The sequence below is a fragment of the Gopherus flavomarginatus genome, chromosome 3, assembly GCF_025201925.1.
Source record: "Gopherus flavomarginatus isolate rGopFla2 chromosome 3, rGopFla2.mat.asm, whole genome shotgun sequence".
In the NCBI taxonomy this organism is placed as follows: domain Eukaryota; kingdom Metazoa; phylum Chordata; order Testudines; family Testudinidae; genus Gopherus; species Gopherus flavomarginatus.
In genome coordinates this window covers 130880990-131016578 of record NC_066619.1, presented here as the reverse complement: position 1 = coordinate 131016578, position 135589 = coordinate 130880990, and the positions used below count along the sequence as shown (strand labels likewise).

The window sequence follows — 135589 nt, the reverse complement described above, 5'->3', positions numbered from 1 at the left end:
AGTTTGACAAAGTGATAAGCAACTAAAATAGGGTCTTACCATGTGTGGGGTAACCTTTGCTATATGAATTGCTACCCCCTCTGCCTATAATAAAATGAAACAGGAAACTGATCAGCCACTCGGGGCTTTTCTACAGAGAGAAGTTTACCAGGAGCCTAATTATACTGGTATAACTTCCCATATAGTCGCTCTCAGGCCTTGTCTACACTTGCAAGTTAAAGCACATTAAATCCATCCCAGGCACCGTAACTCCTGAGGCGTCCACAGTAGAGCATCCGGAGTCCGCGGCTGGAGCACTCCTGATACTCCACCTCCATGAGAGGCATAATGCTTGGTGTGTCCTGGCTAGAGCAGCGCAGCACCAGTGTGGATGCCCTGGTCTGTTAATGTGCCCTGAGTGGCCTCCAGAAGTGTCCCACAATGCCTGTTCTAGCCACTCTAGTCATCACTTTGAACTCTACTGCCCTGCCCTCAGGTGACCAACCATCAGACCCATCCTTTAAATTCTCTGGGAATTTTTAAATTCCCCTTTCTGTTTGCTCAGCCAGGTGTGGAGTGCTCTCAGTGCATCTTTCCAGGTGACCATGCCTTCACCCACCGGGCGATCCCCAGTATGGAGCAATGGCAAGGTGCTGAACCTCATCAGGGGGAGGAAGCTGTCCAGTCCCAGCTGCTCGCCAGCCGCAGGAATTACGATACCTATGGGCAGATATCAAGGGACATGATAGAAAGGGGCCATGACTGGAACGCCCTGCAGTGCAGGGTTAAAGTGAGGGGGCTGTGGAATGCCTACCGCAAAGAGCAGCGGTTTGCCCTCTGTGCTGGTGCTGCCCCCGCAATCAGCCATTTCTACAGTGAGCTGGACGAGATACTTTGGGGCAACCCCACTTCCACTCAGAAGACTACCATGGACATTTCAGAGTCCATAACAGCCCAGAGTTCAACAAGGCAGGAGGAGGGGGGCCCAGAGCCAGAGGATGGCCCAGCATCCCTAGACGCATGCAGCCAGGAGCTGTTTTCAAGCCAGGAGGAAGGTAGCCAGTTGCAGCAGACGGTGCTTGTGGAAGAACAAACAGCAGAGCAGGTGCCTGGTAAGTGGCTTTTATTTTGGGAAGGTAGTTGTTGGGGCGAGGAGGGTTGCAGAAAGAAAGGTTAGGGCTGCGTGCATGCCTAGATGCGGAATGGGGAGTTGATGTGCTCTCACACATTGTGGTAATCGGCCTCAGTGATCTCTTCAAAGGTCTCATACAGAAGCTGGGCAATCTGCTTGCGCATGTTCCTTGGGAGAGCTACTGTGCTCCTTGTCCCAGTCAGGCTAACATGTCCGCACCACTGTGCCATGACGGGCGGGAGGACCATTGCTGCACACAGGAAAGCTGCATACGGGCCACGGCGGAAGCCACATTGTAGTAGAAGACCCTCCCTTGCTTCCCAGGTCACCCTCAGCAGCGAGATATCTTCCAGGATGAACTCCTGTGGAAAATGTGGGGACAGTGCTCAGTGTAGGTGCCCCCTGCAGCTGTTGGCTCTCCCCAAGGCACAGAATCAACCCCAGAGGACAGTGTGGCCCTGGAACAATCGTCCCCCTTGCCCCTCTGCTTACTGACCATTTTGGGGCTCCTGTGGGTTATGTGCGCCTGCTTTTGGACCGGCACTTTCTGCTATTGTGTACACTGTATTTGTCTTTAAGTTCAGGGGAATCATTGCTCTGTCTGGTGTGAACAATGCTGCCTGTTAAATGTTGCATTTTGGCTTTACATATGCAACCTTGGGATCCTAGCCGTCCTTGTTATCAGTGGCCGAAAGACTGCAAAGAATCAGGAAGCATATGCAAAGAACCAAAGAGGATATGCTGCATGAAGTCATGCAGCTGTCCCTTACTGAAAGATCAAAAAGTGCAGGAGTGGCGGGAGACTGAAAAGAGGCTCCGCCAGCAGAATATGACTCGCCTGCACCAAAGCATGGAGCGGCTCATAAGCATTATGGACCGCCAACTGGACCCGATGCAGGCACTCATAGCACTGCAGGCTGAGCAGATCCACGTGCGCCCGCAGCCCTTGGCCCAAAACTCTTTCCCTTGTTCCCCCATGTCACCACCAACCCACTTTCCCCCACATCTGGCTTCTTATCGCCACCCGCTGCCTCCAACACCTGTAGCTTCAACACCCATCCCTGCAAACTGACCCTTACCCATTCATTGTGTGGCACTCCAGACAGGAAGGTTGAGTATGAGAACAAGACATATGCAAATCTGTGATTGTCCCATTCCCCACCACACCCTCTCCCCCCCCCCCCCACAGCACAGATGTGTTTTGCCCTTCTGTTTCTCCAGCAGTTGTGTTTCTTTTCAATAAATGTCAAGTATCAGAGGGGTAGCCGTGTTAGTCTGGATCTGTAAAAGCAGCAAAGAGTTCTGTGGCACCTTATAGACTAACAGACGTTTTGGAGCATGAGCTTTTGTGGGTGAATACCCACTTGTCAGATGCATGCGAAGAAGTGGGTATTCACCCAGGAAAGCTCATGCTCCAAAACGTCTGTTAGTCTATAAGGTGCCACAGGACTCTTTGCTGCTTTTCAATAAATGAATTTTTTGGCTTTGAAAACATTCTTTATTGCATTAAGTAAAAGATACCTTAGCCCAGGAAGGCAACAGGCACTGCAAGTCAGTGCATCATACATAGCAAACACTGATGCCTACTAGCACTGGAAACACTGCACTTCACTCTTGTACAGGGCACCAAACATTACCGGTGGCTTTTGGCCTCAGATTGCTCCCTCAAGGCATCCCTAATCCTTACAGCCCCACGCTGGGACCTTCTAATAGCCCTGGTCTCTGGCTGTTCAAATTCAGCCTCCAGGTGTTGAACCTCTGAGGTCCATGCCTGAGTGAAGCTTTCCACCCTTCCCTTCACAAATGTTATGGAGGGTACAGCACATGGCTATAACCGTGGGGATGCTGTCATCGGCCAGGTCCAGCTTCCCATACAGACAGCGCCAGTGGCCCTTTAAATGGACAAAAGTACACTAAACCGTCATTCTGCACCAACTCAGCCGGTTGTTGAATCACTTCTTGCTGCTGTCAAGGCTCCCTGTGCAGGGTTTCATGAGCCACGGCTTTAAAGGGTAAGCGGGGTCTCCAGGGATCACAATGGGCATTTCAGGGATCTTCTGGTCTGTGAAGAAAGTCCTGGCTTGCAGCTTCCTGAACAGGCCAGTGTTAAAGATGCGTGCATCATGCACCTTTCAGGGCCAGCCTGCGTTAATGTCAATGAAACACCCACAGTGATCCACAAACACCTGAAGAACCATAGAGATATACTCTTTCAGATTTATGTATTCGGAGGCTAGGTGGGCTGGTGCCAGAATTGGAATATGAATCCCATCTATCACCCCTCTGCAGTTAGGGAAACCTATTTGTGCAAAGCTATCCACAATGTCACGCATGTTGCCCAAAGTCATGGTTCTGCTGAGCGGGATGTGATTAATGGCCCCATACACTTGCATCAACACAAGTCCAACTGTCAACTTTCCCACTCTGAACTGGTTAGCGACCGATCGGTAGCTGTTTGGAGTTGCCAGATTGCAATAGCCACCCACTTTTCCACCGTCAGGGCAGCTCTCAATCTCGTGTCCTTGCACCGCAGGGTGGGGGCGAGCTCAGCACAGTCCCATGAAAGTGGTTTTCCTCATCTGAAAGTTCTGCAGCCACTGCTCGTCATCCCAGACTTGCATGACAATGTGATCCCACCACTCAGTGCTTGTTTCCTGAGCCCAAAAGCGGCGTTCCACTGTGGTGAGCATTTTCATGAATGCCACAAGCAATCTTGTGTCATCTGCGTTATGTGAGTTGACATCATCGTTGGACTCTTCACTGTCACTTCATAGCTTAAGGAGTAACTCAACTGCAATTTGTGACGTGCTGGCAAGACCCATCAGCATATTCCTCAGCACTTTGGGATCCATTCCCACAGACTGAAAGGGAAGACAGAGTGCGCAATACAAAAAACATTGAAAGATGGCACCAAATGTGGACGGAAGCACAGGGATTGCTGGGATGTGAAGCGATGCATCACGGGCCATTGGCACAGGACCCAGAATACCCCACACCCTCACCCCCTTCCCACAAACCACAGCGTCAGAATGGGAAGAGATGCTCTGTGGGATAGCTGCCCATAATGCACAGCTCCCAATGGTGCTGCAAGTGCCGCAAATGTGGCCATGCCAGTGTGCTTACAGCTGACAGTGTGAACACATGGCAGAGCTTTCCCTGCTGCATTGTCGGAGGGCTGGTTTAACTCTCAGCGCTCTACATCTGCAAGTGTAGCTATGCCCTTATTCTAGAAAGAGTATCTTTTTCCAGTTTAGCTTATACTGGAATCAGTGTCTACACAGGGAGTTATACCAGTATAAACTACAGAGGTATAATTATACTGGTAAAGTTCCCCTATAGACAAGCAATGACTGTTTGAGTGGGAAAAATCAATATAACATCTTTGTTTACTAGACCTGTTTTTCCCAAGGCAGGGGAGGACTAACAGGCAGTGCAAAGGTGCAGTGGTGACTACATATAGATGAGGATGAGTGTCCTGCCAAGTTAGTTGCTTTCTTTGCAGCAATGTACAGAAAAATGAGGTTAAAGAGATGTAAAATTTATTCTTTCTAGGTTCTGACAGTGGTGATAAAGTGGATTAGCAAATCATTTGTCCATGGTTAATGAACTGGTCAGATTCAAAATAGACATGGGAGCAGCTGCAACTGTTATGTTAGTCTACATATAAAAGTCTATTATCAGCCTGAGGTAAACCCCCAGAATCCTGGATTGCTGGCAGGGTGAGGGACAGGGGAAGAAGGGGGAGGGAACGAACTGACACATATGCCATGGAAATGCTGCTTTTCAGCATAGATTAATGGGAGTTCTGAGCACCCATCAACTTACAGTCAACAGGGGCTGACGGCCACATGTGAAAATCAGGTCACTTATTTAGGAACCTAACAAGATCTTAAGGTATCTTGTCATGTGTTTAGATGTAAGCTCTTTAGGGCAGGGACTGTCCTCTTCTTGTTTCCCTGATTGGGGGCCTCCAGCTGCTACCATAATACAAATCAAAACAATGCTGTAAAACTCCCATTCTTTAATCTTTGCCTCAGTCCCAGATTTGTAAACGTGATTCGGTGTTGTTGCACTCAGCATTGCAACACCTGACTGATTCAGGAGCCACATTGCACTTTTAAAAAGGGATTTAGGAGTTTAAATTTCATCATCAGTTATAGGATTTAGACTCCCAAGTGCTTAAATCCCTTCTGACAATGAGATTAGGCTCCAAAATTTCAACTGACTGCTGCAGATTTTGAAATCTGTCCCATAGTGTTTAACTGCAATTTTCCTTGCTGAAAAATCTTTGGTACCATCTCTGCATTGATTGAAACCAGTGTATATAAGTGTGTGAGGGGTAGGGATTCATTGTTGTTTAAAGTTCCCTGACATATATTACAAAAACACTAGATAGCAGTGTGAAAATCACCATTCCTTAATTCATGCCTGGGCAAAAGCAATATACGAAAGGCATTAGTTCATCTGGTCCCATTCTAACCAGCTGGTTTCACACTTGCTAGCTAAATTGCAAAGAACAGCTGCCTGTGAGTCAGTGCATACCTCAGCATAACCTATATGCAACTGGAAAGGTCTTTATGTATAGTCATCTTAGTTGGAAACTTACAATGTTAAGCAGAAGTGCAATTTTTAATTAATTGATTAAAACTTTGATGCATATCCTGGCACTTCTGAAAATCCCAAAAGCTCCAGCACCTCCAAAAATTCCAAAACCACAAGTCCCTGACACTTCAGAAGATCTCCAAAGCCCTGGCACTTCTGAAAATTGCAGCCCCAGCATCTCAAAAAATCCTGATATATCTGGCACCTCCAAAAACAAAAAAAAGACCTAGCTCCTCTGAAGAATTGTGAACACCTCTGAAAATCCAATAGCATTGGCATTCCAAACCTTCCACTACCTCCCAAAATCCCAAAAGCTCCTGTACCTCTGAAAAAGCCAAAAGTCCAAGCACCTCCAAAAATCCCCAAACCACAAAAGCACCAGCACCTCTGAAAATCAAAAAAGCCCTCACTCCTCTGAAAATACCAAATTCAAAGGCACGTCCCATAATCCTGAAAAATCCCCGAAGCCCCAGCAATTCTGAAAATCCCCAAAGCTCTGGCATCTCCCAAAATCCCAAATCCTCAAGAGGCACAAAACCTCTGAAAAACCCAAAAGCCCTGGCACCTCTGAAAATATCTCTGGAGATATTTAAGAGTAGGTTAGATAAATGTCTATCAGGGATGGTCTAGACCAGGTGTCGGCAACCTTTCAGAAGTGGTGTGCCGAGTCTTCATTTATTCACTCTGATTTAAGGTTTTGCGTGCCGGTAATACATTTTAATGTTTTTAGGAGGTCTCTTTCTATAAGTCTATAATATATAACTAAACTATTGTTGTAAGTAAAGTAAATAAGGTTTTTTAAATGTTTAAGAAGCTTCATTTAGAATTAAATTAAAATGCAGAGCCCCCAGACCAGCCGGCAGGACATGGGTAGCGTGAGTGCCATTGAAAATCAGCTCTCGTGCCACCCTCGGCACGCATGCCATAGGTTGCTTACCCCTTGTCTAGATAGTATTTGGTCCTGCCATGAGAGCAGGGGACTGGACTCAATAATCTCTCAAGGTCCCTTCCAGCCCTAAACTCTATTAATCTAAAACACCCAAAACCCCAGCACCACTAAAAATCCCAGGCACCTCTGGAAATCCCAAAACACAAAAATCCCTGACACCTGTGAAAATTCTGAAAATCCAAAACAAAACAAAAAAAAACCCCAGCACCTTCAAAAATCCTTAAAAATCCCAAAATCCCATGCACATCCCCAAAACTCTGGCACCTCCAAATATACTCTAAACCCCAATACTTCAAAAAAACCCTAAAGCTTCAGCATATCAAAAAAAACCCTAAAGCCCCATACCTCCAAAAGCCCCAGAATCTGAGCAAAGCCTGAAAATCCCAAAAGGCCTGGCACCTCAGGAAATCCTCAAAAGCGCAAAAGTCCCAAGAGTGGAAGGGACTAATGGAGGTCTAGTGGGCCTGCTACACCCCATCACAGAAAGGAACAGTGGAGTGGAGGTGAGTCCTCCAAGCAGGCTACAGAGTCTTGTTCAGGAAGCAGCCAATTGGGGGATAGGCTGCATGGAGCAGCCAGTCAGGGCCCATCAGGCTAATACAAAAGAAGCTGCAGGGCAGTAGGGTTAGGAGCTGTGGGGGAGCCCAAGAAGTGAGGACTTTGTTTGTAGCAGGTTCCAGGAAGGGTAGCATGCTGGACTGAGCAGTTGCTGGTGAGGCACAAGAGGGAACTCCTGGATGGCTGTTGGGACTTGCTGGCTGAATACCCTGAAAAGAGGGTGAAGAAGGTGCTGGGGCTATAGGAAAGTGGCCTAGAGAATTGAAGCAGCATTGAGTTTAAAGAGACATAGCAGGAGGCTGCTGTTTATAGAGTCCCTTAGTTGGGATCCAGAGTAGTAAGTAGGCCTGGGACACACACACCCCCTTCACCACTTGGAAAGTGACCAGAATAATGGACTGAACCCCAGAAGGGGGGAAATAGATGATAACAAGGCCAGAGGTTGGAGTCATGAAGAGGATACTGTGGTTCATAGACTGAGGTGGGTCTGCAGGTGAAGATGATGATGGGAGAGGCACCACCTGGAGGGGGCACACAGACTGGCAGAGCTAATCCCCAGGATGGCCAGCAGGAGGCACCACTGTGGTGAGTGGACCCCATCAAACCCCAGTACATCTAAACACTTGAAGCCCCAGCACCTCAAATTATGAAATTCCTGATATACCAAAAGTCCTAGTACCTCTAAACATCCAAAAATCCTGAAACCCCAAAAGCCCAGGAACCTCCAAAAATACTGAAAATTGGAGAGTACTGGGATTTTTGGGAAAATCCCAAAAGTGCTCTGGCACCTTTAAAAACCTGAAATGCCCCAGCACCTATGAAAATATTGGAGCCCCAAAAGCCCTGGCACCTGTGAAAATCCCCAAAATATGAAATGCCATGGCCCTTCCAAAAATCCAGAAACCCCAACAGCTCCAGCACACCCAAAAATCATAAAAGGCCCAGCACTTCTAAAAACCTGAATATCTAAAAGGCCCCAGGCATCTCCCAAAAATTCCTAAACCCCTGATTCTCCAAAGAGCAGTGGCACCTCTGGAAACCCCAATAGACCCCACACCTCCAAAAAATCCCTGGCACCTCCAAAACCCCTGTAACATACCAGGTACAATCCATAGTAATGAGCAGCTGTTACCCCTGCCCTGCAGCCCTGGGCACCTTAGAGTGCCTTGCTGACTATTGTCAGCTGGCAAGGAGTCTTTAAAGCCTAGCCTGGCCTGGCCTAAGCAGTTATAGAAGGAACTATGATAGTTGGGAAATGCTACTCTCTGTTATACTCATGCAGCACCCCTGATATCAGTGGTCATACAGGTGTAGCCATGGGCAGAATCTGGCCCATTGTGAGATAGGGAGAAGCACTGCCTCTTACTTTTCTGTATTTGATGACTTGGTGGGTAAACCTCTTAGAAAAAGATAGACATCTCACAATAAGAAGCAGCTCAGAAATATTAGGAAAGGATAAGACCTTAAAATTCCAAATGAAGACCACCTGTGTTCTGAGACTTAGGATGTGTACCAGCTGTGAGAGAATATGGTGGACTGGCCCAGCTAATATAGACATCAGATGGATGAAGAAATAGGAGAGGAGGGAAGGGAAGAGCAGTGCAGTGCAGTATAATATAATACCGAATTTGTGGTGTATTATTTGGTGGTTCTTTCCAGAACTTCTGTGTTTTAATAGTAGACCTGTAATAGATGATACAGAATGGAAAGAAAAACCTTAGATCCTGTTTCTCTAGTGCCTTGCTGAAAGAGTTCCCACCTGGGTCACTCACAAACAGCCTTCCAGCATGCAAGCCACACCCTGAGTGTCTGTGTGTAACTGCAGTCTGCCAGCCATACACAGGTTACACTCTGGCTCTTACCAGCCTGGGTTATCATTACAGGGTGACCTAACACACCTCCAGTCTTAGATTTTTTCATCCAGAAATTTTTTGTATTACTCAACCCTTTCCTGGACAATACAAATTATATTAAGTCTGTTATTCCTTTAAGAGAATAATATGCACACAACTTGTCACCCCAACTGGAGTTACCAGACACTTCAGTTCAAAAACACTGAATTAGATGAAACAACCTTACCAACTACAAAGAAAGATTTTAAGTGAGTAGAAGTAATGGGGCATAAAAGTCAGAATGGTTACAAGAAAAATAAAGATAAGACACTTACTAATATCTAACTTAACAAACTATATCAGATTTGAGCAAAGTTTCTCCCCATATGCTCTCAGCAGTCTTACTGACCAAACCCTGTAGGCCAAGACCCCTCCCCTGGGGTCCAACAAATGCTTCCTTTGTCCCATCAGGTGAAATGAATGCGATAGGCAGGGGATACAGAGGGGGGATCCTTGGAGTGTTTGCCTCTCCTTTTTATAGTTGCAATCCACTCTTGAAAACTTTTCCAGATGGGAACCAAGCGACAGAGTCTGTGTGGAAGGATGTTTTTTTCCCCCACCTGTTTGTTTCCTTTGTTTCCCTTCCTGCCTGATGACTCTGTTTACTGCTTAAATGCAAATCGAGTAAAGCACACATTCCTTTGTTTAGGACAGACTTGTTTGCCAACCTCAGTTGGGGCAGGGCTGTAGTATTTGGAACGTGTGTTACTAACACTATACAGGGAAAGTTGCCACACTGACTAACAAATTGTTTTCCAATGATGCCTTAAAATGCATGCTTTGTACAAAAATTAATACAATTATCTGTAGGGTGTGAACGCATTCTGTTACAGCCTCAAAGCCCAAACACCTCCAAAAATCCAGAAACCCCAAGCATCTCAGAAAATCATGAAACCTGAAATCTCCGGCACCTCTGAATTTTGAAACAACAAAAGCTTGTTGACATTTCAGCTTTGGCCTACCTGTGGGCAGAGATGGGGTGGAGGGGGGAATTTAGGGGTAGTGCCCCTAAACTGTATACCAGAGGTTTCGGGGGGGTTGGGGGGCAAGCAGCAACACCAGGCAGCTTGAGCCAGTCCTGCATGGTGGGGCTACTTGGTCCAGCCAGCCCCATGCAGCGGGGCTTGGGGAGGAAGCACCACCTCCATCTCCTGACTCACTCATTGAGTGCACAGTAATTTAAGTACCATTAACCATCAGTATATCCAGAAGTTAACTTATACCTACGATTAATAATATTAAACTCCCCCCACCTCCCAAATATAGAAGTCAAACTATGCCTATGTTGGAGGGAGCCCTTTGGCACAGCACCACTTTCCAGCCCCAACGATGGTGAGTACAGCCTGCCAGGGCCAAGAGGGGGGGATTTCAGTCCCTATGCCATGTGTATGTGCATAGGGCAATGCAGTCTGGGCACTATTTTCCACAGATGGTGGTGATTTTAGCTGATATCTCACTCCTGAGCATCAAAGGCATAAAGAAGTCAGTTGCAACTGGCGTTCCAAAGCTGCCCCAGCCTCTAGGCCACTAGCTTATTTACTGCAATGGTTCCTGCTGAACTCACTGCAGAGTGGTGTGGGAAAATGTCCTACCATGGAGGATGAAATAAGGCAGCCATCCCTAGAAACCTTTAGGAGAGGATTGCAGAGCATCTCCATGAAAATTTCATCAAGCGCTCTCAGGAGGGTATAAGGTACAGCCCTCTGGACATAAACTGCTTTGCATGCCTCACTTCCCACCTAACCCAAACGGGGGAATGAAAAGCAGATGCCAGCTCTATCTGTGTTTGTACCTCTACCTCTTCTTGAACAAGTAAAACAATGAAAAGGTGATACCTTTGTCTTGTTAGCTTGGGTTGGACTGGGCGCCACCTTTACATTTAAACATTGTAAGGAAAAATGCATTTATACACTTACCAGAGCTCCTATCCCGTTCATCAGGTTTATCCATGCTCACATAGCAGGACTGGCTAGATTGTGGCAGAGTCTAAAACAGATCCTGGTTCTCAGCATAACTGGAGTCCCCTGCTGTCTCCTTACTTCTCTTCCTCGACTTACTTCTCATTATTTATGGCAGGGATCTCTGTCTTGGGCTCCTCAACGGTATCCACAATGATCTGCGAGGTGCTGCCAAGTTTGTTATAGAAGTGGCATGTCTGCAGGACAGCCCCAAATCTATTATGCTCCCTGGCTCTGTGGTATCCTGGCGAAGTTCCTTCACTTTCACGTGTCACTGCTGCTGATCCCTGTTGTACCACTTTGCCTATGACCCCTGTGTAAATGGCTTATAGATGCCCTTATTTCTACACTGTGTAACTGTGCTTACCAGTCTCTTCTCCCTCACAGGTCCAGGAGATCCAGTACCTCCCATCTACTCCAGGCAGGAGCGCATCTAGTATGAGTACCTCTGTGTGCATGGAGCCACCATGTTTTGTTGGGAAGTTGCACACAACAAGGGAGAGCTGCCAGATTTGCTCACTAATAAAGAAAAAGACACTAAAACATGCAGCAGGCTTAAGGGGGAAGGCTTCTCTGGCCTGTGGGCAGTGTGAAGTTTAAAATGTGACTACAGCGGTCACTGTTGCAGGGAATGCAGCATTGTAGGACAGCGTCTGGAGAACTGTTATAGTTGACACGGGTCATGCATTGTCTACGCTCAGACTGCATTGACCTTGGTAGGGTGGCTGTGAATCTACACCTTTCAGGGAGGTGGAGCCAGGCACTTACATCGGCTGGAGACAAATTTGAGTGCGCGCACGCACGCACGCACACACACACACACACACACAGGTTGACACAAGACTCTACCTAACTTTGTAGTATAGATCAGGCCTTGGTGACTTAGGAGCACTGCAAACCCAAATTGAATAGTGTAGCCCAGTCAAAGCATTTTGGCTTTCTTGACTTGTGGATGTTCAATATATCCAACGGTGGCGTTGGTTGCAAATATAGCACAGGCTAATTGCTGATCAGTTTTGGTTTTGTGGTGTTCTCATAGCAAGGCTGTTAATGAACCTGAATCTGTCTTTTAGAGCATAAGATCTCCAATGTGAAACCCCTTAGTACAGAAAGTCTCTGTGTAAAAGCTGACGTTCTACTGACAGTTAGAGCTGGTTCCCCTTTGATTTAGGAGAGGAGGTTGTAGAAGAGCATTCTGTGTGGGGCCCTCAGCTCTGGAACAGTCTTCCCCTCCTGGTTCAAAATAGTTCAACTCTATTGACTGTCAGAACAAGATACTTTTCGATGTGATTTGCTGCTGGGGGTGCTTTGCGTGGTATCCAAGTGCAGATCAGAAAGAAATGTGAAAGTCTGTGAGCAACTTAATTTTGTTTTCATAATTTATGGCAGGGGCCTCTAGAGCCTTGTGCAGGCGCCTCTTTATTTGTTCTTAAGATTTATACAATTAGAAAACCAAAGGGGCTGTTTTGTACTTGTTTTCTTTAGCAATTTAAGAAACTAATGAACTAGCAACATGCAAATCAATTTAAATAAGAATATTGTAATATAAATGAAATTGATTTAAAATAATATTTAGCACTCTGCCTAAAATAGCCAAGATACTGCCGTGAGGGCCGAAAAATGTTTTATTAGTATCTAGCAACACTAAACCGAACTACTGGGATTAGAGAGTTTAAATTTCAGAATCTTCACCAGGGAGTGGGGTGGACATCACTGAGACCTAGTTTACACTAGAAAATTAATTTGGTTTAAATACATCTGTTAGGGGTGTGAAAAATCCACATCCTCGAGCAGAGTAGTTAAACTGACCTAAGTCCCCACGTAGAAAGCACTAGGTATGGTTGCAGCATTTTAAGCATAGATGAGCCTTGAGTTCTGATGCAGGTGGTGAGAGAGAACTGAATGGTAGATGGGTCTGCACTTTCCTTATGACCTTGGGTGGAGTGTGAGGACAGCTCCACTGGATGCTGCTGGCCAAAAGGTTCTCTGGACCAACACATGAGGAGGTGTGTGTGTGTATACACACCATGAGTGGGATCCACATGACTAGTACTCAAAGAGGCAGGAGCAATTAACCCCCATTTTACAGATGAGGAATTGAGGCATAGAGAGGTTAAATGATTTGCCTAAGGTCACCTAGTGAACCTGTGGCAGAGTCAAGAACTGAACCCAAATCTCCTGAGGCCCAATGCAATGTCTCGGCCACAAGACTATGTAAAAGCAGCAAAGAATCCTGTGGCACCTTATAGACTAACAGACGTTTTGGAGCATGAGCTTTCGTGGGTGAATACCCACTTCGTCAGATGCATGTCAGAGACTATGTAAGAGATACATAGAGAGCAGCTCCTTCAGGTGGTCAATATATTTACAAAATGTAGGACAAAACACCATTGATGTAAAATTGACAGAAATGGGTCCTGGAATCCTGGTTTTTAAGGGATGTCCGATTACCCCTGAGCCATGAACTCTCATGGGTGTGTGTGTGTATGTTCTCATAATTCTCTGCAGGGTTCTGGCACATTTTTGCCTTTGGCAGGGGCAATCATCTCCCATCATTTCAAAGAGCACTGAAGCCTGAGGCTGCCCTCGGTCAAAATGGCCACCATTTCCCCTTCAGCTTCTGCATGTGACAGTGAGGCTGCCCTTAACAAAAATGGCCAGCATTCTATCCCTCTCTTTCCCCCCCCCCCCCCTTGTTTTCAGGGAGACTGAAGCTAAACTACTTTTAGGGAGGATGGCCAGTAGGGTGACTGAGAAAGCAGAAGGGAGTGCAGGAAAATGAATAGGGTGAAGAGGAGGAAGATATAGGGCAGCTTGATGGGCATTTGCTGGATGATGTGGGGTGTAGGGGAGAAACTGAGGGGAGTTGTAAGGGTATTCAGGGCAGGAAGTAAACAGAAGGAACAGGAGAATGTGAGGAGGTTGACTGGGGTGCCAGAGAGTGTGGGGTACAGGAGGGAGACTGACCAAAAGTACAACAGGGGGATAGGAGCAAAGGAGGAGAGTTTGAGGGAACATTTTGGGGCAGACAGCAATAGGTGTAGTGGGGGAGAATGTAGAGAGTGGGAGATAATCGGAAGGGCCAGAACAGAGAGTGCAAAAATAGTCAATGGGGAGGCTTGCATTTCTAGTTATATTTGTAAAAGTTGAATTGTATGTCAAAGTTTGAACATGAAATGATCATGCAAATTAAGGGTAGGTGCCTCCTTCTAAAGACAGTGATTGTTATAGTTGAATTATTTGCAAGCCAGTTATTTTGGGGATCTGAGTTGTGACTTTTTAATGTTTGGGGTTGGCAATATATATTTAATTTATAAACACTGGGGATATTCAGATAATGCATGACTATGGAGGACAAGAGACAGTTAAAAATGGTTTTGTTTTTGGAGATGGCTGACAGAAAGATGTGAACAAAATGTTTCACAGTCCGGCACCTCTCTCCCCTCCCCTCCCCCATGACTGGCCCTGTGTCCTTGAGCAAGTGTAATTAAAAATTGGTTGGAATGAATAAGATTAATAACCAATTTTAAAAAATCAGTGCACATGCTCAGTAGTATTTGCTATTTTTTTTTAAAGCTAAGATTGATGATTCCCCACCCTCTTTGTGACATCACTGCATATTTCACTGCTCAAGAGCCAAGAAAGCAGAGTGGCAGAGTAGGCACAAGGACACGGCTACTATCTCTTGGTTTACCAAAGTGAATTGTTTTGTGTGTATCAATGAGAGGTACAATTATCCAAAAATAATGTCTTACTAGCAGGGAAGGAAGGATGTCGGATGTGAAAAAACTGTGGGTCGTAGAGTTTGCGCGTGTGTGTGTGTATTTTTAACTTCTCCAGCATTCTGCAAATTAACTTTTTTTTATTTAAAAAAAAACAAAACTTATTCGGTCCCGAGATTAGAAACCACCTCAGTGTAAAGAGATATGTTGCTGCCATTAGTTTTCTGCAAAGCTGAGTTGTCTCCAAGTCCAAATCTGAACCCCCTCTCCCCTTAACAGCTCACTGTATTAAAATAGTTTCAATGCCTAGTTTGCATTAGTGATGCTACTATTAACCACAGGCGTTTTCCTTCTCTTTGTAAAATTCAAGGCAAAAGCGCTGTTAATGCCGCTGAGCAGCTTTCACGTTAATTATATTTACAAAAAATATCACAACATGCCACCGTTAAGGTTGCTGCGGCACCAGCCTATGTATTGGACGATGTACATGTAACAAACAGAAATATTGTGGCTGAGAAAAACAATCGTGGGCTTTCACTAGGTGCAGCAGAGCCCAGGTAACAGGGCCCCACCTTTCCGGCTCTGCAGAGGTTAACTTTACATTGCATCAGCCCAGGAGCGGGGCTGTGAGAAAGCAAAGTTTCAGGAAGGGAGCCGTGTGGCTGCGTTCGCCCCTCCACCTGCACTTCCGGGGGTGCAATGGGGCGTCCCAGGCTTCCCGCCGGCTGGCGCTATCACATGGCCGGGCCGAACAATAATGGAAAGTCCGAGACCCCAGACCCTGTCCATCCCCCAAGCCTGGCTGTCGCCCTGTCTCACGCTGTGCTTTATGGTTCTTTCTTCCCGGCTCTGCAGCGCCGGGCTGGGGAGCCCCGGGGATCTGCAGGAGCGCGGGGGTGTCAGTGGGCCTCGGGGGGGCTCCCGGACGACGAGCCTGTTGCATCCCGGCCGCCGCCCTGGGGCAGGGGCGGAATTTGGCCCCGGGCGGGGAGCTCGGGCTGTGCCCCCTCCCGGGCGGGGCGGTGCCGCGCTCCCGTCCCCCCTCGCTGCAGTGTATTTCCTCTTCCTCCCTGCATGCAGCAGCGGCGGCCGCCGGGCGGGGGGAGGGAGGAGGCGGTGGCGGAGCTGTGGCCGGGAGCGGGAGGCGCCCAGACCCAGCCCGGGGACTTCAGCGGCCGCAGCGGAAGCGGGGGCCGGGGGAGGAGGCGGGGGGCGGCGCTAGGAGCCGGCGGGGCCCGACGAGAGTCACCGTGTCACGGCGCCCGGGAAGCTGCTGGATCCGCCCCCTGGAGAGGCCGGGGCCGCCGCAACCGACCCCCCGCGCCCGCTGCCCCCTGCCCGCGCCGGACTTAGCGCGCGGGGCCCAGGCCGAGCGGCGCCGAGCAGCCAGGGGAGCCCGGGACGGGCCTGGGCCGCCGCCTCTGAACTAGGATGTCCCGACATGAAGGTGAGGGCCGGGCCGGGGCCTGCCGGCTGAGGGCACCCGCCGGCCAGCGGGATCGTCATGGCGGCGCCGCCGAGAGCCGGGGCCGGGGCGGCGGCTGGGCAGCTTTGCAGTGTCATGGGGGAGGGGGCCGTGTCCGTTACTGGCAGGCCCCGGTCCCGCGGCGGCTGCCGGCGCCTCCTGGCCCAGCACAGGGCAGGCGGAGGGGCCTGTCGCGGCCTAGCGCGGTCTGGCCCGACCCAGCCGCCAGGAACGGGGCTGGGGCCGGGGCTGGTTCTCCCCCCGCTCCTAAGCGGAGCGGCCTGGGGCCTGATGGAGCGAAAACTCCCTGGCTGGGGTGTGATCCCGGCCTCCTGCCGCGCTGTGCTGGGACGGGGCGGGGGCTGGCAGCCGCCTGGCGGTGGGGGGCACACGCGGGGCAGGGAGAGGGGACGGTAGGTGGGGGTGGCTGGGGAGGGGGAACATGGGGGTGGAGGGAGTGGGAGGGCGCAGATGAGGCTTAGGGGGTGAAGAGGTGGAGGTGCGTGTTGGGGTCGGTAGGTCCCTGTGGGGGTGGTGAATGTGTGTGCAAGGTGTGTTTGTGTGTCAGAGGAATTGTGGGACTGTGTATATGGTGTGTGGGGGGGTGGTAGGTAAAGGCAGGGGACGGAGATAACACATGGCGTGTGGTGGGGAGACAGAACTGTTCATGCCTATGTCCCAGTGGGAAGGGTCCAGGAGGAGGAGAGGGGATGTGACCCATATGGCTCAGCGGAGGGGAGCAATGTGCCAGGCAGGGACTGTGTGGCGGCAGGAGGGTGGCAGCTGCTGTGAAGAGGCTGTAGGTGTGTTTTGGAGGTGTTCGGAGAGTGTTTTCTTCTGACTGTGAGGGGTGGAAGATGGAGAACAGGTCCATGCGAATGTTTGGTGCAGGGAGAGGTCTTCGTGTATTGTTCTGCACTGGGGCTAGTGTTTGGGGGTATGGTTAGTAGTTGTGGTCTTGCTTTGGGGCGAGCTGACATTTTGGCAACTTTGGAAGGTTGTGAACTTTTAATATTTTAATCTTCAAAGTAGAAAAGGAAATGAATGCAGATATGTTAACAAATCACAACTTTTCTTAACCTTTCGAAATGTTAGTAATGTACATAGGTAGAGAAAATGCCTTAGTACTCTTGTCGCTCTGTATTCTTTATTGCTATAAGTGAGGTAAGAGGATAGTTAAGGATTAATCAAAAGCTGTAATGAGAAGGAAGGAGACAAGAACACAGAAGGCAAAGCAGGGAATGTATCTGGGAAGAAAAGAAAAATGTAATAGCATGGGTGTCTGTATGGAGAGGTGTTTTCTCACTGTGGCAAGTGAGATAGTTAGGTTAGAATGTAAGATCTTGAAGAAGCTCCTTGTAATAAGAGATTTCATCCGGGTTATTGTTTCTTGAGGGGATAACTTTTTGCCATGTTAGATGCTGAGGTTATCTCCTATCTCCCTTTGCTTAAAGAGGGATGATCTTTGTTTTCCCAGTGATATAGAAGTAATCTTTTTAAATTAGGCTGATCTCTGAAGATATACTGGAATTAGAGGTGTCTACATCTAGCTTTGACAGACACAGGCAACACACAGGAAAGTTCAGAATTTGGCAAGTAATGTTACAGGCTTCCAACCAGAGGTAGGGAACTTTGATGGAGATTGGTGTCCACACTCCTCACTGTGCCTTAATGTTTGCTAATTTAGCTGAGTAGTCCTATAGGAGTCCATTAGTATTGAGGGTTTTTTTTTATTTTGAGTAAGAGGATGGATTGTTAAGCACTGAAACAAATTGCCTAGGGAGGATGTGGAATCTCTGTCTTTTGAGGTTTTTAAGAACAAATCAGACACCTGTCAGGAATGGTCTAGTTATTATGTGATCCTGCATTGGGTGCAGGCAGGACTAGATGAACTCTCGAGGTCCCTTCTAGTCCTACACTTCTATGATTGTTGCCGAACCCCCTGCACTCCCAACATGCTATAAAAACTTCACAGCCCACCAGTGTCACAACTGTTTTTCTGCATACAAAAGCCAGGGCCGGCATTAGGGGGTAGCAAGCCTGGCAATTGCCCAGGGCCTCATGCCACAGGGGTCCCCACAAAGCTAAGTTGCTCAGGCTTCAGCTTCAGCCCCAGGTGGCAGGGCTGGGAGCCCTGGGCTTCAGCCCTATACTGCGAGGCTTCAGCTTTCTTGCCCTGAGCCCCAGCAAGTCTAACACTGGCCCTGCTTTGCGGCCCCGCTGAAACCTGCTTGTGGCCCCCTAGAGGACCCTGGACCCTTGGTTGAAAGCTGCTAAGAGAAAAAATGCTGCTGCTGCAACTTGGTATGATATATTTTATAGGAACCTGGTTAGTCTTTTAGTCTTTCGATTGGTTGTCCCTTTATCCAGGACTTCGCAGTATGTATTCAGATTGTTTTATTATATTGATAGTCCAAATTAGAAATTAGTTGTAGGATTGAAAATAGTAGATTTCTTTTTACTATGTTACAGATTGAGACTTGGTTTCCATTGTAAGTCTGAAGTGACAGTACCACCCCATCCAAAATCCTCAAAAAATGTCATTTCCATTTCAGATCTTGCATGTGTGGTCTGCGGTCCGCAAACATTTTTGGTCCAAATGTGCATTGATTGAAAGAAGCTGTTTTTGAGTTGTAAGACTCAGGATAAAACAACAACCCAGGCTTTAATCATATTTAGAAAATTATATCTTTGCTGTTTTCTCTTCAGAATCATTTTGTACTAGAAATTTCAAATGAGGTTTATTTGAGAGAGCTTGGTGAAATCTAGAACACTGGACTAATTCTGAAATGGGGAAGGACATGTTTGGGAACTAGATGCTGTAGAACTTAGAATGTCAGAATGGTTCGCAGTGCATTCATAAACAATGTAAATACATAAATCCTAGAAACACCAGCTTTGTTAAGGTTAAGGACATACTTAAAGGTAAACAAATACATTAAAAAAAACACATGGTGTAGCTATTTTTAAAGAAACCCTACTATTAGAAATTGAGAAAATGTTAAGATTGAACATATATTTGAAAATTTCATAAGGCGTAGGTGAATCATGACCAGCACAATCTTAACTGGTTTGGGACAACCAGAAACGTTGAGACAATTAGGTGCTCAGTTTGGTCAGCATGGTATAAAAGCATAAATAGATTTGATCTCTTCTGTTGGAGATAACAAGAACTGGAATGGTTTCCCTTTATTTGTACAATGGCTGTGCCATATACAATCCACAAAAAGACTTTTCAATTCCTGACTAGACAAATAGCACATTGGAGGCAAGTCGATCTCTGCTCTGTATTGAGATTTCATGTGCCATCAATTATACAAATATCATTAAACACAGAGTTAGTGTACCTTTGTATGCAAATCTCTGAGACTCAAATAAGGAGTCTATAGCAATTTATATAAATAAGGAAAAGCTAGTGTGTTGAAGCATCAGTTTACTAACAGAGACATGTATGCATGAAACCAATTGTAAAATCAGTACTTTGTGGTGCACATTTTCAATTCTCCACTTACTTCTTCCTCAAATCTAAGATTGTTAATCCTGAAGTACGTCTTCACAAAATTAGCCATATCGCCTGCAAATTTCTCAAAACCCTTCTGTAGGGAAATTTAAGAGATGAGGATAGTAGTTATAAAGCTACTGTATTAGCACAGTGACTTTTCCAAATTTAATGGTAATACTTAGCTCTTAATCAGTGTCTTGATTCGTATATCTCAAAATACTTGATATTGGTGGGTTAATGTTACTCAGTGCAAATAGGTTTAGGCCTATAATCAAAGTTAAATGCAGTATCTGAAATGGGTCAGCACTGTAGTTCCGGTAATAAGGATTGTGGTTGGGGCGGAGAGAATGTAGTGCTAAACCTAAATAACGGCAAAACTAATTTAAAATATGGGAAACGGACTAAGTTTCTGTATAATAAAAATGTTTGCATTCTTTGGAAAACTAATCAGCTTTGGAAATATGTTTGACAAATACACTTGCAAATAATATTTTCATTGGCAGGTGGACCTTACCCTTATAGAATTTAAGCTTTTTTTTTTTTTTTTTTTTAATATCTACATTTCTGGCCCTTTAGGTGGCACAAAAAACTTCTGAATATGAACCAGTCAGTGTGGTCTTCCTGCAGAAGGAGATTTAAAATAACAGAGGGCTGTAAGAAGACTTTCTTTCAGATCTGGGGTGAGAAACAAAGTATTGTCATGGATCAAAAGCTGGCGAGGAGACAGAAAACAACGAATAGGATTAAATCGGTGGTTCTCAAACTTTTGTACTGGTGACCGTTTTCACATAGCAAGCCTCTGTGTGCGACCCCCCCCCTTATAAATTAAAACCACTTCTTAATATATTTAACACCATTATAAATGCTGGAGGCAAAGCAGGGTTTGGGGTGGAGGCTGACAGCTTGCAACCTCCCTCATGTAATAACCTGATGACCCCCCTGAGGGGTCCCAACCCCCAGTTTAAGAACCACTGGATTAAATGGTCAATTTTCATGTTGGCAAAAGGTTAACAGCAGAGTGCCTCAAGGTTCCCTGCTAGGTCCAGTGTTGTTTAATATACTTATGAATGATTAGGGAAGGGGAATGAGTAGTGAGGAAGCAAAATTTTCAGAGGAGACCACATTATTTAGATGAGTTAAGAATGGTGCTGTCCCAGAAGATCTTCAGCGAGACCTAAAGAAGCTGATTGAATGCATAGTATTATGGCAAATGAATTCAGTACCAATAATGAAAAGTAAAGCACAACGAAGGGGGAAAGTTAAGCTACTAATGCACCTTCCAAGGTTCTAAATTAGTTGTATCAACTCAGGAAAGGGACCTGGGCTTCATTGTAGATAGCTCAGGGAAGATGTTTGCTGTGTGGCTGTGGTCAAAAAAGCAAACTTTGCACAATGAATGGGATGGAGAATAATATGGAAAGTATTACACACAAACACACACAAATCTTTAAGGTAGCAAAGTCAGCACTCGGAAGTTAGGAACGGCCAGATTTCAAGTTGACTGTGCAAGCTTGTCATCTTCTTTGTGTAAATTAATTAAGATAGTCTTTAATTACATGATGACATCTTACTTTTTCTGCAGGACCTCTGCCTCCTTGAATGCCCTGGATAGATGGTACTCACTGAGCAGCGAGCTAATATTTTATCCTCATTCAGTGTGTGAAACCATACTTTATTTAGTGCACATCATCCAAACCCTGCTCTGAATGTGGTTTCGTTTCCTCATTGGCTTTCTCTATGGCACTCATTACTAAAGTATCTGAGTGCTTCACGAACATTAATAAATTTATTTTCATAGGACTCATATGAGATGAGGTGGTGGTATTATCCTCATTTTGCAGATAGTGTCTGAGGCACAGAAAAATTAAGGCCAAAAGTTCTTATGTGAAGAGCAGTTGAAAAGATTCGGATTGTTTACCTTAGCAGTGAGATAAATAAGAGGGGGCATGAAAAAGTATGTAAATAAAGAAGGTAGATCAGGAGCTTCGGTTTTTCCTCTCTCATAATGTAAGAACAAGGGAAACATTCAATGAAATTAAAAAGTGGCCAATTGAAAACTGATGAAAGGAAATACTTTAGTCACACAACATGTACTTAAACTATGTAACTCATTGCTCCCGGAGGTCACTGATGCCAAGAATTTAGCAAGATTCATAAAGGGATAGGCCATTTTATATGGATAACAAAAGTATCCAGAATTGTTATAATTATTTTTGAAGGGATATTAAGCCTCATGATTCAGGGCTTAAGCCAATCTCTAACTATTAGAGACCAGGATGAGTCCTAATGTGGCAGCAGACTACCCAACTCTGCCTACTGTAGAGTTCTTATGCCTTCCTCTGAAACATTGGGTGCTAGTCACTCTCGGACAAGATGCTGGATTGGGTGGACCTCTGTTCTGTTGCAGCATAGCAATTTCTATGCTCTTGTGTAGATGTGGAGCTTGCTTATAGTTATCGGTGCCTTTGGCACCTGCGGATGGGGTTACTACAGTGCCCTCCATTTGACACTGCTATGGAAGGCTGCTTTGAAATTTCAGTTGATGCAGATCATGATGGCCTGCTCAATACTCTTATTGGCCTCAAACTTATTTTTAGGTGCAAATCAACGTTTTGGTTTTGACCTGCTGTATAAAGCTTTAAATCACTTGGTTTCTAGCTACTTCCTCGGTTAACTTCAGCTAGTTGTGATGTTCAGGCTGACAGTGTCCTAGTTCAAATGGCAAGGCATTGTCACCGAAGTGCCTTTGAGTCCAGTAATATTTTATATCACTTATATAGTACATCTACAGATCTCAAAATTGCTTTTTAAGGGTGAGTACTCATTATTGTCCTCACTGGATAGATGAAAAGCTGAGGCCCAGAGAATGTGTTCATTTTTGTTGTATGCTCAATAGTGAGCCAGAATTTCTTGGGCCTTTCAGGGCACTTTGCGAAGCTCATCTAGTTTCCCAGGCTTTCTCTGAGGGACGTAGGTAGATTTGTTCTGGGGAAGAGGTTCAGGTTGGGTGTCTGGAGGGTTTTATGTTGATATGTCTTCCAGTTAAATTCTTTAGTTTGTATATTTTAAAAACTAAATTGTGCCTAGACTGTATCTTGGCTAGGCATGTTGTATAAACTCTCATTCATCTCAGTGTAGTAGTTTTTACTTCCTTATTCATCTTATTGGGATGGTTTTTGTGTGTCTGAATTGTTTCCCTCAAACTGCTTTGTTTAGAACTTCCAGGAGACTTTGGACTTCTTCCTCTTCTCCATAAAACTTTCTCCCACTTCTTGAGCGCTGGTGGACAGCAGGGTAATTTTTTTTTATTATTTGCATTGTGGTGGTGTCTAGAGGTTGTAACAGACATTTGGGCCCCCGTTACGGTAATTACTATCATATGCATAGTAAGACACATTCCCTATCCCAAACAGCTTGCAGTGTAACCAGACAACAAACCAAGGATTGGAGAAAGGAAGAATTATTATTCTCACACCGTTTTATTTTTGTTTTAACAAATGGAGAATTGAGGCACAGAGAAATTAAGTCACTTGCCTGAGGTCACACAAGGGAGTTGGTGACGGAGCTAGGAATTGAACCCAGATCTCTCAAGTCCTAGTGCAGTGCATTATAATCACTAGTCCATGCTTCCAATCTCCTTTTTTCTAGTTTCACTTGTTACTTCATGCAAACCTACTTTACTATTTAGTATTTAAGATTTGGAATCTATTTTTAGTAATAACTTGGAGCTTCAAATTTTGATCAAAATAGTGTTATGTAACTCACTCACTCACCATCCAAAAAAACCCACCCCAATAAAGAAGAGGGTGGGGACATGTAATTTCAGAAATTTGGCAGTGTGATTGCATCCTACCAATAACAAAGTAGATGATGACGCTCGGTCTGGGTTGTAATTCCATTTTATTTCATACCTCAGATCAGATTTGGTCCTTCCCCATCACTTTCACCATTTCCTGATGCCTAAATTGCCTTTTTGGGAGGCAACATTTCTTTTCTTGAGTGCTGTCTCTGGCCCGATAAATTCTTATTTTCTTTGATCTCTTCTCTTGCACCTTGTTTTCCCCAAATTGTCTCTTCCGCTATCACTTTTTTCCTTCCTCTCCTTTGCTGTGCTCCCACTCCCTCTCTTTTATCCCCACAAGTTCTTCTAAGGTGAGGTTTTCAAAGGAGCCTAAGGGTTTTAGGCACTTAAGTCCCATTGAAATTCAGTTGGACACCTTTGAATAGCTCTGCTGGAAGCACAACTAAACCTGGTGTACGTTAGGAAACGTCACACACAACGTTCCTAAGGTTCCCCTGTTTATAAAATGGTTCAAGTACTAGTACGGCCTAGAGAAAATGGTGTTAGTGTTGAAAAATGTCTTGTCTATTCTGCAGTACCACTGAAACAATCTTAAATTCTAGTTTGTGGGAATTATTTTGATGAAAACCATTTTCAGCAATAGATATACTTCCTAGCATAGACAAGGCTCCTGAGCCTCACCAATGTTAGCCTAATGAGAGTAACACAAATAACATTCTTGGCTAAGCCTCTGTTGGCCAACTATCTTAGACTTTGTGTTTGAAAATTGAACGGATGGAATAGAAACGATCTGGGCACAAAAAGTTCAGTATGCGTGATTAGTGTCCTGAACCATTTTAGTATTATCCCACATCTGTACTAGTGCTCTTCTAAAGAGTTTCAGTTGTAACCTTCTGTGGGTGCCTATCCCATATTTACCAGTACAGCTTCCAACAGCAATGGGTTCTTGGTGATTTCAAAGTCCATAGATGTATTGAGAGAGAATAGTAGGAGGACCGTTCAACTGTTTGTGCTATTATGCCAGTAACTTCTGTCTACACTGGCAAAGAAATGGTTCTGGTGGAAACAGAATTCAGATTTGCTGGCTATTTTTGGGGGAGACACAAAAAACAAAACAAAACAAACAGAAGAAAACTTCCCACTGGTTTTAACACCTGTTCATCTGAACTGGAATTAAAACTGCTGGGAGCCCTAGTATAGACAAGGCATCAGTGGTTGGATCTGTTTCTGTCACCTTTTTAGTGAAATCTGCTGCAAAGCAATGACTGCTATAGTTAAAAACAGGTCTGGCTGCTTGAGACGGTCTACACTAGCGTTTCCAGCAGTTTTACCTCCAGCTCAACAAAGCTGGTGTTAGAATTGTTGAGACTCTTTAGTAAAGTTTCCCAGTGTAGACCAGCCAGGCTAATCCAAACACTATTTGGCACGTGTCTGCTTTGTTTGAAGTACTTGTATGTGGATACATGTGGTATTTTACCAGCATGTTGGAGTAACAGTTGGTTTTTCAGAGTGGTAAATATCTCTACTGTATGCAAGTCCTTAATGAGAAGGGGGACAGACTTCTGGCTTATTGGAAGCTGGCAGAAATCAGGCCTATAATTCATGAGTAGAGTTCTTCCAGTGGTACCTGTGGTGAAATTTGCTGTAAACAGGGCACAGGTGTGTTATCATCATGATGTAAAACCGTCTCTCCCCCATCTCCCACACACTTATAGACAGGGTCAGTGAGTATTTATGTTGTCTTATACCCCCAGTGCCATTCCCCTCTCTAAATGTAACCGTGGATTGATTCGGGTAGGTATGGGATTCAGTGTGCAGAGAAATATGGAAAGACTTTTTAAAAGGAATTGTTCAAGACCAAAAATAAACTTTAAGCTGTAAATAGGTATTGAAGACTTAAGGACACCGAAGCTTTATAAAAGAAAACTTGAGAGCAGTAGCTATCAACCTTTCCAGACTACTGTATCCTTTGCAGGAGTCTGATTTGTCTTGTGTACTCCCAAGTTTCACCTCACTTAAAACGACTTGCTTACAAATCAGACATAAAAATACAAAAATGTCAGTCACGCTATTACTGAAAAAAGCTGACTTTCTCATCTTACCATGTATTTATAAAATAAATCAACTGGAATATAAATATTGTACTTATATTTTAGTGTATAGTATATAGAGCAGTATAAACAAGTCACTGTATGAAATTTTAGTTTGTATTGACTTTGCTAGTGCTTTTTATGTAGCCAGTTGTAAAACTAGGCAAATATCTAAATGAGTTGATGTACCCCCTGGAAGACCTCTGCATACCCCAGGGGTACATGTGCCCCTGCTTGAGAACCATTGCTTTAGAGAGCCATGAAATTCTCTGTTACATGTTAACATTTTTGAAAAGTATGGAAATGTAATTATGATACCTCAAACAGTCCTAACTTGGCCCTTGTCCACTGCTATTGTGGGCATTGTCTGTGCAAGATGAAAATACCTGTGCTAAATTGATGTCTCAAGCAATATATATCTGGGTGATTTCAGTCACAAGCTATCACTTCTGCTGTTGACCGTAACTATCTCTTCCTCTGTTTTAAGAAGTTTGTATTTGTAAACATCTTCAGTTAGTTCCATTGTGGATTTAAGTTCCATGATGTATGTAGCTGAATTGCAAGCTGACTGGTCCGTGGTATAGGTCACTCACTAGGACTTCGTATGTTTTCCAGCATCCTGCTGTCAGTTCTTTGGTATCTGCAGCTTTAGAACAATCTGAGTGAAAATGCTTCTTGATCTGCACCAGTGGGTAGAGAGAAAGCAGAAGAATGAGTGCTCTGGGCTGCAAAATATACTCTTCCAGGTTTCTTGAGATGCGGGTAGCAGATTACCAAATTGTTATGGCACAGGATCAGTATGCCCTGTAGGATGCTGTTTCCCCCCATCCTAGATGCCTTGTATGAGTAGCAGGAAAAGACCACTCAGGACTTTGTTATATAGAGGATTGTTTTTAGCAAAGGATGCCCTTAGAGCATCTGATACTTCTGATTCATGGACCAGGCCAATAAGGATAGGCATTGTTATAAAACACCATTCTTACTTTCTAGACTGTCATCTGAAGCTCAGTCAGAAGTAGAGGATTTGCCTTTTGAGGGACATCTCTTCTGTTGAAGACTGAGTGAAACTGAAAGTTACCCGTGCCACTGTTTGCTCCTGGGGACTTAGAGTCTGCTATAACACAAGAGAGTTCGCCTGTCCTGCGTTTAGGTATTAGAGGTAGTTACCAAATACATCAGAGGTTCTCTTTTTACTATAGACCTCAGACCCAGCCTTGTTGTCCGTATCCCTCCAAGAAGCAGGGATAATACAAGCAAGGCCACTGAAGTTTTAGCTCAGGAGCTCATCAGTTTCTGGAGCTCAGATCTGACGGGATTATTGAGAATCCTTGGCCAGAGTTTTGTTAATATTGCACCTCTTCTACTACTGTGTCCCTTCCCTTTTCAAGTTTCATTTCTCAGCATTAAGGTGCCTGGTATCCAATTACTTAAGATCAATGAGTGTTGAATATTGTTTGCAGTGGTTACATTCAATTTCACACCAAATCTCCTTCAAAACCCACTTCTTCCCTCTTCATGGATCCTTCTCACGAGATAGAGATTTTGGAGAAAGCTGAATCTCTCCTTAACAAAGGAGCTATACAGGATGGTGCCAGATCTTTTCTAAAAGATTTAAAAACCTGTTGGATACCACCTGAGTAAACCTCATGTCACTTAACACTTAGAGACTATGGCTATAAGGGAGGTGTGGACCCTCACAGCTGCCTCAGTTTATTCCAGCAAACCCAGGCGCTTAGGGGAATTGCCAGTAGTGTGAGGAAGTGGGGAACGTGAGTGTGAATGTGCAGAAGCAGCATCCAGCAGGACCAAATATATATATTCTGTGCCAAAGTAGAAGTTAAAATTGTGGGAGGCTAGAAGAGCCAAGTATGAGAAATAGTGTTTGGAAACCTTTTGTTGAGCTGTATGTAGATAGTGCTAAAACTGCTGCACCATGACCTGTGCCACATTTGTACCCATTTTTCTTGACCACTTAAGGCAGGATTACAACTGTTTAGGTAATCCATTGACATAGTTAGGATGCTGGTATGAGCTGCTGGGCTGTTCACTGTTGCGTTGCTCTGTGAAGAAATACTGACAGCACAGTAAGGTGACAGGCCACCCTAGCACATGCATAGAGGATCCTGGTAAGAGAAGAATTGGCTGTACCATTTCCTGCAGATACCAACTATTTGGAATGCCTGCTGGCATATGCAGGTTGGAGGTATAGGCTGATCAAATGTGGTCACGTTGCCCACCAATTATTATTATTCTGTCAAAAAGGATTTTTTGTCTGACAAAATCTGATCCCATAAATCAGTACTGCTTATTCTGTAAACGTAGCTAAATTTCTTGTCAAACCATCTGTGTGGATGTTGACTTTTTTCTGATCCCATGCCGTGTTGATGGAAGTACTTAATGATTGTTGCCCTTTTTTTTTTTTTTTCTTTAAACAAGTCAGTGTCTTGCTTGCTTTGCGCCAAGGTCAGCCCCATTATCAAGTGTTACTTAAATAAAATGTTGGGCTAGTTTAATTTGGTCTTTCAGTCTGTTGTCAATATATATTTCTTTGCTGATGTTACTAGGAGATCAGCATTGGCTCTTCTCTTTTGCACTGTTTGCTTGTGTGATGTGATTTACAAACCCCACACTGGACACTAAGGGGTTAAGGAATTGCTCTGGGCCCAGGCAGCTCCACCCCACCACACCTGTAGCAAATGCACCAACTGGAAGAGGAGTTAAAAGGCAGGGGAGCAGGTCATTTGGTGTCTTCTCAGGGAAGAGAGCAGACCTGAAACCTGCAGCTCCAGGAGCAAAAAGCTGAGGAAAGGCAGAATCCCTCCCTAAACAGCTGCCAGTGATCCCTCCCTGAGGTGAAGGGAGGACCTGCTGCAGAGAGAGCCTGAGAGGGAAGCATTCCCCTCTCTCTTTCATACGAACTGTGGACTTGGTTAATCCCCCTTTATTTTTGTTCAAACTACCCGAGCAGGGGAAAGCCCTTGGCCTAAGCTGGCCCAGGAGGCTGGGCCATACCACCAGAGGAGGCAGTTGCTGCCCGAGAGAGAAAAGAGAACGACCTCACTACACTCAGGTGCCAGAAGGTGCCTTTTGGTGAGCAGACATCCCTCACACTGCCTAAACCCAGGAAGTGACTTTCAGACAATTTCAGGGAGGTGGTAGGAAATGGCCCAGGGTGAGCGGGCAGTCCCAGCTGTCAGAGCACTGGCAGCTCTCAAAGGGCCCTGGGTGAGAGCCCAGTGGAGTGGCGGAACCCGGGCTCCTCTACCAACAAAACTGCTTGCACGTCAGGGGCCTAAGCCTCGACCACTAGACAGTACTCCCCTAACAACCACCCTGAGTGAGGACTATCACAGCTTGCTTGTAAGATATATAGAAATACTATAATATCTGTACATCAGTGGTACACAAACTTTTCCAGTCGCCATTACCCTCCCCTCCCCTCTTAAAGGAATCTGTCTGCATCTACTTCCCCCCCCCCTCCCCCCGCAATTACTGCACAGTCATGGCTTCCTCAGCAGCAGAACTTGGGTTGAAGGCAGAGCTGGGGATGGAATTGAGGATGGGGAAGAGCTGGGATCAGAGGAGGAGCTGGACTGTGTGGGAGACAGAATGAGGGCAGAACTGGGCTGGGGTTGGAGCAGGACTGGGGGCTGAATGGGGCTGGGGGAAGAGCTAGGCCGGGGGTGGAGCAGGGCTGGAAACATGGTGCTCCCTTCCCACCCCCTGTGGGGGCTGGTATGGGCCCTGTCCTCTGGCTGTGGGGCGCATCCCCTGATGGTATGTGGAGGAACAGTTTGGGGACCATAGCTATATATGTTCCAGAGAGTTTTGGGAGTAAATGGCTCTTTTCCCCTATTGTGAATTACAGTTAATATCTTTGTCATAAACAGATAGCTAAGGGTTAATGCCCCTTTCACCTGGAAAGGGGTAACAAACAACACCTGACCAGAGGACCAATCAGGAAACAAGACTTTTTCAAATTTGGGTGGAGGGAAGTTTTGGGTGTGAGTTTTTTGTTATTTGTCTTGGTTCGGTGACCCTCTCAGCTCTGAGAGTGATCTTTCTATCTCCAGGCTTTCTAATCTTCTGTTTCCAAGTTGTAAGTACAAGGATAGTAAGACAATAGGTTTATATTGTTTTTTGGTATTTACATGGGTGTAGTTGCTGGAATGTGTTAAATTGTATTCTTTTTGGATAAGGCTGTTTATTCATTTTTTCCTTTAAGCAATTGACCCTGTATATTGTCACCTTGATACAGAGACCATTTTATGTCCTTTTTCTTTGTTTTTATATAAAGCTTTCTTTTTAAGACCTGTTTGAGTGTTTTTCACTGGTTAAGGCTAAGAAACGAAGGGAGAGGGGAAATTTCTTTGTGTTAGATTTACTAAGCCTGACTTTGCATACCCTCTGGGTGAGGGGGGAGAGAGATTAGATCTCTCGGTACTTGTGGTTCAAGGACTTGAAGCAGGGAATCTCCCAGAGTACCCAGGGCGGGGAAATCTTGGAGGAGGAATGGGTGGAATCCCTTTGTTTGGATTCACGGAGCTTGAATCTATACATCTCTCCAGGAACCCAGGGAGGGAACACCTGGAGGGGAAGAGGGAGAAGGGAAGTGGGTTATTTCCCTTTGCGGTGAGACTCAGGGCATCTGAGTCTGGGGGTTCCCCAGGGAAGGTTTTGGGGAGACCAGAGTGTGCCAGACACTGGAATTCTGGCTGGTGGCAGCGATGTCAGATCCAAGCTGGTAATTAAGTTTGCAGGTTTCATGCTAGCTTCTCGTGTTCTGAACTCTAAGGTTCAGATCTGAGTAGGACAGTTATGACAATCTTCCTCAATAAATAAAAGAAAAAATTCAGATTAAAGGATCCGATAAGTAGAAAAATGTGAGTCCTGTTAGAAAATGTTTTGAGTGTCATGCTAATTTCCACAACTGTTCTGTCATCTTATTCAGATCAGTAGTTGAAATGATATTGCACAAGACTCCTTCAGCTGTGCTGCTAAAATCCAAAAAGTTCAATAAGCAAGTTTGTAGGCACTGAGGATTTGCCAGTGAGGGTGTGATATTTTGTCTGATCACTTTTCTCTTCAAAATGGATGTAGTATTTTTATTTTTGTTTTTTTAATAGAGTTGAATCTGAATAGGGTCCCAATCTGATTTGTCAGGAAATGTAGTTATGTAGGATTATAGGCCATATAACGATCCTTGATCAAATGCATAGATTTATTTCAGTAGAGAGAGACTGTCAGTACTTTTTGTCTTATTAACTGTCTAGGAAGCATTTTAGAAGCTGGAAACTTCCTGACTGAGATGATTGAATGAATAAGGCCAAAATTATCAGAAGTGTTCATTAATTTTGTGTGCCTTGTTTTTTGAGAGTCCAAGTGAAGGATCCTCTGCCTGATTTTCAGCTAAAGATAAGGAGCTGAACATTTCTGAAGATTTGGCTGTAAATCAATAATAAAGAAGTGATTGTGCTTCACCTTGCTGGCACGCCATAGGAAAATATAAATTAAATGTTGATAACTGCTAATCAGAATTAGACTCATGTAGTGTGTGAATGTGGAGCATTCATATGAATTCACTTGGGAGTCAACAGATAAAATGTTAAAAACTTCTATAGGTGACAGTTAAGTAATATGGTGACTTATGGGTTGTTGGTTGTTAAGATCATGAACAGCACAACATCAGCAGTTTAGCATCTGGATCTTTGGATTGGGCTCAATTAAACTGAAATGAGCCTTGGTTTTTCTTGTTTTCTTGTAAATGTCACCTGATTTGTGTCTCAAACTAAGAACTGTATTTCCTGTAAATTAGAAGTGGACACAGTATATCATTCAGCTGGAGTTTCTGCTGTGTAGTACCAATAAAATGCCATCTTTCTCAGCTGACAAACCATTCATAATTAGGGAGCTAGTGAAACAGTGTAGTGTTTCTAAGAACTCTTTTTTTTTTTTTTTTTTTTTTTTTAAAGTATTACATCTTGGTCATTTTCATTAATGGTTTTGGAGAGGCCCAGAGTGTGCTTTAGCATGTTTTAAGAGGTGGACTTTGTGCTTGTGATGTCATGCCCCTTGCTGGCCAGTCTGGCAGGTGCTATATTATGCACAGATTCTGCATGTTACACTGGCTAAGTCCCTGCAACATGGCTGCTTTGAGATCCTTGGATGAAAACTGCTGTAGAAGAGCAGAGTTACTGTGTTTTTATGATTGTTTTTGTTGTCACTGGATTCTGAGTTGCTTGCTGCTCCAGAGAAGAATGGTCGGGCCAGGCTATCCAACTCTTCTCACTTCTGTGCCCCAGTAGAAAGTCTTGAGTTAGAAGAATATGTAAGATTCAAGTGAGCCTTTGAAGAGGTTCACCTGTTATGCTGCATTGCTGTATCAGGTGGTTCTAGGGAGAGCAACTACCATTGCTTTTGCAGTGTTGAGGCCTGCTGCAAGAGTAAATTAGATGAGTGTCTTCAGGCTGTGCTGTGGGGGGAGAGAGAGAAAAAAAGAGGAAACAGACTGAAAACAACTCAAGAAAAGAGACCCCATGATCTGCATTAGGAAAGAAAATCAGAGTTAAGCTGGAAAGATACAAAAATGAGAGGCATCATAAGTAGGATTGGTAAAAAGAAGACAGTGAATGCATTATTAGGTTTTATTTGACAAATACTGTTTTTGTATTATTTAACCAACTCTGGAGCCAGTCATGGCTTTTGGCTAACACATTGTTGGATAAAATACATATGTAATTAATCTAATATGTTTTAATATTTTTCTGCTGTTTGGCCAGCCCTAGTAGGTACACTGTCAGATGGCTTCCATTTAATTACACACAAAAATTCTGTTAACATTAAGGTTGCAGAGCCAAGCACTCCAAAGTTAGGAAATGTCAGAATGAAGGTTGCCTGTACAAGCTTAATTTGTTTTCCTTCAGTGTCTGCATTATGATACTGTCTTTAATTACATAAGCACAGAATTTTTTTTCCAAAGGACCCAAGTTTCTTTTAGTGCACAGGATGGATAGTGCTCACTTATTTGTATTTTCTCATTGTTCAGTGTGTGGCCCCATGCCACAGTGCACTATTCAAAACCTGCTCTGAAGACAGAATCACGAATTTCCTCATGGGCTTTTCTGTGATGCTCATCTCTATAGTATTTGATTTCTTCACAACAATAAATGCATTTATTTTCACAACACCCCTGTGAGCTGAGGGGGATGATATCATCTTCATTTTACAGTTGAGGAACAGGGGCACAGAGATTATGGCCAAAAGTACCCACTAATTTTGGATGCCCAATTTGAGACAACCAGGAGTTGATTTTTCAGCGTATTTAGCATCATACAGCACTTCATTATATGTTCAAAGCACGGCTCCCATTGACTCCATTTGCAGCTGAGACTACTCAGCACTTCTGCAAGTCAGACCCCAAGGTTGCAAGTCAGGCACCTAGAAAATGAGGAACATGAGTGACCGTTGTGAAAAATTTGGTTTTAAGTGACCTAGCAACACTGGCACTGATAAAATCCAAGAACATCCTTTCTCTTCCTGCCATCCCAGGCCTCATGCCAACTTCTGCAACAAATAAAACATGCGTTCTCCAAACAACACTCCCCTTTTCTCTGAAAATATCTTCTCAGTGTGCAGTGGCAGTCAAAAAAAAGCTAACGATGTTAGGAACCATTAGGAAAGGGATAGATAATAAGACAGTAAATATAATGCCACTGTAAATCCATGGTATTGAATACTGCATGCAGTTCTAGTTGCCCCATCTAAAAAAAGATATATTAGAATTGGAAAAGATGCAGAGAAGGGCTACACAGAGGAGTAGGGGTCTAGAAGAGCTTCCATATGAGGAGAGATTAAAAAGACGGGGACTTTTCTGCTTGGAAAAGAGGCAGCTAAGGGGGGATATGATAGAAGTCTGTAAAAATCCATGAATGATATGGAGAAGTTATTTACCTCTTCACATAACACAAGAACTAGGGGTCACCTGATTTAAATTAATAGGTAGCAGATTTGAAACAAACAAAAGGAAGTACTTCTTCACACAGCACAGTGTCAGCTCTGTGGAACTCATTGCCAGGAGGTGTTTTGAAGGCCAAAAGTATAATTGGGTTCAAAAAAGAATGAGTGAAGTTCTTGGAGGATAGATTCATTAATGGCTATTCGCCAAAATAGTCAAGGATGCAACCCCATGCTATGGTTGTTCCTAATCTTCTTTCTGTCAGATGCTGGGACTGTATGACAGGAAGTGGATCACTCGATAATTGTCCCCTGTTCCATTTATTCCTTCTAAACGGTCTAGCATTGACCATTGTTGGAAGACCGCATACTGGGCTAGATGACAATACTGGGTCAGACCAACACTCTGTCCTTATGTTCTTCTTTACTACACAGCCCTGATCCATCCTCACAGTGGGTCCATCCTGTGCTGCGGGGAGAGTCCTGTGTAAAAAATAGTCTTTAATTACATTTTCCTATTCTATCACATATGCATAAAGGGTCCGAATTAAGGTTGCATGGACAACCTTAATTCTGGCATTTTCTAACTTTGGAGTGCTTGATTTTCCTAGAGCTTTTCAAAGAAAAGGTTACCAGAATTTTTTTTGACACTGTAAACCTATTTTTCTCTAGCCTAGTTCTCTGACACGGCTGAATTGTTTTGGCTACAATTTTTAAAAAAAACTACCCTTCAGCCTGAGGCAGACATCCAGCATGGGAAATTTCAGCCCCGTGGTTAACATTTGGTGATGTTATAAGCAAATAAAAACAGGGTCTTTTAAAGGGAAGTGTCAGGGTAAATAGGTACTACCAGCCATGCCTACAATATTCTCCAGAATTTAACATTTAAATGCAATACAGACTGGTGTTTTTGCAGGGTTGTGGCTTTGAGGGGTTAAGCCCAGCACAGCTTTTTTTTTTTTTCTCTTTTTTTTTTTAATTCTGGTTTGTAGGCTTACACTGGGATAGTCAAAGGGGCCTGAGGGAGTTTGGTGGCCAAGTCCTATTGCATTTCAAAGGGATTTCGCCACCCAACTTGCCTTTTGAAGCGCTCAGTCTTAGTTCGTAGGTTAGTAGATGTCAAGTAAATTTGTGTAGCACCACATATGACTCATGAAATAAAGCTGGTGTAAATGAGCATGTTCATTCTAAAGAAGGGAATGCTGAGAGAGAGATGATTCTACGATATGTAAAGGGATAGTAGGAGGACAAGGATTCAATTACCCTCATTCATTGATACAGACAGAGGAAGAGTTTTAAGCTGTGCTTCAGTTTTGTCCGGAAGACTAGCTCTGATAGCATTGTCAGTTATCAAATGTTAAAATGGTGCGGGTATCCACAATCATCACTGCTGCAATATGCTATTAACCAGACCTTGCCTTCATTACACCTGACAGGCAAAGAGAGCTTTCTAGCTAAGTACTTCACCCAGAGGAGTCATGTCCATTGTAAATGGTTTACAGGGATCAGTAGAGGATCTTTTCTTTGGTGGGTTTTTTATAAATGGGCTCTTTGCATCCCTGAACATTGCCGAATATCTACTATTTAATACCGGTTGAGACAGAGAGCAGGAAGCCCTACTGCAGTGGTCCCCAAACTGTGGGGCATGGCCCCTAGGCAGGTGTGGAGGAATGTCCATGTGGGGGCAGGGCAGGGAAGGAGCGCCATGCAGCCCTGCTCTCCCCCTAGCTCCACTCTGGCCCTCACTCCTGGCTGCAGCTTGGCTGCCAGCCACCACTCTTGGTCCCTGGCTGCAGCGCTGTTCCCAAGTCCCAGCCTGGGGGAGCACAGACACATTCCATTACTGGTAGGGAAAAGTTGGGATATCACTGCCCTACTGAATCCATTCCATTTCCATTGTGAAGCTGTATGCTTTTTCTCCTATTTCACATTGTGTATGACATGACAAGTAGCTCCTATGAGTTTCACAGTCCTGCCTTATTCTCATTCAGTATGATGTTTACACTATCACACTGAGAGGGATCTTTCCTTTTTAGCTGTGACCCCCAAACTTTGCTGCTTCACCTGGATACAGAATTGCTGCACCTGGCAACTTGGCATCCTACCTAGGTTCTTAACGTTAGATAACATAGTTTGTGTCATGTAAGTCTAGAAGGTGCTGTTGGAGTCTTGCTAGGTTCTTTTTGTTTTTCTTTTTTTGGGAGTCGTCCACTGAAACAGGCATGTCTTTTAATTTGGTTTTATAGGGATGGATTACCTTGAGTATGCTATCTACCTTCTCTTTTGAAACTGTTACTTTCCCTAATAAAATCTGTTAACTATCCCTAGTATTAAAGTGTACTTAGAGCTAATTGTGGTTTACCACGCTTGTGTGATTGAAAAAATATGTCTTTACTCATTTACTGAAGCAGCATCTACTTAAAGGGATTTTGTATATAAACCCTCAGATTAGACATCTCACTGCTTCATGGGATTTGAATTTGGTTTTAAGTAAACTCAAGAACCATTTTGGGTGTAAACTATATTTCTTTTTAAAGTGACTTTTCTGGTTACTCCTATTTTGGCCAGACAAGTAGGTGAAATTCAGACTCCCTTTGTCCTGCTTTGCATTATTTCGCAAAAATAAGACACTGCTGTTTAATCTAAGAACTTCTTACCCAAATTGGTCTACAAATTTCATCTCACATAGACGGTTGCGCCTTCCGATCTTACACTTTGAGATCTCATAATTTATTTGATGAGGCTTGGCTACATAAATTGAATGTGAAATAGGTTACATTTATCTGGACAGGACTAAGCTTTTTCATAGATCATCCTGGTTGTTCATTGCATTTGGAGAGAACTCAAACGGGGAGTCTGTTCCTTCAGAGACAGGCCAAGTGGCTATATCTATGTATCCAGAGTAGTTATTCTTCATTCTCAGAGAGAACTTCAGGTCGTTCTACAAGATGTGTGGCAGCCTCAGCAGCTTGTCTGTGTGTGGGTTTTTTTAGTTTTTTAAATTCAAAACTCAAATTTGGTAGGTAGTCAGGTGGCATTTGAACCATACTTTTATCTTGCATTTTCTTCCTCTGTTGAAATCAGATCAGATGCTCTGTCACGGTATAATTCCCCACTCTGAACCTTAGCGTCCAAAAGATGGGGTACCAGCATGAATTCCTTTAAGCTCAATTACCAGCTTAGAACCTGTAGCGCTGCCACCAACCAGGAATTCCAGTGCCTGGTACACTCTGGTCCTCCCAAAAACCTTGCCTGGGGACCCCCCAGACCCTCTGGATCTTAACACAAGGAAAGTAAACCCTTTCCCTCACCACTGCATCTCCCAGGCTTCCCCTCCCTGGGTTACTCTGGAAGATCACTGTGATTCAAACTCCTTGAATCTTAAAACAGAGAGGAAAATGCACCTTCCCCCCTCCTTCTCTCTTCCCCTCCCAGATTCTCCCTGAGAGAGACAATAATCTTAACACAGAGAGAAATTAGCCTCTCTCTCCCCCTTCCCTCCTTTCTCCCCACCAATTCCTTGGTGAATCCAGACCTAGTCCCCTGGGGTCTCACCAGAATAAAAAAACAATCAGGTTCTTAAACAAGAAAAGCTTTTAATTAAAGAAAGGAAAAACAGTAAAAATTATCTTTATAAATTTAAGATGGAATATGTTACAGGGTCTTTCAGCTGTAGACACTGGGAATACCCTCCCAGCCTAAGTATACAAGTACAAATTAAAATCTTTTCAGCAAAATACCAATTTGAACTCCTTCCAGCCAAATACACATTAGCAAATAAAGAAAACAACCATAAGCCTAACTCACTTTATCTACCTAGTGCTCACTATTCTGAGCTTATAAGAGCCTGTATTGGAGAGATTGGAGAGAAACCTTGTTGCACATCTGATTCCTCTGAGCCCCCAGAATGCACAACAACCAAAACTAACAGCACAGCACAAAAACTTCCCTCCCTCAAGATTTGAAAGTATCCTGTCGTCTGATCCTCTGATCAGGTGACAGCCAGGCTCACTGAACTTAACCCTTTACAGGCAAAAGAGATATGAAGTCCTTCTGTTTATGACATGCTCGCTTCAGTCTCATCAGTTAAATACTCCTTAGCTCTCCTGATATGAGTGTTGCTTCTGTAGGTTAATTCCTAGTAGAAAGAATTCCATAAAAGAAGGAGGAATTTTACTTATGACTCACTTGATTTGGAGGAGAGGAACCTACAGTCACAAATGTGAAAGTGGCATTTTAAAAATAGTGTAAGCCTCAGCATAGTTTTTCATCTAAAATAGCTATGTTAAAATATTTGTGTAGTAATTGCTTGTGTAAAGTGTTTTCATGCATCAATAAGCAAAAAACGTTATGTGAAAATACTGCTTTCTTTATACTGAAGGAGGGAACAATTTTTTTTGTCCATAGATGCTATATGGTATGTTCTGATTTGTCTCATTAAAAAAATCTGTTTTGTGTTAGTATTATTAATAGATATCAAGAAACTGTAACCTTTTATGAACTGAGAGGATTGCTGCTGAGGTAAAGTATTACCAAAAAAAGGGTTTAGGACTGCTGTTTAATCAATTAGAAGTACTATCTTAAGCTTTTAGCACACTGCTGCCCTCTAGTGGAGCTATCTTGTGTTAAAAAAAGACAGTCCTATTTCCATTGGATTGTCAAAAGGGCAGGGGTGGGAAATAAAGCAGAAGGGAGAGAAGAGAGGTAAGACTAGACTAGAGCAAATTCTGATTCTGAAAACAGTAACAAGAAGTTGAGACTAGGGTCTCAGAAGTTAAAAGAATCCGATTCAAAGATTCCAGCTGTAAGACTAAGAGGAGAATTGACTTGAATTGTTTTCCTTTGCCTTTAAGCAGTGAGAATTGAGTAGGAGAGTAGAAGTATGTGCTCGTGAGGTGTCGGTAACATTCCAAATTGGAATGTAACTCTCTCTTTGCACCTGCTCTCATTGCACATTCATATTTTCGTAATAATTTAGTAGGACATAGTGATTTTTTTAAAAAAACTTTATTCATTTGGCTCAGCCCACCCAATTAAAAGTAAAAAACATCTACAATTGCTCTCCTGTTAATATAAATTTATAAAATGCTTTGAAAATAGTTTTAAAATTGCTGTTTCAGTACTTTTCAGTTGTCTCACTGAAAGAGACATACTGTAAACTATCAGGGGAATACAGTGGAGGATACTGAAGGACAATTTTCAGTTCAGGTGAAGATTCATAAATATGTATTTAAAAAACACTGACATTAATGTTAGAGGGTCTGCTTGCATTTACATCAAGCGCCCTTTGACACTGAGGTGAAAGCAGCGTAATCAGAATTGCTTTCAGAGTATCTAGATTCTTGCTATACATGGTCTAGTGGTTCTCAACCTTTCCAGAGTACTTTACTCCTTTCAGGAGTCCAATTTGTCTTGTGTACCCTCAAGTTTCACCTCACTTAAAAACTACTTGTTTACAAAATCAGAAATAAAAATACAGAAGTGTCACAGCACACTATCACTGAAAAATAGCAGACTTTCTCATTTTTACCATATAATTATAAATCAACTCGAATATAAATATTGTACTTGCATTTCAGTGCATAGTATATAGAGCAGTATAAACAAGTCACTGTATGAAATTTTAGTTTGTACTGACTTCACTAATGCTTATTATGTAGCCTCTAGCAAAACTAGGCAAATATCTAGATGAGTTGACATACCCCCGGGAAGACCTCTTCGTGTACCCGAGTTGAGAACAACTGGTCTACAGAATTTTCCCTCTTATTGTCCTCTTTTATATTGGGACCCTTCCCCACGCTCATTTTCTCTGTAAATGTCAAATTTGTATTCTGAGAATTTGTTTGCAATGTTTAAAGTAAATGGGGGAAAAGGATTGGACACAGGAGATAAGCTGACAGACCTGCTGTGCTCACTCTCCTGTCACGTTATCATTAAGATTTTTTAAATAGAGTGGTCTGGATGTAGTGTTGATTTCAGTATGCAGTGCAAAAATCTGTTACTAGATTGTGGGGATTAAAAATTGAAAAAAATCCAAGAAATTAAGCTGCTAGCACAACCAGGTTTTTGATCTCCAAAAGTTGACAAACTTTTCTTAAGACTTTCACAAGAAAGGGAATGTGGTTGCTGTGAGGAGGATAATAGTTTGCAGGAGGATCTGAGCAATATCGGTGGGTTGGGGGTGTGAGATTTTGGGCTGTTCTGTGGTAGGCTTTGACCAAGAATGGGAATAATCATAGAAGATCCAAATCCAGGGCAGAGAGTTTAAAAACGGAGCATAAAATGAGTCTCTAAGTCAATATTTTGGAGCCTAAATAACCTCATTATCAAAAGTGCTGAGCACCTAGCTGGTTTTAATGGGAGCTCTGAGTATTCAGCACTTATTTAGGTGATTAAATATTGGCTTAGGCTTCCAACTTTAGTTTCTCATTTGAAAAATATTGAACTAAGAGAGAGAAAAATAGTAATGTTATACCATTGGTTGCAATGTGTTAGAACGGGGATCGGCAACCTTTGGCACATGGCCCACCAAGATAAGCATCCTGGAGGACTGGGCTGGTTTGTTTACCTGCCGCGTCAGCAGGTTTGGCTGATCATGGCTCCCACTGGCTGCGGTTTGCTGCCCCAGGCCAATGGGGGCGGCGGGAAGCGGTGGCCAGCACATCCCTCTGCCCGTGCTGCTCCCCGCAGTCCCCATTGGCCTGGAGCAGCGAACCACAGCCAGTGGGAGCTGCGATCGGCCAGACCTGCGGACGTGGCAGGTAAACAAACCAGGGTGCTTACCCCGGCGGGCCGCATGCCAAAGGTTGCTGATCCCTGTGTTAGAAAAATGAGGTGATACTGACCTGGAGTGAAGTGAAGTGAAATACTGGCATGCAGAGTTGTGGAGAGACCTGTGTTTTGGATGATGTAATATTTACATAAGAACGGCCGTATTAGGTCAGCCCAAAGCTCCATCTAGCCCAGTATCCTGTCTTCCAACAGTGACCAGTGCCAGGTGCTTCAGAGGGAATGAACAAAACAGGTGATCCATCCCCTGTTGTCCATGTTGTGTTCTGGACCTAGAATTGCAAGTAGTAGTGATGTGATACAAGTCTTTAGAATTATTATTTATTTTTTGCAGCTTTAGTATATACATTTTGTAGTTGTTGAAATTTATGAAGGGATCATAAAAAGCTTTGGGACATGCTATTTGAAAATGTTGTGGTATATAAACATTTTTGAGTGCATACATGTGTATTTAATATTTTAACAAAGCTTTAAAAAAACACAAGCTGTGTTTTCATTTATATTCTCAATTAAGAGTTGTCATTATTTTCCCAGAAAGAATACCCAGTTTTCTCTTTTTTTTTTAATTTGATAATTTGAACTTCTGTGTCATTCTGAAATATTTTGTGAAGAAAACAGTTTTTTGACACTAGAAAGCTTTTTTTCCAACTTAAATCTGTGAATGAGTACTTTAAAGAGTTAAAAAGGCTGTGATAACTTAAGGGTTCTTATTATGACATAAGGAAGTGACAGAACTGTCTAAAAGCCTACAAGGTAAGGGTAATGGGTGGAATCATTTGGTGATTGGAGAGAGGTGCATATCTGGTGGGTGGAATAAACTGTCATTGAATGTTGAAGGAGGAGGAGCGAATGAAATTATGAACTGTTGGAGGGACTGGGCTTAAAATTTAGAGGCATGGGCAGAGCAATTGATGATGCGGTTCTCTCTAAAGCTGGCTGTCTTCTATATTTTTCACTCTTCACTGTACTGAACTTGGAAGGTGGTGGCTTATCTTTCTAACTGTGCTAAGTGTTAAAGGTACTGATAGTAATGCCACAGGTTGCTTTGTGTTCAGTGATCATCAAACATCAGGATGTGAATTTATCTGACTGCATGTACCTGAAGTTGAAGGAAGCGGTAGGAAGCAAGCAATTGAGTGAACTGAAGTAATGAAAACAGATGATTCTTCACAATCATTGTGTAAACAATATCAAAAGTTAAATAGCAATATTGAAAAGATTCTTGTTTGTCTCAAAAAGTGCAGGAAATAAGTTTCTTCAGCTCCTTCAAGATCAAATGTACCACTGAATGGGATTTCCTCTGTTGATGGGGAAAATCAAAATATTCATGAGTTTGATACTGTAAGTGAGACGTTGATACCATCATCTTCATTGAAATGTAGATATGGTGAAACACTTAAACACTGTTCCAGTCCATGAGCAATTTAAAAAAATGATTGAAGCACTTCCCCATGGATATACTCCTCCAGGCAGATTTAAATTCACAAGTCCAGTAGTAGAATGTGGCAAGTGAAGAAATGAAGGAAAGATTAAAGGAAGAACTAAAAGAATCACTATTCATGCTATTACACAATGTCAAACAAATGACCAGATAATGGCTACAAGTATCCATACAGGGGGAAATCCTTTCGTATTCAGTCCTATTGATTCTGAATCTAAAAAGAAAATCACAGAATGATGTTTAAGTTGTTGAAGACATCACTTGAGAGAAGAGTTTGACAAGGAGATCTTTGCTATTTGCTTAGACAATGAAAGTAAAATAAGAGCTTTTGAAGTGCTGTTGCACTAAAATTCCCATGTATGCTATTGAAACCTGATTGAGCATGGAGTAACACCTAACAGAGCTCTAAAACAGACTGGAAATTCAAACATTCTTCAGCAGGCACCATCATTGTTATGGATAGTATGATTGGTTGTCCCAGCTTTCCCAATGACTCCTGGTGGAACTCCCAGGAAATTGGTGGCTGCACTTGCAGCGGACTATGAAAAGCATGTACAAATTTGCACTGAGCATGAAAAGGACTTTGATCAACATATGGCACACATTTACAGTAGTTGCTTTCTATAGAATCCTGTAATTTACAAAAGCAATTGAAGGAAATTTAGAGATTTGACAGATTACAAGCAGATGACACTCCTGTTGCAGTCTGTGACTTTATCTAATTAACAGCAAAGAATTGAAATCACATGGACAACATCACAAAATGCTTAGGAGAAGCTATGAATCCTTTCCATGACATAGCCAGCATGACTAATCCTAAATACAAAGTTAGAGCTCAGAATAAGGAAGAAACTGAAAAGTGGCTGATGAAACATAATCCTGATTATTTTTTTCTTCTTTCCAAGTGTTTTGAAATAGGAGATCTAGATGGCTACTGCAGATATGTTTTGTGAAGATGGTTTTGTCAAACTGTTACATCAAAAAAAATGGAAAATTGTGGAAGTAAAATCACAAGAGACAGCGAATGATTTAATTCAGGATTTTGTCAGTTTTTAAAATACCTACATTCTGGACTAGCTACATCGTCACTTGACTGTAATTTTTAGCATCTTTAGATTGTTTTAGTCTAAGCTTCATTACAGGCAGTGTTCTGAAAAGAAAATTACTAAAATTGTGTCTATATTTAAAAGCACATACAAAAGATTGTACAATATAACCTCAGTTACAAACAGCTCAGAAATGGAGGTTGTTTGTAACTCTGAAATGTTCGTAACTGAACAAAACGTTATGGTGGTTCTCGCAAGTTAACAACTGAACATTGACTTAATACAGCTTTATTATGCAGAAGAAAAATGCTGCTTTCCCTTTATTTTTAGTAGTCTACGTTTAACACAGTACAGTACTATACAGTAACTCCTCACTTAACGCTGTAGGTATGTTCCTGAAAAATGCGATTTTAAGCAAAATGATAAGTGAATCTAGTTTCCCCATAAGCATTAATTTAAAGAGGGGGTTAGGTTCCAGGGAAATTTTTTTCACTAAACAAGTCTCTGTCTGTCTGTCTCTTTATTTATTTATTTATTTATTTATTTATTTAATATATATATATATATAAAATATGCGCGCACACACACACACTATAAGTTTTAAACAAACAATACTGGTACATGATGATGATTGTGAAGCTTGGTTGAGGTGGAGGAGTCAGGGTGGGATATTTCCCAGGGAATGCCTTACTGCTAAATGATGAACTAGCAATTGGCTGAGTCCTCAAGGGTTAACTCTCTCACTCTATAAGGCAGCAGGAATGGAGGGAGGGGAGACAGCATCTCAGACAGAGACACACACTGTGTGTGAGAGAGATGTGCATTTCCCCTTAAGTAGGCTGACCCTACTCTTAAATACACTGCCTTGTTAATTAGATCGTCCTGAGCCCTGTCTTATGTCCCCCCTGCTCTATGGAAGACGGGGTAAGCGTGGGGTGCAGGAGCAAGGGGGAGGGGACACCCTAACAGCCCCCTTCTTCCTTTTCTTCTCCCCTCTTCCCCCGCACAGCAAGCAGGAGTCTCGGGGAGCAGCTCCAGGGCAGAGGGGCAGGAGCAGCATGTGGCAGTGGTGGGAGGGACAGCTGAACTGTCGGCAGTTGATAGCCAGCTGGGCAGCTGCTGCACAGGGAACTTAAGGGAAGGTGTGGGGAAGGGCTGCCAGTCCACCCTGATTCCAGGCCCCGACCAGCTAGCTGCAATGGGCTGCTCTTCCTGCAAGCAGTGGACAAAGCAGGTGGCTGCCAAGTGATGTTAGAAGGGAGCATTGCACAACTTTGAACGAGCATATTCCCTATTGATCAGCAACATAACAGCATTAACCAGACAAATTTGTGAGGAGTTACTGTATTTGCTTTTTTTTTTAATCTTTCTGCTACTGCCTGGTTGTGTACTAGCGGGCCCAGATGAGAGGTGTGGTTGACTGCTCAGTTCGTAACTCTGAGGTTCTATTGTAATCTTAACTAGTTAATAAACTGATGATTTGATCGTGTTCTTGTGCTTCACTTGCAGAATTCAGGCTTTTCATTTTGGACAGTATGTGCCTTTTTATGTTTGAGGAGTAAATGTGCTTAGTCTTATAATACGTTTTATTTGCATAAAACCTGCCTGGGGGTGTGTGTGTGTGTGGTTTTTTGTTTTTTTTTTGGTGCTGCTTTCAGGTGGAGGAAAAATAGCGACAAGCCTGCTTTCCTTCCAAACAAAGTGCAATTACCACTGCTCATGAGCATTTTTTTTTGTTTACAGGTGTCAGCTGTGATGCATGTTTAAAAGGAAATTTTCGAGGTCGCAGATACAAGTGTTTAATTTGCTACGATTACGATCTGTGTGCATCTTGTTATGAAAGTGGTGCAACTACAACAAGGCATACAACTGACCATCCAATGCAGTGCATACTAACAAGGGTAGATTTTGGTAAGTGATATCTCATTGAAATTGTGGTTCTTATGTAGAAGTATATCTAAGTATTGTCATTTTCTGTTTATCAACATGGTGTTTTGAGCAGCATCACTAAAAAATGAGTCTACAGAATTTTTCTTTTAAAAACATTCTACTGAGGCTTGTTTTTGGTGGCAGCATGTGAAACTTAATTTCTGAGAGAGTCTTTATTTCTGCTTTCTCTTCATTTGACTCTTAGGTTATCTGATCAGATATTTGAATACATCTCTTAAGGACATCTATCAGTCTAAAACAAACTTAATTTTATGACAAGTTATATCAAGGCTAAATGAAAAAGTTAATACTCTGCTGTAGAGTGTCACTGGCTAGAAGTAATGTAGTGACAAAGATGAGATGGGGAGGGCTGTCATATTTGGTTGTTTCTCTAGGGTTGTTAACACATCAGGCTACATCTTCACTACCCGCCGTATCGACGGGTAGCAATCAATTCCTCGGGGATCGATATATCGCGTCTCATCTAGACGTGATATATCTATCCCCGAACGCACTTATATCGATTCCGGAACTCCACCAACCCGAATGGAGTTGCGGAGTCGACATGGCGAGCCGTGGACATCGATCCCGCGCTGTGAGGACGTTGAGTAATTCGATCTTAGATACTTCGATTTCAGCTACGTTATTCACGTAGCTGAAGTTGCGTATCTGAGATCGATTTTCCCCCGCAGTGTAGGCCAGCCCTGTGGCAATGCTAGGTTGCTGCTGAATACTGGAAAATTAGCCTCAAGTCCTTTTGCTTGGAATACAATTGAATACAACTATTCTAATTAAGTACAAAACCATTAAATATAAAGATTGGCTTCTGTTCCTTTGTTTCACAATCGTGATTCCATAGCACCATATTTGTAATGCTACAGGTATGGCTAAGGAGGTACTTTCATGTTCTTTGGACTAACTTCTTCAGGCTTGTTCTAAACCTTCAGAGTAAATTTTATATAATTTGATGAAATTCCACTTGGCTGTTATCCATTATCTAAACATGAAAAGTCTTTTTAAGCTTCATGTGAATTTTTAGCTGCTTTTCTTGAGCCTGGAAAACTCAAATGGCTTGGAATTAAAACTTCTGAATAGTGTAAAGTTTGAAAAATTACAATTAGATAAAGTTATGCATGAGTTGAGTTGTATTGCACGTGTGCAGTACGCTACTTTTCCTTATAGATTTGGTGCTCACAGAGAACAGATAGCTATGCTGCGTATACAAATATAAATTTTGCTTCTTCTAGGCTCACCACATTACTTCTAGCCAAGTCCTGAAGTAATTCCACTCCCATCACAACATCAGTTCTCTATGTAGTTTGAAGATTCCATTACAGTGGTCCAAGAAAGTGACATGTCTTAGCATCCGAAGTTTGAAATTAAAGTGTTTAACAATGAACATGCTCTCAAATCCAGTGGCATCTTATAACTTCCATATTTTTCTTTTTTCCCTAATTGTGTTGTTATTTAGTTTCCATTTTCTAATGGAAGGGAAAATTAAATACACCACACTACATTATTTCAGTGGTATGGTTGGCCATTTATAAACATAATTTATATATAACTAAATATTTATATTATATATAACATAATTTCAACAGCAGCCATTACTCTGTTACACTGCACATATAGATTAAAATATTAATGTGAGCCTAGTGTAAATTTTGGTCTGACTGTGTTTGTGCAACAAGGCTGAGTTATGGTTGGCGTGGGTCTCCCAAGTTTAAATTTCCTGATTGTTATATCTGAGGTTTTAGCAATTTATATAAACAATTTTTTTTGTGTGAGCTTTATTTTAAATAAATAAATAAATAGAACATCTGGACTTTTTTTTTTTTAAAATTTAGGCCTTTAAAGTACATTTTGCCTCCCTAAAATTGGAATGGCTTCTTTGGAAGTCCCTCTGATAAGCAACCACATTTCTAGGTTACTGTACTCTTAGTTTCTTTAACTCTGTACCAGAAATCTAGGTAGGAGGAGGGCTGGAATCTGTTGGAGGTAGAAATGCTACAGTGAAGCAGAGGGAGGCACAGATCAGAGTAGCTTTAGGGATATCTCCATTTTCTTTTCTCTTAGTTTCTTGTTTACAATTAGCAAAAAGCAAGTTTCTATGATTATTTACCATTGTCATGTGATTTGATGTCAGAAGATGACTCTTTTAGAACTAATATGAATAAGAAAAGAAAATACTAAAGTTCAGCCCGTGGCAAGACTTTTGATTTGATTAAACCCACGGAACAGCCTGAATGGAAGAAGCACATCCCTGGATTTTGAATCATAACAAAGCTTATTGTCAGACAGTACAAGTGCAGGTTATCTCGTTAATTTGTGCGTTAGAGAGTGAAGCGGTATTTACAAGTCCTTTGCTTTCACTTCAGAGGGATTGAGGAAGAACTATGATGACCTGCTTAAAATGTTTAAGCCTGACATTCCAAAAAGCAACGGTATGTGTGAAAACGTGATTTTTACCGAAGTGCGCAGACGCTTAGAGTGTGGAAACCTTTATAAGACTTCCTATATAACCAAGGAGACGATATGACTTTGGTATCAGGAAACCCCTTAAGAGATTGTCTAGTATTTGGGATTTTAAACAAGGAACTTTGAGAAGAATTACAATACATGTTGGAACTAACTCTGGAACAGGTGATGCAGCTGGCACAACAAACTGAACTAACAAGTCACCCAGAAAGAACGTAATGGAAGCATGGTGAAAGTAGGAAAGAAAACACTCCCATGGGGAGAAAGTTCAGTAACATTTAAAAAAAAAAAAAAAAAAGCCTTAGGGGCACTGAGTTCTGCCACATTTCTGCCTGCAAGTGCAGCAACGTAGAAAACATGAGAAGTGAATGTCTTTGTAGCCTGTGAAAGAATGTGCAGGAAATGGAAGAATAAAGGATGCTGGGGAAAATGTCTGAAGTAAAGGTTACAGGGTGGAAGCTCAGCAATAGACTGGTGCCTATTTCCTGGGATCTGCGTGCAAGGACATTTGAACACAATTTTTTTAAAAAATAAAAAAAATCAGTCACTTACTGTGACTGGGGTCCTAGTGGGAGCCAGCTGTGGTCACTCAATTAGGGTGAACTGCAAAGAATGGGACAGACAATCTGCAAAAAGCTGGTGGATATTCCAATACTTAGATTTGCCAGGCCAACACAGAACAGCTTATTTATTACCTTACTGGTTTCTCAGAAGTACAGACAACACAGTTCCCTTAAAGTGATCCAGCTTCTGGCCTCCATCCAGGTACCTAAGTCAAATATGATGATTTCTGAAAACCTTACTTTATCATCATATAAAAGAAAAGATTCTACCAATTCTAAAGGATCAGACACATTACATCTTAACCAAATACACACTACAGCCAATTCTTAATAACTAAACTAAAATGTATTAAAAAAACAAAACGGAGTGTGGTTAAAAGATCAATATACATACAGACATGAGTTAAATTCATTGAGTTGCATATTCATAGCAGAGATGGTGAGCTTTGTAGTTGCAAAGAGTTCTTTCAGAAATAGTTCATAGGTAATTAGGATGACTTTGAAGGAGGTCCATCACCAGTACTTAGCTCTAGAATTAACATAAGGGAATTTGCTTGTTCCTCCACCATTCACAGATTATTTGCTGTATGTTTCAAAGAATGATGAATACAGCGATATCACGTGTTTACAATCCATTTAAATGATAGAATGTTCTTTAGTAGTCAACATTACTCATACATATGTAAATAAACAAAAACACAAACGTTCTCTCCCCATCTGTCTTTTGAGGGTTATTTATTTTGCAGGATGCATGCATCACACTTACGTCTTTAGAATTAATTTTGAATTGAAAGGCAGGAATTCCAGCCTCTAGTTGGAAGGCCCAAGCTGATTCTCATAAGCCCATGGAGGTGGATAGGGTGTCTTTGTCAGCACAAAGCTCTGTACTACCTACGGGGCAAGTAGTATTTGACCGCTTTTGTCTTGAATGGAGCCAACCCAGGTAACTTCGTAGACTCAGTCACAGCCATCGAGATAGGATTCAAAACACCGAGACAACGTTGGGATTGTGTTGACCAGAAATGGCCAGCTTTAAAGTAGAACCACTGCAGATTCTGTAGGAAGAAGAGAGTTCTGCATTATATGCTCATCATTAGAGCTGTGCAAATCCACTGCTATCCACTTTATATCCGTGGATCATTTCTTCGGTTATCAGTGTGGATATAGTTTTTTTCCTGAGGAAACACAGTGTGGCTCCTCCATCTGCCCTGGGCCTCGTAGTGTCAGTCCAGCCACTGCTGTAGAGCCCTCCAAATCCACGGATTGGATGCGAATACACATTTGTATGTCCACGCAGGGCTCTACTCATCATAGCCTGGAGGATGCCCAACCCAGTGCTTCTCAAAGTGAAGGAAGAAATGGGTGGGATGGAGAAAAGTAGCATAATGGCCTATTGTGCTCGTTCGGGAAAAAATGGCTACGTCCATATCTGATAAGTCTAAAGTTGCTCAGTGAAGCAGTTATGAGAGAGTTTTATTTTTTCGTTCATGGAGGGTCATCTCCAAATGAACTAGTTCAGCAATGTTATTTCTTTAGATTAAGTTAATGGTTTGGGCAAGTCTTGTTACACCCTGACAGTGTCAAGTTGACAACCCATTCAGCATCACAAGTGAACCTTAAATTTTAGTTTAACTAGGTTAAACCAAGGTTTGAAGGTAGTTGAGGCTGCTGGGCTAAATAAAGTGCATATCATAACAAACCAAACTCTAATTCTTGGGATATGAGATTAATAAAGAAGGGTAAAGGCAGATCCTGAAAAAGTCAGAGCCAGAGTTGAAGTGTCACTGCATATAAATCTTGATGTGATTCTTCAGTCTGATAACATTTTGGAGCAAATTTATGCCTAACCTTACCTTAAAAGACCAACCTAAAATGCACTCTGTGGATTTGGAGAAAAAGTGCAGGAACCCATTTTTATGGATTAAATAATCTACTGCCCACATTCCCTGAAGTGGCATTTCATTGTTTCAAGTCTGTAGCCATTTTAGCAGATGCTAGCAGCAGTGGTCTGAGTAGGGTAATACTTAGATTACATGGTTATGACTTGTATATTGTTCTGATGACTTTCAGACCAACAAGTTACACCCAAGCAGAGCTTGTATGGTAGTAATACCTCATTTGGTGAGCATATAGTAGTAATACCTTGCTCTTGTAGAGCACTTTTCATCCATAGATCTGAAAGCGCTTTACAAAGGAAAAAGTACTATACCTATTTTACATATGGGGAAACCGAAGCTCAGAAATGAAGTGATTTGACCAAGATCTCCCGACTGCCAGTGGCAGAGCTGGAAGTAAAACCGACGTCTACTGATTTCCCGTCCAGTGCTCTAGTCTTAGGCCACGCTGCCAAGTGAGACATTCACAAGGTCGTGCACAACTTCAAACTTTTGCCAGACAAGCCGTACGTATCATTAATGAAAAATAAAGACACGGATACAGTGCTCTTGGATGTCAGGGATTGCTCATACATAAGAGATTAATGTATTGCAGAATATGCACCTGATACCTTTATGGCCTATTGGTCATCCAGAGTCTCCAGAGACTCAGGATGATATGGAAGCTCCCATGAGAGGCATCAGAACTGAATAAGATAGACACTAATGCTAATTCGCTATGTTCAAGTTTATAAGGTCTGGTTGCCCCTTTTACTGTTCAGAGGTCCCACAGGCAACCTGGAACTTCTTTTCAGTGAGAGGTAAACTCTCTGAAGCGGAAGATCTGATCTCCTATGGCAATTGTATTGTAGTTCTTCGGTTCTTACAGGATGACATTGGTAAGGAAGCTTGATGGACACCAGAGCCTTAAAATGCGGAGAGTGAGTCCAGCCATCTGTGTACTGGCCCAGCATAGGGCAAGGACTTGAAACAGAAGGTGGAATCACATAGGTCTTGAAAAAAGACCAGAAAGATACAGTTGAAAGAATCTATTTCCTGAGAGGCCTCAGAAGAGAATAACACTAGACCTGTGTAAAGGAGGAGGATGTGCATGTCTGGTAGTCATTAGCTATTTTTTAGATTGTAGAAATTCTGCTTACTAGATCTTAAAGTCATATTTCCTCATTTTGGCATTCCAGAAGAGAGAATCGCTGATCATCAAGGGCTTGTCTATGCTTGAAATGCTTCAGCAGCACAGCTGTAGTGTTTCAGTGTAGACACTGTCTGTGCCAAGGGAGAAGTTCGTCAGTGTGGGTATTCCATCGACCTAGCTGCCAACTCTTGAGGAGATTGAAGAATTCTTCCATCAACTTAGCTCTGTCTACACTGGGGTTTAGGTCAGCTTAACCATGTTGCTCAGGAGTGTGAATTTTTCACACCCCTGAGTGACATAGCTAGGTTGACCTAACTTTTTCGCCACCATTTGCTGAATTCCAAGTTTTCAGGATGCATTGTGATTTCAAGCATGTTAATTCCACCCAGCCCCCTTCCCCATCTAAACCCAAGGGAATGGATTTGCGGAGGGAGAGGTATAAATTCTTAATAGAATTCTACAACAAGAAGCTCTCTCCTTAACTGTGCTGAGCTGTAGGGTAACTGTCACATCAATCACCAGGGTGATCTCAACTCGGATGCTTATGGAGCAACAGATCCGAACAATCCTGCCAACCTTCAAGACTGCCATTTATACTGAGTGTCTCTGCTTAAAGAATGTGATGCTTAGGCCATGTCTATATGTGCAGCGCAGCAGCTGTACCGATACAGCTATGCCCATGCGGAGCGTCTAGTGAAGATGCTTTATGCTGTTGGCATAATTAAAACCACCTCTAGGAGCAGCAGAAGCTGTGTCAGCGGGAGAAAGTCTCCTGCCAACATAGCGCTGTGCACGTTTGTTTTTTCACACCCTTGAGTGACATAAATTATGCCAACATAGGCTGTAGTGTAGACAAAGCTGCAGAGATACCAAACTCTAGTCTCAAGCTTCAGTAACTGGATTTCAGCTTGAAGCTTACCCAAGCTACAACCAGAAGGACAGAAGCTGATCAAACTGGATGGACAACAATACAGAACAATACTGGCTGTTGCCAGTGGACATAACTGTACCCAGAGATCCTCCTACATGAATGAAGTTGATAGGTGATCAGTATAGAAGAAAGTGGCAACATCTTCAACTGGTTTCAAATCTAGTTGTTGGCATATGACTCTAGTAGCAGTGGTTACTTGTACCAGTGCTTTAGTAACAGGATTATCTCCTTTCGAGAACAGTCCTAAACAAGTTGAATAAGAGTCTGTTCCTTTTGGGATTTGCTTATTCATATTAATCAACTGGACAAGTCCTTCTCAAGCCACAAGATTAGATTTGGGTGCGTGGTGAATCTTTATTTCTAAATATTTTTCTTACAGATAGTTCTCTCACACACAAATATAGTGAGGCGTGAAGGTATAAGGGCATGTATGTTTCTTCTTTAGGTCTGTAAGAGGAATCCAGGCAGGAGGGCTGGGAAGGTTTTAGCCAGTAACTCTGCAGTGAAGTAGGAAGTGTGTCTTTAGTGATAACACTGCCTTATTCTAATAAAGCTCTTTAATATCAGTGTTAGAAGAAAGTTACTTTTTGATCCTTTGGGTCAAATGTCAATGTAACAATCTGACAACCAACCTCATATTGTTATCTGTTCAGTGGCAAAATTTTAATTTACATGTGCGTTTCTTTACAACACTCAGAAAAATAACTTAAGGGAAATTTACATTTTATTTTATTTTTCTATGTCCTGTGGGTCAGTGCAGATAAAGTATTGTGTTGTCATACTGGTAGATGAAGGCAAGAAAATGTCTCACTGTTTGTTGTTGTTTTTTTACATTCATCCATTATAGCAAGACTGGTTTTGTCTGAGCAATCCTAAGGTGTGTCTATATAGCAACTAGACACGGTTGGTCTGTGTTGGCCCATGCCAGCCAGCTCAGGTTCAGGGCTTGGGCTGCGGGGCTGTTTCACTGCAGTGTGGACTTCTAGCCTTGAGCTGGAGCCTGGGCTCTGGGACCCTCCCACCTCCCAAGGGAGGGCTGAGATTCATGTAGGGGCTGTATTCGACAGTCTTGAAGATGAGGATCGGAATCTTGGATTTGATGGCATTTGTGCTGAATCTCCTCTTTTATCTCAATACTGTCCCCCTGTTTATGTCAGTACGTGGGGTACTGTTGCCGGAGTCTTCACTCTGTGGACACAGCTTTGGCATGTAGGGCAGATTTTGATTTTTCCTAACCTCAGATAGGTCCAGATACCCAGGTCTGAGTTAGCTCAACTGAAAACCTGGGAATTGTCACTCAGTTCCCTCCCTCTTGTTTTTAAATACTTTTGATTTTGAAATTTGTTTTATAGATGGCAGCTGTAACAAGCAAGCATTTCTTATATACTTATTTTTTTGCTTACATCTTGCTGCTTGTGGGAGTTTTGTGTGGACTTCCCTTTTTTCTACTATACTTTGTCCTTCTGATTAACTTACTGTTCATGTTTTTGTTTAATTATTTGTAGCAAGATCTGTGTACACAGTGTTACTATTTGGGAAGTTTCTGGAACTGGATTGATAAACTGGAAACAGCTCTTATAGTTGGATCTGACATAAAATTTGTGTGGGAGGGAGGAAAGGGAAGGGGTTCCCTGTCATTCAGTTGTTAGATATTTATCCACTGTCTGGGAAGACCTACCAAAAATTAGAAGTAATCAAACTAGCATGTAGGGGTTACAGTAGATGAAAAGCTGGATATGAGTCAACAGTGTGCCCTTGCTGCCAAGAAGGCTAACGGCATTTTGGGCTGTATAAGTAGGAGCATTGCCAGCAGATCGAGGGATATGATCATTCCTATCTATTTGGCATTGGTGAGGCCTCATCTGGGGTACTGTGTCCAGTTTTGGGCTCCACACTACAAGGAGGATGTGGAAAAATTGGAAAGAGTCCAGTGGAGGGCAACAAAAATTATTAGGGGGCTGGAGCACATGATTTATGAGGAGAGACTGAGGGAACTGGGATTATATAGTCTGCAGAAGAGAAGAACGAGGGGGAATTTGATAGCTGCTTTCAACTACCTGAAACGGAGTTCCAAAGAGGATGGATCTAGACTGTTCTCACTCCTACCAGATGACAGCACAATGGTCTCAAGTTGCAGTGGAGGATATATAGGTTGGATATTAGGAAAATCTTTTTCACTAGGGGGGTGGTGAAGCACTGGAATGGGTTACCTAAGGAGGTGGTGGCATCTCCTTCCTTAGATGTTTTTAAGGTCAGGCTTGACAAAGCCCTGGTTGGGATGATTTAGTTGGAGTTGGTCCTGCTTTAAGCAGGGGATTGGACTAGATGACCTCCTGAGGTCCCTTCCAACCCTGATATTCTATGTTCAAAGTGCTTCCATTCCTAGCCTTTTCTTATTCCAAAAGGAAACTTTTTTGCCTATTATGCATCTCTTAATATTGAATAGATTACTTCTGTTTCTGGGCACCATAATCCCTGCTTTCAGCTCTCACAGTGGATATGGTGAACTTAACCCTCAAAACGCCTACTTCCACATCTCAGAAAGGTTAATGCATACACACCTCAGGTTTGTGGAAGGCAGCAGCTGCTAACAGACAGAGGTACTAACTTTTGGGTTAGAAGCAGCCATGTTCTTTTCTGTGGTTGTGTCTCATCAGCATTATCAGGGCCTGCAGGTGGAGAGAGACCCTATGATAGTTCCCTTTGTTCCCCATTCTAACCTTCATAGGGGTCACCTTAGATTTCACCAGGCTCTAGCTTGGTTGCTATGAGACAGGTTCCAAGATCTGTTTTAGTCAATGAGTTTAGCCAGATGCAGGGTAGAAGTGAAGTTTTATTTGACACCTAGGCCTGATGGCAGTCTGCGTCTTTGTGGCTCTTTCAAAGAGGGTTGAATCTGGTGGACTAACCAAATAGTCACAGTTTGGCTGTGACAGGATTTCCTCTCCAGCAAGGATAAGTCCCTGTACTCCCTGTAGTGTATGCTAGCAGTGAATGTTTTGAAAAGAATATCTTTTTCTTAGCCTCCTACTTAGAGCCCTATGGGAACAGTGTCATGAATTAGAAAAAGACGTTTTGGTAAACAGTCCGACTCTTGTTTTGCAATATGTTGCTTCCACAGAGCAACACTGACCCTCCGTCTTTACCTCTCCTTAGTAACTATCTGCAAATAAGACTTCATGAAGCAGTCAGGAATAGAAAGACCAGTAGAGGAGGCTCCTTTTTAATGCCATAGGTCTTGAAATATTGGGCTCTAGGGTATGCAAACGCCCTGTAACTGCTAATTATTGTTCAGAAATGGTTCAGTGCATGTGGGGTTAGGTGTGTGATTCCTGCAGTGAGGCTCTGTGCATGTGCTTCTAAATTATTCTAAACCATTCTGTCTAGCCCCATATCCTGTCTGACAGAGGCTAGTACAGGAAGTTGCAGGAAACTGTATGTGCCCACAGGGAAGTTCCTTTGTAACCTCCATCATTTTGAGGTTGGCTTATGTCCTGGAGCATGAAGATTTATATTTTTTTCCAAAACTTGTTCAGTTTTTCAATCCTTTATTGTTTAGAACTGTATATTCTTTATCCATATAAATGTCCAATCATTTTTTGACTGTCAACAAGCCCAAGGAAGAAGAATGGTGGAAAAGAGTTGAAACTACGTGCTCAGAAAAAATGCCTCTTTTAAGCTTGCAAGTAAATAACAAGTTTTATTTGTTTTGTAGTCATCATAGTGAAGAAGGGGCGAGTTGATTAATTATTTTTTTTTGTTTTTTGTTTTTGTTTTTAGTAGAGGTGGTTAAATTTTCATGACAGGTTCTCAAGGGTGCATTTTAATGTAGCTGTTTGTTCAGGAGTCAAACTATATAAATTCTACAGGTGTAGGTGCTTGAAAAGGAAACTAGACCATAACGGCTTTCAAGTGTTCCTTGCTTCGGTAAATAGACCAAGTGTGAGCTTTGTCTGGACTTGGCTTTTTCTCTCTACAATTTCCCATTGTTGCTAATGTTGGTTCATTCCCAACAGTGGTAGAAGGAGTGCCATTGTAGACAACACACATTTAAATACTGTTTTGTGTAGATTTGCGGTGACCAAGGTAACCTACTGGAGACCTGCCTACCCCAACATTTCTACTGTAGTGAACTTGTATCTGGGAAAATGATTTGGGGGTGGAGTTGGAGAGGACAAGCTCAGGTAGAAAGTGGCACATGAGGCACTTGCAGTTACTGGATGGTAATGTTTTGTTTTATTTTATTTGGTAGCATGAAATTAGCATAATCCATTTATTTCTTTGAGGGTTTATTTCATTGAACACCTTTGTAAATATCAATGTCTCCTTATGTTTTCAAACATATAACCAAGTGCCTGAGTTAAAATGTCACTTGACCAAAGGACTACTTTAAGGGAGATAACTGTACCATACATATTTTAACTCCAGTGTATCTAGTAATGCTTCTTCATGAGTGAAGTCTGCCTACTGTTTTTCTTTTCCAGATTTGTACTATGGTGGAGAAGCTTTCTCTGTAGAGCAGCCACAGTCTTTTACTTGTCCTTATTGTGGAAAAATGGGTTATACGGAAACATCTCTTCAAGAACATGTTACTTCCGAGCATGCAGAAACATCAACGGAAGTGGTAAGGAGAATCAGTATTGCTTTAGAATTATGGTGAAAACATGAGAAATTAAAGCTCTATTCTGTCTTTCGTTTTAGTTTGTGTATGTGTTCTAAAAATGGTATGAGTGTGTACACACGCAGACACTTGAGAGATTCGAATGTTTGTCATATTTTAAAAACAATTGGAGTGAAGTGTTCTTGTAAGTGATTTTACTAAGCTACATATATGCAACATGATCAAGGCACTATTGCTGTAGGAGCCTTAACTGTTGCATTACCTGACTTTTTTTATTTTAACCAGCCAGCTTTAATGTTGTATTAACATAGTTTTTTGTGTTTACTTTCTACATAGCTTATTTCTTTCTAAATATGAAAGAGGCAGAGAAAGTCTTTTAAAAATTGTTAATATTTGTATTGTTTTAGTTAAAGTTCTAAAGTTAAGGAGAATTGGATAATTGAGCAGCGAGCAACCTTTGCTGATGTTGTATTGGTTGGATACGGTTTTCTATCAGGCTTACATTATGCTACCTGTATCTTCACAATAGAAAAGATGAACTTAACTCTTTTAAAATGAAAGCTTAGAAATTGCTGAATATTGTACAATGCAGAAAAACTCAGGAGAGAGCCTAATATCATGGAATTTACTTTTTGTGCCCAGAATTCTGATTCCTAATGTTGACTGTCTTTTGGGGGGTGGGGTGCGGGGGGTGTTCTTGATGCATATTATGGGACATTTAGAACCTGCCACATGTTAATTGTCCCAACAGCACTTCTCTCAGCCCAGTCACCAAATCAGCACACTGTCCATATTCTGTAGACTGGAGTAACTGTATGGTTTTTATTCTGCGGAATTGGGAGGTGAGCAGGGGTTTTCAAATGACTTGTAACTGCCTATTTTAAAGTACTTTTTCTCCTTTCAATGAAGCTGGCATTGTTTGTAGATATACCGTATATTCTCATTCAGAAGCCGAATTTTTTTAGTAAAAAAGTGAAGCACCAGAGAAGGGGGTCAGCTTATGAACGGGTATAGAGAGGAGAGGTGGGACACAGCCCCTCCCCCCAACAGAGGGAGCAAGGAGAGGCTGCATAGCCAGCAGAGCCAGAAGGGAAGAGGTAGGGCCAGAGTCTCTCCACTTCTGGCCCCGCTGCTCTCCCCCCAACTTCTGAAGCAGCTGCAGCTCCAGGGCTGGCAGGCTGCAGCCGTGCCACTGAGACCCAACCCCCAGAGCAGGCTGTGGCCGAGCTGCCCAGCCTGTCAAGAGCAGCTCAAGCCAGGTCAGAGACATCCTCCCCTGCCTCTCCCCAGATAAGGTGGGAAGGGATGGGATGGGGACACTGTGGGGGTCCTGGGCTAGGGGTGGGGTCATGTGGGGGGTGGTCACAGGGGTTACTCCCCTGACCCCCAGCTTCTCCCCCCCCCAAAAAAAAATTTCCCCACCAGTTGCTATCTCAGCCCGTCAGGGTAAGCAACTGGCGCGCTGGGACACTTTGTTTACTTAGATTTACCTCCATGCCTGCAGACACTTGAGGTAAACAAACCATCTTGGCCCACCAGTGGCTTATTCTGATGTCCCGGGATCCAAAGTTTGCTGATCCCTGAGAGTCGGCTTATGAACAAGTCATAAAAATTTTCCATTTTTACTTATCCAGCTTGGGGGGGGGGGTCGGCTTATAAACGAACCGGCTTAAGATGGAGTATATAAAAAGTTGTTCACTTAATACATATTAAAAGTTATCAGATACGTTCTTCTGGTTGTTAAAATGGATAGCACAATTCCATAGAGCCATGGAAGGGACCTCAGTAGGTCATCTAGTCCAATCCCTACACTCAAGGCAGGACGAAGTAATAACAAGACCATTCCTGACAGGTATTTATCTAACCTGTTCTTCTTCTTTGAGTGGTTGTTCATGTCCATTCAAAGTAAGTAGGTGTGCGCGCGCCGTGTGCACGCCAGCCGGAAGATTTTCCCTTAGCAGCGCCCGTAGGGTCGACCTGGGCGCCCCCTGGAGTGGCGCCACCACGGCCCCCTATAAAGGGGCCTGCTGACCCTCCACCCCCTCAGTTCCTTCTTACCGCCGGTGACGGCTAACTGGATCTTCTCTTGCATAGCAAGTTGGCAGTGTCCTATCCTTACTATTTAGTCTGTGTATTCAGTCATACTATAGTTAGATAGATCTGCGTATATAGTTTTTCATAGTTGGAGAGTCCCCCCCCCCCCCCCCCGAGTCTTCGTCGCTCGCTGGGGCATGCCCGGGTCCCCCGGGTTCAAACTCTGCAAGGACTGCGGGAAATTCATGCCCAAGAGTGACCCACACTCTGCGTGTTTGAGGTTCCTCGGAGAGAGTCACCGAAAGGACCGGTGCTCTATCTGTAGAGGCTTCCGCCCGCAAACTCTTAAGGACAGGGCTCAAAGGCTTAGAGTCCTCCTGATGGAGGCGGCCCTGCGTCCACCCTCGGACCCAGAACGGGCCGAGGCAGGGCCCAGCACGTCGTCCTCGGTGCAGAGTGCACCGGCACCGACATCAGGACTTAGGGCCCAGCCCAAGTTGTCGAAAACCTGGCACCGGACGGAGTCGGGTCATAGGAAGTCGGCCTCAGTGCGGCACTGCTCACCTTCACCGGTGCCCACCAAGAGAAAGAAGCCGGTGAGGGATCGGTCACCCCACCAGGATCCAAGGCCGATGCCGTCCGCGGGTGTAAGCAGACAGGCTGGGCTACAGCCCTCCGCGGTTCCGTCGACTCCCGCACCGCAGAGAGGGCAGTTGAGTCCGGACCAGCCTAACTCCGTGGAACTCAGCGGAGACATACGCCCCCTGTCGACGCCGAAGGCGTTCGAGGCGGCCTCAGACCTAATGGGCCTCCCATCACCGGACTCCCCGCATCGTAGGGAGTTGTCTGCTGTGGTCCGTCCACCAGTACAGTCTAGAGGCAAGCCGGCCATGCTGTCGCCTCCCTCCCCGCACTGCACTGTGAAGGCGGCACCGGACCAGAGAGGCTCCCTGCCGCCTCCGCACCGCTCTCCTTCGGCACCGGGCGCTGCTCCCCCCAGGGCCTCAGACTCAGAGGCAGACTCCTATCGCTCTGGCCGGTCGCGGAGCAGGAGATCGATTTTGAGGGTGAGCCACCAACGTTACCCGCAGTGGCAGCAACAATGGCAGCTGCCCTCGCAGTGGCTGTTTTGGACTCTCTGGGCCTACCATCAGTCAGTAGGCCAGGCGTTTGGCCCTCTGTCGTGGTCAGCTTCGGTGTCCTCGATGTCGGTGGCCCCGACGCAGCTGCCTCCGCCACCAGCACCATTGCCGGGCAGGGGTGTGCCATTTTCAAGTTCAGCACCCCCTACCAGGCAGCGACACCGGCAGCGGCTCCAGTTCGGGCTCCGCCGGCACCACATGATACACCAAGTTGCTCACTGGCGACCCCGGTACCGGCTGCGGTGCTGCATTTAGACTTGGAACCGGCACTGCAACCTCAGTACCATGTACCGCAGGACCCCGAGGGGCCGCATGCACTGGAGGAAAGGCTGCTCCATGTGATCTCCTAGTCATCCTCCCCGGACGAGGCGGTCTCGGGCACGGCTGCGGCACCGGCCCTAGAGGACACTCGAATCCTCCAACAATTGCTTTGGCGAGCAGCTCAAAATCTCGCAATCCAAGCGGAGGAGATCGAGGTGGACGCGGACCATGTAGTGGACATTCTGGCCCCCTCAGGGCCATCCGGGGTGGCCCTCCCGCTGATGAAGACTAGCGGATACGTCCTGCACCCTATGGCAAACACCAGCCTCATTGGCCCCTACTGCCAAGAGAACGGAGCAGCGCTACTTCGTCCCCTCTAAAGGGCACGAACACCTGTACACCCACCCTCCCCCTGACTCCCTGGTAGTAGACGCGGCTAACCAGCGTGAGCATCAAGGGTTTCAGGGGTGAACACCGAAGAGCAGGGATGCAAAAAGACTTGAGCTCTTTGGTAGAAAGGTGTACTCCACGGGGGATCTCCAACTCCGCATTGCTAATCAACAGGCAATAGTAAGCTGATAGGGCCACAACACCTGTTCGACCATGTCGAAGTTTGTAGAGCTCCTTCCCCAGGACTCGAGGTCAGAGTTTTCAGCCCTAGTGGAGGAGGGCAAACTGATCTCTTGAGCCTCCCTCCAGGCCGCCTTAGATGCGGCGGACTCAGCCTCGCGCACCCTGGCCAGGGGCCTGGTCATGCGGCAGGGAGCCTGGCTCCAGGTCTCGGACCTGCCCTATGAGGTCCAGCAGACGATTCAAGACCTCCCCTTCGAAGGGCAGATGCCGCTTTCAGAGAAAACGGACCAACCTCTCCATAGCCTAAAGGACTCGAGGGCCACGCTTCGCTTGCTGGGCTTGCATACCCCCGTGACTCAGCGCAGACAATTTAGGCTGCAGGCAGCCTCTTGCCCATACGAGCTACAGACTTGCCAGGAGCTGGGGCTCAGGAAGAGCAGAAATGGCAGGAGGTGTCACCAGCGCCACCCCTTCGGCTAGGAGTCTAGCCAATCCAGACCACCATCTGGGCCTAGACCCCCTATTTGATGGTACGATCGAGGACGATCTACCGATAGAGACTCTGGATCCTTCCACTCCTAACTTTGGGTCACGTCTGTCCCACTTCTGCCGTGCCTGGTCCCGAATTACGTTGGACAAATGGGTGCTCCGCACGGTAGAGAGGGGATATTCTATCCAGTTCTCCCTTCCGCCCCACCAACCCCCTTCCCCGTCCCTCTTCAGGGACCCTTCTCACGAGCAACTTCTAATTCAAGAAGTGAAGTCCCTCACAGAGGCAGGAGCGGTGAAGGAAGTCCCGCAGGAGCTCAGGGGCAAAGGCTTCTACTCCCGGCATTTCGTAATACTGAAGGCAAAAAGGGGCTTGAGACCCATCCTAGACTTGTGGCGGCTGAACAAGTTTGTGCGAAAACTCAAGTTCCACATGGTCTCCCTGTCCTCGGTCATCCCGTCCCTGGATCCAGGAGATTGGTATGCCGCCTTCGACTTAAAGGACGCCTATTTCCACATTGCCATAATTCCACAGCACCGTCGGTACCTCAGATTCGTCGTGGCCAACGTCCATCTGCAGTTCATGGTGCTCCCGTTTGGCCTGTCAGCTGCTCCGAGGGTCTTCACGAAGTGCATGGCGGTAGTGGCGGCCTTCCTGCGCAGGTGGGGCATCCAGGTATTCCCCTACCTGGACGACTGGCTCATAAAGGGCCACTCCAAGGAGCAGATAGAGACCCAGGTGTTGTTCATCAGGCAGACCTTTCTTGATCTTGGTCTCCTCCTAAACGAAGCCAAATCCACCCTGTCTCCGACGCAACGAATAGAGTTCATAGGAGCAGTTCTGGACTCCACCCACGCCAAAGCGTACCTGCCGGAGTCCAGGTTCCGTGCAATTTCCGAGGTTATCCTCTGTTACCACGGTGTGAGTTTGCCTCCGGCTGTTGGGCCACATGGCGGCGTGCACCTATGTGGTGGTCCATGCCAGACTCCAGCTTCACCCTCTGCAGTCCTGGTTGACGACAATTTATCGCCCGGTCAGGGACCCCCTGGACTCAGTGGTGTCCGTTCCCCGCTTGGTGCTGAGCTCGCTACTGTGGTGGTTTGACCTGTGGGAAGTCTGCATGGGTGTCCCCTTTGCTGCCCTGAAACCCTCCCTCTCCCTGGTGACTGACGCCTCGGATCAAGGTTGGGGAGCTCACCTGGGATGCCTCAAGATGCAGGGTTTGTGGTCGCTGGAGGACCTCGAGTTGCATATCAGTGTCAGGGAGCTGAGAGTGGTCTATCTGGCGTGTTTGACCTTCCGGTCTCACCTGGCCGGCAGGTGCGTTTGTCCTTTTGGACAACACGGCTGCAGTTTTTTATATCCACAAACAGTGGGGTGCACGCTCCTCTCCCCTCTGCAGGGAAGCCTTCGCGCTGTGGGATTTCTGCGTTCACAATGCCATTCACCTGACAGCGTTCTATCTTCCGGGGGAGCAGAACAGTTTGGCGGACACCCTCAGCCGTTTGTTCCGGGGTCACGAGTGGTCCCTCCGATGGGATGTGGTGCGCTCAATTTTCCAGCTCTGGGGCTTTCCCCAGTTAGACCTGTTTGCTTCAAAGGAAAACAGGAAGTGCCGACGGTTTTGCTCCCTCCTGGGCTGCAGTCAGGGGTCTCTGTCGGACGCCTTCCTACAGACGTGGGAGGACGGTCTGCTCTATGCCTTCCCTCCGATCCCCCTGATACACAGGGTGCTTTTAAAGATTCGCAGGGATCACGCCAGGGTAATCCTGATAGCTCCGGCGTGGCCACGCCAGCATTGGTACACATCACTCCTGCACATGTCAGTTCAGACGCCCCTGACGCTGCCCCTACTCCCAGACCTGATCACGCAGGACCAGAGCTCCCTCCACCATCCAAACCTCGAGTCCCTTCACCTCACAGCCTGGATGCTCCATGGCTGAACCCGGTGGAGTTGCAGTGCTCCCAGCAGGTCAGGCAGGTGCTGCTAGGTAGCAGGAAACCATCCACCAGGGCCACCTACCTGGCTAAATGGAAGCGCTTCTCCATATGGTCGGATCAGCGGGGTCACGACCCGCTGGGGGTACCAATTCCCTCTGTCCTTGCCTATTTGCTTCACCTAAGACAGCTGGGCCTCTCCCTTTCCTCCATTCGCATTCACTTGGCAGCCATATCCGTTTTGGGAGAGGGGGGTGCCTCGGTGTTTGCGAACCCACTAGCTGAGTGTTTCCTCAAAGGTATGGACAGGCCCTTTCCGCATGTGCGTCAGCCGACCCCTGCTTGGGACCTGAATCTGGTCCTCTGTCCTCTCGGGGCCTCCCTTTGAGCCTCTGGCTTTGTGTTCCTGCTGTACCTATCGTATAAGACCGCCTTCCTGGTGGCGATCACCTCGGCCCGATGGATGTCGGAGCTTCGAGTGTTAACGTCAGAGCCCCCGTACACAGTCTGCTACAAGAACAAGGTCCAACTTAGACCTCATCGGGCTTTCCTACCCAAGGTCGTTTCGCAGTTCCACATGGGCCAAGATATTTCTCCCAGTGTTTTATCCGAAACCACACGCCTCCAACGAAGAGCGGAGGCTATGCTCCCTGGATGTCCGCAGGGCCTTGGCTTTTTACATAGAGCGTACCAAGCCATTCAGACGCTCCACCCAGCTCTTTGTCGCAGTGGCAGAAAGGATGAAGGGGCTCCCGGTCTCCTCTCAGCAAATCTCTTCTTGGATTGCGACCTGCATCCGGGAATGCTACCGCATAGCTAAGACCCCTGTCCCTCTGGTCACAGCCCACTCCACTAGGGTGCAGGCCTCCTCTGTGGCTTTCCTGGCTCAGGTTCAGACTCGGAAGATTTGTAGAGCAGCCACGTGGTCCTCCATCCACACATTCTCGTCTCACTATGCCATCACGCACCAGGCGAGGGATGATGGATGCAGCCTTCGGGCATGCACTTCTCCAGTCAGCAGTGATCTCCGACCCCACCTCCTAAGGTTAGGCTTGTGAGTCACCTACTTTGAATGGACATGAACAACCACTCGAAAAAGAAAAAATGGTTACCCATCTTTTAGTAACTGTTGTTCTTTGAGATGTGTTGTTCATGTCCTTTCCAACACCCACCCTCCTGCCCCTCTGTCGGAGTGCCGGCAAGAAGGAACTGAGGGGATGGAGGGTCGGCGGGCCCCTTTATAGGGCACCATGGTGGCGCCACTCCAGGGGGCGCCTGGGCCGACCCTACGGACGCTGCTAAGGGAAAATCTTCCGGCAGGCTTGCACACAGTGCGTGCACACCTATTTACTTGCAATGGACATGAACAACACATCTCGAAGAACAACAGTTACTAAAAGGTGGGTAACCATTTTTTTTTCCAGTGTCAAGTCAGTATGGCACATTTTGGATTTCTAACTCCAGAATCATCTAGGGCATCCTTTCTTTTCTGGAAGTCCAGGCATTACCAGAAAAAGGTTATACTACCTAATGACTGCTCTTGAGATTTCTGTATATATGCACAGAGTCTTAAAGTGCTTCATTCTTAAAAAGATAGGGTTAATGGTACCCACTACACTGTTTGGGAAAAGAAAAAAACCAGCAGAGTCTCAAAGCCCAGGTCACCTGACTCAGACTCATGCTATGGATCTGAAAAATAGCAGTGTAGATGTTTCCATGCAAGCTGGAGCCCAGACTCTGAGACCCACCCTCGATGTTGGTTTTCAGAGCCAAGACTTCAGCCCAAGCGGGAACATCTACACTGCTAATTTTAGCCCTGTATGTGAGCCATGTGAGCTGAAGTCAGTTGCCCTGGGCTCTGAGACTTGCTGCTGAGGTTACGTGGGGCTGGGTTTTCTTGTTTGTTTGTTTTTCCAGTGTAGATGTAGCCAGTGTGGCCTTCCCATCAAGGAAGGGGTAGCTGGATCCTGCTGAGGAACTTTGGATTTGACTATCACTTGTTCAGTGGTCCATAAAATTAAAATGCTATGGTATATTGGTCCTGTAAGGTGGGTTTTGCTTTTTCTCTGTTATTGATCACTTGATTTCCTGGTGATTTCAATAGTAGTAATCTGTTCACAGCAACTGGGGCTGGTCTGTACTACAGAGTTAGGTCAGCTTAATTACATTGCTCAGGACTGTGAAACCCTGGTGTATACACTGCTAGGTCAGGGAAAGAATTCTATGATCAACCTAACTACCTCTCAGAGAGGTGGATTTACTACTAACTGCTGCAACTGGGCCTGGGCCAGTCTAGCATTTCTAGCGTAGGCCTACCCTGTGGTATTCAACTCCGCGTTATACAATAGAGTTGTAGATGTTAACTGTCTCTGAAACTTTTTCTGAACATGGGAAATACCCCTCTTTACTATGTCTAGGAAGGCTTGGATCTGTTCAAGAACAGTTTGCAATCTGTCTTTGATGCCTTAAATGCTTTATTCTTGACCTTTATTGTGATGGCCTGACACTAATGACTATACACCTCAGCTATTTAGGAACTGTTGCGCTCTAGATTACTTTTGTCTTAGAAAAGTCCACAGCTCTTCACTACTTGATTTTAAACAAAAATGCCTACTAGAAATGCCTGCACAGTTCTTAAGCTATTCTAGATTAAGTTCTCTCTGGAATCAAACAGTTCAAGAAATCTTCCCCAGCTTCATGTATGGATGCTTTTTATGCTTCAGGAGTATGTGGGGCAATGAGTGAATGTATATGTTGCTCAGTTTTATCTTTGTTTGTTGTTGGTTGATATAAAAATATGAAAGCTTGAAACAGATTACATCAGACCTAATGTATACTAGAGAAATGACTCTCATCATTTTAGATTTCCTCCTCTCTTCTGACTCCTTTTATTTTATTTTATTTTTTCACATTTCGAAGAAGAATGTAACACATTTGACCTTTGGTGAATTTGAGAGTTAGAATGAGGGTGTTGAATCTGTTTAGACCTAGACACTGGTATCAAGTGCAGGTGCACATCACTTGCTTCTTGCTGCGCCTCCTCTTTTAGGTAATTTCAGGTTTAGCTTTAATTGATACATTTAAATAAAGTGATTGATTGCAATAAAACCTCTAAATTTGGATGCTTTTTTGTCATTGGTGTGGTGATGTAATTCTGATTCATGCCACTTGATGTCAGTGAAACTTTGCAGATACAGACTATTGTGTGATTCTGAGTTTCTCCAGTTGTCACATTTTGGGCTGCAGCCATGTTTAAAAATGTCTTTTTTTCATTGGCACTTGAGGCCAAAGTTCATAATATTGAGCACCTGCCTCTCTGTTGATTTTAGTGGGAGTTGTGGTTCTCCACCTGTCTGAAAAGGGAACCCTTATTCATTATTTGCAGATCAGTCTCCAGTATTTTTATATCCATATCTTTGTTCCTAGCTTGTGGTGATGAAGGGTATTTTCATCCATAGTACTTTATTCATAGCACCGGTGCACATTTGCATGATATGTTAGTAAAGAGCTGAATTTAGCATTGGTTATAAAGTCTCTTCATTGCAGGTACTTATAAAACTGTTTGTTTCAATATTGTAGTATTGCCGCAGTTGAGCAGAGAATATGAGCACATGACTGAGGAGAGACACATTCAGGTTTATAATGGCTTTATGAGCCCATGTTTTGAAACAATTATCCTTGCTTAGATACTGACATTAAGCAATGGTAATCAAAATATGCTTGTGTATATATAAAAGCTTTCTGACTTTCAGCCAGATTTGCAGGGTTAATTGAATTGTTTTTACCTGTATCTGGTCATTCTTCTTTTGGGCAGTAGGTTAAAGAAATCAGTTCAACAGAATAAATCTGATCCTGTTCAAACATTGCCATGTTAACGTGTATGACTGGCTAGAATTGAAGTTTTTTCCTTTCCTTATCTGTAGTGATTGCATAGTTGGAAGCTTCCAGTTCAGAAGGGTAACACCGCCCCCAGTTTCCTTGGACATTTGTAGTATTGTAATAATTGGTGGTATTACCCCTTGGTATTTAAACTTGGTAGTGAGGCTGGCTGGAAAACAAGAGTTCTGTTTCATGAAAAATGTTCAGCGTTTCAGAATTTGTTTTCATTCCAATGTGGAACAAAGCCAACATCTTTCAAGTTGTTCCTTCCCCTCTCTCCCTAACCCCCACACACCCCCAAAAAGACCCACCTGCCCCAACTGAAATAGCCAATAGTCAGAGTGCTCACCAGCGATGTGAAAGACCTAGGTTCAAGTCCCCTTCTCTGCCTGATTCAGACCAGGGACATGAACCTGGATCTCTCACATCCCAGGTGAGCGCCCAAAGCACCAGGCTATTAGCTATTCTGGGCTCTCTCACCAAAAATTCCATCCTGGATCTTCCCAACAAGACCTTAGTCAAAGTTGATGCATTTAGATGAATCAGCATGTTCTAAGCCTTTCTTCCCCCCACCCCCAAATTATTGAAAAATTCTTGACCTGCTCTGCTTATTATGTGCTCATTATACTTGAAAAATATATGGTAGTATCTTTGTTATATATTTTCAAAATTTAGACTGCGCAGCTTCCTCAAAATACGGAACAGATTTCATACCTGTGGTACAAAGTTTTGGTGAGAAGTTAAATCTATTAGTGGTTGTCAATTTTAATTTCTTCAATAGATGAAGGCAATCGAAGGGCAGTGGTCAGGAATTGAATGACTAGTGCATATTCTAAAGGGCAGTCTTGCTTGGACCCTCTTGCCAAGTTCAAAGGACTCTGACTCATATGTTAACCATTATTGTTGCTGTTGGATTTTCATAAAATAGACTGTTCCATGTGTAGAAACAAGTTCTGACTGGAGCTCAAGGGTTGCATGTAACCTGATTTATTAGGTTGTTCATGGTGTGAAACTTATCCCTTGGTAGATAAGCTCTCACCGTGACTGGATCTAGGGTGGTCCCTATGAAGTCTGTTGTCTGCATCAGAGTGAGGACAGACTTTTCCAAGTTCACTCTTATTCCTAGGGAAGAAAGTAGTTGAAGCATTGATGAGGTCAGCTTGTAGGCTTCCAGGTGTGTTGTGACAACAAGAAGCCAATCATCAAGGTAGGGGAAAACAGTAAAGCCGTTCCATCTGAAATGAGCTGTTGCTACCAGAAAGACTTTGATAAAGGCTCTGGGTACAGTAGCGAGGCTAAGTGGATGTGCCTTGCATTGAAAGTGGGTGGGGCCCATCACAGAGCTGAGAAAATGTCCTCCTCCTAAAAATCAAAAAAAGTCCTACAAAAAGTGGAAACTAGATACAAATTACAATGGATGACTATAAACAAACACCACAAGTATATAGGGACAAAATTAGAAAGGCTAAGGCACAAAGGGAGATCAAACTAGCTAGAGACATAAAAGGTAACAAGTAAACGTTCTATGAACCATAGAATATCTGGGTTGGAAGGGACCTCAGGAGGTCATCTAGTCCAACCCCCTGCTCAAAGCAGGACCAATTCCCAACTAAATCGTCCCAGTCAGGGCTTTGTCAAGCCTGCCCTTAAAAACCTCTAAGGAAGGAGATTCCAACCCATTCCAGTGCTTCACCACTCTGGGTGAACAAGTTTTTCCTAATATCCAACCTGAACCTCTGCCACTGCAACTTGAGACCATTACTCCTTGTTTTGTCATCAGGTACCACTGAGAACAGTCTAGATCCATCCTCTTTGGAACCCCCTTCAGGAAGTTGAAAGCCGCTATCAAATCCTTCCTCATTCTTCTCTTCTGCAGACTGAACAATCCCAGTTCCCTCAGCCTCTCCTCATAAGTCATGTGCTCCAGCCCCCTAATAATTTTTGTTGCCCTCCGCTGGACTCTTTCCAGTTTTTCCACATCCTGCTTGTAGTGTGGGGCCCAAAACTGGACACAGTACTCCAGATGAGGCCTCACCAATGTCGAATAGAGAGGAATGATCATATCCCTCGATCTGCTGGCAATGCCCCTACTTATACAGCCCAAAATGCCGTTAGACTTCTTGGCAGCAAGGGCACACTGTTGACTCATATCCAGCTTCTCATCCACTGTAACCCGTAGGTCCTTTACTGCAGAACTGCTGCCTAGCCATTCGGTCCCTAGTCTGTAACAGTGAATGGGATTCGTCCGTCCTAAGTGCAGGACTCTGCACTTGTCCTTGTTGAACCTCATCAGGTTTCTTTTGGCTCAGTCCTCTAATTTATCTAGGTCCCTCTGTATCCTATCCCTACCCTCCAGCGTATCTACCACTCCTCCAAGTTTAGTGTCATCTACAAACTTGCTGAGTGTGCAGTCCACGCCATCCTCCAGATCATTAATGAAGATATTGAACAAAACTGGCCCCAGGACCAACCCTTGGGGCACTCCACTCGAAAGCGGCTGCCAACTAGACATGGAACCATTGATCACTAGCCATTGAGCCCGACGAGCTAGCCAGCTTTCTATCCACCTTATAGTCTAATCATCCAGCCCATACTTCTTTAACTTGCTGGCAAGAATACTGTGGGAGACCATATCAAAAGCTTTGCTAAAGTCAAGGAATAACACGTCCACTGCTTTCCCCTCATCCATAGACCCAGTTATCTACTCATAGAAAGCAATTAGGTTAGTCAGGCATGACTTGCCCTTGGTGAATCCATGCTGACTGTTCCTGATCACTTTCCTCTCCTCTAAGTGCTTCAGAATTGATTCCTTGAGGACCTGCTCCATGATTTTTCCAGGGACTGAGGTGAGGCTGACTGGCCTGTAGTTCCCCGGATCCTCCTCCTTCCCTTTTTTAAAGATGGGTGCTACAGTAGCCTTTTTCCAGTCATCTGAGACCTCTCCCGTTCGCCATGAGTTTTCAAAGGTAATGGCCAATGGCTCTGCAATCACATCTGCCAACTCCTTTAGCACCCTTGGATGCAGCGCATCCGGCCCCATGGACTGGTGCTCATCCAGTTTTTCTAGATAGTCCTGAACCACTTCTTTCTCCACAGAGGGCTGGTCACCTTTTCCCCATACCGTGCTGCCCAATGCAGCAGTCTGGCAGCTGACCTTGTTTGTGAAAACAGAGGCAAAAAAAGCATTGAGTACATTAGCTTTTTCCACATCCTCTGTCACAAGGTTGCCTCCCTCATTCAGTAAGGGGCCCACGCTTTCCTTGACTTTATTCTTGTTGCTAACATACCTGAAGAAACGCTTCTTTTACTCTTAACATCTCTTGCTAGCTGCAACTCCAAGTGTGATTTGGCCTTCCTGATTTCACTCCTGCATGCCTGAGCTATATTTTTATACTCCTCCCTGGTCATTTGTCCAGTCTTCCACTTCTTGTAAGCTTCTTTTTTATGTTTAAGATCTGCAAGGATTTCACTGTTAAGCCAAGCTGGTTGCCTGCCATATTTAGTATTCTTCCTGCACGTCGGGATGTTTTTTTCCTGCCACCTCTATGAATATATTAGAGCAAGAGGAAGACCAAGGACAGGGTAGGCCCATTACTCAATGAGGGGGGGAAAGACGACAACAGAAAATGTGGAAATGACAGAGGTAGTTATTGACTTCTTTGTTTCGGTTTTCATCAAGAAGGTTGTTGGTGATTGGATATCTAACATAGTGAATGCCAGTGAAAATGAGGTAGGATCAGAGGCTAAAATAGGGAAAGAACAATTTAAAAATTACTTGAACAAGTTAGATGTCTTCAGGTCACCAGTGCTGGATGAAATGCATCCTAGAATACTCAAGGAGCTGACTGAGGAGATAGCAATTATCTTTGAAAAGTCATGGAAGACTGGAGAGATTCCAGAAGACTGGAAAAGGGCAAATATAGTGCCCATCTATAAAAAGAGAAATAAGGACAACCCAGGGAATTACAGACCAGTCAGCTTAACTTCTGAACTCGGAAAGATAATGGAGCAAATAATTAAGCCATCAATTTGCAAATACCTAGGAGATAATAAGGTGATAAGTAACAGCATGGATTTGTCAAGAACAAATTGTGTCAAACCAACCTGATAGCTCTCTTTGACAGGGTAACAAGCCTTGTGGATGGAGGGAAGCGGTAGACATGGTATATCTTGACTTTAGTAAAGCTTTTGATAGTGTCTCACATGACCTTCTCATAAACAAACTAGGGAAATGCAACCTTGTTACTGTAAGATGGGTGCAAAACTGGTTGGAAAAACGTTCCCAGAGAGTAGTTATCAGTGGTTCACAGTCATGCTGGAAGGGCATAATGAGTGGGGTCCCGCAGGGATCAGTTCTGGGTCCGGTTCTGTTCAACAACTTCATTAGTGATTTTGGGGTTGCAAGTGCTTTGGAGGATACGATTAAAGTCAAAATATCTGGACAAACTGGAGAAGTGGTCTGAAGTAAATAGGATGAAATTCAATAAGGATAAATGCAAAGTACTCCTCCACTTAGGAAGGAACAATCAGTTGCACACATACAAAACGAGAAATGACTGCCTAGGAAGGAGTTCTGCAGAAAGGGATCTGGGGGGTCATAGTGGATCACAAGTTAAGTATGAGTCAACAGTGTAACACTGTTGGACAAAAAAAAAAAAGTGAACGTCATTCTGCGATGTATTAGCAGGAGTGTTGTAAGCAAGTCATGACAAGTAATTCTTCTGCTCTACTCCATGCTGATTAGGCCTCAGTTGGAGTATTGTGTCCAGTTCTGGGTGCTACATTTCAGGAAAGATGTGGACAAATTGGAGAAAGTCCGGAGAAAAGCAACAAAAATGATTAAAGGTCTAGAAAACATGATCTATGAGGGAAGATTGAAAAAATTGGGTTTGTTTAGTCTGGAAAAGAGAAAACTGTGAGGGGACATAAGTTTTCAAATACATAAAAGCTTGTTACAAGGAGGAGGGAGAAGAATTGTTGTTCTTAATCTCTGAGGATAGGACAAACAATGGGCTTAAATTGCAGCAAGGAGGGGGTTAGGTTGGACGTTAAGAAACTTCCTAATTGTCAGGGTGATTAAGCACTGGAATAAATTGCCTAGGGAAGTTGTGGAATCTACATCATTGGAGATTAAGAGCAGGTTAGACACACATGTCAGGAATGCTCTAGTTAATACTTAGTCCTGCCATGAGTGCAGGGGACTGGACTAGATGATCTCTCAAGGTCCCTTCCAGTCCTATGATTCATATTGAGAGCTATTAACCATGTGTCTTTCTCCAGGGATGGAATTACTGAAGTGTGACCATGCAAAAGCTCATCTTGCAAATAAAGTGGTTGAGATTGTGGAAATCAAGGATAGGTCTCTAACTTCCCATCTTCTTGAGGACTAGGAAGTATGTAGAGTGAAAACTTTTCACTTGATGTTGAAGATGTACATGCTCCATTGAGCCTTGCTAGAAGAATTCCAGGGTCTTCCTGTTATCTTGCCCCACCTTCATTACTTGTAAAAATAGTAGGTCTCCATGATGCAACAAAACTACAGTTAAGCTACTCAGGCAGCTTCATGCTGTTTTTATTGAAGCAGTTTTCTATTTTCCAAAGTAGTTTTTTATTTACTGCCCCCCCCCCATTAATTGTGCTTTCCTGAGCACAGCCACTTATGCAACAGCATGAAGGTGAGCAATCCAGTCTAGACGTAAGATGGTTAATATATACATAGTGCAAAAGAAATGCTCTAATTTAAAGCCCTGGAAACAGTCAACTTAAATTTACTGTTTTTTTTAATTGTTTTTTAGAATCCCTGTACTAGGAGCAAGCTTATCTGGTCTATTTTTAATTCTTTATTTTGCTCTTAAATGTATGCATTCAGCAGGTAAAACACACGAGACTGACGATTTAAGTTGACCTGCAAAGGCAAAAAAGTGGACTTGTTCCAGTTGTATGTATGAGGCCTGTGTCTTGGTTTTTGTTTCTCATGATTTCCATTAGAAACTCAGGTCTGCCTCAGAACGTTTTGAGTCTCTCTACACTTGACTACTTTTTACCTAAAATTTCCTGCTGTTGCTAACATCATTGCTGCTCCACCCTTGATAGCAATGGTGGGAGCTCTCATGTAGACAAGACATGGTATGCAACCTTGGGTTTTCCCTCCCAACCAATCACAGTAAAATACTAGTGTCTGGTACATGCTAATATTTCCACTGTTGCTGTAATGGTGGGGAAAAAAATTGAGATGGGAGGAGTCTAGAGTAGGTAGATAGTTTTGAAGATCCTTGGACTCTCTAAATGTTGTTATGGGAGGCAGCCTGTTCAGATGCTATCCGACAGTGATATGTTAGAAATATTCCCTTTCGGAGTAGTTTTCTTCTCACTCTTCCTATAGAATGAACGGGAGAGTGTGCCTCTGGCTTTCAAGAGCAAGGAATGAACAAGATGATGTCGCCATGTTTGGTGCATGTGAGCTGTTAGCAACATGTGTAAACAAACCCTCTCTATCCGCATAGAAATTAGCATGTGAAAAATTGTAAAATCAGAGAGTTACAAATCTGATTTGAAAATAAATGTCATGTTGGGTTCCTAGGGTGTTACTAAAAACATAACTTAAGGCTAGTCCAGGGGTCTCAAACACGCAGTGGCCCACAGGGTTATTTCCACGGCCCACAAAGCAACCTGCGCCCCCTCCCCCGCCTGCCTACCTCTAGGCCGTGGTGGGCAAACTACAGCCGCAGGATTGTCCCCCTTGAGCCTCGTGCCGCTCCCTGAAGCGGCTGGAATCACATCCCTGCAGCCGGGGAGGGGAGAAGAAGCAGAGGGCTCCGTCCATGTGTTGCCCTGGCTTCTAGGCACCCCGCCCCCCCCTGCACTCAGCTCCCATTGGCTGGGAGCTTTGGGGGAGGTACCTGGAGGCGTGACAGGCAGCGTGCAGAGCCCTGTGTCCCCCTCCCCCAGAGGCTGCAGAGACACGGTTCCAGCTACTTCCCGGAGAGGGCCGGGGCCAGCAGCCTGCCATGGCTCCGGTGTACGCCACTGCCAGCCTGAAGCCCTCCTGCACCCCACCCCTCAACTCCCTGGCCTGAGCCGCCTGCCTGCACCTCTAACCCCCTGCCCTGAGGCCCCTGCTGCATCCCCCACCCATTCTGCACCTCAGCCCCCCTGCCCTGAACCCCCTGCCTGCACCTCAGCCCCATGCCCTGAGCCCCCTGCTGCATCCCACACCCCTTCTGCACCAACTCCCTGCCCTGAGCCCCTAGCCTGCACCCCAGCTCCCTGCCTTGAGCCCCCTGCTGCATCCCACACCCCTTCTGCACCCCAATTCCCTGCCCTGAGCCCCTGGCCTGAACCTCAACCCCCTGCCCTGAGCCCCGTGCTGCATCCCACACCCCTTCTGCACCCCAATCCCCTGCCTTGAGCCCCCTGCCTGAACCTCAACCCTCTCCTGCACCAGAACTCCCTGCCCTGAGCCCCCGCCACATCCCTCATGCACCCTCTGGAAGGGGTGGAGTGGGGGCAGGGCCAGGGGCAGCGAGGGTGTGTGCGTGTGTCAGTGATGCTGCCTTTGGGCCAGTGAACTAACCCTCATGGTCATTTGAGTTTGAGACCCCTGGGCTAGTCGATGCTGGCAACACTAAAGTGCTGCCGCAGCAGTGCTTTAACATGTCTTGAGTAGTCACAGCAGAGGGCTGGGAGAGAGCTCTCCCAGCACTCTTTTTAAAAACAAACAAGCAAAAAACCAAAACTCCTCACCTCCACGAGGGGCGTAGCTCCCAGCGCTGGTGCACTGTTCACACTGGCGCTTTACAGCACTGAAACTTTCACACCCTTCAGCGAGAAAGTTGCAGCGCTGTAAAGTGCCAGTGTAGACAAACCCTAAGAGGGGAACACACACACACGTACATTTTATATATATAAATATTATATATATATATATAATATATATATAATATAATATAAATATAATATAATATAAATATTAAAAATAAATAAAAACTGGTTAAGCTAATAGTGCTTGTTGAACACACTTTAACTACTTTTTACCTGTGGCTACATATATGCAGCATTAGAATTTGATTATTAAAGCATAATAGTTCTTATTGTTAAGAGATCAACCCAGAATGATGATCGCATGTTGCTGTTTTGTGAAGTTGTTAAACTTGTTTTTCTGACTTTGTCATTTCAGATTTGTCCAATATGTGCGGCGTTACCTGGAGGGGATCCTAATCATGTCACAGATGACTTTGCAGCACATCTTACACTGGAACACAGAGCTCCTAGAGATTTAATATCCTTTCTCAAGTCAAGTAAAAAGGCAGGATTGTATGACATACATTAACTACTTGTTTGATTTTACAAGCAGGTTGTGGCATTTTAATTCCGCTAGCCTCTCAGAACTGCCACTTAGTTTAGTTGTTGGAAAACCAAGATATGAAAGAGCTACTGTAGAATTAAATGTACTACAACTAAAAAATCTAAGTTGCTGGTGTTTTTGAAAACCAACAAATAGATGCAAAAAAAATTGCCTGCTGACAGTATCTATCTAAAGCAGTGGTTTTCAACCTTTTTTGCAGAGCCCTAAAAATTTCAAATGGAGGTACAGACTCCTTTGGAAATCTTAGACATAGTCTGCGGACCCCATGTTGAAAACCAGTGGTCCAAAGCAGTAATATAAATGCACCAGTACATTGCAGATAATTACACATCAAACATGATGAATCAGTTTATGCCACAAACAATATTTTGAGGGTTTGAGAGGTGGTTGTGGGTTGATTTTGAGGAATGACTTTTAAAAAAATTTTACTTCAGCTATATATTGTCATTTTTAATGGGATACTTCCATGCTTTTTTATGGCATTTTTATGATAATTAGAGACAACAGGAGATTTCTTGTAACTTTGGGCTGATTTTTCATTAGCTTGGTTATAGATTGTAGGGATTTATCCTGTTTTTCTGTTGACTGAAGAGCTAAAATGCACTTTTCTGTAGAAACATATATCTGTTCATTTTCTTTTGCATCAATTAATGTGATAATTTTGTTCTAATTTAATTTTTTTGCTGGGCAACTTCCTACAGCATATTGAGAGTTCATTATAATTACTCTATACAGTGAAACACACACAGAATAGTTGCTGATAATAGGATTAAAGCATTTATAATTATCATAAAATGTTTCTATATCTCTAAAAGAAATTTAATAATGTTTTAATTGGAAGAGTGAATTTACGTCACTTATCCATTTTTTCAGGTTAGATATTCTTTCAAAAAACATTGAAAGTTTCTCATTCTGGGGAAGAGTAGACAGTGTTTGAGGTAATAGTTGCAATTCTGTTGTGATTTTATTTGATTGCCTATAGTGTTAGCATTTAAATAGTCCCAATTACACATTGACATTAACTACTTATTGTGGTGAATGAGGTGTTGAATTAGAATATACACTTTTGGTATTCTGCCCGCAGACCCCCCCCCCCCCAAGCTGCTTTAAAGAGTATTTGAGGCTGCCTCACATATTGATGAAACTGTTTGCTAATTTTCAATTAAAGAATATTTATTACCAGCAGTGAAGAAGAGCCAGAAAAATCAGTGCTTGCTTTTAAGATACTAAGTTATGGTTGCAGTTCTAACCATTACAAAATGAATATTTTGGTTTCTAAACTAGGCATAGTCCATATCTGACATGGAAGCTGTTATACATTAAGAAAATTTAAAGATGGAAGCTCACACTGCCTTATGATGCACTTACAAACACTCGAGCGTGGGGAGCATTATGCAGGCTTACTGGAGCCTTTGGGTTCCCTTTCCTTATTGCTCAGTAACTAAGGGCTTAGGAGAGAGGATCATTGAGGAGAAACATCTATTTCTTCAAGCAGTTGGCAGTTGAAAAGAGGAAGGAGAGCTATCAAAGTCAAGGAGCTATTAAAACACTACTGTGTGATGTCCTGATATTACTTTGCTACACTTGTATCTGAGCATGAGCTCTTAACACCTGTGGACTCTGGGAGAGTTAAGATCCAGATCTGAGCTTTACAGTATTATCAGTTTACATCTAAGACTAATTCCCAAAATACTGTGCCTTTTGTCACCAAAAAGCAAGCGTGTGAAATCCATGGCTCCTGTTTGCACTCAGAATCCTTTAGTGGACACCTACATCATTTGGAAGATCTTTAGTATAGGGCTGTGATTAAAATAGACTAGGATGCCTTTGTACATAGTGTTGTTGTAGCTGTTTCGGTCCCAGGACATTAGAGAGACAAGGTGGGTGAGGTAATATCTTGTATTGGACTAACTTCTGTTGTTGAGGGAGACAAACTTTCAAGCTTACACTGAGTGTCTACACTAGAAACTTAAGTCGACCTCTATAGGTAATTACTGCAGTGGTTCATGTCCACACTACCCTCCTTCTGTTAGTGATGCGCATCCTCAGCTGGAGTACTTCCACCTACTTGAGAGGTAGTGTGGGGGGCTGAGAGCACAGGCTTCAAACGCAGTTCCATGCCAAGAGCCCGACTGCCCCCACTCCGCAGGCGCTTGGCTCCCCACTCCCTGCTGCAGCCAGGAAGTTTCTTGGATCAATGTTCAGTACTCAGTATCCAGAACTTGGGGATTGTAACTACCCATGCATCTGTTGAGTACTGAACCAAACAAGCAACAGAGGTTCTTAAATTATCTAGAAAACACTTTTTTGATACAGCAAACAAGAAGTCTCAGAGGGAGGATTCTCTGCAGACAAGGAGGAGCTGATAGTGAATATGAGAATAATAGTGACTCTTGGTGCAAATAACTATAGCAATCTGTGAGTTCCATGTACTATGGCACTACAGGTTCTGGTTGCATAGTTAAGATTGAGTTATTTTATACTTGACAAAGAAGTTGAAAAATCTGTATGTAGAATAGTGTGCCATCCTCACAGCCCATTCTCCTGGTAAAGCTCTCACATTTAACACACTATCAAACAGTTCGGTATTTTCTTAACTGTTCGGTTACGATGAGTCCAGCGGTGTTCGGCATGTGCGTAGAATGTTTCACCCAGGCCGGGGTTTGGGAGGCCCTCGCGCACGTAGATCAAACATGCACTTTACTAGCAGTTCCACTGGTGGGCTTTCATCTTCACAGAGTTCATATTCTCCAAGCAATAGGGAAGCTATGGATCCTATAGCTGGTAAGTCGTCATTCCTTATTTTCCTTTTAGAGTTTATCTCCACATGTATCAGAGGCGTAGCCGTGTTAGTCTGGATCTGTAAAAGCAGCAAAGAATCCTGGGGCACCTTATAGACTAACAGAGGCTTTGGAGCATGAGCTTTCGCGGGTGAATACCCACTTCGTTGGATGCACCTGACGAATTGGGTATTCACCCGCGAAAGCTCATGCTCCAAAACGTCTGTTAGTCTATAAGGTGCCCCAGGATTCTTTGCTGCTCTCCATATGTAGTGACAAAATCCAAGAGAATGGTTGCTCTGCTTGTCCATATTTTTTGTGTGTGTGTGCGTGCGCGTGCGCACACACACTGGGACCTTCTCCCCCTTCCCCCAAATGAGATTTTATTGATATCAATGTGACTTCTTCCAAGGTAAAGTTGAAAGTTAAAAACAGATTGTCATATGAGACGATGCTTCCAAATCTATGAGTCTTAAAAAGTAGTTTGCTAAAAGTTCAGTAACAAGCCCCTGGGTGAGGGTTGAATCTAAACACTCTGGTCCTTTAAATTCCAAAGGTCTCTGGTCCAGTCCCCTCAGACACCCTACCTGTATACATTGTTATATATTTTAAAAGTGAACAATGTTTTGAAAATCCATTATCTACCTCAGTGCTTCTAATTTGTATTTGTCACATGTATAGAATTACTCATGGGGAAGATTAGGTGTCTGAATCTTTACTCCACACAAAAATGCTATGCTTCAGCGTTAATCAAGATTAAATGAGCTACATTTTGATATTATTGATAAACATTACAAAATGTCGTCTGTTTGCATTCAGACCGCAGACTTAGTGGCAGACTTACTAATTTTAAAATAAATTTTCAAAGATTATTAAAATGACCTGTTGTAATTGTAATCATTTTGTGGCAGTTTCTGGTCAAGTTCAGAAGAGTTTTTGGGGAGAGGAAAGTCTCTTATTTTTAAGTTCCAAATAGACGTTTGTGGATTTTTAGGATGTACACGGATACCCTTTAAGTATTAGTGTTCCACTTTATGATTCTGGGGGGGGGGGAACTTGTCTATAATGAGATTGTGACATACAAGGGTATAATCCAGACTAATGTGCAGCTGTGTCACCCCCGCCCTGCAGCCCTGGGTGCCTTACAGTGCCTTGCTGAAGGAGATCCCACCTGGCCCACTAACAAACAGCCTTCCAGCATGCAAGCCACATCCTGAGTGGCTGTGTGTAACTGCAGCCTGCCAGCCTGACTCTTACCAGCCTGGGTTATCATTACAGGGTGACCTAACACACCTCCAGTCTTAGATTTCCCCTCCAGAAATGTACATCCTGTACTGCCCAGCCTTTTCTGGACAGTACAGTAAAGAAAAATGGAAGAAAATTATGACCTGTAATATGAAAGGGCAGTAGAAGTTACTTAAAAAAAACAAACCTGTAATGCAATTATTCTATCTCAAGAATTAAAGGCTTTGTTTATTTTTGTAACCCACATTTCCATAGCAAAATGGGTAAATTTAAAAATAGCAATGTTAAAATGAAGTGAATTGAGTCCAGGATTCAATTGCTTGGAGCCACCTTCATGAGTTTGGAAAGTCCCATTGTTTCAATCAGTGCAAAGTGGCGAGCATGCCTCTTGCTTCCAACTTCCAAAACCTTTCTGGGACTAATGCAAAGATATAAACATTTCAGAGGGATAATTGTTTGCAAAAGACAAAATTTCCCTCCTCCCTCCCCAAACAAACACAACAAATTAAGGCTTCCCACCAACTTTTTGAATGCGCATAGGTTCTATCATAACATATGGGCAGTATTTTTTTTTACACTGTTTATTTTTGAAAATACTTTTTCGTACAGACAAAACTCACCTCAGTTCCCACTCTGATCCCCCTAAAACTGAACAATTCCATATTAGCCCAGTCCAAAGCCAAACATGCCTTTATCTAGGCAGGTCTTTACTATCCTTGTAGCAGTAGGCATCTTTATTAGGCCAGTATGAGGGAAGTCATACAAACACCTGCCAGGCAAATGTAAGTATATTATTTATCTGAATTCAGGGAAAACTAGTTTACTACCTATCTTGTGACTCCATCAGAACTTACACAATGTATAGTATGGTAGAAATCTATGTTTTGAATTGAATATTCCCCAAAACTAACTGACAGAAGTGTCATTTTTCTTCAGCACAGCTTCCCTCATGTATAGCATGGAGATAGTGTGAGGGTGGGATGTGGGGGAGAGCACCTATGAACTTAAGCCAAAATTGAAATGGTTGCTGAGGCAGCACCCATTTTGCCTAGAAGATAACACTTTAGGGAACTGGCAGCTGAAGATACCACCTTGTAGTCAGTCCATAATCTTTAGGAAATGCCCTTTCAAACGATTTCAGACTGAGAATTTCTTCATCTTAGTAAAGAAATGAAAAATATAAATGATGCTTTGAGCTTGGGGAATGGAATGTGTCTTAAGTGTTCCGTAAAGCACTATGCCCCCATACGACAGTCTGTGAGATAATGAAGAAGTATTTTAGAAAGAAATAAGAGCTGGGGATATTGATGCACAGGAAATACATGTACTCTCATTTGTTAGTATCAATTTAAGCAAATTTCACCGTAGTACTTTTCTCTTCTTTGCAGAGCTTTTATCTCAGTTATCAGGCGTGAGGCGTTCTGCAGGAGGACAGCTCAATTCCTCTGGCCCTTCTGCTTCTCAGTTACAGCAGTTGCAGATGCAACTGCAGTTAGAACGACAACATGCACAGGCAGCACGACAACAACTGGAGACAGCACGCAATGCAACCAGACGCACCAATACAAGCAGTGTCACCACCACTATTACACAATCTACAGCAACAACCAACACATCTAACACAGAAAATAGTCAGCAGGCTATCCAGAACTCCCAATTTCTTCTTACAAGGTAACTTATTCTAAAAACGTAATCCAATTACTTTTATTACATGCACTATCCCTATTCTTGACCCTTATTTGACAATTGCTTAAGCGCGTAGCTAACTTATGCCCATAAATTGTTGCATTAAGTTCAGTAGGACTACTCGTATGCTTAAAGTTAAGCACATGCTTAAGTGCCATGCCTAGTTGGGTATTTAATTGCATCTTAATATCCCATATCCCCCAAATCTCCAATGCCCAACATAATTCGTTTAGCCAATAGGTGATCATGCAAAATACATACGCTAGTGTTCAGCAGATCTACATGTGCCACAGAGTTCTGAACTGTAGACAGTCGAAATCTTGGCAAAATGATTTTGCACTTTGATTTAGTACTAGTAATGGATGATCATCAGTAGGGCATTAGTTATATTTATTCTATTAAACATGCAAGTGCTTGTTCTGAATGCGATGTTTTTCATATAGCCTGTAAAACTGCACTGCATTATTCACCATCTGTTCCACACACAAAGTTAAAATGAGGTTAAATATCATTTATATGTACTCCTATAAGAGTAATTTAATTTAGTTCAGTTTGTAATTGATATCAGCTGTTTTCCGTGGCAGTTAATCACTTAGGTACAAAATGAAAACACTGGTTGCAGAAACACGGGCCATAATGAATGGTTTTTAACTGCTATTGCTGCATCCATGTTGTCAGGAGTAAAGATGAAACCAAAATGAAAAGCCAACCTAGGAACTAAAGTCAAACAGATATTGCTTGCAATCAGCTTCCGGCTTTTGCAGACTGTCATGGAGAGAGCTCTCCTACTGCTCCTGGAAGCTACTGTCCCAAGAAGTTGCCAGCAAGAGTATCCAGTTAGCTTCCCTGCTGGGTGTAGGTGAGAGGCAGTCTCTCACATAACTGTGTTACTTTTTTCCCCACATAGTTGTGGGGTTGTTAAAAGTTTGTGTAGTCATAAGGTTTACAACCATTTTTACCACTTACAAATTCATTTTCTGCTGACTTTTTAGAGGAGTTGATTCTTACAGTTGTCCTAGCCACCATAGTGCTGAAAGTATAGCTGTGGAATTTTTGACTGGATCCCTACAGTATAAATGCAAACAGAAAATTTTTGTTTTATCTCATTTTAAACACCAGTGTTTGTCCACTTGTTGTATCCATGTTAACATTATTCACTGCTTCTCGAGTTCTCTAGCATCAGTTTGAGAGGCATAAAGGGATGTTACTTTATAGATAATTTCCTGTTTACATTACTCCTTCCAGGAAAGTAAGAGCATTTCCGGTTATATCAGCCTATCTGTTTGAGCTCTAATGTAGAGAAAGAGAACCTGGAAGTTAACATTAAATGGTATTTAACAGGAAATGAATGTTTCATCCCCAACTGGAGGTTGAATAGAGTTTCTTCTTCGAATGCTTGCTCATGTTAGTTCCATTCTAGGTGTGTGCGTGCCCACGTGGGTGGCTGTTGGAGATTTTTGTTGTAGCGGTATCCGTAGGGTCGGCTGTGACTCTCTCTTGAGTGCCGTGCCTATGTGTTGGTATATTAGGGGCCGCCGGCCCTAAGCCCTCTCAGTTCCTTCTGACCATCCATGGTGGTTAGTCAAAGCACCTCTTTCCCTTGCCTCATGAGGACTAGTGGTTCTTCTACTTCAGTCTTCGAGCCTTAAGGGTTTTAAGCCCTGCTCTGACTGTAACAGATCTGTGCCTGTTTATGACCTCCATAGCAGCTGCCTCAAATGACCTGTGAAGAAGTGTCGCATCTGTAAGAACTTTTGTCCCAGAACTCGGAAAGAGTGAGACATCCGTTTGAGGCCCCCTCTCATGGAGGCTGCTCTCTGCCTGGTATCCGAGCCTTCCCAGCCAGACTCTGCCCTGAGCACCTCAGACACAGTGCGCAGCGCACCCCTGGCACCAGGCTCTGCCTATCACTGCTCCCCAGCACCGCCTAAGAAGAGGTTGAAGAAGAATGACCGCCCTGCACCAAGCAAGAAGGGCAAAGGACCCAGTTCGTGCCAACTGCCCACACTGGAACCACATGGGATCTCTTTGTGTCCTCTCGCCTGCCTGCCTCCCTCCCCCCGCCCCCCGATGGGGCCTCCTAGCCCACTAAGGGATTCGCATTGACTCCAGGGAGCAGTAACGGACCCAGACTGGTGGCAGTGCCAAAGCCCTCCCAGGCTCTCCCAGCACACAGAGATCAGAGGCCTCTACCAGCACTGCCATCATCGCGTGTGCCACAAGCCAGTCGTAAATGGTGAGGGCAAGCGAGTCGTAAAGGCCCCCCAGAGGGTGAGTGAATGATGCCTGTCTCTGGAGATGAGACAGCGATCCCCGTCTCCACTCCCGAAGTCTCTGTCTTCTGCGGGACGTTCTTCATTGCCAGCACCACGGTCACGGTCTCCGCCCTCTCCATGCAGATTGTCCAGAGGAAGGCACCGGTCACCGTGTTGCCAGCACCAATCATCCTCCTGCCGGCTGTCTCCTCAGCGCAGGTACCCACGGTGGGAGCGGTCTCTGTTGTGGTGCTGATTCCTCCTGCCTGGAACCGATCCTACTACTCAAGGCACCTGTCTCCCATGGCTACTGTTAACCATGAGGCACAAGCTTTGATGGCCCCTCTGTGGTCACCAGAAGGTGTTTCCTCCAGTTCGGAAAGGGAATTCAGCCCTTCACCGTGACGGCACCAATGCGAGTGAGCACCTGAGGCTACATCGACCTCTGTGATGCCACTGGCACAGTGGCCCTACTGGAGCCTGTGATTCCGATGCATCAGTCAGTCCATTCCTCGGCCACCACCTCTGAACAGCAACTGGCGGCACTGAGCTTGGTGTGTGTAGCACACTTGGAGGCCAGGGTAGAGGAGCATGCCCCCACCCCGAAACCCTCTTCCCACATTGGGGATGATCCATCGGGGCCTCCCTCAGTGACCCAGTCATCATCCTTATCCCGAGATAAGGTGGTGGCTGGCCCCTCCTGCCCGAGCCCACCAGGTGATATCGGAGAACATTTGCCCTGCTTCATAGGGTGGCTACGAACTTGGGATTGGAAGTGGAGGAGGTGGCCAAACAGGCGGACACCCTTCAGTTTCAGGTGGCCAACCACCAGGCTCTCTTGGGGAGGTACAACTTCAACTTATGCGACTCCCTCCATAAGTTCAAGGACTCACTGCCCTAGGACTTGGCCCAGGAATTTGGGGCCCTGGTGGAGAAGGCTACAACAGTTGTAAGGTTCTCCTTCCAGATGGCGTGGGACGCGGCCGATTCAGCAGCTAGGGTGGTCTCGGTGGTGTCATGAGGCGCAATTCCTCAACCGTCTTCGTTCCTACTGTTTGGCATGGTCACAGGTCACCTTGGACTGTTGAATGCTAGAGATTGTATCTCAGGGCTACACCCTAAAGTTCTCAGCCACGCACACAATCTCTTTTCAGGGACCCTTCTGACAATCAACTCCTTATTCAAGAGGTTGAGAACCTCATGCAGCTGGGGGCAGTGAAGGAGGTACCCTGGGACATGAGGGGAAAAGGGTTCCACTCCCGTTATTTCCTAATCCTGAAAGTGAAGAGGGAAGGTCTAAGACCCATTTTGGACCTGAAGCGCCTCAACAAGTCTCTCCAAAAAGTTGAAATTCCGCATGGTCTCCCTGTCCTCCATCATCCCCTCCCTGGATCTGGGAGACTGGTACGCCGCCCTCGATCTGAAGAACGCTTATTTCCATATCTCTATCTTCCAAGGTCACAGACGATTCCTCCATTTTGTGGTGGGTGGGCGCTATTTACAGTCATGGCGTCATCCTTTGGTCTCTTGTCTGCCCCAAAGGTGTTTACAAAAGGTACGGCACCAGTGGCCGCTTACCTCAGGTGTGAAGTTCAGGTCTATCCATATCTCGATGATTGGTACATCAAAGGCAAATCTCGGGATCAGGTATGAAGAAGCCTTGATCTTGTTTGTTCCACCTGTTGTGACTTGAGCCAGTTGATAAACAAAAAGAAATCAACCTTAAGGCCTGTGCAACGAATAGAGTTCACTGGAGCGGTTCTCGACTCCACACGAGCTAGAGCCTTCTTTCCAGTGGCGCGTTTCCAGGCCATATCAGACCTAATCTCCCATGTGAAAAACTGCCTGCTCACCACTGCTCACACCTGCCTGCGGTTGTTAGGCCACATGGCCGCATGTACATACGTGGACCAGCATGCCCGGCTCCATCTCCAGCCACTGCAGGCATGGTTGGCGTTGGTCTACATACCCAACAGTCACGATCTAGACTGGGTGATCAGGGTACCGGTTCACATCCAGTCATCTCTAGATTGGTGGCTGAGCCCCAAATTGCTGGTGGAGGGAGTTCCCTTAGCAGTCCTGTCCACATTGTTGACCCTGGTTTCTGATGCATCAGAGCTGGGATGGGGAGTCCACCTGGGCGAACTCAGCATTTAAGGCCTCTGGTCGTGGAACAATCTGTCCTTCCACATAAACGTCAGGGAGCTCAAAGCGCTTCGCCTGGCTTGCCAGTCTTTCCTGCCTCACATGAAGGACAATATCACAGTGATGTAGTACATCAGCAAGCAGAGCAGAGCCAGGCCAGGTCGTCAGCCCTTTGCCTCTGGGACTTCCGTGTGCTTCATACGGTCCATCTGGTGGACGCACATCTGCCCGGGGCCAAGAACATGGTAGCAGATCACCTCAGTAGGACCTGCTCATCTCTCCACGAGTGGTCGCTCCACCCGGAGTGGTCTGTGTTGATCTTCTGGAGGTGGGGGACTCCCCAGGTGGACTTGTTCATGCCTTTCTGCTCCCAGGGTTTTGGGGGGGGACTGATATATGCCTCCTCCCCGGCGCTGCTAATCTACAAGGTCCTTATGAAGGTCAAACAGGACAAGGCGAAGGTGATCCTGATAGCTCCTGTGTTGCCTCAGCAGCACTAATTCAGCAAGCTGATGGACCTTTCGCTAGCCACCCCGCTGCAGCTGCCTCTCTGGCCGCATCTGCTGTTCCAGAACCACGGCAGTCTCCTGCATCCAAACCTGATGGCGCTGCACTTGGCAGTGTGGCTTCTGCATGGCTGAGTGCAGAAGAACTGGAATACTTGGTCCGGGTCCAACAGGCTCTTTGGGTAGCAGAAAGCCCTCCACCAGAGCTACCTACCTGGTCAAGTGGAAGAGGTTCACGGGCTGGACCTTGGACCAGGGTATCCAGGTTGAGCAGGCCTCACTGCGGCTATCCTGGATTATCTTCTGCACTTCAAGCTCCAGGGGTGGTTGTTATCATCGATCAAAGTCCACTTGACCACTATTTTGGCCTTGCACCTTCTGCTCCAGGGCAGGTCGGTCTTTACTTACAACATTGCAGTCCGTTTTTTTAAAAGTCTGGAACATCTCTACCCTCATGTCAGGGATCCCATCCCTCCCTGAGACCTGAATCTTGTGCTGTTGCAGCTCATGGGTCCTCCTTTTGAGCCTCTAGCTTCCTGCTCCCTTCTTCTCTTCTGAAAAGTTTCTTTCCTGGTCGCAATAACATCCATCCGTAGGATCTCTGAGATCAGGGTGCTTACTTCAGAGCCACCCTTTATGGTGTTCTAAAAGGACAAGGTCCAGCAGTGGCCTCATCCAGTGTTCCTGCCCAAGGTAGTTCTACAGTTTCGTACTGGCCAAGACACATACTTACTTTTCTTTCCAAAGCCTCATATATTGGAAGAGGAGTGCAGATTGCAGACCCTGGGCGTCAGGAGAGTACTTGCCTTCTACATAGACAGGACCAAGCCATTTCGTAAGTCAACGCAATTGTTCATTGCAGTGGCAGACAGGATGAAAGGTCACCCGGTGTCTGTGCAGAAGTTTTCATCCTGGATCACAGCCTGCATCTATTGCTGCTATGACCTGGCATAGGTGCCTCCACCAGCGACTGTGACTGCTCACTTGACTAGGGCGCAGGCTTTGTCGGGACCCTTTCTGGCCCAGGTGCTGGTTCAGGATATCTGCAGGGCTGCTACCTGGTCATCTGTCCACATGTTTGTCTCATTATGCACTCACCAAGTAAGCCCGAGATAATGCTTACTTTGTGAACTCCGAACCCGCGACCAGGGATGCTTGTGAGTCTCCTAGAATGGAATTGATATAAGCAAGCACTCGAAGAAAAACCGGTTACCTACCTTTCATAACTGTAGTTCTTCAAGATATGTTGCTCATGTCCATTCCATGTCCACCCTCCTGCCCCTCTGATAGAAGGAACTGAAAGGGCGTAGGGTTGGCGACGCTGGATATATCGCAGCATGGGTGCAGCACTCAAGTGGACGCTGCAGCTAACGCTATGGATACCGCTAAGGCAAAAATCTCAAACTACGCACGTGTGCACGCATGCATCTAGAATGGAATGGACATGAGCAACACATCTTGAGGAACAACAGTTATGTTTTTATGTACATTAGTATTTTATTACATTTTAGGTGAGAATAGAAGAAAAATGCAGTAAACAAAGATGTCATTAATAATTACTACTGCTTTAGAAAATGTTAAACTTCGAGGTGGTTCTGTAAAAAAGACTCATTATCTTTGTGTGATTCCAGCTCTCTTGGGATGCTCAAGGCATTGTAATATACAGGCCTTCTGGATTTTAAAGTTCCTTTTACTTTTTTCATCTTTGGCTTCCAAGTTGATACATTCTCCTCTGCAGCATTTCCTCAGCTTCTGTCTGCTGGAAAACTATGGCAGAAACTTGAAGTTTATATCAAATAATTTATTGCTGTCATGCTGAGTTTTACCTAAGTTACCAAAAAATCTGACCTCCAGAGATCAAATGTATGTGACATAAATTAAAATCTTTTAGAAATAATCAAAGGGCTGGTATTTACAGACTTTGCAGTTACAGACTTTCAGAGGGTGTGTAGAACAGAATATTTTTACATGTAGTGGTGCAAGTTGTCGTGTTGTTTGCATTCAGAATTTAATTTCTCCATTTTATCAATCCAGTCTGTGCAGACTGTTGTGACTTTAAACAGAAAGTTTTTGAAATGTCTGTTTTAGTTGGATCAGGTATGTCAGTCATTGTCAGATCTGTCCGCCTCCAAAGCAGGATAGCAGTACACGTACTGGTTCCCAAGTTATGATCACAAACACCTTCCAGTGTGTGTCAGTCTAACAGATGAGAGCATTCTTGCTGTGTAATGTCTTCAGCCCATTGGGCTTTTATCAACTGCCTGTCTTGTGTCTCCCTTCACTGTTGTGCAGGTTGAATGATCCTAAGATGTCAGAAGCAGAGCGTCAGTCAATGGAAAGCGAACGGGCAGACCGTAGCCTATTTGTTCAGGAGCTTCTACTGTCCACTTTGATGCGGGAAGAAAGTTCCTCCTCAGATGAGGATGAGAGGGGGGAAATTGCCGATTTTGGTGCTATGGGCTGTGTAGATATTATGCCTTTAGATGTTGCTTTAGAAAACCTAAATTTAAAAGAGAGTAATAAAGGAAACGAGCCTCCTCCACCTCCTCTTTGATGACATCCCACTTCGCAGACAATGTCCTCTGTGCTGTATTTGCCAATGAAAGTGGACAACTACTATCTTGGGTTTGTTTTGGTGATTGTAATTTCAGGTCTGTCACTCTTGTTACATTGTGTACATTCAAAAGGAAGAGAGAAAAAGATATATATGATAATCATTTCCACTTAACTAATTTTTACTTCTAGCAGGTAAATGTAGGTTGCAGTGCAGAGGAGAAACCTCTGTGTTCTGCACCTTGACATGCAAAAGGCTCTCCTAATACTCCACGTTCAAACTGAAGAGGAAAAAATGAAAAATCTCTAATGAAGCTGCTGTGTGTATTTATGAATATTAATGAATAAAAACTGCTTGGATGGTTTACCTTAACTACTGCATGAGGTTTTTTGCAGCGTGCATGAGTTTTAGTGACCTTGTCATTTAAAAAATTAAATACAAGGAGTAAAACTATAAAAACCCAAAGCTTTTCCCATTATTCAAAGGTTACATGACAAAAAGGTTTGTGTTCACTAGCAGTTTGTAGCCATGAAATAGCTTTTGAATAATATGTGACTGAATCACCTATTTCTGTGTGCTTCTGGCACATAAAGCAAGCTCTGCAGTGGGATATATTGTTGTTTCCAGGGTTTGGCATTTTGCTATATGTGACTATTATGTTGCCATATTAGTCATCACATCCATGTGGAGTTCAGCTTCTCTTTATGCATCTGTAGGAGACAACAGTAATGCCACTGCTGGAATCTACTGCAAAGGGCTTGTGTGTGCCCTAAAATCAAATCTTGTTCATCTTTGTTTGAAGTTTTTCCTTTTTGTAGTTGTTAAAATTTTTCAACTGTTAAACGTGTTTTATTCAGGTGTAGATGATTCATTTATTCACTGTCTTAAAAAAAAAAAAAATTAACCTGGATTATGTTGTCTTAGTTTTAAAAGCGTTCACAGTCTCAATCATATTTTTGAGTTATTTATGTATTGCTTCATAGTTCGCAGAGACTTGTCAGTATCAGGAGAGCTTGAGGATTTGACTTCCCAGATTTTGTCAATATATTACAACTGAATTCTTAATGCTAACTTTAGCACCTTTTATTTATTATTTCTCTTTGATTATTTTTCTGGCATTAAAAAAAAAAGTAAAGAGCCTTTTAATTGAATCATGCCACCTACATGCCTATACTATTAATCCTATATGTAAAAAAATGTACAGTGTTTTTTGTGCATAGACTTTCATAATAGCCCCAATGCAAAGACAGCAGGGGGTTGGTTTTTTTGGAATGTAAAGTTAGACCATAAAGACAAAAGTGCACACAGCTTCTGAGAAATTTAAAATAGGCTTATACTATAATCATGTCTCTTTCCTGTTATCTAACCTCACCCGCTTTCTCTTTCTCTGTATTTTCCATTCCTGCAGCATTACAAGCATTTTAGAATAAAATTACAGACTTGAACACCAGCTGGTGTTCTCAACAGAACTGTGACGTGTACGCTAATCTAAAATAACAAAAAAAACACCCCACAGTTTGAAGTTTCAGTTTCATTCTCATTTTCTTAATCCTCAGATTCCAAGTATTTCCAGCCAGTACAGTACAACTTTGTTTTCATTCAGTCTCTGCAACAGAAAATGTTTTAAGGGAAATTTTACGCCAGTCCTCTGGTTATACTAGGAGTTACCCCCAGTAGGGATTTTTTTATTGATTGTTGAGGATTTTCAGAACCAATTTTCAAGCTGTAGTCTTTTCAAACACATCTTCTGCACATTACAATAAGACACACCGTTCAATAAAGCATTTTCAAGACTGTTGTTCAGTTGATTTTCTTTGGTGTTGGTGCATTATCTGACAGTTTGACTCTAATTTCATAGAATCATAAAAGATTAGGATTGGAAGAGATCTCAGGAGGTCATCTAGTCGAACCCCCTGCTCAAAGCAGGGCGAACATCAACTAAATCATCCCAGCCAGGGCTTTGTCAAGCTGGGCCTTAAAAACCTCTAAGGAAGGAGATTCCACCACCTCCCTAGGTAACCCATTCCAGTGCTTCACCATCCTCCTAGTGAAATAGTGTTTCCTAATATCCAACCTAAACCTCCCCTACTGCAACTTGAGATCATTGCTCCTTGTTCTGTCATCTGCCACTACTGAAAACAACCTAGGTCCATCCTCTTCAGACTGTAACTACTATCTACAAGGTCAGTTCAACTATCCAACCAGGGGCAGCTCTATGCATTTTGGTGCCCCAAGCATGGCAGGCAGGCTGCCTTCGGTGGCTTGCCTGCGGGAGGTCCCTGGTCCCGCGGATTTGGCAGCAGCCTGTGGGAGGTCCACCAAAGTCGTGGGACCGGCGGACCCTCTACATGCATGCTGCCGAAGGCAACCTGCCTGCCACCCTCACGGGGACCAGCAGAGCGCCCCCCCCCCCCCGGTGCCTTGCCACCCCAAGCACGCGCTTGGCATGCTGGTGCTTGGAGCCGCCCCTATATCCAACACAGCGTATATAAGACAAAAACATACTTTAAAACTGTTCAATTGCTTCCACAGTGCATGTACAAGTGAAATTCTTAAGGATGTAATTTTGCTTCGCTTACCAGAAAAGCCAGCATATAAAACCAAATATGCATTTCTTAATGAATACTGAACATTATTTAAAATCTGTATAAGGCTGGTTTGTTGAGGACACTTATGTTACATGATTTGCAAACTTCACTTCTCCTGCAAGGGCTGGTGCCACAAGCCTCTGTTTCATATGAAAGTCTGATACCTGCTGGCTTATATTTAACATTAAACTTGTGGATGATGTATATTTGAACTCTTCAATATCCCAGCTATTTCAGATTTTTTAGCTATATGTAACATTGGCAAACTCACTGTTTCCTAATGAAGCTTAAAAGAAATCCTACCTAAAGAGTGCTTGTAAGATGGATGAAGAATATCCTTTAAATACTATTTAAAATATTTTTTCCCCATAAATGGTAATTGTGCGGGAGTGGCAGCTTTTGGGTGGGGGCGGAAAGGTCAGTGTCCGGGTTTAAAACAGTTATAAAAGTTGTATTCATAAGAAAATGTTGTTCTCATTGAAACTAAAAGCTTTCCAGAGTTTTGTATTCTGGGATATTTCAAGAATATCCATGATTAAATCAGTGCTTTACATTAAAGATGCCCCGGTGTGGAATGAAAACAGCCCTTGAGGATTTTCTAAGGGAAAGGGGTGAGGTCAGAGGAAAAGAAAGATATCTCAGCAATCGTACCTTCTGGAATCTCTTCAGGTAGTGGGAAGGCCTGGGTCATCTAAAGTTGAACATTCAGTTTGTATGTGAGGAGTCCCATGGAAGTCAGTGGGCAGCTTGTATGTGTAAAGTAAATTCCCACTTCCTGGCAAAAAAACCCTAATAGTTGGGTGGCTTGTGGGCATCTGGAAGAGGTGGGGGTTACCTTATGGCCAGAGTGGTGAGCTGGCAGAATGACTGGCCGGCCCCCTGGCAGTAGCCTCTTCCTGTTTTCTCTGTTAAGGTCAGAACAGAATATCAGTGCAGTGTGTATGGGGTGTGGCGGTCTGGCTCCATTGCCCTTTTGTGGAACAGGCACGGGTCCTTGCATGAGCCTTCTCTTCTGGCAAGTCTCACTGTAAGGTCCGAGTCCTGTGTGTGTGGAGTTAAAAGTGAGGCTGACTGAAGCATGTAAAAACACTTGGTGATCAGTAAGATACACAAGTGATCACATGGGTCGGGGGCAGTAGGGCTTACCTCCTAGGCATATTTTACATTATATACAGGAGACAAAGGGATATGCAAACTCTTGTTCACTGGGGACAGGGAACAAGTCCCACTGAGTGTTCTAGGTGGATGCTTCTCCCTTAATACAAATGCGACTCGAACTATGTTTGAAACTAACTACTAGATTCAATCAGGCTTTTTCATCTATTTTTCTCAGAAATACACTATAATGAAAACAATTTAATCTCTTGGCCATCACTAAATTGACTTTCTGGTCCTATCACTTTTTTCACCAAGCCCTTGGGATGTTTCAGTTGTATTAACCCTTAAAACAGTGACATTTTACCAGGAGCCGAAGGACTGCCTGAAAGGGAGAATCTCCTTGTGTAAAATGGCGAGTGTATTTCCTTGGGTTTATACAGCCATGGCTTTAGTGTACTGAGGACAGCAGGGATGACCTTTTAGTCCCCTTCCTGAATTTAGCTGTGGCTTCTCTTTATTACATCTTGTCACCTGTCACCATTTCCTCCATTACAGCCTAAGAGCTAAAGCCGTCTGAAAGGATAGAGGTTTGTATCAACCTTCACAGGGACCAGTCTCCAGGCTGCCACACAAGTGCGTTCTTGCATAACCTCAGAGCAAAGGGTGGCCGAGATTGGCCCGGTATGGCTACTCTGTCAAGTTCTCTTTATCCTCCTGGAAGGGCTTTCATCACCTTCCTGTTCTAAGCAGCCCATTAAAATAAAGGGTAGGCCATGAAATGGTAGGCTAAGTTCCTACCCACAAATGACCAGCTCAGAAAAACACCAATAATCCTAACATGACCTAACACATGTTAACTTATTTCCCTGAGGACTTTTGTCCTGAAAGAAGATTTTGCTCATAGCCATCCTACAGGAGTTTCTGACTTGGTTCCCAGCTATTGTAATGCATATTGCTATGCATCTGATCCACCCCCAGGAAGTTTCTTCACTACTTTTCTCTGGACCCTCGTTGGCAAGTCAGAGCATTGCCTTTTGGTCTGGTCATGGTTCCTGTTGCTTTTGCCAAGGCAAGGTGTCACAGGTCCTACAGAGGAAGGACCAGTTTATCTATACATATCTCAGCAACTGCATAAATGGAGGAAACTGCTGACTTTGGATGAGGTTTGGTCCTTGGAATCATATGGCTGGGTGGTAAAGCAACCCAAAGTTCATTCTCCTGCTCTTGGGAACTAATCAACTCAGTGATTCCTCCATCAAGACCATAATTCCTATCTCAGTCCCACCCCTTTCTGAGTTGTGCCTGAGCAGTAACTTCTCTAAGGATCAGACTGCCCAGCACTGACTCTTTTGGTGCAACATCCCATTCTGCACCACTCTGACAAGTCAGCCTACTCATCAGTACCCTTGGGGGCTAGCAGGAAGCTAGCAATGATGGCATTTCTTCAGATGTCAGGATCTCGGCACCAGTCTCTGGCGGCACTGACAGGATTGGCCCCTCCATGGTTGATCGAAGGAGAGGCCTCTTCGTCAGTCTCTGAGGTGGGATTATACATCTCCCAGCCTCAGAGCAAGACTCGTCCCGCCCTAGACCCTACCAACCTGGGTACCCTCAGGCCAGTGCCTCAGGGATTGTGGTGGGAATGGGGCCAGGAGGCCCTTGGGGCCTGGTCCTTTATCAGTGGCCTTTTTGGAACACCTGTGGATTCCCCTAACTGCCAGGTCATCCCCACATCCGTCTTACTCAGTCTCCTCATCCAGATGAGGTGAAAGGTAGCACTGAGTCAAACCTGCTCCTGTGGTGGGTACTGGGCCCAGTCCTGAGCCTCTGGCAATGATTCCCGAAGAGCCTGCATAGCAGCCTGAGAAAGAGTCATCCTGAGTTTTCATCCTCATCCTCTCCAGGTAAGGCAGTGTCTTCTGGGATAACATCATCCCCAGCTGACGGCTATAAGGCATAGCAGGAGCTTTGTGTGGCTTTGGACCTGGGCATTCAGGTTTGAGGAGGTGAGGGAGCCCTCTCATCTCATTAATATTTTACCTACAGCCGATTCATCTAGACAGGCTCTGGCAATCAATAAGGTGATTTTGGAGCCTATAACATCCCTTTGGCAAACCCCATCATTGTGGCCTCCCACATAAAAGCTTGCAGAGTGCAAATATTATGCGCCCTCACAGGGGTTTGGCTACCTGTACTCCCATCTCGTCCAGAGTCACTAATGGTTGCGGAGGCTAATGAGAGGCAATGAATGCTAGGGGGCATCAAGCTACCACCCCGCAAATCCAAAGCTGCAAAAAAAATCTTAATTTATTTGGTGGAAATGTTTAGTTGACTGGAAGGTCGCAACTTAGAATTGCCAGCCAGCGGGCCTTGTTGGGGTGCTATGGTTTTAACTGGTGGGTTTCTATGGGGCAAATTGAGAATCTGATGCCTGAGAATGCTAGGCAGAAGTTCTACTCACTACTGATTGAGGTCAGGTTAACAGTGAAGACTTCAGGTGAAGGCAGGGCTAGCGGGTGCAGACTCACATTTAGTCTCTATGGGAAGGTGCTCTTGGCCACAGTCTTCTGGTTTACCCCATGAAGTCCAGCAAACTACTCTGGATTTGCCCTTTGAAGGTGCTTCGCTGTTCACAGAGGAAACAGATACCAAACTCCATGGCCTCAAGGACTCAGGGGCAAACTTTGAACTCTGGGCTTGTATCCCAGTATAAAGCTACAACTCCTTGTCAGGACCTGTCCAGAAAGAAGAGCAGCGGGTTTTAGGAATACGTCTGCCCCTCCTTCAACTTCTGCATTAGCTCCTGGCCCTTCTAGACACTCAGTGACAGGCAGTGCTAAGCAGACATTTTGATGGCTCAGTCGAGGATGTCATGACGGTCTCCATGCTTCCAGATCCTGTTTCACCTGTTTTTGCAAACTCTCTCCCCCACTTCCCCAGTGCTTCGTCTGGAATTACTTCAGACCAACAGGTCTTCAGCACTGTGGAAGCATGCTACAGCCTCTACTCCTACGTCCCACCCTCCTCATTCCTCTTCAGCGACCGTCTCATGAGAAGCTTCTCCTCGAGGAGGTTCAGTCTCTCCTTCTGATAGGTGCCACTCAGAAGGTTCCACAAGGTGTCAGAGGGATGGGGGTTTTATTCCCAGTCCTGAAAGTGAAGGGCGGGGGCAGGTTTCAGTCCACTCTTGAGATTGCATCTTCTCAACAAGCATTTAAAAAAGACAGTTTTGCATGGTCACCTTAGCTTCTATTCTCCCCTTCCTTTATCCTGGAGACTGGTCTGCCAGTTTATAGGGGCAGTGCTGGACTGGTCTCAAGCGAGAGCTTTCCTTCCAGACTTTCGGTTTCAGACAGTTTGTTCCATTATTACAGATCTCAAGTCTCACCCCATCACAAAACTGTTTGAGGCTGCTGGGGCATATGGTCTTGTGCACATCACGTGGTCAAAATATGCCAAACTGTGCTTCAAAAGTCTTCAGAGTTGGCTAGCCTCAGTTTACTCACTGAGCCATCATGTCAACTTGGTAATGAGGATGCCCTCTCAGGTCCTTGCCTCCCTCCAGACAGTGTGTGTGGGGGTGTCCCCGTTGACTGTCCTCAACTGACCCTCTGTCTTCAACTGATCCTCACGTTAGTGATGGATGCATCTGCTTTAGCTAGGGGGAGGGGGCGGCAACTCAGTTTTCTTCAGGCTCAGGGAGGATGTTCTTTAGGAGACCTGTCTTTACATATCAGTGTCAGAGAACTGAAAGCTATCAGGCTAGCATGTCAGGTGTTTCTTCTGCATGTGCAGAGGAAGAGCCTGTTCTCATAATACAGTGGCAATGTTTTACCTGAACAGGCAGGGAGGAGCCCAATCTTCCCCATTCTGCCAAATGGCAACTCAGCTTTGGGAGTTCTGAATTGCCAGCTTGGTAGCCCTCAAAGCATCTCACCTGCTGGGGATGCAGAATAATCTTGCAGATCATCTCAGCAGGTAATTTATGAATCACCACAAGTGGTCTCTTTGCTCAGCTGTGGCCAGACTCATCGTCCAAGGGTGGAGGTCTCCCCAAATTGATCCTATTTGCCACAAGAGCCAACAAAAAATGTCAGCAATTCTGTTCCCTGCAAGGTTGCAGTCCAGGCTCCCTGAAGGACGCAGTCTTTGCTGGTCGAACAGGTTCCTCTGTGCTTTCCCAGCAATCTGACAGAGTATTGCTGAAGACCAGGCGGAAACAGGATACAGTAATACTCGTAGCCGCAGCATGGGCCTGCCAACACTGGTTCTCCAGTCTCCTAACTTGGTCAGTGAAGCCTCCAGTTTTGCTTCCATTGGACTTGTACCTAATTACCCAAGACCATGGTCAACTGCATCACCTACAAGCTCTTCGTTTAACTATGCTCCATGGCTAGACAATAGAGAAGAGTCTTGTTCAAAGAGGTGCAGAATGTCCTGCTAAATGGTAGCAAGTTGTGTAATAGAGCTACTTACTTTGCTCAGTGAAGAGATTTTTTCTGTCTGGTTGCTCCATTCCAGAGTTTTGCCATCCCATTCCTTGGTCTAACACGTTCTAGAATAACTCTTGTACCTGAAATGCCAAGGGCTGGCCATAAGTTCAGTCAAGATGTGTGGAGATGTTTGTGTGGAGATGTTTTGCTAAGGTTTCTCAAAGGCCTGAACAAGTTGTAGCCTCAGGTGCATGATCCTGTTCCCTTGTGGGACCTGAACTCAGTGCTGTCAAGCCCGGCGCGCACAGCTGTGACTGCCTTGTCATCCTGTAATCTGGCCCTGGCTTGGATTAGGAGAGGGGTTCCGTCCCCCATTCTGCCTCCCATGCCCTGGCTTAGGGCTTCCTTAGGCAGGTGCTGGGGAGTTGCCAAGCAGGCACTGCTCACTTGCTTTCTTGCCTCCCCACAGTCCTTTCCTGCTGCAGACTTTGCCCCCATCTCCCTCCAGCTCACACCCTGCTGCCCTGGCTGCTCTGTGCTCTTGTGCAGAGCGTGAAGGAGCGCTGGCCTGGCCCCCTCCCCCCAGCACTCCCACCCCTGCCAGCTGGGGGTGAGAATGAAGCGACCATGCCCCCGCTTCCCCCACAGTGTGTCTCCTCAGAGGGAGAAGGGAGTGAAGGATCCTCATCACCCCTCTCCCCCAGGGGGAGGTGAATGTGCCATAGCTCCCCAAAGCTCCCTGCCCCATTATCTGGAACAGGGCAGGGCAGACTTTGGCCCCATCCCTGTCCAGCTTGACAACCCCCCTCCCCCGTTTCCTGGGGGGAAAGGCAGCCTCCTCACCCTTCTCAGCACCTCACCTCCGGTCGGGAGCCACCGTCCTTCCATGGGCCCTCCTGGCTTCCTTCCCAACTCCCTGGGGATAATCACCCCACTGCCTGAGGATGGGATGTTTCTCCTGCCCCACTTTCTTTGTCTTCTAAGGTGAAGGCTAAAGATGAGGTCACTCTCTGTTCCTTACAGCCCCAAAGGCACATCTTTGTCTTACATGTCAAGCTCAGGGGTGCAGATGCCATATTAATTTTCTGTTGCTGCATCAGGACATGTCCCCTCCCACCCCCAGTTTAGCTCAATGGCTTTGCTTACTGCTGAGGTAAACTGAGGTAACCCCACTTTCCTTTGTCTAGGATACACTGCTTTATTCTGGTTTATTACCTTTGCCTGGGCTAGGCTGTCTGGTTACAAACGCTTTAATAACATCCTGTAGAGGGAATTCAGACCTTTGCATATAATGCTCACTTGTATTTTACACTGATATTAATAACCACTGTGTTATTTAACTATCATATGGTACCTGACAGAGGTATCTTTTGAAGAAACCTTTTTGCAATAGTGTATGAGGTCTGACTAGAGGGGTGGCTGGGGTCACACCACCTCCCATACAAAACTTCAGGAGGTTAACCACTGGCTCATCAGAACCTTCCTTACTGCACAGGGCATTGGCCGCAATATTTTCTTTCCCTTTAATATGTACAGTCACCATGTTCTGTTCTTGGAGTAGGATGCGCAAGTGAAGCAGTTTAGAATTCGTACCCTTGGTTTTGTGTAACTGGACTTTAATAGAGAACATTGGTTGCAGTGGTGGTGTAGCCGTGTGGGTCCTAGGATATTAGAGAGACGAGGTGGGTGAGGGGATCTCTCTTATTGGATGCACTTTGGTTGGGGAAAGAGCTCAAAATCGTGTCTCTTTCCCCAACAGAAGTTGGGCCAGTGAAGAATATTACCTCACCCACCTTCTCTCTCTAATGGAGAGGGGTCAGACAGTACCCAGAATTTTCTATTAAAAAATGGGGCCTCCATTGCTTGATTGTCCAAGTTATAGCATAAAACTTACTATGGCAGAGTTATTCTGTTCAGGGGGTGTCAGGTTCTCGCTCAAGAATGGAGCAGGATGCTGCTTCTTGCATTCCCTTGCTTGCTACAATGCTTGCTCCTAAGCCAGTGTCTGATGCATTGGGCCAAAGTTCCAGCATTTTGTTAAAGGTGGAGTAGGTAACTCGCCCCATCAGGTGTGATACGTAACTCGGTTGTATCTAGGGTGACGGTCTGTCCTGTTTTTAAGCCCTTTTGCAGGTGTCCTGCCTTTTTCATAAAAATGGGCAAATTGTTCTCTAGCTCCTGCCTCTCCCCAATCTGTACCGGCAGGTCCCCCTGGAGGCTGGCCAAATCCCTGCTTGCCAGCTGCCCACCCACCAGCAGTGACGGGGGGGGGGGGCTGTGGCCAACAATAGGGGTAGGTATGCAAGGCTGGTGTTGAGAAGGAAGCTGTAGCAGGCGGGGCCGTGCCACTCCCCCATCAGCACAGCCCCAATTGCATGCTGGCTCTTGGCTAGCAGGGCCCGGCCCCCTGTGCTGTTGCCACTGCTGGCTGCATGTGGCAAGCTGTAGCAGCTGGGGCATGTGGGCAGGTGGCGGCCGGTCAGTGAAAGCAGGTGGAGGCCTCAGGCCAGATGGGAGGCTAGGGAGACATGACACCAGGTACCAGGAGAGGTGCACCCGTGTGTCTGAGAGAGGGGTAGGGGTGTGTGTCACCCCTCCCCATGTGAACCATAAGCGAGCAGTTCTCAACTGGGCCCAGCGGGTGAAACCCAGAGCCTGAACCCCCAGTGCCACCTGCAGGGCTGAATCCTGAAATACTAAACCCCAGTGCTTCCCATGAGGCAGAAACCCTGAGCCCATGGGCCGGGGGGTGGGGGGGCATAGCCCTGAAACTGCAGTGTGAGGGCAGGGCAGTCCTGGAGGCAGCTCCACACCCCCCACCCCACTTTCTCGCCCTGGCCCCGGCCAGGTCAAAGGCGGGAAGCCGGAGCCAGGCACTGCTGCTCTGGCTGGTGCCATGGAGCAGACAACCACATTGCTCCCTCCTCTGCTGCTGCTGCTGGGGGTGAGGAGAGAAGCTGCTCTTCAGCCCCCAGCCCCCTTTGCTCCCCCAGAGGCAACTGGTAAGAGCCACCTGGGTGCAGGGACCCGGCTCTATGGCTGGCAAAGCCTTTGGGGAACAGGGACAGTCAGGGAGCCCTCCCGGCACACAGACCTTAGTGATGTCTCTCCCTGCACCTCAAGCTACCCCCTAGCTGCACACACAACATAGCTACCCCCTCCTTGCACCCCAAGCTGCCCCCTCCCTGCCCCCTGAGCTACCCTCTGGCTGCACACACACCCTAACTACCCCCTCCCTTAGCTACCCCTTCCCTGCCCCCTGAGCTGCCCCCTGCCCATACACAGAACCTAGCTACCCCCTCCCTGCCCCCTGAGCTACCCCGTGCCTGTGCACAGCCCAAAGCTAGCTCATGTTCATAACTGTCTGCAAACAGCAGCTGACAGTCTTCCGATTGACTTGGAGTCCTTTGCAGTTATAAATGCTGTCACATTAACACAGTTTGTGTCGAAGAACTGAAAGCTTTCTGCCGATTTGTTGACCTTGAGCATTTTAAATTACCAGCACGCAGCAGCATACGATTCCTTTCTCTTAGACCAGTGCTTGACAGAACGTTGTTGATTTTTGATGGGCTCAAGGCATATTTTCTCTCTCAAGACAAATGCTCAACACTGTTGAAGAAAGTCTTCAGTGACCCTTGCCTGAAACTGTGGCTTGCTGTTGCTAGTAAATAAACAGCCACCTTTTAGAAGAGGGTAGATGCAAAAGAGAAAAACAACTCATCGGTGACAGAAGTTGTGCTGCATAATCGTACCCATCAAGAGAATTTAGCAGAAAGGCTCAGAGAAAGATTTGTCACATCACACACAAAGCTCCTGTTGCAGGCTTTGGTTGAGGGTGGGGGAATGAAGGAACAGGAATTTTACAATGCAGTTGTTTCATAAACAGATAGCTAAGGGTTAATGTTCTTTTACCTGGAAAGGAGTAACCTGAAACACCAGACCAGAGGACCAATCAGGAAACAAGACTTTTTCAAATCTGGGTGGAGGGAAGATTGTGTCTGAGTTCTTTGTTCTTTGTCTTGTGTCTGTGCCCTCTCGGCTAGGAGAGTGATTTTTCTATCTCCTGGCTTTCTAATCTTCTGTTGCCAAGTTGTAAGTACAAAGATAGTAAGACAATAGGGTTATATTGTTTTCTTTTGTATTTACATGTGTGTAGTTGCTGGAATGTGTTAAATGGTATTCTTTTTGGATAAGACTGTTTATTCATTTTTTTCTTTTAAGCAAATGACCCTGTATTTGTCACCTTAATACAGAGAGACCATTTTTATGTCCTTTTCTTTCTTTTTATATAAAGCTTTCTTTTTAAGACCTGTTGGAGTTTTTCTTTAGTGGGGACTCCAGGGAATTGAGTCTGCAGCTCACCAGGGAATTGGTGGGAGGAAGAAGTCAGGGCGAAAAACTCTTTGTGTTAGATTTACTAGCCTGACTTTGCATACCCTCTGGGTGAAGGGGGGCGGGGGGAGAGATTAGACCTCTCGGTACTTGTGTTTCCAGGACTGGAAGCAGGGAATCTCCTAGGTCGTCCAGGGAGGGGAGCCTTGGAGGAAGTAACAAGGGGAGGCGGTTATTTCCCTTTGTTGTAAGACTCAAGGCATCTGAGTCTTGGGGTCCCCCAGGGAAGGTTTTGGGGAGACCACAGTGAGCTAGGCACTGTATAAATCCTTGGCTGGTGGCAGCGTTATCAGGTCCAAGCTGGTAACTAAGCTTGGAGGTTTTCATGCTAACACCCATATTTTAGACGCTAAGGTCCAGATCTGGGAAAAAATGTTATGACATGGTGGCAGAGGTGGGAAAGATAGAAGCCAGTAGGAATATTATATTTTTCTTTTCTCTGCTAGGGGCTTTTAAGCAGAGAGGGTTTGTTTTTAAAAGGAACCAGAGAGAATTTTTTTTTCTGTTCTCTCCTGGCAGTAGCTTGCATATTAAGCAAGGAACCATTAAGCTGTGACAAAAGGGTCTTTTGTGACACAACAGCACTCCCATTGTGAGACAAATATCCAGCAATACACATGCAAATAAAGTGGTTTTTCTGGTTTACTTTACATTTAAAAGATTAGCTAGAGGAAGAAAGGGAAAAAGGCACTGTTGCTAGGCAGACCCCAGGAGGCAACAGAGAATCTGCAGTTCAGACAATAAACACCAGAGGGCACCCCAACACAAGAAAACAGGAACCATGCCTTCCAAGACAAAAATGGAGGCCGAAGAACAAATCAAAGAAGCAGACCACAGGCGACAACTGGAACAAAGAGAAAAAGAGGTGGAGCTGAAAGAAAGAGAACAGATCAAACAGGCAGCCCATAAAAGAGAGCAAGAAGCCAAAAATGCAGCCCACCACAGAAAACTAGAAGAAGAAAAGGTGGCCCACCGCCTAGAAATGGAAAAACAACAAAAAGAAAGTGAAGAGAAGGAAAAACAGAGAAAACATGAACTGGACTTAGCGCAAGCTGGGCTGCATGCTCCAGCCAATCCTAACAACCCTTCGCCAATTATGCTTCCACATCCCAAGAAATTTCCCACCTACAAGGCAGGTGATGACACTGAGGCCTTCTTAGAAAATTTTGAAAGAGCCTGTCTTGGTTACAGCATCCCTGAAGACCAGTACATGGTAGAATTGAGGTCACAGCTCAGTGGACCTTTAGCAGAGGTGGCAGCTGAAATGCCTAAGGAGCAAATGAACGACTATAAACTTTTTCAAACCAAGGCCAGATACAGAATGGGGATAACCCTGGATCATGCCCGTCGGCGTTTCAGAACCCAAAAGTGGAAACCAGATGTGTCATTTCCCAAACACGCCTACTACGTTGGGAAAAATTATGAGGCCTGGATATCAGGACACAATGTTAAATCCTTGGAAGAACTGCACCTCCTCATACAAATGGAGCAGTTCTTGGATGGTGTTCCTGAGGACATAACACGGTACATACAAGATGGAAAACCCAAAAATCTCACGAGGCGGGGGAGATTGGAGCCAGATGGATGGAAGTGACAGAAAGCAAGAAAGCTACTGTCAAGGGGAACGAATACCCCAGGGGGCACACCGACCATAAACCCTACAACCGAGGACAGCCAAAGACCCCACATACAACCCAAGTAAAGCCACAGACGCCCTATTCTTCCACCTCACCAGTCTCCAGTAACCCACCTCGACCCAGTGACCAGTCAGATGGAAGATGCTTCAAGTGTAATGAACTGGGACATATCAATGCCAGCTGCCCAAAGAATGCCATCCGAGTGCAGTTCATTACACCACCATCACACCAAAGATCCCCAGGCCCAGATGCCTCTCAAATACCCTTGGAGCGAAGGGAAACTTTGAGAGTGGGCGGAAAGAAGGTTACCGCGTGGAGAGAGACAGGGGCACAAGTGTCAGCTATCCACCAATCCTTCGTAGACCCCAAATTCATCAACCAAAAGGCCCAAGTGACAATTTACCCCTTCATGTCACAAGCTGTAGACTTGCCTACAGCTGAACTGCCTGTCCAGTACAAAGGCTGGTCAGGAATGTGGACTTTTGCAGTCTATGACAATTATTCCATCCCCATGCTACTGGAGGAAGACTTGGCCAACCAGGTGAAGCAGGCCAAGAGAGTGGGAATGGTTATACGTAGCCAAACCAGGCAAGCTTCCAGACCCATTCCTGTTCCTGAGCCGTCCACAGACGCCCCGTCTGTGTTACCAGAGACCCAGACAGAGGTAGTGGACCCAGATTCCATGCCAACCACTGAAACAGCCACAGCACCTCCAGTCCCAGGCCCGGAACTGGAACAGCAACCAACATCAGCAAGTGCAACCACATCTTCAAACTCAACGCCAGAGGGCTCCAACGAGCCAGAACTGGCAGAAGCAACAGACACCCATACTCAAAAGTCTCAGCCAGAGCCTGAAATACCCTCGGGTGCACCAGTGAAAAGCGGTTCACCAGCAACGGAAACAAACTCATCACCTACATCGCTTCCAGAGGGACCAAGTCCAAGTCCCCAGTCTGAGGAAGAACTGGTGACCCCAGCCTCAAGGGAACAGTTCCAGACTGAGCAGGAAGCAGATGACAGCCTGCAGAAAGCTTGGGCGGCGGCACGGAGCACCCCACTGCCTCTCAGCTCTTCTAATCAATCCTGGTTTGTTATAGACCAAGGACTTTTATACAAGGAGATTCTTTCTGGTGGACACCGGGAAGAATGGCAGCCGCAAAAACAGTTGGTGGTTCCAACTAAGTACCGGAGGAAGCTCTTAAGCTTAGTCCATGATCATCCCAGTGGCCATGCTGGGGTGAACAGAACCAAAGACAGATTGAGGAAGTCCTTCCACTGGGAGGGGATGGGCAAGGACGTTGCCAAGTATGTCCGGTCTTGTGAGGTATGCCAAAGAGTGGGAAAGCCCCGAGACCAGGTCAAGGCCCCTCTCCAGCCACTCCCCATAATTGAGGTCCCATTTCAGCGAGTAGCTGTAGATATTCTGGGTCCTTTCCCAAAAAAGACACCCAGAGGAAAGCAGTACGTACTGACTTTCGTGGACTTTGCTACCCGATGGCCGGAAGCAGTAGCTCTAGGCAACACCAGGGCTAACACTGTGTGCCTGGCCCTAACAGACATTTTTGCCAGGGTAGGTTGGCCCTCCGACATCCTTACAGATTCAGGATCTAATTTCCTGGCAGGGACCGTGAAAGAACTGTGGGAAACTCATGGGGTAAACCACTTGGTTGCCACCCCGTACCATCATCAAACCAATGGCCTGGTCGAAAGGTTTAATGGAACTTTGGGAACCATGATACGTAAATTCATCAATGAACACTCCAATAACTGGGACCTAGTGTTGCAGCAGTTACTTTTTGCCTACAGGGCTGTACCACATCCCAGTTTAGGGTTTTCACCGTTTGAACTTGTGTATGGTCACGAGGTTAAGGGGCCATTACAGTTGGTGAAGCAGCAATGGGAGGGGTTTACGCCTTCTCCAGGAACTAACATTCTGGACTTTGTAAGCAACCTACAAAACACCCTCCGACACTCTTTAGCCCTTGCTAAAGAAAACCTAAAGGATGCTCAGGAAGAGCAAAAGGCCTGGTATGACAAACATACCAGAGAACGTTCCTTCAAGGTAGGAGACCAGGTTATGGTCTTGAAGGCACAACAGGCCCATAAGATGGAAGCATCATAGGAAGGGCCGTTCACGGTCCAAGAGCGCCTGGGAACTGTGAACTACCTCATAGCATTTCCCAATGCCTCACTAAAGCCCAGAGTGTACCATGTTAATTCTCTCAAGCCTTTCTATTTCAGAGACTTACAGGTTTGTCAGTTTACAGTCCAGGGAGATGATGCTGAGTGGCCTGAAGGTGTCTACTACGATGGGAAAAAAGACGGTGGTGTGGAAGAGGTGAAACTCTCAACCACCCTTGAACGTCTGCAGCGGCGACAATTCAAGGAGCTGTGCACTAGCTTCGCCCCATTGTTCTCAGCCACCCCAGGACGGACTGAACGGGCATACCACTCCATTGACACAGGTAATGCTCACCCAATTAGAACCCCACCCTACCGGCTGTCTCCTCACGCCCAAGCTGCTATAGAACGGGAGATCCAGAACATGCTACAGATGGGTATAATCCGCTCATCTACCAGTGCATGGGCATCTCCAGTGGTTCTGGTACCCAAACCAGATGGGGAAATACGCTTTTGCGTGGACTACCGTAAGCTAAATGCGGTAACTCATCCGGACAACTATCCAATGCCACGCACCGATGAGCTATTGGAGAATGGGACATGCCCAGTTCATCTCTACAATAGACTTAACCAAGGGGTACTGGCAAGTACCGCTAGATGAACCTGCCAAGGAAAGGTCAGCATTCATCACCCATGCGGGGGTGTATGATTTCAATGTCCTTCCTTTCGGGCTTCGAAATGTACCCGCCACCTTCCAGAGGCTGGTAGATGGTCTACTAGCAGGACTGGGAGAATATGCAGTTGCCTACCTCAATGATGTGGCCATTTTTTCGGACTCTTGGCCCGAACACCTACTACACCTGGAAAAGGTCTTTGAGTGCATCAGGCAGGCCGGACTAACTGTTAAGGCCAAAAAGTGTCAAATAGGCCAAAACAGAGTGACTCACCTGGGGCACCAGGTGGGTCGAGGAACCATAAACCCCCTACAGGCCAAGGTGGATGCTATCCAAAAGTGGCCTGTCCCAAGGTCAAAGAAACAAGTTCAATCCTTCTTAGGCTTGGCCGGGTACTATAGGCGATTTGTACCACACTACAGCCTAATCGCTGCCCCACTGACCGACCTGACCAAAAAGACCCAGCCAAATGCAGTTAAGTGGACTGATGAGTGTCAGAAGGCCTTTACCCAACTTAAGGCAACGCTCATGTCTGACCCTGTGCTCAGGGCCCTGGACTTTGACAAGCCATTCCTAGTTACCACGGATGCATCTGAGCGTGGTATAGTAGCAGTACTCATGCAGGAAGCAACGGATCACAACTTCCATCCTGTCGTGTTTCTCAGCAAGAAACTGTCTGAGAGGGAAAGTCACTGGTCAGTCAGTGAAAAGGAATGCTATGCCATTGTGTACGCCCTGGAAAAGCTACGCCCATATGTTTGGGGACGGCAGTTCTAGCTACAAACTGACCATGCTGCGCTAAAGTGGCTTCATACTGCCAAGGGGAACAACAAGAAACTTCTTTGTTGGAGTTTAGCTCTCCAAGATGTTGATTTTGAAATTCAGCACATTTCAGGAGCTTCTAACAAAGTAGCTGATGCTCTCTCCCGTGAGAGTTTCCCAGAATCCAGTCATTAAAAAGTGTTCCTAAAATGTAAAAGTCTGTTAGTTATATACTTAGTGGTATATGTAAAGGTGCATGTGTTGTATTAATCTGTTTATTTTAAAGTTCTAGGAAGAAATCGCCGCCAGTGAGGTTCCCCACTGTCTGCAATTTGGCGGGCGTGTCATAAACAGATAGCTAAGGGTTAATGTTCTTTTACCTGGAAAGTAGTAACCTGAAACACCTGACCAGAGGACCAATCAGCAAACAAGACTTTTTCAAATCTGGGTGGAGGGAAGTTTGTGTCTGAGTTCTTTGTCTTGTGTCTGTGCCCTCTTGGCTAGGAGAGTGATTTTTCTATCTCCTGGCTTTCTAATCTTCTGTTTCCAAGTTGTAAGTACAAAGATAGTAAGACAATAGGGTTATATTGTTTTCTTTTGTATTTACATGTGTGTAGTTGCTGGAATGTGTTAAATGGTATTCTTTTTGGATAAAGCTGTTTGTTCATTTTTTTCTTTTAAGCAAATGACCCTGTATTTGTCACCTTAATACAGAGAGACCATTTTTATGTCCTTTTCTTTCTTTTTATATAAAGCTTTCTTTTTAAGACCTGTTGGAGTTTTTCTTTAGTGGGGACTCCAGGGAATTGAGTCTGCAGCTCACCAGGGAATTGGTGGGAGGAAGAAGTCAGGGCGAAAAACTCTGTGTTAGATTTACTAGCCTGACTTTGCATACCCTCTGGGTGAAGGGGGGCGGGGGGAGAGATTAGACCTCTCGGTACTTGTGTTTCCAGGACTGGAAGCAGGGAATCTCCTAGGGTCGTCCAGGGAGGGGAGCCTGGGAGGAAGTAACAAAGGGAGGGGGTTATTTCCCTTTGTTGTAAGACTCAAGGCATCTGAGTCTTGGGGTCCCCCAGGGAAGGTTTTGGGGAGACCACAGTGAGCTAGGCACTGTATAAATCCCTGGCTGGTGGCAGCGTTATGAGGTCCAAGCTGGTAACTAAGCTTGGAGGTTTTCATGCTAACACCCATATTTTGGACGCTAAGGTCCAGATCTGGGAAAAAATGTTATGACAAGTTGAGATTTTTTTACTTTTTAGTTTGAGGGGAGGGATAGCTCAGTGGTTTGCACATTGGCCTGCTAAACCCAGGGCTGAATTCAATCCTTGAGGGGGCCACTTAGGGATCTGGGGCAAAAACTGGGGCTTGGTCATATTTTGAGCAGGAGGTTGGACAAGATGACCTCCTGAGGTCCCTTCCAACCCTGATAGTCTATGTTTTCTATCTCTGAAGTACTTGGAGTACTGGAAACCTGCCCAGAAAAGCTTGAGTGGGCCCTGTTGAGAAGCATGCCAGTGTGAGATAATATACAAAGCAGCGTTCCCACATGGGAATTCCCACCCTAAGTTTGATAGACGAAAATCATCTTTTTGATGAATGGGCAAATGCAAAACCAATAATATCCTGTCACATGTCTGACTGCAACACTCAGAAAGCACCCATTTCGGAAAGGTGGCAGAACGTTTTTCAAGAGATGGCCAATAAGATGGGAGAATACTCAGATCTAGCAGAGGCAGTTGAGTTCATTTTGTTTGCCAGGCACCACAGCCCCTGTTGAATGGGTCTTTTCAGTAATGAACACAGTTTGGGCACCTGAAAAATCACCTCTGTTTTTCTATCATGAAGGCTAGTTTGTTTATGTGAGTGAATTTTGACCTGGACTGTACTGTGTTCTATGACAAGCTGCAGAAAAACAAGCAGACCCTTCGAAAAATTGCTTCAAGCGACAAATAGTCAACAAGAAACATTGTGCTGTGGAGGACAAGAAGATGAGGCCAGGGCAGGCACTTCTAAAGAACAGTAACCACTTAATTGTAAGCACATACGTCTAATGTTTAATTATTATTAATCCTATAATAACCCAGTATTTCTTTTTAACGGGTGCTCACTCAACTTGATGTTAATTTGAATGTTTGTACTACATAGTTCTGAGCAACTGCCATTGAACTCACTTAAATATGAGTAATTCAGCATAGGGAAATATGGTTGCCCTATTTTTATCATTGTATAAAAGAGAAATCCTAGGTGGGGCACCTTTTGTCCAGCCGAAGAGGCAGCAGAAAGGCCAGCTGCTAACTGAGCTGGGCCTTGCCACTGGGCATGAATGTGTTAGTATACCCGTAGCGCCTATGGGATGCCGCTGTTGTCAGTTGGCTTGCGTGTGGATGCTTCAGGCTCACTTGCTCCACTACAGCTTGTACTGTGTCTTGAGGGCAATAAACTTGGCCGAGTGCCTTAGCCACTGAACTGAGTCTCTAGTCTTTCTGGGTAGTGCTATCGAGGGCCACTGCACCAGCCATCTGCGCAGGGCTGAGACAACACACAGAGAGAACACACGCATGCTGACTGACCACAGCATGACAATGGGCATTTTGTAAATGGTAGGAAAGGAGAAAGTAAAAGGGGCAATGTAATGGAATGCTAAACTAGTGTATTGTTCAGCCACTACATGGTGCTGTGTGTGACATACCTTCTCACGCTCACCAGAGCCATGCCTGGCAGTGCATTCAGAGTCCCTGATGAAATCCAGGGGTCTCCTCACCTTTCTCCCATTCCTGTACAGGAGATCAAATGGGACAAATTTGGGGATTTGTAGGGAAGAAAATAATAGGGTAACATTTCACTCTGGTGACACGCCCTCTAGTTTGTATAAATTCGCAGCATCGATTTCAGTGCCCCATTGAACTGCTCAACTAAACTGGTTGTCTCTGAGTGATATGGGGCAGCCGTCAGCTGTTTTACACCCCACGTCCTCCACAGTGCCCTGAATAACTGGGACAGGAAATCTGACAAAAGCTGCTTAGGAAAACCTACTCAGCTGAAAATAGTGAAAAGGGCCTTTGACACTGTATCAGCTTCTGGATAGCTAGTGGCATAATCCACCACCTCTAAAATATAGGTCTTTTGCCTCTGGGTTGGCTGGGTCATACTGCCCACACTAGCCATTGCCACCCTAATAAATTGCCTCCTTGATTACAGGTAAGAGGCGTAGGGGAGCTTTGTGACACCCTACTGGCCTCTTCTGCATCTGAGGAAGTCGCAATAGCTGCATTCTGACTATCTGGCCAAGGAAGAGCCCAAGTCACCTGCAAAAGGACAATCATGAGCTGACATCATTAGCTCCCTACAGTGCTTACTGGGCACAACCAGCAGCTTGTAAGGCTGTCCAGGACTTTTATTTTTCCCCTTAGGAGTGTCTCTTTACATCCTTCTCCTCTCTTCAAAAACAAAAAACCTTCCCATTTCCTCTCTCTGGTGTCCACCGAAGCCATGGCCCCTTATACTTCCTAGGGTAGAGTGTGCTCTCTGTTCTGCAAATTCCTGCCTGCTCTCAGCTTGGATAGTTGCTTCCTCTACTGAGTGTTGCTCCTTCCCTTTTCATCCCTGGAGATGCACTGTCTGCCTCTGCTAAGCCACAGCCGGCGTTGTCCCCTCCCTCTCCCCTCTGTCCTCACAATTCCCTCCTGGGACCACAGAGTAGTATTGCTTTGACTACATCACATTCCAGGGTGCAATCCAGACCAGTGAGGGACTCTGTCACCATCTTCCCTGCAACCTTGGGAGCCTCACAATGCCTTGCTGCTGTAGCTCCCAACCTGCCTGCCAGTGTGCAGGTTACACCCAGAGTGTCTGTATGCTGGGCAGTAGCTCTGACTCCAGCAGCCTGACTACAACCCCACTCTGGCTTCCACCAGCCTTGGTTACTATGTGAGGGTGACCCCAGAACACTGCCAGTCCCGAATTTCCCTAAAACCATCTGCCCTCCATTGCCCAGCTCTTTCCAGAATAGTTCAGAGAAATGTTTTGTTTGTTCCTTTAAAGACACAAAAACACATCACAGCCTAACTTTACTGGGGGCAAATACACCCTGCCCCTTTAAACACAGCACAGAGTTGGTTTGTGGTAAAAATGAAACAAATTTATTAACAAAATAGATGTAGGATTAAAGGTGAGTTCAAGTACAAGGAATGAAGGAAATAGCTGCAAAAACAAAATATGCCTCCAAAAGTAAATCTAGTAAGATACGGGCTTTGTTCAAGATGGTTTTTCTCACCAGTTCTTCTTCCCAGCCTGGCTGACTTTCCCTAAGTCAGCACCTTCCACAGAAGTACGAGGTGCTGGCTTCCCTTGTCGTCTTAGGTGGAAGATCTTTGCTGAAAAAGGTTTCTCACCTGTAATTAGACTTCAGTCTTCTGGTCTCAGGTGCCTGGAGTGCATGTGCACTCCTCCGTGAAATTCTCATACAGCCCCAGACTCAAAGAACTCTCTGTTTTATATTGTCCAGGAAAGAGCTAGGCAGTGGATTTAGCACTGAGGTGATGTTCTCCTTTGCAGTCAACGTCAGGAGGAACAGAATAGGCTGCAGTACTTACTGTCATCATCGATCCCTCAAGGCCGAGGATGGTTTTCACAGGTTTTATTTTTCATGGGTCCTTTGAAGAGTCTGATCCTCGAGCCACAGGCTTGTTGGCAGACTTTGCAGGTGGTGTTGGAAGATAGGGTTGGGCTGCGAGTGCTGCCTGACAGTTGTCTTTCCTTTCTTTTCTGGCATTTTTCTGAGACCAGGGCAGGGCGATTTTCCTCAAAAGTAGAGGTTCCCTCTTACAAGTCTTCACCAATTTTTTCCCTATCCTGGGTTGCTGTCTCCCAGTGTGCAGTGTCACAGAATCATAGAAGATTAGGGTTGGAAGAGACCTCAGGAGGTCATCTAGTCCAATCCCGATGCCACATCTCTTGATGTTTATCTTGAGGGTGTCTTTAAAGCGTTTCTTTTGACCTCCTTGTTTCCTTTCTCCTTTGGTGAGTTGGGCAGACAGCAGTTGTTTTGGTAAGCGCACATCAGGTGTGCGCACACAATGCCCGCTCCACCTCAGCTGGTGCTGGATAATCCAGGCCTCAGCACTGAATTGTGCTGTGTGAAGACACTGTACATTAGTGCGATGATCCTCCCACTTTATGTTGATAATCTTTTGAAGAAAATGCTGGTGCTGGAGTTGCAGGTTTTTCAAGTGTTCTCTGTAGATCATCCAAGTCTCACAGCCATGGAGGAGAGTTGGGATTACCACCGCTTTGTAAACTAAAAGTTTAGTAGGTATTCTCCTGGTGTGATTGTTGAACACCTGGTGAGACAGTCAGTCAAAGGAAGACTAGCACAGCGAATTCTGTGCTGAATCTCGATGTTTATGTCTGCCCTCTGTAAGACATGGCTGCCAAGGTAGGCAAAGAATTATACATTTTCCAGTTTTTCTTTGTCAATATAGATCGTAGTTGCTGGGTCTGATGATTGACCAGGAACTGGCTGGTGGAAAACTTGTGTTTTGCCAATGTTCAGAGTGAGCCCTAGGCTTTTGTAAGCTTTAGAGAAACAATTACGTGTTGTTTGAAGATCCTCCTTTGAATATAGAATCATAGACTATCATGGTTGGAAGGGACCTCAGGGAGTATCTAGTCCAACCGCCTGCTCAAAAGCAGGAGCAATCCCCAACTAAATCAACCCAGCCAGAGCTTTGTCAAGCCTGATCTTAAAAACCTCTAAGGAAGGAAATTCCACCACCTCCCCAGGTGACCCATTCCAGTGCTTCACCACTCTGAGTGAAAAAGTTTTTCCCTAATATCCAACCTAAACCTCCCCCACTGCAACTTGAGACCATTACTCCTTGTTCTGTCATCTGGTACCACTGAGAACAGACTAGATCCATTCTCTTTGGAACCCTCTTTCCGGTAATTGAAAGCAGCTAACAAATCCCCCCTCATTCATCTCTTCTGCAGACTAAATAATCCCAGTTCCCTCAGTCTCTCCTCATAAGTCATGTGCTCCAGCCCCCTAATAATTTTTGTTGCCCTCTGCTGGACTCTTTCCAGTTTTTCCACATCCTTCTTGTAGTGTGGGGCCCAAAACTGGACACAGTACTCCAGATGAGGCCTCACCAGTGTCAAATAGAGGGGAATGATCACGTCCCTCGATCTGCTGGCAATGCCCCTACTTATACAGCCCAAAATGCCGTTAGCCTTCTTGGCAACAAGGGCACACTGTTGACTCATATCCAGCTTTTCATCTACTGTAACCCTTTGGTCCTTTTCTGCAGAACTGCTACCTAGCCATTCGGTCCTAGTCTGTAGCAGTGGATGAGATTCTTCCGTCCTAAGTGCAGGACTCTGCACTTGTCCTTATTGAACCTCATCAGGTTTCTTTTGATTCAATCCTCTTATTTGTCTTGGTCCCACTGTATCCTATTCCTACCCTCCAGCATATCTACCACTCCTCCCAGTTTAGTGTCATCTGCAAACTTGCTGAGGGTGCAGTCCACGCCATCCTCCAGATCATTAATGAAGATATTGAAAAGAACCAGCCCCAGGATCGACCCTTGGGGCACTTTGCTTGATACCGACTGCCAACTAGACATGGAGCCATTGATCACTACCTGTTGAGCCCGACGAGCTAGCCAGCTTTCTATCCATCTTATAGTCCATTCATGCAGCCCATACTTCTTTAACTTGCTGGCGAGACTGTATCAAAAGCTTTGCTAAAGTCAAGGAATAACACATCCACTGCTTTCCCCTCATCCACAGACCCAGTTATCTCCTCACAGAAGGCAATTAGGTTAGTCAGGCATGACTTGCCCTTGGTGAATCCATGCTGACTGTTCCTGATCACCTTCCTCTTCTCCAACTGCTTCAAAATGGTTTCCTTGAGGACCTGCTCCATGATTTTTCCAGGGACTGAGGTGAGGCTGACTGACCTGTAGTTCCCCAGATACTCCTCCTTCCCTTTTTTAAAGATGGGGACTACAGTAGCCTTTTTCCAGTGATCCAGGACCTCCCCCAGTAGCGTTGGGTTATTGTTGCCAATATTACTCTAGTTCCGGCAGGGAGTTTCTGAGTGGGGTATTTACAGAATTCCATTCATGAACCCCTAGTGACTTCTGGAATGCATGTGTATTGGAGCCAGGCCGGGCAAGTCCCAAGCAACTTTATCACCCTTTAGGCCCCATTGTGAAACCTTAGTGCCAGTATAATTATGACTCAAGCAATGAATACCTCCCAAAGGAATTCTAGGGGAGCTGCATTTATGCCTCTGGGCTAACCGGGGAGTCAGATGAACAGGCAAAGGTCTGGAAGAGTGACAGACAATAGAAAGACTCAAAGGCACATTTCTACCTTCACATAAGTGCAAATTTGCACTAAACCTGAAACACATTTGATTGCAGCCAGCCCATTGACTAGTGGGAGCAGTGCTGCCTGCACTGTATTGTGAGACACCCAGGTTCAAGTCTTCTTTGTGGGCCGTAGTCCTCTGAGCTGGAAGGAGCGGGGAGGGCCATGGAAGCAAGGCAACCAGGGGTAGTTCTTAGTCTTAGGCTATGAGTGGGGGAAATGAATACCCCCCACCCAACACCGGCAGCCACTCTGTGTCCCTCTGGTCCATGGGATTTAGCTCCTCACACAACTCTTCCTGGTTACAAAATGGAAGTGTAGTGTAGTGTTGTGTCTAACCTGGGACAATAGCGACACAACAGCAATGCAACAGTACTCATATAAAGCACAGTATTCTTACCTCAGCCAGGGGTAGCCCCCAGCCAGAGGGTGGCTCGGATTGTCAGCACGGCATATCTTTCTGGTGCCTTTTGCCTCACAGAGCCTCTCATCCCAGCCTGGCTCCTTCAAAACTCAACTGCAGCAGATGCAGCTGTTTCCAAGCTGCGATTCTGATGTTACTCAAGGCCAGTTCTGAGGTCATCACATGACACAGCCTGTTGCTATAACAACCTCACACACACTATTGCTAATGCTCACAGCACACAACTACTTACAGAAATGCCTCCAGCTTGAAACTAACTTTCAGTGGAGTATTTGCAAACTGTCACCCGTGTGCAATACATTTATGTGTTAGTGGGGGGGGGCATTTTTAGAAACTATTTTGGTGGAAAATATTAGCCTGAGCTTGTTAACAAACACTTTTCAAAAAATTAAATGTATGAAAACACAAGGAAAATGCTTTAACTGCGTGAAATTTAGCTCCTTTAAAAATAATCTTGCTGGAATGTAATTCATATTTACTAAAGCCTCTTTGTAGCAAGAGTTTAAATGCTGTGAGTAACTTTAGCACTTTTTGAGGGCAGAGACTTGCTACCATTCATCCATTACACATGTACTGTGCTGTCTAAATAATAGTATGTAGTGTGTGTGTTAGTCTTGTGGGACTCACCTGTTTGCAGGGATGCCTTTCACTGCAGCTTTCTTCTGCTTAGGCCGAGGCACCCCCTGAGGCAGGCTTGTTTTGTGGTGGTGACTTGCACTTGATGGAGCTGGGATGGGGGTGGAAAGGGGTTTGAGGCTGGAGCACAAGGCATTGTGGGAAATGTAGCATTTTGCTGAAAGCCAAATCATGGGAAACAAGGCTTAGAGGGGGCCAGATTCAGATCTCAATTACCCCACTGTACAACCACAGTAAGTCCATTGACAGCAGTAGTGTTCCTCTACTTTTACACCAGACCAGTGCGGAATTTGGAACTATAGCTTTAGCGAGGCCGTTCCCCAGAACTAGAGATGTGCTTTTCCCCTCACGTTTGCTGATGAACAATGTACTGCGACAGCCAGGAGTGATCATGTTGTCACTTACTGTCTGATTTCATTGGTATGTGAGTGTTTCTGTTCCTGAAAACTAGAGATTGCCTTAAAAGCCCTGAAGCATGAGGTTTAATATCCCTTCCACAATTTTATCATTAATTATAATGGATATGCTTGTTATCCATATAATGGTTCAGCTGTGTTTTTGTAATGTGCTAAATTCTTGGGTTCAATGCACTCCTGTGGCAATGAGTTTCACAGTCTAATTACACACTACGTGGAAAAAAAAGTCCTTTTATTAGTTTGAATTTCAGTGTTCTTGTGTTATGAGACGGAGTAAAGATATTCCTGATCTGTAGTCTCTAGACCATTCATTATTTTAGTGCAAATGAAGTAATATATTTAGTTAAAAATCTCCCCCAAATAATGTGCTGTAAATTGAGGAAAGATATTGTATTAGTGTGATAGAATATACCCCTGTGTTCACACCCTACACACTAGCATAAGACTCTTTCTAGAAGGTATGCTTTGTGAGGTATCATTTGAAAACTCCTAATTTGCTGGTCAGTATTGTCCTCATAAAATCTGGGTGCCAACGCTGTATGTGAAGTTATAAGATCACCCCATATAGTGTTATTACACGTTCCAAATCCCATAGCCCTGCCCAGACAGAAGTTGGCAAACAGGTTTGTCCTAAAGAAAGGAATGTGCACACTGTGTAACTTGCATTTAAGCAATAAACAAGCCATCAGGCAGGAACACCCCATGGCACCCCTTTCTCTCCCTCTGCCCATCGCATTCATTGCACCTGAAGGGACAAAGCCAGCAGCAATTGGCCTCTGGGGAAGGGGTCCTGACCCAGAGAGTTTGGTCAGTAAAACCACTGCAGATGTGATGAGAGACCTTTGCTTTGTAGTTCGTTAAGCCACCAATAAATCTTTTATCTTTATTTTTCTTGTAACCATTTCTGACTTTAATGTCTCATTACTTGTACTCAGTCTGTGCCAGAACAGTAACATTCTCAGTACGCGTTTGTGAAGTGCTGGGAGATCCTGGCATAGAAGGGCCTATAACTGTGATCTCCCCAGACCTGTGAAGGTAGGTATTGGACAGCCTGTTTCCCTAGCTATAAAGTGAGTGTAATGAGAGGGTGAGAACTCTCACAACTGTGCCAGAGCTGGGGATAAAACATAGGAGGTCTGGCTCCCACTCTTGTACTCAACAGCTAGACCATTCCGCTTCCTTTCTATCTAAGTTCTTCTAGAGCACCTAGTGCTACAATGTCTGAGCACCTCTCAGTCATTGATGGGGTTTATCCTCACAACAACCTGGGACTATCCCCATGGTACAGAGAGGGAATTTCAGCACCGAGTAGATTAAGCGACTTTTCCGAGGTCACACAGGATGTCTGTGGTTGAATCAAGTCTCAATCCTGTGCCCTAATATCTTTCCTCCTCCTAATTAAAGGGACCTGGGGGTTATAGTGGACGAGAAGCTGAATATGAGTCAGCAGTGCGCCCTTGTTGCCAAGAAGGCTAATGGCATATGGGGCTGCATTAGTAGGAGCAGTGCCAGCAGACCGAGGGAAGTAATTATTCCCCTCTATTCAACACTAGTGAGGCCACATCTGGAGCATTGAGTTCAGTTTTGGGTTCCCCCCCTACAGAAAGGATGTGCACAAATTGGAGAGAGTCCAGCGGAGGACAACAAAAATGATCAGGGGTCTGGGACACATGATTTACGAGGAGAGGCTGAGGGAACTGGGCTCATGTAGTCTGTAGAAGAGAAGAGTCAGAGGGGATTTGATAGCAGCCTTCAACTGCCTGCAGGAAGGTCCAAAGAGAATGGTGGCAGATGACAGAACAAGGAGCAATGGTCTCAAGTTGCAGTGGGGGAAGTTTAGGTTGGATATTAGGAAAAACTTTTTCACTAGGAGGGTGGTGAAGCACTGGAATGGGTTCCCTAGGGAGATGGAGATTCCACCATCTTTAGAGGTTTTTAAGGCTCAGCTGGGATGATTTAGTTGGGGTTGGACTAGATGACCTCTGGAGGTCTCTTCTGACCCTGCCAGCAGGTAGGGGATCTTGGGGGACAACTACTGCACTGGTGGGGTGCAAAATAAACTTTATTAAGAAAATGCAAAAACAGGGAAAATTCAATAGTGAGAGGTATGGGGTTTGTTAAGGTAGACAATTGGGGAGGGGGTTTCTTTTAGTAAATAGTATAGGAGGTTTCAATAGTGGGGTACAATACAGTGGGGTACAATACAGTTGGTAACCAATTAACACTGAAGTATAAATGTAACAGGTAGCTAACAATTGCTATGTAAAGGGTGTGTCACAGCAGCATATAACCAACTAACAGTTATGGGTAAAATGTGTTAAATAACCAACAACTCTAGGTAAAAATGTGTCACAGTGGTGTAAATGTAAAATGTGAGGTGTGTCAGAGAGAAAAAGGGTAACCAATGGGGTTTTATGCTAGACTTCAGCAATACAATTGAGGTTTGGCAGCAGTAGGAGCGGGGTGAACACGTGGGGGAAGGGATTAAAAGAGAGAGAGAGAGAGAGAGAGAGAGAGAAAGGCAGTGGTAGAGGAATGAGGTTGGGGGATGGGGGAAGAGGAGCACGTGGTGGAGCAGAGACCAAAGGCAGAGGCGCTGCAGAGGGAGATTTAAACTCAGGGAGACAGAGAGCAGACAGGCTGCAAGTTTAAACAGCAGAGAGACTGCAACGAGTGACTGGGGAGCTCCGGGGGAGACACGGGCAAGCTTGGGGGGGGGGGGTGTTAGGGCAGCGGGAAGACAGACTTAACCACAATTATATAGAACACAGCAAAATCTTATTTATGATCTAACTTAACCAAGACTACACAAATTAGCAAGTAACAGAACACAATGCAACAATTCTTTTTTAAACTTAACTTACAGAGCACAATACAAACAATTCTTTAAAACTAACTTAACCACAGCTATGCAAAATGAAATTACATCTTATCTAGACTAAGAACCTGATTCTAATAGGTGCACCTTACACTATGCTGATTCTTTGATCGGGAGGGGGAGCAGTTCCAGAGGGCAGAGTTGTGTGTTCCCAGGGTACAGCCCCCCGGGGGGTGGGGTGGCTGCAGCATTGGGGCTGCAAGCCAGCGCCCCAGGATACAGTCCAGGAAGGCACAGCTTAGCAGCGGCACAGGCTTAATTTTTAGCAGCAAAGGCGCTGCGGAGCAAGAAACAGATTACAGATACAGACCAAGGAGTTAGCTTGGGTCTGTCTGCTGGGGAAACAAGGCCAGAAGCTAGGACAGGGGGAGTCTGCAAGAGGGAGTTCTTACCAATCCCCAGGACAGCAGAAAGCACAGAGGCAGGAACAGCAGTAGCATCGGAGGATGGAGAGAGGACTTGATTCGCTTAGAATAATCAGATCTCCAGGCACAAATTCGTTGTTCGTAGGAGGGGAGTTTAAAAACGGGGGTACGCTCAAAAACAAACAAGAGCGGGGAGAGGGCCCCCCAAAGACCCCTAGCTGATCAGACCAGGTGGCAAAGCAAGGACCTTCTCCGAGGTCTGATCAGAAAATGTCCGGCTTTAAAGGCAAACTCAGGCAGTTTCCCACCAGTACTTTTGATTGGCTCCTCTTGATACAGGGGAGGAGAGAAGGCAGGGAAAGGCTGCAGGTAAGCATAGGCATGTTCTGAGCCACAGGTATGACTCATATGCTTAATTAGTTGGCCACTTCAGGTCTTGCATTTCTGGGCAGCGCCCCCCCACACCGAGCCCAGGTCTGAACAAAGGAGCCAAACAAAGAAGCAAGAAGCCCCTTCCCTAGGCAGAGCAATGGTTCCAGTTAGTCTGTACAAGCCATTCCTATGAATAGGGCTGTGACTTTAGTTAGCACAATGGCCAGGAGGGGCGGCCACACAGGACAAACAGAAAGGAGAGGGGAAAAGGAATGCAGCAGGGGGACAGCTGTAACAGACATCTTCCGCCCCTAATCTTCTATGATTTTTAGGAATTCAGAGGACTTCAATTGCTTGATTGGGCAGCTACCTAAAGCATTTGCAGATTTCGATTGCATGCTTGCTGATGGGGTTAAAAAAAAATGTGGCCACTCTTTATACCTGAAGCTCAATAGGAGGGTGAAAGTCCATCAGGTTGTGCGTACTTATTAGAATATAGCTATTCAGGCCTGCCTCTAAGGCCTGTACTTTAAGAACTTAGGTGTATTTTTATCACTTAGCTAGTTACAGGGGTATAAAACAAAGAATCAAAAGCACAGGCTGCCTGTGTCTGGGTCTTCTCTCACTAGGATAGTCTGAGGCCTTGTTCTTAGGCTAAGGCCTCTGGCTAAGCAGCAGGGGCAGCCATAAGCTGGGAAGCGACTGGTCACATCCTCTCATCCCAAACCAGTCACACTGAACTAAGGTGGGGTTGGGCTGTTAGGAAGACGATCCTGTCCGGATAGTGCCCATCACCACCAGATAAAGAAACAGATCTTAAGATGGTTGAAGAAAACTTTTGACAGCAGCCTGTTTGGCAAGAACTCACTTCTCAGTGGTTGTGAACCTCTCATTTCTGTATTGTTTTATCTTTATGGCTCCCACTTTTCTACTGTTAATCTGTATGGTTCTCTAACCGTTTCTGTCTGCTGCATAATTAACTTTGCTAGGTGTTAAATTAATTAGGGGAGTGGGATATAATTGGTTAGGGAATTATGTTACAATATGTTAGGATAGGTTAGTTAAATTTCAGTAAAATGATTGATTGGTTAAGGGATAGCTGAGAATATTACCATATAAACAGGGTCAAACAGGAAGTGGCGGGGAGGGAAATTGGAATCACACTCACTAAAAGGGGGGTGAACAGGGACCAGGGACATGGGGCATCAGAGCTGAGAAGGGGGGGTGCAGAGTAAACGCTTTGCGGCATCAGAGCTGGGAAAGGGAACGCCAAGTAAACACTCTGCGGCATCAGAGCCAGGAAGGGGGACGCGGGATAAATGCTCTGTGACATCAGAGCTGGGAAGGGGGATGCGGGGTAAACGCTCTCCAGGGTCAGGGCTGGGAAGGGGGACGCGGGGTAAACGCTCTGCGAGGTCACAGCTGGGAAGGGGGACGCGGGGTAAACGCTCTGCGAGGTCACAGCTGGGAACGGGGGACGTGGGGTAAATGCTCTGCAGGGTCACAGCTGGGAAGGGGGATGCAGGGTAAACGCTCTGCGGTGTCAGAGCTGGGAAGGGGACGCGAGGTAAACGCTCTCCAGGGTCAGAGCTGGGAAGGGGGACGCGAGGTAAAGGCTCTGCGAGGTCACAGCTGGGAACGGGGGACGTGGGGTAAACACTCTGCGGGGTCAGAGCCAGGAAAGGGTACGCGGGGTAAATGCTCTGCGGTGTCAGAGCTGGGAAGGGGACGTGAGGTAAACACTCTCCAGGGTCAGAGCTGGGAAGGGGGACGCGGGGTAAATGCTCTGCGAGGTCACAGCTGGGAACGGGGGACGTGGGGTAAATGCTCTGCAGGGTCACAGCTGGGAAGGGGGATGCGGGGTAAACGCTCTGCGGTGTCAGAGCTGGGAAGGGGACGCGAGGTAAACGCTCTCCAGGGTCAGAGCTGGGAAGGGGGACGCGAGGTAAATGCTCTGCGAGGTCACAGCTGGGAACGGGGGACGTGGGGTAAACGCTCTGCGGGGTCAGAGCCAGGAAAGGGTACGCGGGGTAAATGCTCTGCAGGGTCAGAGCTGGGAAGGGGGACGCAGGGTAAACGCTCTGCGGGGTCAGAGCTGGGAAGGGGACACGGAGCAAACGCTCTGCGGGGTCAGAGCTGGGAAGGGGGACACGGAGTAAAGGCTGCAGTGTCAGAGCTGGGAAGGGAACACTGGGGAACAGACTATCGAGATAAGCCCGACTGGTGTGAAGGGCTTTGGAATATGCTTGCTTGGAAATTAATCCCAACAAACATTGCATTGTCTGCACTTTAGACTTCTGGTCCCAGGGAAGCAGGAGGGGTGAGGGAAAGCCCTATAACATCTTGGTGCTGTGTCTCGGATGCATCATGCTGGACAGGTAAGTAGCAGCCAGGAACGGGGACCGGACAGCAAGTGTGAAAAATCAGGATGGGAGTAGGGGTAATAGGAGCCTATATAAGAAAAAGACCCCAAAATCAGGACTGTCCCTATAACATCAGGACATCTTGTCACCCTACAGCCAGGTTAAGTCCCCCTCCCCAACTGTCCATGCAGCTGCTTGGAGGGAGTATGGCAGGTTCTCATGATGGTAGTTGCAGGCCCTTGCAAGCTGGGGTAATGGGCATTTTGGATAAGTGGATACGGAAGAACCAGAGCCCATTCCAGGTACGGGGGTCAACCTGGGATGAGATTAAGGAAATGGGAGCACTGTTAGGGGACCCAGAGGGATGGGGGCTGGCTGAGGAGCCCACCTTCCTCGGTAAATGGGTAGGAGAAGGAGGTCCATGCCCATAGGGACAGGATGCCTTTCAGGACAGGAGGCACTTAAGCCCACTGGTAAGAGGTTTGAAGTAAAGGCAGCATTTTGGGAAGCTGCCAGTAATCTTTCAAGTTTGGTGCTACTCCAGCGAAGGCTACTGGAGGATTGTAAATTAGAGCTAGGGATGGTTAAAGATGATTTGGCACAACAGGGTTTGGAGTCAAAAGCAGAGTTAACAGACCAGCTTTAGAGACAGGAGCTGGGACTTGGTCATAGGGGAGTGGAGAAAAAGAATTTTCAAAGTGAAAAACAGCAGGGTTTGCTGGAGTGGGTCCCAACCCCCACGCTTCTCCCAGAGCCAGAATAAAAGCCTGGGCGTAAGGGTTCCCAACTGTTTAAACTTAGGGAGCCCTACACTTTGCTCAGAGCTAACTACATCCTTTTTTCCTCCTCCTAACAGACTAACACAGTTACCCCTCAGAAATGGGTCACTTGAGGGCATTTTTCAATGTACATTTGGGGATTGTTTTGAATATTTTTTTTAAACTTTACTGGGACATTTCCCACCCCCCTGTCTCTCCCCCCGCAACATATTAATGGTTCTCAGATTTTTCCAAGCTACCTTCATCTTTTTGTTGGCTAAAAAACAGATGCTAATCGGTGATAATGTTTATGTTTTAATAGAAGGGATGTGGTTGAAAGGTTAAAGTGATGGACTTGATGGTCTTTGGGTAGTTTGCATTTACAAATTAAGCTTCCATAATGTAGATGGGTGTGTGACATCTCACCAGATAATGGAGGTGTATGCTAGGAGAATGCATGGTAGAGCGCTGCAGGCCCTGAGTCTCCAGGAACAGGCTGATTTATGAAGATGTTTGTGCTGCAATTATTAATAGGAGACAAGAAACAGAAGCCTTGCAGTTCCTCTTGTCTTGGTTTGATTGTTGTCACCTGAACTCCGAGGCTAATTGTTGCATCTTCATGCAAACTGGTAGGATGAACTTTCTAGGCTAGTTTGGTGCTGGAATATTTTTCACCTTCAAGGGAAACTTTTAAGGAACATTTCTGGTTTTCTTTTTAATTTTTAAAAAAATAGTTGGGCCACTGTAGCCCACTGACACTCCTTTCTCAATCTTGGGAAATTTCTAAGATAATATGGGGGGGATGGTCACTTTTCAGATACATTTTGGACTTCTGGTAGAATTTTACGACTGTTTCTAGATAACTGAATATTTCTGGAGGTGCTTCAGGGGACTTTCTTTTGTCCTTTCTGAAATGCTTTGAAAAGGATCCCAAAAACAATCACCAAAGAAATGGCCAGAGAAGGTTCCAGTCCTGGTGGAATATTTCAGAATGTTCTTCTTTTTTGCAAGGGCAATTTCAGACATAAATCTGGAAACACACAGGACCCCATACCAAGACCCACTTATGCACCCGAGTAACAAGCCATTCAATAAAATTAAATGATAAAGTTACCACAAGTGTTCGGAGGGGAGACTTAATATTTTTGGGACAAGGACTAGTTCCTCTTACATTCTCTAGGAAGAGCTTAGCACACCTTCAGATAATAATATTAAGATCTTTTCAAACACTTTGGTTGGGGGCATGTCAAGACTTTTTTTGGACACTCCTGGGACTTCTCTCAGGGTTTGTTTGAGGTCAACATCCAGATCTTTTGGAACAACTCTGAGCTAGGGTTTGTCTCGTTTCAGAGTCCATTTCTAATGTAAGTTTGGATATTTATGATTTTAAGGACCTTTTTGGCCTTGTCATGAGCACATGGAACATTCAGAATTTTTCATACATCACTGGCACAAATTTGGAACTATTTCCTGGCCTTTCTAGGACATCTTAACAGCCAAATTGACATTTCTGGAGTACACTAAGGACATTTTTAGAACTTTATTTTATGGGCCTTTGCTTGGAAATTTGTCACTTTGGAACTTTCTGTGCCTTCCCTGGAAACAGTGGCTATTAGCCAATCTTTTTGATTCTTCAGCGACATCAAAATACACCATTTCTTCCATTATATTGTTAACCAGAATTTCTTTGTTACTCTAATCCCTGTTACAGTCTAAATTTTGGTAATTTCTTCACTACCTCAACTCTCTCTTCTGGCCTCTTCCTCAACCATCCCAACCCCTCAGCTGTCTCTCTTGAGCAACTGCACTGACATCTACTTTCCACGTTACATTCAAGCTTGTGTTCATTTTCAATTCATTCTATGATTCTGTCCATATTTACAGTTTTGAATTCATCTCCAGGCCTCTCCCTGTCTCCTTTAGTTCGCTCCTGACTTTGTGCTTTCTTCCATACGCTGCATATGGTTAAGCCATATTAATGTACACCAAGCCCCTTTCTTTTCCTCCTCGCCAATATTTCTGAAAATCTACCTGTCGAGTGAAGCATTCAAGCTATGACTAATGACCCTTACCTCACTGTTCTGTAATTTTACTGTGCAGTCTTTGGGGCGTGGACTTGTTATCCAAAGTTCACCTTTTGTACAGGACTCAGACACACTGTGCAAATATGATATGTGCTTCTGAAGGGTGGTGAGGAAGGTCCCTGTGTGGTGGGATGAAGGGCCAGCTCTGAGACGCTGTAATGAATAGGCCTTAAAGTTTTTTAATTGACTTGTATTTATTTAATAATCTCAATCAAAAATATATCGCACCACTAGCTTCTTGTTACAAAGGACAGTTGCAGATTTAACAAATCCACAATTTTAACAGAAACCTCACTTTGTGCACTTTCTCTAATATAGTAACAGACGAGGAAAAACAAGAATTCCATTTTATATAAGCCTTTATTTACAACTTGTTTAACAACTGTACACTTTTCTGTAGCCTTGGAAGCATTACTGTATTTGACTAGGAAAAACATTATTAAAATGTTTGAATTCTTCTGACCATTATCTTGTATTTTTGTCTATATACAGATATGTATATTAATGCCACTACCATGACAATCTGGTAGTTACAGGATAAGAATTCATAGGTGAACTGAAAAGGGAAATTAATGCTTTGACACTCTAGAAGCCCATTCTCTGACAGAAACTATATTATTGGCAATTTCGCAAACAGTTATTCTGATACTTGTCAACACAAATTAGGACAGTCAAACAAGCTGCCACTGAGAAAATAGTCTCTTATGCAGCACACATCAAGTTAGTACATTAGAAACATGCTTGGGATCACCCTCTGGGGAGAGATGCTAGGATAAGCTAGTTAAAAGAAAGACAGCACATTTACTTGAGATTACTAGCTCAATCTGACATTTCTCTACTGCACTGAGCTGACTCATAGTTATGTCAAAAGCTAAAAACGCTTCCGGAAGATACAAATGCCTGGGCTTCAGAATAGCAAACCACTAACCTACACAGCCAGGCAGCGGGTGTGAAGAACAAATCCAATGCACCCAGAGCCACCACTCCAGAAGGCTTGAGGTCCAGTCCCTCAACAGTCAAATGGCTTCGCCAGCCCGAAACTACCGACTCTGGAGACATTGGTATCCAGCATGGGTTGGGGAAGACATCACCAGCTGCACTACAGAGCTGGAAAATGCAGCTCAAGTTCCCAACAAGGAGAGAAGGCATGTTTATACAGTACCTCCTAGCAAGGGATCGACAGTTATTAAGGCTGAAATGTCCCATACCAAGCCCAAGGGGCTCTTTGTTGTGCATTGCTGAAGGATTGCCTGGCCCACCCCGATCAGCTCCTAAGGCCTGAACGTTCCTCTGTGTGGGACAGCTGCGACACTCTTCTGATGCCACCCACATTCTGAGCTCCCTGAGGTGGTGAAATCTGTAACTGCGCTGCCCCAGCAGGCTGGAGGGTTGTTATCAATGAGCCCCCAGCTCTAGATGGCAGTGATGAGGGCCCTTCCTGGCAGAGTACTGGGATCCCATAAGGCTGAAGACCCCCCACATGGCCCTCAAGAGAGGGAATGTGGAGGGATGAGTCACCCTGCTCTGCCCTCCCGCAGAGAAAAGGAATAAGGAACAGAGTTTCGGATTCCATCCCAGTCCTTATTTTCTCCTCTACCTCCTGCAGAGGCACCAGGCCTCATCTCCCATTGACCCCTGCAGAAGAGTCAGTGATTGCTGTAGGGCAGAGAGGGGGACAGTGGCAGTGAGCTCCCAGCATCACTCCTCACATCACCACCTCAAGATTCTCTCCAGGCTGATTAAACCTGGGGTGTATCTGACAGGGAGGGCTGCCTGAGACTTACACATGACAATTAGGGGCAATGTGAGAGCCCAGGCCCTAGCTAGTTGGACCAGGTGCTGAGGATAGGGGACCCCCCAATATTCCTCCAGTCCTGCCCCACCTATCCCTGTGTACTGATGTGAAAGGAGGGTGCACAGGGCAGGCCTATGTACCAAGCAAGGGATGTGCTGCTCCTACCCAACCTCCCAAGTCCTTTGCAGGCACAACGACAGGGTCAATTTGCCCCCAAAGCCCTGATGCTTAAGTTTGCTCATGAGTAAAGTTAAAGATACATCTAAGTTTCCGCATGATTGACATCCAGGTGAGGAAGTGTGGGGTTACTCAAGAATGAGACTTCTAATCAAACCCAACCATGTCCAGTACTAATGATTTCAGATGCTCTTGAGGCTTTTTAGTGAATACTATGGCTTACAAGGTCTCCCCTTTGCCCCAGGTGTTAAAACAACAGTATCTACACAATAGACACATGAACTTAGAATACTATAAAACAGCATTTCCTCACGTCTTGTATCTTGCCAGTGCTGTCTGAGTACAAAGTGAAAATACAGTAATACAAATGTGTGAATATTTAAGAATTTAAAATTTTAAATAAGCAGCTTTTTAAATTAGTCAATATAGGCAGCACCAAAGCATTCTGAGTTATACTGTCTACATACCGCAAATCTTATTGCAATACTTCATAATACAAAGTAACAGGCATGCTAGTGCAATTGGAAATGAAATAACTATAACGGGGATAAGAGACAACTAAAATAGTACAAGTAAAATATAAACAACTCAAATAAGCTGGCAAGGCCATTTTGCATAATACTGTAAGTCAGCAAGTGTAGGCTGCTTTTATACTAGTTATGTCCATTCAGGTTCCTTTCTAGAATTGTTTAACATTTGTACACAGATAGAGAAAAAAAATGTTACTGAAAGAAACCAATGACAGCTAAATGTAACAGTTACAAACTAATGTGTCTCTACATATTAAGAAAGTATGCAATGTTTGTAAATAAAATATTCCATGATAGTTTGTCCAGGCTTGCTTATTTTTTAAGGAACATGGGAGGGTCAAACAACCATTCATAATCATTTTTTCCTGCAAGAAAACTTTCGTGGCTTCACTTTAAATATTTAAATATTTAAAACCTGATTAAAGCAGAGCCTTTAAAGGGTGCAGGAGCTTTAACATATGAATGATCAGAAAGGTACATTTATGACTTCATTACGACTAGCTGTTATCTAGCTTAGCAAATGGAACTGTAGCAGAAGGTTGTGTGTTAATAATCAGAATGAAGTAGTCAAAGTGGATAGAAAAAGTAAAATGGAGTGCAGAAAGGGAACTGTGTCAATTTACCAAATACCCTCTCAGGAATTCTGAATACTGGCTTTTCCCCTGCCCCAGTCTCCTGGGGAGACTTTATTTTGCAGGAGAGGGAAAAGGTGCAAGAGGGAGATGGTAAAGCCACTCCCCAAGATGGCAAGCTTCTTTGCAAGTGGATCTCTCTCTCTGAAATCAGATGCCATTAGCCTTAAGTGGCAGAACTGGTTAGTTTTGGGTTATGCAGTCTGGACAGAAAAGTCATGCACTGAACAGTCCCTGTTTGATAAATAATGCTGCAGGTCATGCAATCACATCACTGCAAATAAAGAAAAATAAAGAAGAAAGTTAAAAAGAAGCCAACATTTCATTACTGTTAAAAATGAAAACAGAACATGTATTTTCTTAGCAGTTTAGTAAAGCTGTGTCAAGTTTAGTTCAGCGAGGTCAAGAGGCTTTAACTGTTATTTTATTAAGGTGACTAAAAGCATTCACAATATGTGTAATGTGCTAACAGCTGAATGGAGGACAAAAGCTAGTCTTAGTTTAGACCAGCGCTGTCACCTGGGATGGGGGGGGACTAGGAGGAAGGGTGTTTGTCCCTAGCCCTCCCCACAAGCTTTTTGCATTTGGTCAAAAATCCACAGGCCATGGAGCTGGAGATGGCTGTGGCCTGCCCACTTTTAAGCAGTGGTCCTATGCTAGAACAGTACGACTGCTGCTGGAGTGGTCCAGAGCATCACTCCAATTGCATGGTGCCAGCGCTACCAGGCTGCGACTCCACACAGAGAGAGAGGTGACTGGGCCAAATGCTGCTGTGCCTTGGCACATGGGGTGGAAGTTCAGGGGAGTCTGTTCAGAAAGCGAGTCCTGGCAGCATAGGCTTATGCACAGCATGGGTAAGAGAGAGGAGATACTCTGCAGCTGAGGAAGACCTGGGGTGGGGTGGGGTGGGGTGAAGAGACAAGCAGTGACTGGAACAGGGTCACTCCTGGGGGTGGGGCTGGAACTGCACCCTTCCTCCTCTCCAAAAATATCTGAATTTGGCACCACTGGTTTAGACATCCTAAAAGGGAGTCTTGTACAACTCCTAGTAACAGAGCAAGGCCCAGATCCTCAAAGGCATTTAGGTACCTAATTCAAATCAATAAATACCTTTGGGAATCTGCACCCAATTGGCTCTACCCAACACCTTAGTGCAGAATGAGCTTGGCATGTGTCTGCCGAGGCAAGGAATAGTTATGAAATTGGCCTCCACAACTTTCACTCATTCTTGCTGCCTGTCATCACAGTCAGTAAAAAAAACCGTTTCCAGAAGTAAAAAGGTGCCTCTGTCACATCATATGTTTTAACTATTGAAAAAGGCAATGGACTTATAATTTCCATTCTCATCTGTGAGAAATTCCACATAGAGTTACAAGATAAAAACACTGATGATTAAGTATTAGTTTTTGATTAGCTGCACCAAAGCAAGCCTGTGTTTGATGCCTACCAAGCATATCCCCTGTCACATTCATTTTACATTAAACAAGCTTTAACCATTTGATGTAAAATAAGTTTTTGATCAAAAGCAAATTTTAGCTATTACTACAGAAATATGAAGACTGGGAGAGAGACTTCTTTCTAGTGCCTGCTCATTCTGATTTTCAATAATTCCAGCACAATGTAAACAGCAAATGCTCAAATCTGATAGAAGACATGCTCTGTGAATTTGTTTTTTCCCCTCTAAGAATTGCTCTGATCAGTAGCTGATTCTAATAATGCTTTTTGTGGCAGGAAAATCTGGATTGAATTTATTAGAGAAAATATTTATATGACTAAATGTTAAGACATTTCTTTTGAAAGTTATAACTACAGCACAAGTCCTGCAGCTGATGATTTAATTCTGCAGAAGCCAAAAGAATACAGTAACTCAAGTTTGCTGCACATAATACAAGTGTACTCTTTCAAATTTCTGTAACAACAAAATGACCTTACTGTGCACCTCCCTTCTCACCTGTTTCCTCCTAACCAGAAAACTTTTTATTTAGGAGAGTTGGAAAGTGAACACAGAGAGAACAGACTGTAACAAATCAAGTGAAATAAAATCAAGAATGCATTAAATGAACACATTCAAAGCAGAATCCTGATAAAGTGTGTTTTGAATAATACATCCCTTGGATGAGGAGCATTGTTATCCACTCAAGCACTGCTAAATGAGCATGCGCACTGGGGTGTGGATGATTGGAAATAATAAAATGAACAATTAATTTTAGTAATGCCATAAAAAGTTAAAATGTTAAAGCTGAGATCAGAGTTTGCTTCTTTAAATAGAAAATCCTGTTTTTTACTCTCATCAGAATGAGATAGTGCCAATCTGCTTGTACAACTGGACTAAGTGAAATATAGAGGTACACAGCTAATGCACATTAACAGAATGGAGACAACAATGTACTCTTCAAGGTGTTTGTGAGAGTCTGGCCAAGGATATTACAGAATATGCTATGGTCCTACAGAGGGAGAGATGCCGTTGCCCTTCTGGCTAGAATAGCACATGTTTTATTACTAGACAAGAATCTGCTAACAACTTCTTCTCGGAAACATTTCAACAGCAGGGAACTTTTCAATCATTTTAACAGCAGCTTGTTTTTGCAGCATCGTTTTAGAAGCCCGGAGAAATCTAAGCTATAAGGGCAGATAATTAGCTGCTGGAAAGTGTCCTTGTTCCAACGAGGAAGGAGCAATGATGATTTCCAGCAGTTGAGGATGAAGTGGTTACATACCTGTAACTGAAGGTTACATCCAATGGGGGTGGGCAAGTTCTCATCAGGCCTTTCCAGAATTAAGTGGTTAGCGAGTGTGTAAAAACAGAGTTGCCCTTTATGGGGGGATGTAACACACTAACAGCTGCCAAGTGGACTTGCATGGAACTGAGGGACAGGCCTGATGTCTTTTAAGATAGGATATAGTCTAGGATGAGCAGAATACCCATCGTTTTTGGTAGAATGCTGTGTCCAGGATAAGAAGCATTTCCAATAGATGGGTAATATTTCTTAGTCGAGTTCTTTCTGCTATAAGAGAGAACGTCTCGCACGGTCGAGGAGCATCCCCATTCTAAGGCTGACGACCATCCAAATACCTTGCCCCAAGGTGAACTGTTGGTTGGTTGCAGTGTCTGATCCTGCCATTGCACTGGCCCAGGAGCACAGGGAATATTGGGAGAGGAAATGGGGAGGGGGTGAGCGACAGGAACAGGAGGTTGGGGAACCAAACTGTCTGGGCCAGAAAGGGGTGATCAGTATAACTGTTGCTCTATCCTGTTTGTTCTTGAGTAGCATTCGTGGCAGAAGTGGTAGCAGGAGGAAGGCATAGTTGAACTGGTATGACCAGGAAAGGAGTGGTAACTGAGGGCTCCTCTGGAACAATATGTTACACACTTGTTGTTGACCTGGGAAGTGAACAGATTCCTGGTTGGGGTCCCCCATTGCGTGAAAATGTTATGAAGCACAGTGTCATGAAGTTCCCACTCATGGTCGATTGTGAAGTGTCTACTGAGGGAGTCTGTGAGCACATTTTGCATCCCCGAAAGGTAGGCTGCAGATAGGGTGATCTGATTCTTGATGCACCAGTTCCAGAGATTGATTTCTTCTGTACACAGGGAGGCAGATCTCACTTGTTTGCTGATGTAGAAGACCACTGTAGTTTTGTCTACATTATGAGGACATTGTGAAAGTGGATGAAAGGAAAAAGGGACTCGCACACCTTCCGTGCCGCCCATAGTTCCAGGACATTGATGTTCATTCTAGACTTTCGAGATGTCCACATTCCCTGTGTCGTGTGGTTGCCCATATGTAGAGATGCATCCGTAATAAGTGTCTTGTCTGGTGGCGAGGGGAGAAAGGGGACCCCTACATATATGTGATGAGGATTTGTCCATCACAGGAGGGAAGACAGCACCTTGATGGGAACGGTCAGCATGAGGTTCAAGGAATGGTGGCTTGGGGATCAAACCGACTGTAGCCATTTCTGAAGGCAATGAAGGCGCAGTCTTGCAAATGGAGTGACGAAGTTTCATGAGGCCACATGGCCAAGGAGGGACTGACATGTTTTGACCTTTGCCCTAGGGCTGCTCATGACACGAACTATGATATCATTCATAGTCTGGAACCTGTGTGTGGGCAACTATGCCTTTGTAGTGAGAATTCAAGGTTGCCCTGATGAAATTCAAAGATTGCACAGGGGTAAGAACAGATTTTTCAATATTCACACTGACCTCCAGTGAGAAAAGGAGATGGAGCATCATAGAGATTGACATAAAGGCTTCATGGCAAGATTTGACAGCGAGGCATCAGTCATTACCGTAAGGGAAGACAAGGAGGCCATAATATCTTACGTGAGCTACTACCACGGACAAAACCTTGGTAAAGACTCTGGGCGTCGTGGCTATTTCAAAGGGTAGAACTCTGTATTGGAAATGGTCAGAGCCCACCGAAAATCTGATAAATCCTCTGTGAGTGGGATGAACTATTTACAGCTAAAATAATGTTATTTTTCAGAATGATGTCAGAGCTGAGGACACTAAAGGTTGCAGTGTCAACTGAGAAGAACTGATGGCATACTCTCCCTTTTGCTTCTGTGTCCCATTGCAATTTGTCATCCATCACCCCTACACTATGTCTTTCCCAAGTATTTGCATCCAGTGAGTATGTGCTTTGGATATATTTTTTCCAGATTTATTAGCCTGCATGTTTCCATGCTGAATCCCATTTCATCATCTTCCTTGTTCCTACTTCTAATGGTTTCTCCTTCCCCACCAGTGTTTTCAACACTTCCCCACATTTGGTTCTCTACAAATGTATTGATAATACTTTGCATTTACATAGCTCCTTCAATCTAAGGATCTTGAGATATTTGATCACTTTATAAATATTCTGCCTCACCGCGTTCTTCACTTCTCATCCCAGATTCTCACTAAAGTTGATAAATGAAAGCAGACATAACCCCAATCCCAATAAAACTCCACTGGACAGCCTCTGCCCTCATCCAGAAATAGTGATCCACCTCTCTTTGCTTACTAGCCCCTCAGTTTTAGGCTTAAAAAGACAGTGCTCATACACAAGCCAATTAGAGTTGTTTAGTTAAGAATTCATGAAAATCTATATAAAATGTTTTACTAAAGTCTAGTTAAACTAAATTGAAACTCTGTTGCTTTCTTTGCATCTAATAATACTGTAATTCCATAAATACATTATCTGGTTTCTTTGTGATTATATCTTTTAAACCATGCTTGCTTATTGATCATGGAGCTACTATGATCTCAGCGCTTTGTTCTCTTAAAATTTATGCCATTGGGGCATTCAAATTACACTTGCAGGATAGCAATTGTCAGGCAAGAGCTTGCTTTCTTTTGAAAGATGAGTGCCACGTTTAGTTTACTCATCTTTTCAATTACTAGCTCCCTATGTAATTATTTCTGTCACAGCAATTCAGATCTTTGGCATTTTTGTTACCGTGCCATTTTATAACAGTGACAGTGTAGGACAGGTTTTTCATAATGCTGATAAATTAGCAAGACATGGAAGCATAAAGGCTGAATAATAAGCAGTTTCTGAACTGTGGGCAGCACTGATTCCTCCAGGGAGAGATCACCTGAGTTTTGAAGTAGCTGCACTCTGTAAGTGCGTTTTTAATGGTGGCCCTAAAACTGGCACCACAAAAGCAAAGATCACTGTCATGAGGATCCACAGCTGGAAGTAAAGGTTGAAACTTCCACTTTTTTGAAGATGAAAATAGCTATTTCTCCCTAACTGTAACCTTTAGCTTCTGTTCAAAAATTGTTCCCAGGCCTAACTACAAAACACGCCAGCACTTAGCAGTAAATAAGGCTGCAACCAAATACGAACAATTTCCTGGTTGCCCCAGCTCTTCCCCTATAAGTAACACTTTCATTTTGTCTGGACAGTGCTTCAACCAGCTGTCTCAAACCCACTTTGAAATCTGAGGCAACAGAACAGCACTGAGAGAGAATTCCTGTGATCTCATGAGATGGGGGTTTACTTTAAATTGCGGTATCAACATATAGTACTTCAGGGTATGCCTCCTTTTGTCAGTTCTCCAAGTGGCTTCATATACACAATGAACAGCAGCAGAGACAATCTCTAATTCTCCATTAGCCCCTACCAATGCTCAGAACCACTTTAGAGCAACCCCATTATCTCAGCTAGTCTCTTCAAATGGAGAGTGAAAACCTGGCCCCACTGAGATCAGTGGCAAAATGCCCCTACATTTCAAAAGGGTCAGCCTCTCTCCTAGACTGTAGAGCATTTGTCATCAGCTGTTTTTCATATCAAACAATTAGATTGCCTTGAATGCACTGTTAGGTGTTAATTTGATGTCCCATAGGATCGTGCAGTTTGGGAAACAATGCATACTGCTTTTAGCAGAGTTTTTGAGGGCTTTCTAGTCTACTGTTATTTGTTAAATGTCACCATCTGTTCAAATCAATGACTGGATACTTTTTTTAATGACTCTCATGTCTCAATCTCCAATGAAAACATTAAAGTCATGAATGGAAACACAAGAGAAGCATTCAAATTCTTCAGGTATGGTGCTGGTTGCAGAGTGAATCTCCAGAGACCTATCACGCCAAATGGGAAAAAAGTGAGGTTGGCATGGCTGAAAAAGACAATCTTACTCTCATGAGAAAAAAGCCCTTTTCTAGAGTTTCTTCTTTAGCCAGCTGTAACTCAAAACAAACCTAAATCACTGCCAGCAGCCCAGGTGTTCAGTATTCTACTTCATACGGTGCACAAATTGCAGTGAACATCTTACAAAGAAAAACACACTGCTCCTTGGAGTTTTGTACTTTGGAACAGATGCTTGTATCTTCCTTCTTTTTTCAGCTGAGGAAAAAAATCCTCTTATTTTCACCCAGTATTGGCTGCAGAGTCAGTAACAAGCTTCGATTGCCTTCCTGAGTTCATACAGGGAAGAAATGTCAACTGCTCATGCTTGAGGAACTCCATTGCCAAGAACCCACAACACCCAGCTAGGATCTGAAATAAAATTGCTGAGAAGCCTTCCAATTCCCTGAAAGTGGCAGCCACTGGCCTATATATTCCAACTCTTGTTGCTTGTTTTAGAGGCTTAGTGTGGTTAGTAGACATGAGGTTGAGGTGTTTCTGGCTCAGTCAGGATTTGCCTCTTGAGATGTGATGGGCTCACATATCCAGGCACACCAGATTGTGCCAAACTGCATCTATTTTTAAATGAGAAAAGGCAGGTAGGCAGGAGAAGTGATTTTATTCCCAACAGTGAAGTGGGCAAGTCTTAACTAGGATCAACTTGGCTCAAGCCATCATTAATCTAATTCCTCAGTCTTGTGACCATAAGATTCACCTTTTCAGTTTAAAGTGAAAAATCATATGCAAGCTTCAGCCAGTGCAATAATTTTAAGGAAGGGTTGTTGAAAGTCATTTTGCTACCAAGTGCAAGTGAGCTCATTTTAGATCCTGCTGAGAAGAGGCTTCACCAAGAGCAGTCTAATTTTCTGAAACACTGTAGATCAGGGCTCTCAACCTTTTTCTCTGTGATGCTCCCCATGGCCCACCTGTGTCACAGTAACTGTTTTTCTGTGTATAAAAGACAGGTTTGGAATTAGGGGTGAGCAGGGCAATTGCCTGGGGCCCCATGCCACAGGGTTTCCCACAAAACTACATTGCTTAGGCTTCAGCCCTGGGTGGCAGGGCTCAGGGCCCTGGTCTTAGGTGAGCAGGACTTTCTACCCTGGGCCCCAGTGAGTCTAATGCTGGCCCTGCTTGGTGGCTCAAGGGGCCCCGGACCCCTGGATGAGAACCACTGCTGTAGATGGCACCATAGGTATGTGACTGCCTAAGTCCTCATATATAATAATTTTGGGGATACTTAATTATTTTAATGACAGACATTGTAAAACATAAAAGGCAAAATTCAATTCAATTTACACTCATGCAAACCTATTTGAAGTCAGATTTAAGTATTTGGACCTATGAGTGCAAAAAAAGATTTTCCTCCCAATCCTCTCCAAGAGTAAAATAAAGAGAAAATGCTCAATCAAAGGCATCAGATCCAGGTGCTGTTTTAAGTGTGTTTCATAGAAAGTGAAAAATTGGAAAGACACATTCAGAGTATTCTTTCTCAGAGTCACTGTCTAAAGGGAGTGGTGAGAAAGTATAATCTAACTACTACATCTATGCCAAAGCATCAAAGCCATTAAAAAAAGAACCATTACAAATCAAGCAGGAAGCTGCCAAGTGGACAATCTGATGTAGATTAATATTGGAAAGGCGGAAATCATTTGAACGCATCTTAGTTACTCCATGTTAAGGAGATACTAGAAAGGGCAGGCAGAGTAGTTCTAAACAGGATTTTAAAAATTCACCCTTTGATACACAAAAGAATGTAAATTTGCTAAAGATAGCTCAGTGGTTTGAGCATTGACCTGTTAAACCCAGGGTTGTGAGTTCAATCCTTGGGGGGCCATTTGGCGATTTAGTTGGGGATTGGTCCCTCTTTGAGTAGGGGGTTAAACTAGATGATCTTCTAACCCTGATATTCTAATGGAACCCGTTGGACTAGAAAACCACTAGTAATTTTTGTTGAAGTGAATGTAGAAATTATTTTAGTCATCTACTGGTGACACTAAAATTGCAAAGGATTCTCATTTGCTTAATATCAAGAAGGATACAGTGAAAAAATAATTGGCAATTTCCTATTTGTGTTATTTTCATTTTAAAATGTTTATAAATGTGTATTTTTATATGAGACTTCTCTTTTGTGCTACACTTTAGCTAAAAGTTAACTTTACAATCAGTTTGTTACTGTTT

At 44.7% G+C, this 135589-nt stretch overlaps 1 protein-coding gene across 1 annotated transcript; it reads left to right on the top strand.

Moving 5' to 3' along the window:
• The first annotated feature begins 15958 nt into the window (after nucleotides 1-15958).
• On the top strand, nucleotides 15959-88654 carry KCMF1 (potassium channel modulatory factor 1). Its single transcript, XM_050944379.1, has 7 exons — nucleotides 15959-16239; nucleotides 44624-44791; nucleotides 56293-56432; nucleotides 74923-75024; nucleotides 77721-77895; nucleotides 80525-80807; nucleotides 88021-88654. The coding sequence occupies exons 1-7, from the start codon at nucleotides 16224-16226 to the stop codon at nucleotides 88280-88282; spliced, it is 1146 nt and encodes a 381-aa protein (XP_050800336.1). The 5' UTR covers nucleotides 15959-16223; the 3' UTR covers nucleotides 88283-88654.
• Nucleotides 88655-135589: the final 46935 nt, after the last annotated feature.

Coding starts and splice junctions, on each gene's coding strand:
- KCMF1 (XM_050944379.1), top strand. Junction 77,896..80,524: donor AGCTATGGATCCTATAGCTG/GTAAGTCGTCAT, acceptor TCTTCTTTGCAG/AGCTTTTATCTCAGTTATCA. Junction 80,808..88,020: donor TCCCAATTTCTTCTTACAAG/GTAACTTATTCT, acceptor ACTGTTGTGCAG/GTTGAATGATCCTAAGATGT.